Source organism: Leiobunum rupestre, chromosome 5, assembly GCF_980474605.1.
Source record: "Leiobunum rupestre chromosome 5, qqLeiRupe1.1.hap1, whole genome shotgun sequence".
NCBI classification, from domain to species: Eukaryota; Metazoa; Arthropoda; class Arachnida; order Opiliones; family Sclerosomatidae; genus Leiobunum; species Leiobunum rupestre.
The window spans coordinates 66565993-66687888 of record NC_143388.1 but is presented as its reverse complement, the minus strand read 5'-3'; the positions used below and the strand labels follow the sequence as shown (position 1 = coordinate 66687888).

At 36.0% G+C, this 121896-nt stretch overlaps 4 protein-coding genes across 4 annotated transcripts; 1 reads left to right on the top strand and 3 right to left on the bottom strand.

Moving 5' to 3' along the window:
• The first annotated feature begins 471 nt into the window (after positions 1–471).
• LOC149945642 (E-selectin-like) lies at positions 472–12585 on the top strand. The gene is made up of 7 exons (XM_090175254.1): positions 472–627; positions 743–859; positions 3401–3694; positions 8365–8550; positions 8701–8901; positions 11052–11243; positions 12487–12585. The coding sequence occupies exons 1-7, from the start codon at positions 573–575 to the stop codon at positions 12492–12494; spliced, it is 1053 nt and encodes a 350-aa protein (XP_090031380.1). The 5' UTR covers positions 472–572; the 3' UTR covers positions 12495–12585.
• A 35931-nt stretch (positions 12586–48516) lies between these two features.
• Positions 48517–50595, bottom strand: LOC149945641 (uncharacterized). Its single transcript, XM_090176649.1, has one exon. It carries the CDS (start codon positions 50593–50595, stop codon positions 48517–48519), a length of 2079 nt encoding a protein of 692 aa, XP_090032775.1.
• A 168-nt stretch (positions 50596–50763) lies between these two features.
• Positions 50764–51624, bottom strand: LOC149945640 (uncharacterized). Its single transcript, XM_090176648.1, has 2 exons — positions 51396–51624; positions 50764–51332 (listed from the first exon to the last, which is right to left on the bottom strand). The coding sequence occupies exons 1-2, from the start codon at positions 51622–51624 to the stop codon at positions 50764–50766; spliced, it is 798 nt and encodes a 265-aa protein (XP_090032774.1).
• Positions 51625–51671: 47 nt separating this feature from the next.
• Positions 51672–52772, bottom strand: LOC149945639 (uncharacterized). Its single transcript, XM_090176646.1, has one exon. It carries the CDS (start codon positions 52770–52772, stop codon positions 51672–51674), a length of 1101 nt encoding a protein of 366 aa, XP_090032772.1.
• Between the last annotated feature and the right edge of the window lie 69124 nt (positions 52773–121896).

Here is a 121896-nt window from a genome sequence, read left to right as displayed (position 1 = left end):
ATCATTAAAAAATCGGTTACTTTCCTATAAAAGGTTTGTATGGAATTGGATATGTACTCGATTGACTTAACTCTAAAAAATATTATGGAATAAAAGCATTTTGAGTATTTCAAAATATCATATACCAAAGAAAGACTACTTTTCTACAGTTTATGTATTAATGCTGAAGTATTATTTTTCTACATACATGACTTAATGAGCCTAATCACTTGATACAAGCTCAATCAGCGGCCAACACTAGAAACTCAAATTGATCGATTTCTCTATTCTTAAATGATTTGCTGATATGAATCACAAAGTGTCTGCTTAGTAGACGTAAATCCATCTGTTCAACAGCTTGTCACTTTTGCCGCTACGGGTTCTATGTAACCTGAATGTCAAATGATGATTACACCCTAGCAAAAGAATACTGTCTATTAACGCAATATTTCTTCTTTCTGGCTAAAGACCTATGTGAGCCTCCGGAATTGGATAATGGAAAAGTGAAGTGTGAACTGTACGATTAATTATATTATACGAAGGAGTGCAATTTTACTTGCGACCACCATTTCGTACTTGAAGGAGTGCAAACAATGTATTGTACCAAAGGAGGCGATTGGTCTGAAGACATACCCAAATGCGTGCATGGTAAGTAGAAACAATTTGGCATGAAACGTTCATTATAAATACTAAGCATGGAATGCAGTTTAATATTCGTAATAACCAAACAAAAAAGGTGAAAAAATTATTTATTTTGAAACAGTTGATTGTCCCAGAGAAGAAATGGAACGATGCTCTAAAAACATGAAATGTAAACATTTAGAAGAGAAAATCTGCGAAGTATCTGACTCTGGATTCATGTGTGGATGTCGTGACATTTGTAAGTATTATTTATGATAAATCTCTAGATTAGATCCGTCAAAAACCTGATAAACCCTTAATGTTCTGGTTTTGGACGTTTAATCTGATATTGAGCACTTAACCTTATATACAGAAAAAGTAAAATTTAAAATTGTTCTAATATGAGATAGTAATAGTCTGTTATTAAAACCAACATTTGTATTGTACAGATTTAACAGTCTAATAGTAATGGTTCGACATAAGGCTATAAATTCTATATTTCATTAAATTTAAACAGTCTAATTTTAGAATCGAAACACTTATGTTCTGATATTATACCTAAGGACTAGTGTTATAACAGTTAAAATAAAACCGGCCTAATTAACACCTCCGGCTAATGCAACAAGAATATGCGCACAATTGGGGACTCGACGGAGAGCGTCCGTAACAGCATAGGTTTCGCTTTGTTAGGAAAACAAATTCTTTGACCGCAGCACCCAAAATGTTTGGGGATCTTAAAGACGTAGCCGTTATTAACATAATTTTACACTTTCATGATACACAGCCTATTACACATATACAATTATCCTAACTGTAAAAAGGGACCAATACCATATTAATTTGACCGATACGCGGTTGCTAAAAGACGACAACGAGGTTCAAAAGTAATTTTCAACGGTTATAGACTATTTGAGCTGGAAATTTTTTTATGAACAGAAAAACACAGATTGTGCCAACTTTGCTACATCTAAATTGATAATCTGTCCACAAAGCACCTATCAAATATCCGACACTTACGTAACTTATATCCTTTAAGGTGTTAGACAAAACTTAATTTGTCGTTTCAAATTTGATTTTATAATGGAGATGATTGTGTCAACCATTAACTAGGTTAGAGTAATTTTTTTAAGGTTAAGGGGTCTTTATTCGTACAAAACCCTCGAAGTGTTGTGCGGATATTAATTCTGGTGCTGGGTTAAAATATCCAGCTTTGCTCTCACCGTTAAATTATTATATTTTTTCGTATTCTTTCTAAAACGTTGTCACTCGCCAGTTTACTTAAAATGCAAACAAAAACGTGCTTAAAACCATAAACAAATTTCCATCATGTACCAACCTTTCATCGGTCGAATTAAAACATAGTTAGCAGTTAATTTTTATTCACACTCAACCTTTAAGTCGATTTAAGATTTTATATTAGGCCTATACCAATTAATTTTTCATTATAATATCCATTGCAAGTACCAAAAATATACCGGGTGTCTCAGGGGGTTCGGCCAGGGTGTTTTTTTTAAATGATCATTGGACAAGTTTTAAATTTCAGTGAAGTATTCCTCGTTATTTTTGGAACGGCGCGGCGTATGTTTATGCTAGAGTTATTTCTTGGTGATTGAAATCGTAATGATAATAGTCATTTGTTTAAAAAGTGCTATCCTTATAATAGACCTAATCAACACATTCTCCTCGGAGTTGTTTGGGACTTTGAAATGTAGGGTAATGTCCATACGAGGTTCCAAACATCCGAGGACCGGATTATCATCCCATCAGCATGCTACTTTCCTACTTGCAAAAAAAACCCGTCAGAATCGCTAGTCATGACTGAGGGATGTCAGGGGGTTGTCTGGAGAGATCTTGACCACCACCTCTTGCATCCGTTCCATCAAGCACTGCATGCTAGGGATACGCCTGGAAGATATATATTTTGCAACTGGCTCCTGAACGTTCTTTCTTATAAAATGGTTGTTTTTACTACCAGAACCAACACATGTAAAGTTGTTTCATCCTTACTGAGGATTTCCTCATCACCACCAAGAACAATTTAGTTTAAACGTCTGGGGAGTTGTGGTCAAAAATCGTCTTTTAAGAAAATGTTTTACCCATCTCGTCCTAATGGACAGAAATTTTACAAAACCTAGTAGCGAACATGTAAGATGAACTTCCATTTATTTAAACACGATACAGTTCCAGCACAGCAACAGTGTTTTGATGTTTCAGAACTCCCCCAGAGAGGTATTTGCTCTGGACCTTTTAACGCTTTTGAACTTCATTTACAGCTAAGTCCAATGAACAAGAACATTGAAAAGGGGAAAAACATAATTAAAGTTAAATTTTGACAGACGAATAAGAAACAAAATATTAGGTAACACATAAATAATTACAAAGTTTCGGATACTATTTTCGTTATTACATTACAAAAATGCCGTAGGGTAGAACATTGCTGTAGAAAAAATGACTTCGCAAAGGCTATTTTAGGTAGTGGCACCATGTTTTAGTACATGACGTAATATCTTGGTTAAAATTTACCTTTACCGATGAACAAATTTGATTTTTGGGTTTAAGAATAATCTTTACAACTTTGTCATTGAAACGTTTTGTCTGACACCTATCAGTTAAAAAATAATATGTTTCCCTGCCAAAATATATCACCTTAAAAATTCGAACTCTCGATTTAATAGTTTTTGAGAAAAATGCCTTTTGCAATCGCCCTGAGACACCATTTAGAGTAAGTTGTTCCCTCAAGAATAAAGCTATTAATGGTAACTAAAAGATTTAATAATTATATTTTAACAATGATTTTCAGTTCATCCCAAAGAAAAATGCACGTTTTGGGATAGGAGGTTGCAGATTTTTGCATTTGGAATACTAAAGAAGGATTCTCGTTTTTGGGCGGACGAAATTAGGTTTAGTTCATATCGTGAAAATACATCATTGAATTATTTGCACTTCTTTTATATTGCTCGTGTCGCCAAACGATTTAAAAATATTTTTGAGCTTGAATGCAAAAAAGGATTTCATTTGGAAGGCGGCAAATTTGCTGAATGCAACTTAGAGACTGGGAATTGGATGCTCAATAATTCGAAATGCAACATGACTGGTAAGTTTAAAGATTTTATAACTAACTATCTGCCAAATAAAAGTATTTTGAGCCAGGTCAAAGATATCTATAAAATAAACTTCTGATGACATTCCAAGACCCGCTGGCACGTCTAAACTATTTTCTACAGGCGCTTGAAAAAGGTTTTCTTTGGAATAATGGGATTAGATAATTGTTGAAATAAGTAGAACGCTTATGTTGAGATTCACGTAATCGTTTTAGACCATTTGTCGGTCTCGATTATTTTGATCTGTTTATGATTCTACACCATTTTCACATAAAAAACGCGCCTAAGCCTTTCATAGCTAAAACCTAATATGAGAGAATTTGAAATGTGAAGACGTTCCGCTAAACCGTTGTTCTCGAAGAGAAAACATGTTTATTAAATGCTTTCTGAAATACAAATAACGTTTTGTTAATATTTATTAAAAAATTTGCTCATCCCGAATCACGGTTTAGAAAAAAACCAATTTGTTCAAATAATCCGTCCAAATAAAAGCACGCTTATTCAGTTAAAAATAATTTTATTTCGTGAGCCAGAAGATACTCCCTACGTTGTTAAGACGTTTAGACCGCTTTTCTTAATCTCCAAACGAGCCATCCAAATGGATCAACAGAAACTCAGGTTTTTATATTTTTTAACGGTTTTATTGCTTGAGACTAGCAGCGGCTATCATGTTCGAATTTTCCCTTTTAAAGACGGGGCTCCAGGAAAAACGTAACCGGCGTGCCCTACAATCATGTCGTAACTTGAAGAAAACCTTTGAAATACCTGGCCGGTATGATTATTCTTCGTGTATGAGGATCATTAAAGGGGTTTTCCCCGAGCTATTTGGTTTCCTTTTCCATAAACAATTGTTTCGGTTAAAGATAAAAGTTAGTGTAGGGAGCTGTTGGCTCGCGTGGCATGAAGGGCTTGCCACCAGCCTCCTACGCATTAGGAAATTCACTTGACGACTTAGGCTTAAGGTCGTGCCTTGGGTATTAAGCCTAGCTGATTAATATTATTATTATTTTATTTTAACAATCATCTCGACGAAATTAATTCTGCAATTAACTATTTCAAATAAATAAACCAGGCGCGTTTAAACGGACATGAAATGAAAATAAACAGCCAATGTATTAAGATCGCTGTTTATATTATATCTGACAATCGTTCTTATTCGCTGGACTGACTTAACATCGACACGTTACCAACTGTGATCAAATTTTGAAATATGGTGAGTGAGTGTAAGAATGGACATGGCGAAGTTTGAACACCTTTGAAAAATATTTTTTTTAAATTTATTCTTTGATGCCAAAGCGCAAAATTGGTCTCATTTTGAAGCCTTAATCATACCCTAAAACATGCAATTTATTACTAAATATTTACACCGCGGCAATTTATACAGCAAGTCTTAAAATAAAACAACTAAAATTATCGAAAAAAATTTCTTGGAATTTCATTGGAAATTTCGTTTTGTGGCTTAGGAAATAAGATATAGCATGCAAACATGAAATGGTGAGATAAAAATAAATTATTTAAGTATTATTTTAAGCAATTTCGCGTTTTTCTAGTACACGAAATTTATAATATAATAAAGGTTTTGCCTTTTTTATAAGCATTTAAATTAACTAGTGCAAAGTTTAAGATTGGACAGCCTACCTTGTGATCAATCACATGTCGATTGTCTTCAATTTTAAACGAGGTAGGATTCAGTTTAAGGTCTTTGCTTGAAAGGAAACTTTAAAAACAAGTTTTAATTTTCAAATTTCCCGGGAAAGCAGACGGCTGACTGCGTACGGCTGTGAGTTTGGAGCTCAACGAAACACGTAGCTAGTTCCCTCTATGAGGCTGTCTCGCTTACATTGTTAGTGAAGGAGAGTCGAGGGGTCCGACACTCTTTCAAATTTCGTACACGCCAGTAATTTGAAAATTTCCAAATTTCAAATTACTGATTAAATTTTAGAAAATCTTTTCAATTTTCTCAAATGTTTTGGCAAATTTTAAATTTTTTATCGGTTCCGACAAATTTCTCAAAATTAATAAATCTTATAAAATTTGATGGTTTTCCGCAAATTTTTATGAAATCTTGCAAAAATTTGTAAATTTGAATGGAAATTTTAGCAAATCTAGAAAAAATTAATAAATTTCTACGGTAAATTTAAGAAATCTTCAAAATTTACAAATTTACAAAAAACCCCGAACAAGAAATTTCCAAAGATACTGTAAACTATTTCTGTGATAACTGCATACCAGAAGTATAATATGTAATATATTAATATCTTTACATATTAATATTGTAATATTACAATATCTACCCTATAAAAATATTTGTTTCCATATTATTTATTTGCCTTAAATTACTTCTTAAAACATATTTACCATATAATTAGACTTCATCTTAAAAAAATCTTTTTTCAAAATTTTCCACTAAGTTATATGTTTTTTTTAAAATGTCCAATGATAGACGAAATTGTCCAAAAATATACCTTCCTGTCCATAGTTTTCCTAATAGTGTCTAAAGTTAGCGAATTGGTGTCTAATTTTAAACCTTGTTGTCTTTAGTTAGCACCCCCCAGTCCAATTCAAAACAATTTTGTCCAATGTTTGACTTACTCCCTTCATATCTTAAAATAAGTATTGTATTAAAAATTCACAAATATAAATGCCGAAAACCAGAGTAAATTAAAAATGAACATTCATTATTTGTATTTCAAATTGTTTTAAAATGGTCTACTCTTAATTTGTGTTTTTAAATGGAATTTCACAAAAAGTGTCCATTCTTACCCTCACTCACCCTATATATATTTTTTGCTAAAACAAAACCCGGAATATATGCCATGAACAGAGACCTTTTAATTTAATAATATAATACGAACATGTGGCTCTTAAGGTTTCATATCCCAACCCTATGGTTAGTATTTATTTTCATGTTTCTCGAAAGTAGAAAATATCCAATAATTCAAAAACTTATAATTGGTAACGACATGTATAGAGATGTATCTTAGTAGCCGTCAATAGGATATAAGAAAACGTTTGGTTTTAAAAGCAAGTTCTTTAACTTTCGTTATTTTCTTTGCGCGTGCCAATATTCAGGGTGTAACAAAAAGTGTGCCCCAAATAACAGGATTTGTTTTATGGATCCCAAAGAGTAATAGATGTCGAATGACTATGCATCCAAAATTAACTGAACACTAAAATTAGCAGACCCAATGGTTTATTTACGTAGTTATATTTCCTGACCGTAAAAACTTATAGACTTTCTACCTTAAAAAGTTTTTCATTTAACCTCAACAAACGCAAAGCAGAAAACGAGAACCCCCGTTGGTCTAAAGATAACAATGAACACGGTCAAAGAGGTAAAACTAATATACTTTGTTTTATAATTTAACCGATACGCGGTACTTTGGCCTATAGACCTTCAAGGCGAAGTTACAAGTTCAGACGAACTATACGGAATGCTTTAAAAATCAATAAAACCATAAAACATTCCGTTAGTTAGTCTTAACTTTTAACTTCGTATTGAAGAAATTTACCTGAACGGATGCTTTGCGTCCAGATTAAGGATTAAATCAAGGATTAAATGTTATGGAGCGCCATCGTCGATGAACCACAGACCACGTTAAAATGCCAGAGGATATTTCTCCAATAGCGTTACCATTGTTGATTTAAGGTGGGTAGGAGCGTTTAGGGTGATGCGTTAACTATGAGCACACCCCGAAATGATCTAAATACATGATGATGAAATCTATAATATCCAATACCAGAATAATACCAAAATAGTTTCTATTGAAATTGGTTTGAAATCCAATATGGCCAGAATCCCGTTTTTTCCGGGAGCTATTTTGTTAAGTGACGAGGCTAGTTTGTCCCACTAGAGCAACACGCGCTATAAAGCCTAAACAAATGTTTAGCCCAAAATATTTTGTGGTATGTTGGGTGCCTATAATTTTAAACCTCAATATCTTCCACTCAGACTTAACGCTCAAACTTATTTTTATTTTCTTATGGAAACTTTAACAACGCTTGTTGGAATTTCTTTCCCTTAAACTTTTGAGTATTAAGAGCAAAGATTGAGAAAATTTTAATTTGTTACCAAGTCTTTAAAACTTAGTGAAAAACAATGAGTCCGAGGCGAAACCTTTTTATTTTTCCGTATTTCATAAACTTGAGCGCAGTCTACCAAATACACAAATAAGCAATTGAGCCTGAGTTAAAATTTAAAATATTAGCCTAATATAAGATCTGTGCCGAAAAAGTTTGGTTTTTTTTAATGAGACTGAGTCGAGGTTGAGTTTTCCAAATTATCCTTCCACAAGTCTAGTATAATATTTTCATCTCTTTGCTGAAGTTATTTTAGGTGTAAGGCACACAATTTACTAATACTTAAACTAAATTAATTATAGCTCAATATAAAGCCAACCGATAAAATTGTCAAATTTACTCATATATTTCTAAATAATATATTAACTTAAAAGTGTAATATATTTTTAAAATTATGAAAATATGGCTTAGTCTGCAAACAAACGTTCATATTTCGCACTTTTATATGTTTTGTATTTGGAATTAAAATAAATTGCTAGTTCTGCTATTACTAAAAATCTTTTAAAGATATTGGAATTTGTTTTTATTTATACAACTTTTATATTATAAACGTAGCAATTTACCAATTTTGCTTCAATTCCAGACCCATTCGCCTGTCGACCTAAACGTTACATGGAAGGAAGAAACGAAAAGTGTTATGGAAAATCAAAGATTAAAGCTTGGCACTGCAAATACAGCTGCAATTATGGATATAATGTTACTAAAGGGGAAATTAGAATTAATTGTATCTATGGTAGAAAATGGTCAACAAAACCATTAAAATGCAAAAGTAAATACTTCTCAAGTTAAAAGTGGCTTAGTACTTTGGGTGGGCCTTTAATTAGTTTGTTTGTTATATATATTTAGTTAAAACATTTAGTTACGTAATAATTTAAGTAACAGGAATACATAAGCTTAGTCTAAGATATATTTCTTTTAGAGAACTACGATTGCCCACTGAAAGAAAGTTATCCAAGAAAAGATGGATGCACTTCTAGAAAACCATACGAACCTTGGGATTGCACATTTTCTTGTCCCGGAGGCTATTCTTTAAAAATCGGTAAAAGAGTGGTTGGCAAGTCAGTTCATCGGAAATGTCAGATGAAAGGTGATTGGTCTGGAAAAATACCTTACTGTCATAGTACGTATTTTTATTTTTTGAATAGTGAAGGTTTTAATAATCTTATAAACTTCTCTCCATATGACATTGAAATAAGTGGAGTGGCGGAGTGGTTAGCACTTTCGCCTAACAGCAAGAGTAGCCGGTTTCTATCCCAGCTTGTGGCACTGGGTGAAAACTCGGAACAACTCCTTCTGCGGAGTTTGCAAGTTCTCTCCCCACTGGTTTAAGTGATTTTCCCCCGAGATCGTCGGTTTCCCCTTCCGTAAAAACTTGTTGGGGTTAACGGTAATAGTTAGTGTAGGGAGCTGTTGGCTCGATCGCGTGGCATGCAGGGCTTGCCCCCACCCTCCTACGCAGTGTAACCCTGTGACCTGAATTAAAGGCTTCAAAAGTCGCTTGATGACTAAGGCCTAAGGTGGTGCTTTGGGTATTAGCCTAACTGATTATTATAAACTGACTGTTGAATTTAAAACGATTTAAATGTCCCACAGTGAATAATTGTTCATTTTTTTACCCGTATTTTTTATTCATTGCGACGAGTATATCTACACGGTGTTTCGAATTTATTGATCTTAATAATACCTGATAAAAATTGTTATACAAAATGTAAATTTTTTAAGTTTTGTTAATTAGTACGAAAACTCAATAATCAAAAATAAATCAATGATACCCCATAGCTTTCCATTATCATAAAAATATAAAATTTAAAAACACGTAACTCTGTTTCAGAACAAAAGTAACACACGCCTTAGCCTACACAGAGTTCCAAATTGATCGGTTAATCATTTTGGTTAAAAATTATTTAATTTATGAAATATTCAGTGTTTCTTTTAATTAATGGAACTCTTTAAATAATTAAGATTTGAAATATTTTCATTGGTAGGTGGAAGGCAAAAGCAATTGATGGGAAAATATAAAGAAAAATTCGCATTTTTTAACCGTAGAGGTTTTATATAATACAAACGCACCCTTATCAAATAATTATTTAACAAAACGGATAAAAAATAATTATTATTTAGTATAAAATAAGTATATTAGGTTTTTTTTCCAATATTATAAATAAAGGAAACGTTTTTTGTCGAAAAGGTGACATAAGCTAAGGGCGTACACAACTCGTTAGCCTTACGCGTGTCCAACAGCTTCCAAAATAGATAACTGAACAATGTGTTACGGTGTTATAATAATTTTTTTTTCTTTGAATTAACTAAACTTGTTAATGGCATAACTGCATCAATAAAGTTATGCAACCCATTTTAACATTTCCCACGCTTAAATATGTAAAATATTCGAGGGAAAATAGTTCATATTGACTTTATCTTAAAAGTTGAATGTAACCTTTTTGGTCTAGTGCTAAACACGGCTGCTGCTTCAACAAGTTATAATTTAAATCATTGCATGCTAAGTATTGTAGCGAAAGCTATATACTATTCAAGTTAGCACACATTTCACAAATGGAATCATGTATTTTGAGAAGCGTCTGAAAGTTAAGGAAAATTTGAAAGCCCTGCAAAAATATTGCACTACAATATAACTCGCTGAATATCAAGACAGTTTAGGAACTATTCTATAATTAAAGTTTTTCACGTTTTGGGAACTTAAGTCATAAGCCCTGATGAGTAGTGTATTTCCAAACATTTGGAATTTATTTAGCCGGGGATTTTCAGATAATTTAAGAGGTGCTTCGGAAAAGTTTTTGGTAGCATATACGCCCTATACAAATATCACCCTAGCGTGGGGTCGATGAGGACCATGTTCCAGAGTTTCTTGGTAACAGCTGTATTTGCGTACACTGCACTAATCGTCATCACTAGCTCTTTTGCCACGCGGTTTGAAAGAGCTATTTGAACCACATTTCCCGTCTGTCCCACCAGTTGGTTTGATAGATGAAAGAGGCGTTTTCGCCGGTGGTTTTTCCCCTGAGTCCCACTTTACGCGGATTTAGAAAATATTTAGTTTTTCAATCTTCAGTTTCGTTTTATACACGGACTGGCTTCTTGGCCTTGGCTACGGCTTTGACCCCTTTGAAATGGAAGAGACCAAATTTTGTTTCGGACTTATTTGTTTCGAATAATTCTGGAGCGGATCAGTTTATTTTGGTCCACAGTCATAGTCAGCACATATTCATATTGTTAACTTTTATAGATTGGATATATTTATATTTCATCTAGGATTTTACGATTGTAGTGCAATCCAAGATTCTGTGAGTTCAACTACCTACTGCGATCCAAATTCTAATTTTCAGGCTACGTATTGCTGTAAAACGACGTGCAATCATAGATATAAGGGTGACAGATATTATTCCAAAAAAGTGTGGTGCCAAGAAAATGGCGAATGGGACGATGACATTTTGTTTTGTTATAGTAAGTTTCAATTTCCAACATCATCTAATTCTATCGGAAAGAAGCTGTTGTTTTCTATACAATGATTGTTACGCTGGTGAATACATAGCTACTAACTCGATTAAACATTTATTGAAACGAAGTTCGATCGCTATTATGTTTTATTTTCTAATGCCAGTACCACGACGCTCTTATTAGTCAAAGGGGTTTCTCCTTTTTGACCCTTAATTATAATTTAATAAATTATTTTAAGGGTCAAAAAGGAGAAACCTCCGTTCCGTAGAGATTCGGCGCATTTTCATTCAAAAACCCCTTTTACTAATTTTCATTCTCACATTGTGAGAAATTCAGAAAATGGTCACGAAAATTATGAAAAATAAAACAAGTAGTAGTTTTCCCTACTTCCCACCCGCTACTGCAAATTTCCTCTTCACTCGAAGCTTCCAAACCCAAGAACTAGAGGTGTCAATCTTATACAAAAACGTCATTTCTTTAATTGGAGTATAAGATGTTTGCCAAGAAAACGTTTCACTAAACGGTTCCCCACTACGGGACGATTTTGCTACATTTGATCGAATTCAAAGTGACCGACCATGGTTATTTTATCTACGTGCATTTGATTGACAAACCGCAAATCAGATACCACATGATCGAAATGTTTATATTTAAATCCCAAATTATTGAAAAATTGCGGTTTTTATTTTTCTTTTAGTGTTTATTATTTTAATTATCTAAAACCAAAACAAACCAATATTGAGCAGAGCTCTATTATTTTCAAAATAAACATTTAAAGATTCTAACTTTTAATTTTAACACAAAACAGTCGCACCCTAGAACCTATAACTTATAACCTTATAAAAAACAATGCTGTCACATTTGGGGGATCGATAAACTGAAACCACTTCTTCGATCAAAAGCGAGGGGCTGATCACTCCGCGTAATCGGTAAACAGAGCCGTACCTTTGACTGTACTAATGGGATGACGCGTTATCTTCGAAGTCCCTGCCTTTGGCAGTTCTAATCTAAGCGTAACCCGGTGTACAGACTTTCTAAGAGTGGTTAGCCCCTGGATCAAAAGGACCCCTTGTCGATCATTTGGAAGTCTATCAAATGGGACGATGCCCTAGGAAGTGTGCTACTCTTTCCTAATATTAAATAAGCCACTTACCTCAAAAACAGTTAGAGATCTTTTAAGTCGAGATCGAGCGATTTTATTTTATTCGAAATTAATGACATTTTACAAATAAGCATAATATGTTTTCAGAAATATGACGATATTTACTGCATCCTTTAAATGTTTCAAAGAGAAAATCAAAGAATTATTTGAAATTATTTGTCTGAGATAATAAAGTTATAAAATTTATGTTGTTGTTTTTTATACGTTACTCTCTTAAGTTCCTTATATCAATCAGTGGCGGATACATAAAAAACTTAAGGGGGGCATCAAGTCACCGCGCTTAATGCTTAACTGCTCTCGTCAAGGAGAGGGCTGGGGGTTCCCCCCGCGCCCCCCATATGTATCCGCCACTGGTATCATTCAATGAAGTGAGTTTCTTGCCTATAATGAACAAAATCTAATTCGAAAGGCTCCAATATAAAAAGTTTAATGCCACTGGAAACAGTGTTGGGCATTTTCGTCAAAGAGCCACTCAGCGCTCACGCTCACGCATTTTTGAGCGTTAAAATCGGCGCTCCTCTCTTTTCACTCCTTTCTGAACAGTGAAATAGGCGCTCCTCTCTTTTCGCTCTTTTTTGAATGGTAAAATCGGCGCTCTTTTTTGAGCTGTAAAATTGGCACTCCTCTCTTTTCACTCCTTTTTGAGTGGTTAAATCAGTGCTCCTCTCTTTCACTCTTTTTTTGAACGGTATTATTGGCACTCCTCTCTTCGCTCTTTTTGAATGGCAATAGTTGTGCTGGCGGAGTGCCCAGGGTGTTAGCTTACCCCAGGGCGTAGCCAGGGAAGGCAAGGGGCATGTGCCCCCGAAATATAACTTCCTTATTTGATTATACAATTGTGTGCTCATTTCGCATCAAAATCCTGGATTCGTGGTAATCCTGTTTACGCCATTGAGCTTACCTGATGATAGAAGATTTTATTGTGTAAAAGTCAATTTCATTTTCTAATTTTTTCGACGTTTAATATGCACAAGTTCAAAATGCACCAAACAATCTTCCTCGTTTATCTTGCATATACATTTCGCTGATGTTGAGCTGTAGTTCAAGGTACAAATTGTTCAAGGTTGTATGCATTTATTTTGCACGTTCGAACTACCTGCGAATTAAATGAGTTTTTAATTAGGGTTCTAATCTTCACCCTTCTTTATCTTACAAGTAGGTATTTCATGTTAAAAAAATCAAACCGTCTTTGAATCATCGTAAGAAAAACCCGGTTGCGCCATCGCTATAAACGCGTGGTTTGTGCGGAAATCCTTACGTCTACCGGATGTAACAGGATTTTTATCCCATTTACAATTTATTGTTGCTCCGGGTACTTGCATAACTGACACTATTGGGGTTAACGAGATAATAACTTTTACTTGGCTCAAAAATCTTAGGGATGTGTTTCGGCTTAACTACGAAGGAAATAAAACTATTCATTGAGAATTGCCATATGTAAGATTTAATTTGATTAAACAAAACAAGAAATGGCGCCAAGGCCGTGAAAAGGTTATACACTCAAACACATAACAAATTAACCCTTAGGGTTAATGTCAGAGGCATATGAAAAATGGTAACTTGACCAAAATACTAAACTAGAATAATTATTAAAACAACACTAACAATGTTCTACAACCGAAGGCTATTGATAGTTTTTGGGAGCCGTATAATCGGCTTATAACCCGATTACACACCGCTAACCATAGTTTGTGGTGAACGCGGAAGTAGCGACGTATCGCCATTATGAGTTAAAATTATACTCAAGTGAAAATAATGGCAGTGTCCAACGAGGTAGTCTGTCGAGATGGAGGATCGCTGGCTCCGGTTATCGCGGACCGCACATAGTTAGAGTTGAAGTCGAGGAACCGCTACCGAGAAGCACCGGTGAACACTTCTAGTTTTCGTTCTGTTTCTCTAAATCACTGATTTCTGGTTTTAATTTAAAAGGGGGCCGTGACCTATTTAATTCGGGTCGGATATAGTGTCTTTGGGACCCAATAACCTCTTGGCATCCATATTTGAATTGCCCAATAGGCCGAGGTGGGATGTGCCAAGTCTAATGACCAACGGGGCACTTAGTCTTGATTACCCCCAGGGTCAGAGGTCGGGACACTTTCGCTGGAAGTCGGTAAGGCCCGCACACCTCGCGCAAGATCCAAGGTCAGAGACCATAAATATAAATAAATAAACTCTTTAATTTTGACACATTCATTTTTTAAAAGTAATATAACAAAGAAATACTTTAACATGAAAGCGTCGATACCGATGCACACATTACTGGTTTTATGGCAATTCTTAATTCTTGGAATAAGAGTTCGAAATGAATAATGAAACTAAGAAACTTTATGGGACTAACATTTGGGAACGGGCGGCTTATGACAATTCCTCAAAAGATAAAAAGGGTAAGGACCATCGGACCAAGGACCAAAACAGGGTCGGGGAATAGAGACTATGCGCACTAATCTTCTAAACCAATTTAGGGACGACTCTGCTACAGTGCCTGGGGGCAGTAGAAGGAAAGTGAGGGTCTGGCGCCAGTCCCGGGGTCGGGGTCAGGTTCGGGATCGGGGTCCGGGATTTAAGGGGTGAAATGAGGGTAAACTCGTCGAAAAGTCAATGTATTTAGGGTATTTTTCGCGACGATTTGTTTTTTCGTATATCAACATATTGTGTCCAGGCCAACTTGTTCATTTATCTACGCTTATCTCGAAAGATACTTGAACGTATATCTTATCAAGTTTTATCGTACGGAATAAGTTGAAATGATGTAAAAATTGATAACCTAGGCGACGCGTGCGCAGATTACCCCGGGGGACGCGGTTAATTTGAATTTAAGAGTGTTTTGACGTCATGGAATATTCGTTGTTAAAGTAGAATGGAAATATTTTTAAACTTCATTTTAATATCATTGTAGTATGCTTGACAGTTGAACCAATCTCACGAGTATTTCTTAAAACGAATATCTCGATCGCGTTTTATCGTACGAAATAAGTGGAAATTATGTAAGTTGTATGATTAATAACCTAGGCAGGAAGATAGCGCGCGCGTGCGTGGATTACCTGGGAGGCGTGGATTACCTGGGAGGCGCGGATTGCCCGGGCGCGCGGTTAATTTGAATTTAAAACATGGATTCCCTCTCCGAAATAATTCATGTACCCAAAATTGGACCGCAAGTTTTTTTCTTTTAGGGGAATCTCTATGGGAGTTTAACATTACAATAAAGCTAATAGGTCCAGTTTGGGGTACTTTTGGTCCGAAATGGGGTACATAGGGCCGAAAATGGTGACTTTGGTCGTTTTAAGGGTACTTTTGTTCTATTTTGGTCCATTTTTGGGTACATCAGAAAAGCAGTTGGAAAAACGAAGAGCCTTATTTTTTTTTCCACCCATCTCCAAACTCCAAAAATTTATTGCTTTAATTTATTTATCGCTTCCGTAGGTATAAAATAAGATAAAAACCACTAACCTATATTTTAATTACGGTGAATTAAAAATACTTAATTAGTGTACTAAGTTACGTTTAAAAGAACCTTTTGTAACAATTCCAATATGTAAATATAGGTATAAGGATTGAAAAAATACTTAAAGTGGTTTTACTGATAAACTCTAAAGGAATTTAACTTTAAAGGGTATCTTAGATTATTGTTTTTAATTTTATTCAAGTTGAAAACGTATTAAGAGTCCTTCAAAGTACTATAAAAGGATTTTATTTACGAACTTAATTCATATTTTCTTCAAACTTTCAATTCGCTTTTATTACTATTTAAATACGGTAAAATATAATTCTTATACACAAATATAGTCAGAAAGATACTATAAAACACTAAAATTAAAATTAAATTAAATTTGTGTGGATAAGATTTGTAAATATCATTTTGAAACTAATAACTTTCACGCTTTATTTAAGTCAAGCCAATAAAAACAATTACCTATATTTTAAATACGGTAAAATATAAATACATTTCCGATATGTAAATAGGTAGAATAACACTATGAAAAGTTCCTTTTTCTTCTTTTAATACGACAACACACACAACTCTGATACGCAAATATATAAAGAAAATATATAAAAAAAAATTTACTCTACGTTCGATACGTTAAAATACATTTCCGATACACAAATATAGATAAAGAAATACTATAAAATGTAAAAAGGTAGAAAAATACTACACATTAACCATTATGAATTTAAGCTTACAACATCCTTCACGTATAGAGCATAACATATATGTTCAGAGTTAACTTGTTTCCTCGTTATCTTTATCGCATGTGTTTTAAATAGCGTATGGAATAAGTTAAGAATGTACTGAAATGGTGTATGTTTAAACCTCGTAGAATAAAGAGTAAAACATATGTTCAGAGTCGGCTTGATTACTAAAGCGAATAACACAGAGACGTTTCCGGTGTAGTCACGTAGGAAGAAAAATACTACAACACTCTCTATACTCTACATTCAACACGTTAAAATATACTTCCGAAATGTCAATATAGGTAGTAAAATACTACAAAATCTCTATACTTTACCTTCAATACGTTAAATTACATTCCAATATGTAAATATAGGAGGAAAAATACTACAAAAGCCTCTTTTCTTGGCGTTCAATATGTTAAAATAGATTTCTGAAATGCAAATGTAGGTAGTAAATACTACAAAATCTCTATACTCTACCTTCAATACGTTAAATTACATTCCAATATGTAAATATAGGTAGTAAATACTACAAAAGCCTCTTTTCTTGGCGTTCAATATGTAAAATAGATTTCTGAAATGCAAATATAGGTAGTAAATACTACAAAAGCCTCTTTTCTTGGCGTTCAATATGTTAAAATAGATTTCGGAAATGCAAATATAGGTAGTAATTACTACAAAAGCCTCTTACTCTACGTTCAATACGTTAAATTAATGATATGCCTCCGATCGAATCGTTCATTTTTTCCTATTTAAATATACGCATTTAAATTAGAATTGCTTCTAGTGTTCGACAGTCGATTAATTTTTATCCACAAATTTTCCGATTTATTTAAAAAACGTTGGTAAAAAGAATATCATTTTAACTTATTTAATTGTGTTTTTTACCCAACCAAGCATTTATTTGAATAAAAGTGGTATTTATTTAAATAACCAATAGTTAAATAAAAATTGTTGAATGTTTAAATAATCGAAAGTGAACAAGCCTATTTTTTAAATAAAACAAACAGACTTTAGAGTTGATAAGATTTGTAAATATCATTTGAAACTAATAATTTTCACGCTTTATTTAAAAATGAAAGAAGTTAAACAATATAAAAATTTGTAAATATTGTAAATATTTTTAGGTAATAAAGAAATTAAGAAATGTTTTAATTAAAATATCTTTCATTTTCTACTACATTTTTAAAAATGAAAGAAGTTTAACAATATAATTATTCTAATATAATTTCAAAATCAGGTATTATTTAAAGTACAAATGCATAATTTAGTGAAGCAATTCTTATTTAAATACTTTTATTTAATTAATTTGTGTATCTGAAATGTATTTATTGAAAAATAAGTGGGTTTTACTATTTATCACGGTTTTTTATATATATATATATATATTGGAATTGTTACAAAAGGTTCTTTTAAACGTAACTTAGTACATTAATTTATTTTGGAAGTTCAAAACGTATTAAGAGCCCTTCAGAGTACTATAAAAGGATTTCATTTACAAACTAAATTAATATTTTCTTCAAACTTTCAATTCGTTATAATTCGAATTTAAATGAAAACATCATGGATTATAGGTGCGTAATCTACTATTAGACCGAACGGATTAAAAATACTTAAAGTAAGTGGTTTTACTGATAAACTAAAGCAATTTAACTTTAAAGGGTATCTTAGATTATTGTTTTTAATATTATTCAAATTCAAAACGTATAAAGAGTCCTTCAAAGTAATTTAAAAGAATTTTATTTACGAACTAAATCCATATTTTAGAAGTTAGTTTGTATGAAATACTTACTAATACCTGAAAAATGGACTTTAGAGTTGATAAGATTTGTAAATATCATTTGAAACTAATAATTTTCACGCTTTATTTAAGTCAAGCAATTACATTTTTAAAAATGAAAGAAGTTAAACAATATAAAAATTTGTAAATATTGTAAATATTTTTAGGTAATAAAGAAATTAAGAAATGTTTTAATTAAAATATCTTTCATTTTCTACTACATTTTTAAAAATGAAAGAAGTTTAACAATATAATTATTCTAATATAATTTCAAAATCAGGTATTATTTAAAGTACAAATACATAATTTAGTGAAGCAATTCTTATTTAAATACTTTTATTTAATTAATTTGTGTTTCTGAAATGTATTAAATTGAAAAATAAGTGGGTTTTACTATTTATCACGGTTTTATATATATATATATATATATATATATATATATATATATATATATATATATATATTGGAATTGTTACAAAAGGTTCTTTTAAACGTAACTTAGTACATTAATTTATTTTGGAAGTTCAAAACGTATTAAGAGCCCTTCAGAGTACTATAAAAGGATTTCATTTACAAACTAAATTAATATTTTTTCAAACTTTCAATTCGTTATAATTCGAATTTAAATAAAAACATCATGGATTATAGGTGCGTAATCTACTATTAGACCGAACGGATTAAAAATACTTAAAGTAAGTGGTTTTACTGATAAACTAAAGGAATTTAACTTTAAAGGGTATCTTAGATTATTGTTTTTAATATTATTCAAATTCAAAACGTATAAAGAGCAAAGTAATTTAAAAGAATTTTATTTACGAACTAAATCCATATTTTAGAAGTTAGTTTGTATGAAATACTTACTAATACCTGAATAATGGACTTTAGAGTTGATAAGATTTGTAAATATCATTTGAAACTAATAATTTTCACGCTTTATTTAAGTCAAGCAATTACATTTTTAAAAATGAAAGAAGTTAAACAATATAAAAATTTGTAAATATTGTAAAACCACTTACTTTAAGTATTTTTTTAATTAGTTCGGTCTAATAGTAGATTACGCGCCTATAATCCATGATGTTTTCATTTAAATTCAAATTATAACGAATTGAAAGTTTGAAGAAAATATTAATTTAGTTTGTAAATGAAATCCTTTTATAGTACTCTGAAGGGCTCTTAATACGTTTTGAACTTCCAAAATAAATTAATGTACTAAGTTACGTTTAAAAGAACCTTTTGTAACAATTCCAATATATATATATATATATATATATATATATAAAAAACCGTGATAAATAGTAAAACCCACTTATTTTTCAATTAATACATTTCAGATACACAAATTAATTAAATAAAAGTATTTAAATAAGAATTGCTTCACTAAATTATGTATTTGTACTTTAAATAATACCTGATTTTGAAATTATATTAGAGTAATTATATTGTTAAACTTCTTTCATTTTTAAAAATGTAGTAGAAAATGAAAGATATTTTAATTAAAACATTTCTTAATTTCTTTATTACCTAAAAATATTTACAATATTTACAAATTTTTATATTGTTTAACTTCTTTCATTTTTAAAAATGTAATTGCTTGACTTAAATAAAGCGTGAAAATTATTAGTTTCAAATGATATTTACAAATCTTATCAACTCTAAAGTCCATTTTTCAAGTATTAGTAAGTATTTCATACAATCTAACTTCTAAAATATGGATTTAGTTCGTAAATAAAATTCTTTTAAATTACTTTGAAGGACTCTTTATACGTTTTGAATTTGAATAATATTAAAAACAATAATCTAAGATACCCTTTAAAGTTAAATTGCTTTAGATTATCAGTAAAACCACTTACTTTAAGTATTTTTAATCCGTTCGGTCTAATAGTAGATTACGCACCTATAATCCATGATGTTTTCATTTAAATTCGAATTATAACGAATTGAAAGTTTGAAAAAATATTAATTTAGTTTGTAAATGAAATCCTTTTATAGTACTCTGAAGGGCTCTTAATACGTTTTGAACTTCCAAAATAAATTAATGTACTAAGTTACGTTTAAAAGAACCTTTTGTAACAATTCCATATATATATATATATATATATATATATATATATATATATATATAAAACCGTGATAAATAGTAAAACCCACTTATTTTTCAATAAATACATTTCAGATACACAAATTAATTAAATAAAAGTATTTAAATAAGAATTGCTTCACTAAATTATGCATTTGTACTTTAAATAATACCTGATTTTGAAATTATATTAGAATAATTATATTGTTAAACTTCTTTCATTTTTAAAAATGTAGTAGAAAATGAAAGATATTTTAATTAAAACATTTCTTAATTTCTTTATTACCTAAAAATATTTACAATATTTACAAATTTTTATATTGTTTAACTTCTTTCATTTTTAAAAATGTAATTGCTTGACTTAAAAAAAGCGTGAAAATTATTAGTTTCAAATGATATTTACAAATCTTATCAACTCTAAAGTCTGTTTGTTTTATTTAAAAAATAGGCTTGTTCACTTTCGATTATTTAAACATTTAACAGTTTTTATTTAACTATTGGTTATTTAAATAAATACCACTTTATTCAAATAAATGCTTGGTTGGGTAAAAAACACAATTAAATAAGTTAAAATGATATTCTTTTTACCAACGTTTTTTAAATAAATCGGAAACTTTGTGGATAAAAATTAATCGACTGTCGAACACTAGAAGCAATTCTAATTTAAATGCGTATATTTAAATAGGAAAAAATGAACGATTCGATCGGAGGCATATCATTAATTTAACGTATTGAACGTAGAGTAAGAGGCTTTTGTAGTAATTACTACCTATATTTGCATTTCCGAAATCTATTTTAACATATTGAACGCCAAGAAAAGAGGCTTTTGTAGTATTTACTACCTATATTTGCATTTCAGAAATCTATTTTAACATATTGAACGCCAAGAAAAGAGGCTTTTGTAGTATTTACTACCTATATTTACATATTGGAATGTAATTTAACGTATTGAAGGTAGAGTATAGAGATTTTGTAGTATTTACTACCTACATTTGCATTTCAGAAATCTATTTTAACATATTGAACGCCAAGAAAAGAGGCTTTTGTAGTATTTTTCCTCCTATATTTACATATTGGAATGTAATTTAACGTATTGAAGGTAAAGTATAGAGATTTTGTAGTATTTTACTACCTATATTGACATTTCGGAAGTATATTTTAACGTGTTGAATGTAGAGTATAGAGAGTGTTGTAGTATTTTTCTTCCTACGTGACTACACCGGAAACGTCTCTGTGTTATTCGCTTTAGTAATCAAGCCGACTCTGAACATATGTTTTACTCTTTATTCTACGAGGTTTAAACATACACCATTTCAGTACATTCTTAACTTATTCCATACGCTATTTAAAACACATGCGATAAAGATAACGAGGAAACAAGTTAACTCTGAACATATATGTTATGCTCTATACGTGAAGGATGTTGTAAGCTTAAATTCATAATGGTTAATGTGTAGTATTTTTCTACCTTTTTACATTTTATAGTATTTCTTTATCTATATTTGTGTATCGGAAATGTATTTTAACGTATCGAACGTAGAGTAAATTTTTTTTTATATTTTCTTTATATATTTGCGTATCAGAGTTGTGTGTGTTGTCGTATTAAAAGAAGAAAAAGGAACTTTTCATAGTGTTATTCTACCTATTTATATATCGGAAATGTATTTATATTTTACCGTATTTAAAATATAGGTAATTGTTTTTATTGGCTTGACTTAAATAAAGCGTGAAAGTTATTAGTTTCAAAATGATATTTACAAATCTTATCCACACAAATTTAATTTAATTTTAATTTTAGTGTTTTATAGTATCTTTCTGACTATATTTGTGTATAAGAATTATATTTTACCGTATTTAAATAGTAATAAAAGCGAATTGAAAGTTTGAAGAAAATATGAATTAAGTTCGTAAATAAAATCCTTTTATAGTACTTTGAAGGACTCTTAATACGTTTTCAACTTGAATAAAATTAAAAACAATAATCTAAGATACCCTTTAAAGTTAAATTCCTTTAGGGTTTATCAGTAAAACCACGTTTTAAGTATTTTTTCAATCCTTATACCTATATTTACATATTGGAATTGTTACAAAAGGTTCTTTTAAACGTAACTTAGTACACTAATTAAGTATTTTTAATTTACCGTAATTAAAATATAGGTTAGTGGTTTTTATCTTATTTTATACCTACGGAAGCGATAAATAAATTAAAGCAATAAATTTTTGGAGTTTGGAGATGGGTGGAAAAAAAAAATAAGGCTCTTCGTTTTTCCAACTGCTTTTCTGATGTACCCAAAAATGGACCAAAATAGAACAAAAGTACCCTTAAAACGACCAAAGTCACCATTTTCGGCCCTATGTACCCCATTTCGGACCAAAAGTACCCCAAACTGGACCTATTAGCTTTATTGTAATGTTAAACTCCCATAGAGATTCCCCTAAAAGAAAAAAACTTGCGGTCCAATTTTGGGTACATGAATTATTTCGGAGAGGGAATCCATGTTTTAAATTCAAATTAACCGCGCGCCCGGGCAATCCGCGCCTCCCAGGTAATCCACGCCTCCCAGGTAATCCACGCACGCGCGCGCTATCTTCCTGCCTAGGTTATTAATCATACAACTTACATAATTTCCACTTATTTCGTACGATAAAACGCGATCGAGATATTCGTTTTAAGAAATACTCGTGAGATTGGTTCAAGTGTCAAGCATACTACAATGATATTAAAATGAAGTTTAAAAATATTTCCATTCTACTTTAACAACGAATATTCCATGACGTCAAAACACTCTTAAATTCAAATTAACCGCGTCCCCCGGGGTAATCTGCGCACGCGTCGTCTAGGTTATCAATTTTTACATCATTTCAACTTATTCCGTACGATAAAACTTGATAAGATATACGTTCAAGTATCTTTCGAGATAAGCGTAGATAAATGAACAAGTTGGCCTGGACACAATATGTTGATATACGAAAAAACAAATCGTCGCGAAAAATACCCTAAATACATTGACTTTTCGACGATTTTACCCTCATTTCACCCCTTAAATCCCGGACCCCGATCCCGAACCTGACCCCGACCCCGGGACTGGCGCCAGACCCTCACTTTCCTTCTACTGGGGGCACCTTCGCGGAGGCCAATTGAGAATATAACAATCGTCAGAAATAACGGCCAGCATTCAAACTCAGGAAATATATTTTAAACGAAACTTAAGGGGGGAGAAGCGTGAGAGGGATAATTGTTACTAAGAAAACTTAACGAAAGAGCAATATATTCCGAAACGTAATATTTGGGCATTACACTGAGTATATGCACATTTTAGGGAAATAATTATATGAACTTCGTCAGCAAAGTTACTTACCTATTTGGTGCTTAAAACTATACTTGGCACGTTGTTCAATCTTAATCACATAACACAATTGCCGACGCAAAATGTTTCTTTTTGATAAAACCTTTAATTTTTTTTAAATTTTCCCGTACAGTGGCGAGAGCTGCAAACGTTGGTTTCTAAACATAGTTAAAGTAGGGGATGCAGCCAAAATTATATGATGGTGTTCCAATCGGTGCAATTGTTGTGGTAAAATCCCTTATAACTTGAAAATATATGAATTCGAATAAAATATGGAAATATTGAAATATTTTTAATCTTCGTAATTCAAAAGCCGCTATATCTTCCCAAATTTGAAAAATGACAAAACCGCCTAAATGTTTCACAAGCCGCCCTTTATTCTAAAACAAACCAAAGTATTTCATCACACGAACTTTGATGTCGAAAATCTATCACTGAACAAACACTCCCACGCTCGCCTATTTTCCGCTTATACAGCTAGTTTTTGTCTAATAACTGCCAAGTGTAAACCAGGCTTTACACATCAATGCACAGATTTCTAGGAAGACTCGCTGTGATTATTGTATATGTTTTGCTATAAATTAATTATTTAATAAGAACACAAAAGAGATATTCTACTTTAGATGTTTCCACGGCAGCGTTGCCAACCTGATTGAATAGAATTATCGTACCAACACCTGAAAATTATCGTATTTCAGTTCTATTTATCGTACGCTTCAAAAATATCTAGAGGTCTGACTAGCGAGTAGAAAAGGGGGGCGAAATTAAAAAAGGGAGTGGTTCTTCTCTCTATTTAGACAGAGGAATAGAGAATCACCTGCAACGTTCAGTAGCGGCGCTAAGGGTGGGCTGAAGTGGGCCTTAGCCCCCTTGCATTTCTGAGTGGGGCCACATATTTATAATTAAGAGGCCACATATTTCAATTTATGAATTTTCTTTATCTCTAGAAATTTGTTTTATTGCCAAAAAACGTTTTTCTTGAATTTGTTTTTGAAAATCAATTCGTATATTCAAGAAGATAGTAGACCATAAACAGATAGATTCGGGAGGAAGGGAGCAGAAATTGAGAGATAGTTGAATGGACAATAGAAAGAAAAGAAAGGGGGTTTAGGGAAATACCCCGGGAATGCACGTGTCCCCTCTAGGTCGGATACAAGGTCAGTGTGTCAGAATTTATAGCCCGGTGTACCTAATAACAGAGACCATACCACCGGAGGCCTATCATCATAGTGCCCTACGCCAGCGTCCACCTAGCCCGGACAGTTGACAAATCCAGCATGGGTAGCAGAACCCTACTACTGATGGTCGCACCTTTGACGCAAGCCACTCAACCCAGCAGAAGGTGCAGCAATGGGTGGACCAATCCCCACTTCGCTCACAGCAGTGGGAGTAAGAGTGGATGCTGTAGCAACTCCAGCCGACACCCTACCTACGTAGGTAAAGAGTCAAACCCTTTGGAGAGAGCTCCTAAAGGGGAACGACGAGCACACAGCAGACCAAGTAACCCGGCACAGCTGGCACCGGAGATCCCGGTGGGCCCCAAAAGGCCGGGAAACAGGATCACCGTGCCCGCATATGGAGGCATGCCGCCCCACAGCAGGCTACCCAATCCGCCGAGGCGGCCAGTTTGCACGGACCCTCTCCGTTAGCATGAGACGAAGCTCAGTATCCAGCCCAAACCTGACCAAAGTCGGAGGTGAAGATAGGACCATTTGATCAGAGCTAACATCTCCCAATGCGCCACCGCCCTTATGGGTTACAAGAGCCGGACCCCGACTCCCGGTAAGGCCACCAGTTCTTGCACACTCTTACCCATTTAGGGCACGGATACAAGGTCAGTAGGGGGTCCAGTAAACGAAACGAGAGCCGCAACAATAAAACGACCTTACTCTTCTGGCTTCCTAGAAAATTTATAAGGGGTCACTAAAGTTGTAAGTGACACAAAATACTTAGCCCACGGAGCCCACCTGTGGAAAACCCTAAGAGCCGCTACTGGCAGCGTTGCCATATACGTACTATGATTATGGTACAAATACCATTTTGCATAATATTATAAATGGTACTATTTTTTTGAGAGCGTACTGTAATTTAGCGTCAAAACTGGTATTTTTCAACAACGTACATAACAAAAACTCATTCCTACTGAATTATTCTCACAATTGTCAATATCGTACGTTGTAATATTGTACATCCTACTGAATTATCGTACAATTTCCAATATCGTACGTTGTAATATCGCACATCCTACTGAATTATCGTACAATTGCCGATCACTCCGCGTAATCGGTGTACAGAGCCGTACCTTTGACTGTACTAATGGGTACGGCTCTGTACACCGATTACGCGGAGTGATCAGCCCCTCGGAAAATGCCCTCAGGCAACTATAGGAGCAATTAGCGCCGAACGAAGAGGAGCAACAACAGCCGCGTAACACATTTGGACGATCCGATTCATCCGAAAATCTGAGGCACCATCCAACCGCGTTCAGGCTTGCAAATTAGCCAACGAGATAGATAAATATCTCGCCGAGCCGGTTCAATCAGTAGACTGTGACGTCTTGCTGTTCTGGCGCAGCTACCAAAAAAGTTTCCGATTTAGGCGGAAATGTCCAGACGTATCTGAAGCATTCCAGCAGCAACCGATGATGTTGAGAGGACGTTATAGGAGAAGCCGTATTACATTGATAAACGTGGCGAATCTCCTACCATTCATTCAGTGGGTGGAATGGTTTGATTCCTTAGGTGTTCGAGTTGTCCAAACAATTTGTTAACAATGCAAAGGCGTAGTGAGGGGAGGACAGGCGGGGCATCCGCCCCGGGCGCCGACGGTCAAAGAGGCGCCCACAGTATTAAAACGGATATTGTTTTATATATAACACTCAGTATTGTTGAAAATTTAAAAGTTGAATTGTGAATGTGGCATTTTCTACCATTCGGTAGTCAGTTTTACGAGCGTTTGAAGAAACATAAAAAATATCGTTTTTGTAGATATTAAACTACAATAATTGTTCCGGGGTTTCTAGGAAGGTTATTTTTGATTAACCATTTAGTTATTTTTAAGAGTTCTCGAACATGACTAAAGACTTAAATTGGCGAAATTCGTCAATTTTACGGAGAGTTTTGTGAGAGAATGCTATAATATAGAAGGTTAAAATTGATTTTATTAAATATAATACAAATATCTGTTTGTCTGATCGGGCGAAGGTGGGGGCAAGCCTGATAATGGGTAGCCGGGGGGCGCAAATTTGGGAGTTTTGCCCTGGGCGCCAAATATCCTCGCTACGCCACTGGTTAACAAAGCCATTATTATTTTGTAACTATTTTTAATCTTGAATAGTGAAAACATGTTATAACATTCTATAACTGCAATAAAATAGTATTGTTTCACTCTTTAAAAAGTTTCCCTAATTATTTTCAAAATACACATAAACTTGGTAAAATAACTGTTTTTTAATAAGAGAAAACCGCGGTACTTCGGCAATATATGCCTTCAAGGCGGGTACAAGATTTAACACTAATATTTGAAAGAATAAATAAATAAAAGCACGCGCCAGAAAACGCGCCAGAAGGAACGCGCAAAAAAAGAGAGAAACCGCTAAAATTAAATTTACAAGTGGAGAGGAATAAGCTAAATTTACCGAAAACAAAATGACAAACCCTTAAACAATTTTTCAAAGAGGAACAAATACAATTTGAAAATATATACATACACACACATAAATATATATATATATATTTTCAAGAGATCAAGCTCTGGTTCCCAAATCTACCTCCGTTACGTCCAATTCTTCATCTGTGGTTTTAACTTTTTACCCGCACGTGTACAAAGTTGCAATTATTGTCAAGAAGAATTTCAAGCTTTTGCAACTGGATCCGGAGACTAAATATATTTTCCATGATCCCCCCAGATTACATTACCTGGGGATGGCGCTTCCGCTGATCATACCGGTACTACGAATTGTCTCCGTCCACGCTGCAATACTTGCGCCCATGTTAGTTCTGACTTGGTAGTGATAGGACCGAAGTGCGTGTTTACTATCAGAGGTTCCTTTACCCGTACAACCTCTAACATTATTTACGCTTTGTCATGCACTATTTGCGGTATTGTTTACATCGGGGAAACTGGACGCCGTCTGGCTGACCCGGCATTTCAACAATGTCTACACTATCAACGCTATCTCTGTTCGTGTCCTCAAGTCCCTTAATGGAGATCGTCCCTTCAGAGTTACCGAAGAGAACCGTCTAATTTTTAAATTGGGAACTGAACACCCATTCGGATTGAACGAAAAACTCTCGTTCCGTTAGTTTTGTCGCGTTTAATTTTGGTCTATTTTTATATATATATATATATATATATATATATATATATATATATATATATATATATATATATATATATATATATAATTTTGTTTGCGGGTAAAAAGTTAAAACCACAGATGAAGAATTGGACGTAACGGAGGTAGATTTGAGAACCAGAGCTTGATCTCTTGAAAATATATATATATATATTTATGTGTGTGTATGTATATATTTTCAAATTGTATTTGTTCCTCTTTGAAAAATTGTTTAAGGGTTTGTCATTTTGTTTTCGGTAATTTTAGCTTATTCCTCTCCACTTGTAAATTTAATTTTAGCGGTTTCTCTCTTTTTTTTGCGCGTTCCTTCTGACGCGTGCTTTTATTTATTTATTCTTTCAAATATTAGTGTTAAATCTTGTACCCGCCTTGAATGCATATATTGCCGAAGTACCGCGGTTTTCTCTTATTAAAAAACGGTTATTTCTACCAAGTTTATGTGTATTTTTGTAAATGTTCGACCGTTGGTGGCTTCTCATGTTAAATTTACTAATTATTTTAGTCACTCGAAAAATCTTAAGGTGTGATTGAGTATCAGGCTAGTATTCCGTACCATTACGCCAAAACAGTGTAGTTTCCACTTCCCATCCTTGTCTTTTAAGTTGTAATAATGCAAAGAAGAGGGGAAGGGGGTTTGTGTAAGTGCCACTGTTACAGGGAGGGGGTGTAGCTAAGATATTACGTCACATACCAACGAACAAAGTCGCGACTGTAAAGTTAACTATAAATTAAGTTATAATGGAAAATCACGGTGTGATACCGTGATTTTATACTGAAACCTAAATTATCAAGTATTTTAACTTAGTCGCGACTTTGTACACACTGAAAATAATGTTATTAAATATCGAAGCTTAATTTTGAAAGAATTATACTAGTTTCAAGTTTATGGTATAATTGAAGGAGGGTTCGAATATTTGTTACGTAATTTATGGTAAGGGGTTTTCTGAAATGTTAGTCTGTGTCGAAAACGTTTTTTGTGTGTTTAAGTCTTCAAAAACCATGTACTAAGTAGAAAAAATAAATACGAATGAAAATACATTTTCAACGAACTTCGCCTAATTTATTTTTATAATATTCATATTTAATGTCTTCTTTGAGGATACGATGAGTCCGCAGCGATGCGGGGTGGACAACATAGTTTTTAAGGGGCAAAGAGGGTGAGGAGGCAGTTTCCCCCGATATTTGCGTTCAACGAATTGGACCATAGGATGATTGATGAACCGTTTCCGAGTTATGCCCGAATTTGTACTGAATTACGTGGTTTTTTCTCTAATATGCATCAAGTTTTGGGCATAATTACCGTAGATCCGATCGGATTCAACTAATGGGAAGTCGATAATTATTTTACCAAAATCACAGAGGTCGTAAAAGGGAAAATTGCAAGAAAGGGCTTATAACTCCAAAAGAAATCTTGCTACATTATCGAAATTTGCTAGACAATCTCATCTTGGTGAGAGTTTTAATATTCGGAAAATTATATGACCCTGAACCAAGTCTTCAAGGTCAAACCATAAGGTTTAGAGCAAAAATTACAATTAGATATATGGACCAAGTTATTAATACATAAATTGTGACGAAGAACAACTAAAACGACAGGGCGATAACTTTTCTAATGGAACCAACTTTCTAAACATTATGGTTCTCGAAATAGTTTTTGCATGACCTTGAAGACAGGGTTCAAGGTCGGCGGTCAACCCATATCTATTCCAGTTTGATATTTCGACCTTCGGCTGAAAATAGCGTGCCAGGTTTGGCCAATATAGAAGCGGTTATGACGTCGTGGTGGTCTTGTTATACACAAACACCTGTTTTCCCGAGGCCCGAGGGAAAGAGAGACTTCGTTTACCTCGTGGTTTCGGTGCGCTATGGCTGGCTCAAATAAAACTGTGTTAGTGTTAGCGCGAGTAAAAGGAAGTCTTTGTGAACTGCTGACATTGTGCAGAAGGTGAAAGAGAAAAGCTGAAGTCGGATCACCCCACCGAAAAGGGAATGCTCTTCCCTCTCTTACTTTAGAATTCTCCCCAACAAAACGACTTTGTGAAAGCGGCTAAAAACTGTTTTGGGGAAATTCGCCCTGGACCATATTTAAGTGGAAACCCTGTATAATTTGCATATACAAATATATAAAACAAATAATTAATACATCTTGAGCACGTCAGTACATTAATAAGGGGTTAAAGGGACACAGTGAACACCTCGCTATCACACAGATCCAAAAATATCCTGGTAAAAGTATGGGCCCTTCCCTAACTCGGAATATGCACAAATAACCGAATATTAATTTTTATTTGGTAAGTACAAAATTGAAAATATAAATGACAAATTTAAGACAATATATACCAAAAGTCTTCAATCGAAGCACCGGCGGAGAACGTTCTGAGAACGGAGGCGGCGTTGCCCTTCTGAACCGCGATGGCGATGCGTTGCATCAGGTATTCCATATATCGCGGCTCTCTCGACACTTCAAGAATCTTACAGGGGCGTAAAATCATTATTAAAAAAGTTGTCAAAAACGATATTTGGCGTTTCCGGCGGATATGGAAATGCTACACGTGAATCAAGACATGGGTATGAAAGATATTAATAAAATATTAAAAATAAAATCGGTTTCAACTTGCTATCATTCATAGTTTTTGAGATAATCGCAAATAAGTGCCAAAATCCCAACGGCCGAAGACTTATTTAACAGAGTGTACATGCTATTTGGTCGTACGAGAACGTAGTACCATTGGATACTAACTATGGTTAACTAACGGAGTATTAATGGATGGCTTAACCTTAGCCTTGGCTGTCACAGGGCAATCACCGTCACGTTGGACGTATGGTTTTAATTGTGAGATATGGTGTGTACCCTTAAGCACCGTACCAGTGTTGCAGTAACTCAGGCGATTTATGACGCGAGTCAATTTTTCGTGAATGGCCCAAGGACCATCGAACCGTTCACCTAATTTGGCTGACACATTGTTAGCCACTGACGAAAGGATATGGGTCTTTTTTAACACTAAATCCCCAACTTCAAATTCTTTATCGATGCGTTTTTTGTTATAATTGTCTGCCTGTTGACGTTGATCTTCCTCAAGGGTTGACTGAGCTGTAGTAAGCCTAGTTTTAAAACGTTTCACGAGAGCCGTAGCTTCTTTTGGACTAATTTGGACATCAATGTTAATTTGTGAGCCGGACCTATAGGTTCTCCAGGTTCTCTGATTTCTCTACCCAAAAACAAATGAGAGGGCGAATACAATGTCGAGTCATGGATCGTGGAGCGCATAGCCATGGCGAACTGTTGTAGGTGAACATCCCAACGATCGTTATGTTCCTTAACGTAGGCCGAAATCATAAATGCCAAGTTTCTATTTACACGTTCTGACTGATTGGATTGTGGGTGGTATACGGCCGTAAACCTTTGCTTAACCCCCAATGTTTCTAACGTATTTTGCAGCAATTTTGACGTGAATTGGCTTGCATTATCGCTTAAAACAACCTTTGGAAGACGAACTGAATGTTACCTTCACTGTCAATAGCTATAGTGTCAGGATGTCGCATTACCGCCCTTTCGAATCTTGTAAGAAGAGCACAAGCCAAGAATTGATAAGAGATCTATTAGTTGCCGTGAAGTGTAGTGACGGTGCAAGTGTACACCCAAGCCAAATTGAAAAGATGAGACGAAAGAGCGTGGTAGAACCACCGAAATAATCGCGTGCTCTAATGCAATTCAGAGGAGCTTTCGTTACATTTTCAATTAAAATGCGCAAAGTTTCCGGGATTCGTTCTGGACTACCACTTAAAATATCGCTTTCAAAGAGGTTCGTCGTCGTGTCGTAGACTTGTGAGCGAAAATATTCTCGAATAATATTAGCGGTGGGTTTTACAATTCGCTTTCTTTCATCGTATTGATATTCGTTCCTTTCTCTGTACCACTTATCTAGAAATAAATGACATGCAGATTCTACGAATGTTAAAATACTGGATTCTATTTCGGATTTTAGCCCCTCGAGTTACGCAAACAATATCCCCGTCAGACAACTCTTTTCGCATATTATACACGTCTTAATTTCGAAACATTAAAAAATAAAGCTGGCACACTATTGAGTTTAACGTTATTAAAATAAGCTTTGGAAGTAGATTAGCCTTTGATATTTTTAAACTTACAAAAGTTTTCTAATATATTTATAGGTCAAATTACAACCTCATTACAACTTAATTGTCAAGTACCAGATGCGTCGTTAACATGAAAAGTAATTAGGTAAAAAGTTGTTTAAACAGAAAACAGAAAACAGATCACGACTGTAGCCTAAAAATCTGAGTGACATCAACTTTGCAAAATTGGTTCTCGAATAAACCTGGCATGTATTAGTGTTAGTATGAAACGCCACCTATCGATAGTATTGTTAAATGTGTTAATTTAATTTATTTCTTATAAAATAATTGTTTGTAAAACTGAGTTAAATACATTTGTTTAAGTAATTTACAATTTAAGAGTACTTAATATTTTGTATTTCGTCAAACTGCCAGATGTATAAGAAATATTGACGTTGACCGCCATTTTTTAAATGGGTCCAAAAGTAAGAACTAAAAATATAACCGACTTTAAAAAATTATTCTTTGCTGTTATCCGTTTAAATTACATTATATTGCCTTCGTTTTTCTTAATAAAAATTATTTAAAATTGACAGCCATTTTCCAAAACGGCGGCCAGTTCAATTGAATTTTTTTATATAGTAGATATAGTTCTAAAAGCATATTAGCCGTTGGAAATAAATTTTTACTGCCTGCTGTTGCTAAAATAAAAAAGTCCTTCTAAAAACGCCAAATGGCAGCTATATTCCAAAATCGCAGCCAATTCAACTCGAAATTTTTTATATCGTAGATATAGTTCTAAATCATATCAGCCGTTGGAATTAATTGTTTACAGCTTACAGTTGCGAAAATAAAAAAAAACTTTTAACAACGCAAAATGGCCGCCATTTTCCAAAATGGCGGCGATGGAAGATTCTGAGTGGTGGGGACTTTAAGTAATTTTTTTTAAGTCAAAAACTACCGATATGCAAAATTTTAGCTTGTAATTTATAAATTGTTCGATTAACCCGCTTTTTTAATTTATCGGTCCTGGGCTAAATCTCAATTTTAATATCAGACCCGAAGCATGGTTGACTGCGCCCATCTCCCTTTTTACAACGAATCCGTGAAATTCACGTAGATTTTCAAATTGAGATGGCGCAAAACGATTTCTGGTATGATTAAAACCCGCCGCACACTGGAAAAAAAATTTCTTCAAGTTGACGCTGGCGCCGGATATAATTTTTTTTCAAAACACGTTTTTGTCGTCAGCGAAAAAGAACGCTGGTGCTGAAGTTGGCTTCATTTTCGGCAAATCGCACCCTATCAAGTCGCTACTATAGAAAAAAGGAACACTATCGGATGCGCGCGCAGTCGTTTGTTTTGATATCCGTCGTGTCTGTCGCGCGGGCATAAATATCGTTTCGTATAGCTATTTTGATTTCATTTATCATTATTCTCTTTAAATATTATAATAATTTTGTGATATTTTAGAATTATAAAGTAGGTGTGAGTTTATTATATAAATATGAAAAAAAAAACCCGGGTTATTAAAGGGTTAAATATATTTGACGAAAATGTTTTAGGCCTTTGTAATGGAAATAAATAAATATTTCATCCCAATTTAAACTATCACAGTCATTTTCATCGTTCATTGCATTTTTACGCCCCTCGTTATTTTCAAAAATAATTGACATTATGTCATCTGCCACAAATATAAGCCGGATGATAATAGTTAAATTAAACAAAAAGAAAACATATCCTCGTGTTTCGTGGCGTGGTGCAATCATTCTTTTTGGCGGAAAAATCTAGTGTACCCCTTTCCCTGTTTGCTTAATGGATAAAAAGAGTAGAAATGTAGTGAAGTCAGAGACCGAAGCTGAGAGGAGCGTCAAAATGTTCAGGCAAGTTGAAGTCGGTATGAAACGTACGTTCGTCAGAACAGCATGTCGCCAGCGTCAGCGCGAGTTTAGGCTATTGTAAAGTGCGATGTATTGTCGTCGATACGAGCAACGTTGGCGGTGCCAGCAACGGTTTCTAGGACGAGCAACCGTCCAGTGTGCGATGGGCTTAAGATTCATCGACGCTTTCTTGTAGAGAATGGCGCGACGTTTAATTTAAAAAAATATTTTATACTTTAAATATCAATATGAACCTAGATATTAACGAGAAACAAGTTTTGGGTGCTTTTTGACCATATTATATTGCTATTTTACAGTGGTGGGCAAAACACAAAAAAGCTTAAAAATCAGTAATCACTCTCATTGAATAAGAAACAAATGACCTGTTTTTGGCACGATTATTCACAAAAAAAGCGAAAGAAAATATAGAATCGTCCGCTATATCAGAGAGAGACACACGAATTAGTTGAAAGTTCACAAGATTAAGTCTGGACAACCCATAAGTGAGCGTGCTCACTCTGAGCGAGAGACAAATAGCTCGGGCAAAATTATCTCCGCCCACAGAGAGCAAACTCCCTCTACGCAAGGATCTGCCGCGTTCTCCGGCAGCTGCTCACAGCGGGGAGAACGAAGTTCATCACGAACGAAAGCGGATCTTGTTCGTTGTCATCGTTCTCAGCGCAGAGTTCAATGGCAGCTGCTCACAGAAGACGAGTGATTTTATCCCGAAAGAAAAGGGTTTTTGTTCTTTTTCATTGTTCTTAGCGTCGAGTTCAGTGCCATTTTCTCACAGAAGACGAGTGATTTTATCCCGAAAGAAAAGGGTTTTTGTTCTTTTTCATTGTTCTTAGCGTCGAGTTCAGTGCCATTTTCTCACAGAAGACGAGTGATTTTATCCCGAAAGAAAAGGGTTTTTGTTCTTTTTCATTGTTCTTAGCGTCGAGTTCAGTGCCATTTTCTCACAGAAGACGAGTGATTTTATCCCGAAAGAAAAGGGTTTTTGTTCTTTTTCATTGTTCTTAGCGTCGAGTTCAGTGCCATTTTCTCACAGAAGACGAGTGATTTTATCCCGAAAGAAAAGGGTTTTTGTTCTTTTTCATTGTTCTTAGCGTCGAGTTCAGTGCCATTTTCTCACAGAAGACGAGTGATTTTATCCCGAAAGAAAAGGGTTTTTGTTCTTTTTCATTGTTCTTAGCGTCGAGTTCAGTGCCATTTTCTCACACAAGACGAGTGATTTTATCCCGAAAGAAAAGGGTTTTTGTTCTTTTTCATTGTTCTTAGCGTCGAGTTCAGTGCCATTTTCTCACAGAAGACGAGTGATTTTATCCCGAAAGAAAAGGGTTTTTGTTCTTTTTCATTGTTCTTAGCGTCGAGTTCAGTGCCATTTTCTCACAGAAGACGAGTGATTTTATCCCGAAAGAAAAGGGTTTTTGTTCTTTTTCATTGTTCTTAGCGTCGAGTTCAGTGCCATTTTCTCACAGAAGACGAGTGATTTTATCCCGAAAGAAAAGGGTTTTTGTTCTTTTTCATTGTTCTTAGCGTCGAGTTCAGTGCCATTTTCTCACAGAAGACGAGTGATTTTATCCCGAAAGAAAAGGGTTTTTGTTCTTTTTCATTGTTCTTAGCGTCGAGTTCAGTGCCATTTTCTCACAGAAGACGAGTGATTTTATCCCGAAAGAAAAGGGTTTTTGTTCTTTTTCATTGTTCTTAGCGTCGAGTTCAGTGCCATTTTCTCACAGAAGACGAGTGATTTTATCCCGAAAGAAAAGGGTTTTTGTTCTTTTTCATTGTTCTTAGCGTCGAGTTCAGTGCCATTTTCTCACAGAAGACGAGTGATTTTATCCCGAAAGAAAAGGGTTTTTGTTCTTTTTCATTGTTCTTAGCGTCGAGTTCAGTGCCATTTTCTCACAGAAGACGAGTGATTTTATCGCGAACGAAAAGGGGTCTTGTTCTTTTTCATTGTTCTCAACGCCACGTTCAGTGCCGTTTTATCACAGAGGACGAGTGATTTTATCTCGAAAGAAAAGGGTTTTTGTTCTTTTTCATTGTTCTTAGCGTCGAGTTCAGTGCCATTTGCTCACAGAGGACGAGTGATTTGATCCCGAACGAAAAGGGTTTTTGTTCTTTTTCATTGTTCTTAGCGTCGAGTTCAGTGCCATTTTCTCACAGAAGACGAGTGATTTTATCGCGAACGAAAAGGGGTCTTGTTCTTTTTCATTGTTCTTAGCGTCACGTTCAGTGTCGTTTGCTCACAGAGGACGAGTGATTTGATCCCGAAAGAAAAGGGTTTTTGTTCTTTTTCATTGTTCTTAGCGTCGAGTTCAGTGCCATTTGCTCACAGAGGACGAGTGATTTGATCCCGAACGAAAAGGGTTTTTGTTCTTTTTCATTGTTCTTAGCGTCGAGTTCAGTGCCATTTTCTCACAGAAGACGAGTGATTTTATCGCGAACGAAAAGTGGTCTTGTTCTTTTTCATTGTTCTTAGCGTCACGTTCAGTGTCGTTTGCTCACAGAGGACGAGTGATTTGATCCCGAACGAAAAGGGGTCTTGTTCTTTTTCATTGTTTTCCACGTCGCGTTCAGTGTCGTTTGATCACAGAGGATGAGTGATTTTATCCCGAACGAAAAGGGGTCTTGTTTTTTTTCATGGTTCTCAGCGTCGCGTTTAGTGGCGGTTGCTTACTGAGGACGAGCAGTTTTGCCCTTAACGTTTTCATCGTTCTCAGCGCCCAGATTTAGAGCATTACCACATCGCAATCGGGGGCAGTTGCTAACGGCGCGATGAACCAACTAATTTTTTAGACTTAATAATGATAAAATCGTTGTATTTCTAAATTAGAAATAGACCTTACCCGTTATTACTGCCGAAGCCCTTCGAGGTCACGCCTTGTCGTGGGGGGTGGAGGGCTTGCGTGTTGAATATCTTTTGGATTTCTTGAGCGATTTTAAATCGATAAAGCTAAGTGCGCTTATAACAAAACACTTGTAGATAAGTTTCGAGTGAGTTATGAGAAGTTCAATTTTTGGAGTGTTACCATTTCCTGTTTTATTTTGGCGCAATATTAGTTAACACAAATATATTTGAAGATTTGTATGGTCACGATGTTGTTCTTTTAAAAAAGCAACTACTGAATTTCTAGGTCGAACTAAAACAAAATGGCAGCCAAAATGAAACGGCCCAGAACTTTTGTCCGGGACTGTACATACATGTTTCAAGTTAGTGCATCTAACCGAACGCAATATCTGTTAGAACAAACAGATAAAAGGTGTAGTGGGGTAATTGTGACCCACATTTTGTAAATTTGAACTTTACTATTCCATATCTCTAAATAGACTCAAAATAAAGATAAAATTTGGTAAAAAAAACTTCTACTGCGCAAGAAGCCTCCAATAATAAATTAAAACACTTTTTTTTTAATTAGATAAAAAGTTATAAAACAAAATAGTAAAGGAGGCGAATGGTTACACTTCCCCGATGAATGGGGGCAAGTATGACTCAGGCTTAGTAGTTCAATACATTGGCTATGAGAGAGCTGTTGGGGCAAGTGAGACCAAGCTCAAATATGTCCTTTTATACAATTTCTAAAAAGGACGGAACATGTTTTCTTCTTCTCAACAAATGTGGTTTTTAGAAAGACAACAGTTCAAACTAACTACTCCCATTTTAAAAATAAGTTATGATATCTAGGGGTGATTTTGGGCCAAGATCACACTTACCCCAAAATCACACTTACCCCACTTCACCTAACCGCAATTTTTTGTACATGTTTGGTTAGTGAATAAGCGGATTTCTTAATCAACCTGCGGATAGCCAGTTAGCAGTTGGTGCTTATCTGAGCAGAATTATTTCATTCGGTTGGTATCGGTTTTTTAATCTGTATTTGTAATCCGCGATATCTGCAGTTGAACGGATAGCGAATAATTGCAACGGCAACGGAAGATGATAACTTACCTCATAAGGTATATTACATACTTCTGTTATTACGAATTTTCAACTTTAGAAACTGTTGAGTAACTAATATGAAAACGCGCTTATCTTATCGCGATTTAGTTTTTTAATACGCGTTTAAATACGTACGCGCTATACCGATTATCAGCGATTCGCTGACCGCTATACCATACGAATATTCCTGTAAATAAATCTCATTTAGTCAACTTGACTTCGCCACTTATTCCTAGTAAATGACCACCCTAACAGAAACGTTAGCATTTTGGAATTTGCTAGGTTCTGTAGATTTTTCTAGTTATTGCATTATATATACTCAAAAATGTTTACCTGTGTTACGCTTAAAGCCGTTAGTAATTTTATACATGTAAGGAAACCGACGAAAGAGCAAACGAACATTGCACTACCATAAGTAGCATTATAAACATAAGTATGACACAGATCGATTGCGTAATAGTAAGTTTCGCAGAGGAAATGCGCCCTTTAGTACGGGTAAAAGAGGGTAGCTCACCGGCAAAATTCGTCCCAACTTGCAATGTGGCCTAAAAATTCTATTTTGATGTCTACTTTTAGGATCCAATGAGTCCGCAGCGATGCGGGGTGGACAACACAGTTTTTGGGGGCAGGAGGGGGAAGTTACCCACTAAATTTACTTTCACCGAATTGAGCCGTGTTTGGTGTTGTTCCCGTTGGTACATTTCACCCTGAGTCGAATGCGACCAACCACATGCCCGTAAGATGAACCGTTTCCGAGTTATGGCCGAATTTATACTGAATCGCGTGGTTTTTTCTCTAATATGAAAAAAAAATCCTCAAATGTTAAATTTAGCAATCCGGTCAAGTTGGGTATCGTTTCTGTAGTACGTCTTAACGTTCAGTCGAATGAGACATAACGCGGATCACTGGGACTAATAGTTTCGGAGGTATGACCAAAAGTACACTAAACAAAGGTTTTTTTTCGGAATTTCACTAAATGTTGAAAAGGTATATCAACCATTTGGCCAGCACCAACCTTTTTCAGTTCGTACGTATTATTTTGTGCCGAATTGAGTGAGACCAACCACAATTCCGTAGGATGAATAGTTTCCGAGCTATAACGAAATATGTGCGAACCATAAATGGTGTTTTTTTTTCAAAAAGTTTGAAAATATTCATTTAAACCACCACTCGTGTCTACAAATTTCTCCCCGGACGACCACAATGTATTCATTTTACATACTACTAAGTGCTGAATCGAATGAGACCAACCGCAGCGCCGTGGAATGAATAGATAACGAGTGATGACGGAATTTACATTAGATAATTGACATTTAATCCTCAAACAGGTTCTGAAAATGTTTTTTTTTCTTTTTTTAAGTTTAATTTTAACATCATTGTTGTGTGTTTGCTACAAGAAATGATGAAGGTATGTTTAAAAACAGGAGCAATCGAACACATTTTTACTTAGTTAAAATTTGCATCAGACAATACAACTAAATATAATTTATTTTTAAACATCATTGTATTCGATTAATGTTTACTACAAAAGCATGTGTGACGTTGCAAGACGACATATTGATATTCTTTAGTCGCGCCATCTTCGTTTTAAACGTTTCTACTTGAATTTTTTATTGCCCAAAAAATGCCATAGAAATTTCAGATATATTATTATTATATTTCATTCATTCTATTTAGTTGTATTGTCTGATGCAAATTTTAACTAAGTAAAAATGTGTTCGATTGCTCCTGTTTTTAAACATACCTTCATCATTTCTTGTAGCAAACACACAACAATGATGTTAAAATTAAACTTAAAAAAAGAAAAAAAACATTTTCAGAACCTGTTTGAGGATTAAATGTCAATTATCTAATGTAAATTCCGTCATCACTCGTTATCTATTCATTCCACGGCGCTGCGGTTGGTCTCATTCGATTCAACACTTAGTAGTATGTAAGATGAATACATTGTGGTCGTCCGGGGAGAAATTTGTAGACACGAGTGGTGGTTTAAATGAATATTTTCGAACTTTTTGAAAAAAACACCATTTATGGTTCGCACATATTTCGTTATAGCTCGGAAACTATTCATCCTACGGAATTGTGGTTGGTCTCATTCAATTCGGCACAAATTAATACGTACGATCTGAAAGTATGGTTGGTCCTGGCCAAATGGTTGATATACCTTTTCAACATTTAGTGAAATTCCGAAAAAAAACCTTTGTTTAGTGTACTTTTGGTCATACCTCCGAAACTATTAGTCCCAGCGATCCGCGTTATGTCTCATTCGACTCAACGTTAAAACGTTCTACAGAAACGATACCCAACTTGACTGAATTGCTAAATTTAACATTTGGGGATATTTTTTCATATTAGAGAAAAAAACCACGCGATTCAGTATAAATTCGGCCATAACTCGGACACGGTTCATCTTACGGGCATGTGGTTGGTCGCATTCGACTCAGGGTGAAATGTACCATCGAGAACAACACCTAACACGGTTCAATTCGGTGAAAGCAAATTTAGGGGGCAACTTCCCCCTCCGGCCCCCCTTGCCCCCAAAAACTGTGTAGTCCACCCCGCATCGCTGCGGACTCATCGGATCCTCAAAGTAGACATCAAAATAGAATTTTTAGGCCACATTGCAAGTCGGGACGAATTTTGCCGCTGGAGAGCTCTTTTTGGGCCTCTTTTACCCGTACTACTTTCCTACTATATCGGTTGGCAAAATAGTTGCCAGTTTCAGATATTTATCAATACAAGCGAAAACCTGTTTATATTTCAAATTCGAAAATAACTACCTTCTGAAATTAAGTGAATGTTTATAAAAGTTTATGTTTATCTTCCGATTCAATAATTCATCATTATATTCTCAAAATAAGCGATATTTAATAATAATAATAATAATAATAATAATAATAATAATAATAATAATAATAATAATAATAATAATAATAATAATATTTATTTTGCCAAAAAACAACTTTGCTGGCCACAACTGAGGCAAAGCATATACGTGGTGGTTACCAAGACAATACAACATATAAATCACACTTATGAAAAAAAATACATAACAAATTAAGAATTTTGAGAGAGCCAAATGGGGATAAGCAATTTTGATAGTAGATTACGAATTTGCGGAATTGAAAGCTGAGTGGCCTTCTCCCTGATTTCAGTTGGCAACGAGTTCCAGGTCCTAGCACTCCGAACGAAAAATGAACTCTCCAAAGCCAAGCATCTGGCAAACTTTAGGTAGTACGTCGGGCTAAACGTCATTGGCGAAACAAGACTATCATTAAAAAATTAACATTGGGTGAATAGGAAGTTTTATACATATGTTTCTTATAGCGCTACTTGAATCGGTCATAAAGCCGTTTCGCTCAGTAGCATAGCTAGGAGGGGAGGATGACCCATTGAATGTGTTTTTAGCAGTGCTTTAAGAATACCAGTGGGTGCCACTTTTATTTTTATAAAAGTGAAAAGTCGGCAACATTTTCGTCAGCAAAGTAACTGACCCTTTATTAATATTGTTATCATAATAAAATAAATACTGATTTTCTAAATTTAAAAACGCCCTTTTTAATATAAATAATATTCCAAAAAATACAATGAGCAATTATCATTATCAAAAAAATTTCATATTACAAAACACGAAAAGTTTTCTTTCAAAACATCACATTTCTATTATTATTGGATAAATCAACTTTATTAGATTGTGTACAATTCTCTTTGGCTTCAGGTTAAATCGCCCTTCTGGTGTAGAAATCTATATTTCCTATATGTTAAAAGGGCAGCCACGTGTTTTAAAGTTACGCTGCTCCTCCGATATCTTAGTATGGCTCCAGTGATTGAAAACATATGTTCGACATCAGCGGAAACAGCAGGTACGGAAAACACGTGCCGTGCCAGCTTAGCGAGGGTGGGGTATTGGCGTCCGTTCATACGCCAGTAATCCAGCGCGCTCACATGGTCCTGATCCAATATTTCTTCCGCCAGGTAGGTCTGCGACTCTTTCTCCGCCGAATACACAGTTCCTTTCCCGCAATTCCCAATACACGGCGCCAATAACGCTGGAAAGAGTTTTTTGATTTTTGCGTTTGATCTATCACTTTTTTTTCCAACCTGTCAGGTCCGAAGGAGCTTCTCACTTTGTTCAGTGTGGTTTCCAAGTCAGCCGATTTAAAGTAATTAGGGGACGAAGGATTGCTGTACATGTCTATTTAGGAATAAAATTGTAAAATTGGCAAACGACAAAGAAGCGTCTACTTAGAAAATTATATATATTTAACACAACCTTGAAAAACGGTAGTTTTCTGGAAAGGATCCATTAGCGCCGTTGCCGTGTAATGGACATCTTTGATTTCATCCATAAACCTGGATGCCAATTGCGTTTGTAGTTCTTGTTTGCCAATTGGCAGTTTGGTGCCTGGGTTTCTTGAATTTGGATGAAGATGGACATTAGCTGCCCGATTTACGAGGTGGGCGCTTGGCCCGTTGACTTGAAAAATGTCAGTCGCGACCTTGATCGGCCTTAGTAAAGCCAACATCTCTTTCGTTGGTTGGACGAAATTCACCCTCGGGATTTCCAAACCCGCAGCCTGCTTATGTTCTCTGGCTTCTTCGATGGTCTCCCTCAGGGCCTCCAGCATTCCATCCTACACAAAAATACCGTTTATGTCATACTTATGCTACGTAGAAAGTGTAAACTATTTCATCCATCTAACATCGTCCCAATTTCTGTAATCGGAGGACCAGGATCGGGAAGTTCGACGCTGCCTAATGCCTATTGTATTTGTGGTATTTTATAAGACCGAAACACGAGTTTAGGTCTCAAATTAATATAAATAACGCCAGTAACGAAAGGAATTTTTCACAATGCGTTCCGTTTCAAGTGCGTGAGACTTTACAGCCAATCGCACATAATAATGTATTTGCATGGTCATTGGCAGATGCGTAGGAACGTTTTGGACTGGGGTGGTACAGCTTTTATGTTAAATTTCGCCCTCCCCCCTTATGGACTGGATTTTGGCGCCCCTATTCAAATAATTTTACGCCTTTTTCGATCCTATTTTACACCCCTGGCCAGTCCCCCCCCCCCCCCCTGTTCCTTCGCCCCTGATCTTTGACGAAACAGATTATCATTAAAAGTTTTCTTTGGGAGAATATGAAGTGTCAATCTAATCTATTTTACAACTTAATTATGATATCGCGCATATCTAAACAAACTACTCACCTCCGCTCAACGTTAGATGGCCAGATACACAGCATTCCAGCGAACGCCACCAATGGGCTTGACATACAAATGTTAAGGAGAAAGCTTTTTCAACCTTTCCGTCCATTTAGGCGAACGATGTAAAAACGTAATCCACGAACTCATGCGGTCTATAAGTTTTTTTGCTTTTGAACATTTTTCGAGCGCGGCATTTTAGCCCGGGGAAATTACCATTTAAAGTGAAACAAATTAGGAACAAGCTAATTCCCACGGATATTGTAAGTACTAAAGGTGCTTATTATGGGAATTTTTTTTCCTAACTTCCGGGGGGGCGGGAATACCCCCAAAAATGGCCCCGCCATCTTGGAAATTTTGGTTTTTTCCGGTTTACTCCAAAACAGTTGGTCGCACATACATCTTTCCAATTGACAAAATTACGCGACGACAATTACATAACTTACGATATTTGAACCATGGCATACGCTTTAAAAGTTACCGGTATTTTTTGAATGGCCGCCCTCTTGGAAATTGTGTTTTTGTTTTTTTTTACTCTACAACCGTTTGTTGCACTTACAATATCCTGAGGTGCTTAATTTAGAACAGACGATTATCTACTCAACGGTATTTGAACCATCGCAGTGCACTTCCTGGTTCAAAAGTTACCGGTAATTGTTGAACAACCGTCATCTTGGAAAATGATTCCTGATACTTCCAAATGGGTCGTCGGACTTAAAATCAGTTAAGGAAAGTAATTGAGAACAGACGATTACCTACCTATCTACCAGTATTTGAACCACCCCCGTGCACTGTGTGGTTCAAAAGTTACCGGTATTTCCTTCACTGAATATGTTCAAAACATAAATTTTGTTGTGAAAACCAAAACCAATTGAATGAGGTACCATTGCTTGAAAACTTTATTTAGCTGGTTAATCATCAAAAATATCGCTTATTTCTTCTTCACATACATCTTTATAGTTATTTAAACAAGAAATCCCGTTACATTAAACGCACATAGCACTACTTTTCATACCACATTTTCGTCATGAACGTTAACACAAGACACTTTGTAACCAAATCTGGATGGTTGTTAAAGAGTTTCAGGACGGTAAGTTTTCCTTTTTTTGGAATTGGCGGAAGTGGTGTCGCAACTAGAAAACGCACGCACGAATAGTATAACGTCAGCTAATTTTCCTAATTCCTCTCTTAGTTTATATGTGTCTGTTAATTTATCGGCTTTGGATGACTTCCCTGGTCTCAACATGAATATGTTCGTATTAGACGAGTGGTAGATAAGCACTACCATTACATCGGTATCGTCTGCTACTACGACGACGCAACGGTTTTTAGTACTGTAGTTCTGAGCAGTTGATACAATCAGCGCGTCTGCGTGACCTTTCGCTTGAACTACTAAAATTTTAGCGAGGTTTAATTTATCTGATAACTTGAAAATAAAAGATTTTTTATTAAAATCGTTGTTAAAGAAGTCGGCTTTTAGTTGACTGTGTTTACCATATCGTCCCGAAGAACAATATCTGGAGTATATTTCGACATTTTCAAGCTTCTTGTTTGCTCTTGGTACTAAGTCGAATATACATGTTCATCATAGCCGTCAAAAACTGCAACGCAGTTAGCCCAGTAGTGATATTTGATATAGTTGACATATTGGTCGTAGATTTCGCGGTAAGTAGATGGCCGCTGCCATACTACTTTATGTAGTAAATGCCCGCCGTCAATGACGTATACTTTATCTATGTCTGGAAGTGTTGAGTTCGCCGGGCAACTGAAATTGGGGGAACTGTTGTGATGTTTTCGAAAAAGTATAAAGAGTATGCGGTAAAATACCTAATGAAGTCTTGTTTCATCAAAGACAATAAAAAAAGCTACAAACAAATATTTACTACCATCTTTTCTCTTTCGGCTCTGGCGAGTAGAGAAAATAAGGAGTTCAGAACAATGAAAGAAGGTACGTTCCAAAACAATGCACTCGGTAGCGCTGGAATGAAGTAAAGCTTTATTTATGTAATTTATCTTACTGACACACAAATGGGTCTTATAAGTTTAGAATAATTCCGCGCACGGAGATGTTCCAAAACCATTTTGGTAGATGAATCGCTTTTTATAATTTACTCTTTGACGGATTTTAAGTGCTATCAGCTGTTTGGAAGGAAATTATAAAGAAATCCAAAATGTTCAAGATGGCAGCTATTTGAAAATCGCATGTAACCTTTGAACCATACATCACACGTAAATCGTTGAAATACCTTTAGGTAGATAGTCGTCTGCTCGTGGTTTCTTCTACTTACGACTTTTACGTGCAACCAACCGTTTTGTAGTAAAAAGAAAAAAACCACAATTTCCAAGATGGCGGCCATTCGAAAAATACCGGTAACCTTTGAACCGTATGGCGCACTGCCATGGTTCAAATATCGTTCGATAGGTAATCGTCATCTCGTAGTTTTGTTAATTTGCAAGATTTATGTGCGACCAACCGTTATGGAGTAAACAGGAAAAAACCAAAATGGCGGCCATTTTTGGGGGCGTTCCCCCAACCGGAAGTCAGGAATGTTTTTTTTTCATAATAAGCACCACTTGTACTTACAATATTCGTTGGAACTAGCTTGTTCCTAATTTGTTCCAGGTTTGACCTTTATTTCGGCTAATTTCCCCGGGGCTATTTACAACTAATTGCAGTGAGTAATTTGTGATTTCAAACAGAAATACCTATATCCAAATTGAAAACTTCTTTCGGATCTTCCGATTCTTCATCTTCGGTGCCCGAATTGTCGCTGTTGCTGTCTTCGGGATTCATCGTCCGGGGAAACACCACATTCCAGTTTTCTCCAAAAACACTGTCCATGTTGAGGGCTTTGGAAATATTTGTAGCGTTATCCGCGCATATGCAAGACATCTGTAATTTTACAATAAGTGAGTTAACTTTTAATATAAAAAATATAAATGGCAGGGATGTTTTAATACGAACCGTAGATGGATGTTTACTCACATCATTTAAAATCTCCATAATTTTATTTAAGATATTTTATCCCGTGTGACTTTCGGGGAAATGAGCGAAAGCGAGTAAGAGATTTTTAAAATACCAAATTTGATCTATAAATTGAATACGGCAACCGATAACCGCTTGGCGCTGTCTGCTGGACCATATGTCCAGCGCCATGCGCACTTCCATCGGATTTAGTAAGCTGATATATTCTTGAAACAGCGCAATAACAACTAAATTAAAGTATTAAGGCATGGATTTTGTCGCTAACCTACCTTCATTTTGGGTATCAACACTTTGTTTTTCGATATCTCTTACCAACGTGCGACGTGAGGGAACTATTAATTTGTGGTCAGCTGTTTGTATGAGAGTGCGAAAACCTTCGCCATCGACCGCTGAAAATGGAACACCATCTAAACAAATCCATTCGCAAAAGGCTTTGCGGAAAGCGGCTTGTTTTGGCGAGCTTTTTCCCGTTCTAGGAACCTTTTTCCGTAATGTCTTTGGAAAAATTGCAAATTTTGATTTAGCTTGCCTCGATTTAAGGCGGAGAACAAGTTTGTGAATTTTCTGTATATTAAAAAACAGTAAAATTGAAAATAAATAATTAATTAATTAATAAATAATTATTTGGTTAACAAACAAAAATTAACCAAACCGTTATGTGTCGCTCCTAATTACTTGGATTATTCGAAGGTACCCTTATAGTTTTATCACAAACGCTGCATTTTCCCAATGCCAACATAGAGGGCGATACATCATCAGTTGATACACTTCCAATGTATTCAAAATGTTCCTGGATATTTTTATACCCAAAATCTGTCGCGTGCAATTTTTTAGCAAATTGTTTATCCATAATTATCCTGGTTAGGCTGATTTTGATGTAATCTACAACTTTTGAAAGGTCTGAGGTGATGTTGGTTGAACGCAAACCAGAGTGCCGCGATGAACTTCCGGGAGGTGAAAGTCCCTTTTCCGACATCCTGCACGCGGACAAGAATAACAAGTTGGCAAGGCAAAATATACCTCTCCTCGGAAGAGTTTTTAATTTTCAGTGAAGCGTAACTGTGAGGCTATTTCCATGAGCGTATTTTTGGGCGACCTTTCTGTGTCGACGCACCTGCACGGTCATGGAAACGGGTTTGCGCGATAAAAAGGGGCGATCTTATCGGTACGACAATAATATGTGGTCCGAGTCCAAAGATCGCTCTTTTTTTCCATGGAAACGGTCACCGTGTCGTACCCCCTGCATTTTGGGTTTTTTCCTTTAACAAATTCTACTATTTCCTCACTGTTTGTTAAGTTAATTTCAAGAAAGGTTAGAAGCTTAAACGGTTGTCATTTTCCTAATATTTTCGTAAACATATCAGTAGTAATTATGGCTAATAGTTTTACTAACGAAGAAGTTCTAACAATAATTAACATAGTTAAGGAGTTAAATGTAATTGCGGCGCTAGACGGAAAACGCCAGAAGAATGCCGAAATTTTTAAAAATGTCGTGATTGAGTTCGAAAAGTCCGGATTTAAAAATAAAACTTGGGAACAAATTCGCACGAAATGGAAAAAAACTTAAAATAGATTACTACGCTGAAAAAAAAATTAAAACGTTTCCGGCTCATCTGGTAAAATTAAATTTAAGTTTTTCAATGAAATGGATGAGTTATTGGGCACGAGGCCAATGGTAACTTTCAACGAAGACGGACTAGAAAGTAACGTCATTGTTTCAGAAGGTAACTATTAATTAATGTTGGTTTCCCAAAATGATGGCGTGATTTCAAGAACTTTGAAATGACGGGACTCTTGGTTCAAATTTAAAAAATAAAACATTTATTTTAACAATAAAATAAACTTGAATGATCGTTACATGGTTGACTGGTGAATGAATTAGATAGCTTAACCTCATATAATACTGTTAAAAATTGAATATTTTAATTACCATAAAAAACGACAGTTAAAAAATAATTTATCTTGACTCGTTGCGCTGCGATAAGATAGCGCCTCTTTTATAAAAAGACGATACCTCACTGTGCTGAACATTCCGGGCACCTTGGAAAGTAGACTTTTCAATCGTCCAATGGTAAGTGGCACAACTTAACTACAGGCCGCTTGAGCTCCTTGTCCGCTGTTTTGACGGTGGTGACTCGAACAAGGTTATCTTCTCCGATATGAACCTTGGTGATGCGGCCCATCTTCCATTTAGTTGGTGGCGTATTCTCGTCTCTTACCAAAACGAGGTCCCCGACCTGAAAGTTACGTCTCGGTGCAACCCATTTGGGGCGTTGTTGTAGTCTGGACAGGTATTATCCACTCCAACGTTTCCAGAAGTGTTGTAGCAGTTTTTGACTTAGCTGCCAGCGTGTCAGGTGATGTTCCGGCTCATGCGGTAAGTCCGGTTCCGGTATCGCCATGATCGGGCCTCCGATCAAGTATTGTCCTGGGGTGAGTGCCGCCAGGTCGTTGGGATCAGAGCTCATCGCTGTCAATGGGCGTGAGTTCAAGCATGCTTCCACCTGACACAGCAGCGTCTGAAACTCCTCGAAGTTGAGAGTGATGGATCCCATGACTCGCTTCAAATGGTGTTTTATAGATTTGACGCCGGCTTCCAATTGCCCTCCGAAATGCGGTGCTCCCGGGGGGTTAAAATGCCATTGTATCCCTTCTTCCGCGGACCATTTTGATATCGTCGCAGCTGTGGACGTCGTCGCGAGGAATTCCTTGAGTTCTCGATTGGCATCGACGAAGTTGGTACCGCAATCGCTATATATATTGGCACTCTTAATTCGTCGGGCCATGAATCTTTTAAGCGCTGCCAAGAACGCCTCGATCGTCATGTCGCTTACGACTTCGAGATGGAGCGCTCTGGTGGTAAAACATGCGAAAACAGCTACATATCCCTTGAAGGTGCGTTGACCTCGGCCTTTCAGGACTCGCATCGTAAACGGCCCGGCGTAATCGACCCCGCAGATTAGGAAGGCTCGCGCTGGTAGGACTCTTCTTTCTAGTAGCGCTCCCATCAATTGGTTTGCCATGGTAGCTTGCTGCCGAACGCATTTGACGCATCGTTTGACATGGTAGCGTATTGCATCCCGCAGGCCGACGATCCAGTAACGTTTTTGGAGGACAGTTGCCATTAGTTGGGGACCTCCATGCAGATGCTTGAGGTGTTCATGTTGGATTATCAGGTCGGTTAGCTGACTTATCCGTGGCAACAAGGCTGGATGGATTTTATCGTGAGAGAGTGTGGAATGTTGGAGGCGACCGCCCACTCTAATGATGCCTTGTTGGTCTATGAACGGGTATAGAGACCGTAGCTTGGAGTTTGCCGGCAGGGTTCTCTTCCGTCGTAGCGCATCGTACTCTTGCGGAAAAGCTTGCTGCTGGACGACGTTGATCCAATGGGACAATGCCTTGGTTCGTTCTTGAACGGTGAGAGGACCGCTACTTCTGGTCTCCTTGCGTTCTTTAGCGATCCTTGAGTTATGAATGAAACGTAGTGCATAAGCGGTGACCTGGATCAGCATATGCAGCGTCGAGTATTTCAACATGAGCGGGTCGGTCGTTTGAGCAGTCACTGCGGTCGTGGTCGTACGTTTCTCTTCTAGCCGACACGCCTCTGGTTCTGGCGGTAGTACAGGATTCACTGGGGTGTCGTTGGTTTGGAGCCACTGTGGCCCTTGCCACCAAAGGCCATGGTTAAGTAGTTCCTTGACCGTTACTCCTCTGGAAGCGCAATCGGCTGGATTGCTTTTCCCTGTGACGTGATGCCACTTGGCTGATGGTAAAGCGTTTTGGACTTCAGTCACCCTGTTCGCTATGAACGTCTTCCAGCGCAAGGGTGATGACTTAATCCACGCCAGCACGATGGTAGAGTCCGACCAGCAATGGATCTCTTGATGCTTCTTCTTCAGGGACTCTTGAACGAGGTGGATGAGCCTCGCCAACAGCATGGCTTTGCAAAGCTCCAACCTTGGTAGGGTCGTTGGACGCAACAGGGCGACTCTCGTCTTGGCCACTATCAGCTGCACGTGTACCTCTCCTGAGGAGGACCTTGTCTTCAGGTACACTGCCGCCGCAAATGCTTTCTCAGAGGCATCACAGAAGCCATGCAAGCTGGACTCTTGTGCGGAAGTTTGTCCAGTGTGTCGAGGTATGGAGATCTGCTCGATCTTTTGTAGGTTGCCTCGGAATGCTTGCCATCTGCTCCCGAGATGTCCTGGTACTTGCTGGTCCCAGTCAATTTTGAGTTGCCACAACTCCTGTAGAAATATTTTCGCGACGACAGTGAGCGGCGCCAGTAGGCCCAGAGGATAGAAGATCCGAGCGGTATCCGATAGGATCGTTCGCTTCGTAAGATCATCTTGCAACTTCGGTCCGACCATGAGCACATTATTTAGGGAAACTCCAGTAGACGTCTTTGCTGACGCATCATAGACAACTCACAGCTTGGTGGTAGAGCTGGATTCTTTGATGACGGCATGATGCGGCAGGTAGTACGACATCTTTGACTCTTGATCGTGTGGAATACGCTCCATGTGCCCGAGCTCGACCTACTCGGTCATGAATGCGCAGTACTGTTGTTTAAGCTCTGGATTCGCCTGCATCCGTTTCTCCATGTACCGGAACCGCCTAGTTGCTGCTTTCTTGGAGTCGCCCAGTTGAGCGGGATCACACTTAAAGGGTAGCCGCACCATGAACCTTCCAGACTCTTGTCTTGCGTGCGTTTCTGCGAACACCTGCTCGCACTGACTCTCTTCGGCATTCAGCGCTCTTCTGGGATTTAGTTCCTCCAACGCCCAAAACTTTGCAACTTGCTCGTCCAGTGTACAGACGTGGGCTTGGACTGCTTCAGGTGTTGCGTCAACGCAATCTGGTTCCAGCGGCCCTCCGATAGCCCAGCCAAAAACGTGTTTGAATGCAATTGGTGAATCCTTTTGAACACGGCGGTCCGCACTCTCGACCACGTCGAAGTAAACGTCAGCTCCAACTAGGACGTACACTGGGCTCGATATGTGAAATGCGGGGTCGGCTAGCTGAAGCCCTTTCATATGAGGCCACGGCTTTGCTTTGAATGAGTAGTTTGGTAGGTCGCCAGTGACTGCGCTGAGTATTAGAGCTTCTACAGACAAGATGGTGTCTTAATCGGTTCTAACTTCCAGCCGCACGCTGCTTCTTGTAGTACCGATACCGGTGGCTCCGATACCGCCAATGGTGACGCTATACCGTGTGCGCTTCAGCTGTAACTGACGGACGCCTCGCTCGGTAAAGAAGGTGGATTGTGAGGCCGAATCCAGCAACGCCCCCAACGGCCGAAACTGGCCAGAGCTTTCTTTGATTTGGATGACTGCCGTTGGTAACAGTACTTGAGCGGTTCTGGTCAAACTACGATCCTCTCGGGCTACGTCGTTCATGATATGTACCTAAACCTCGGCGTCCTCCTTCGTTGGCTCTTGATTAGCTAGGTGCAGCAGCGTGTTGTGCAGGCGCCCGTCTGATGATGAGACCGCAGACAGTTGAAGCACAGCGAGTGCCTTCTGACCATCTCCCACCTTTCGTCGATTGAAGCTTCGATCAGCGATGGGCACTGGAAAGGTGCGTGCTTTTCCCCACAGAAAACGCATTTGCCATTGGTGGCTAGATGAGCTGCTGTCTTTGGCTTCCGTACATGTGATGACTCTTTCGTCTTTGAGAAACCAGTGGCAGCCTGGGAAGCGTCCAAAGCCCATGCGCGTTTCTCCAAAAACGTTGACAGCTCTTGATACTGTGGAAGCGTGGTGCCCGATAGAGTCAACTCCCATTGGTGCCATGATTCTGCATCCAACTTCTCCTTGACGATATGGAGCAGCACCGCGTCCCAATGCTGGAATGGAACTTGAAGAATCTTCAGAGATCGGGTACACTCCGATGTCGTATCGATCAGCTGACGGATGGCGAATGAAGATGCTTCTTTGATCACTGGTTGTCCGAAAAGCCGCTTGATATGGGCGTCTATGATCTCTCTCGCGTTGTGGTATCTGGAACTGAGTATGTCCCAAGCTTCGCCGTAATTGCTATTCGTCAACTGCAAGGAATGGACGAGACGTCCCGCATCGCCATACGTGGCATTCTTGAGGTAATGGAGTTTCTGGGCTCCCGATAACGTTGCGTTATTGTGGACTGTGGCCAGAAACAGGTCGCGAAACGGTAGCCATTCAATCCGGTTACCTCCAAACTTGGGTAGGTCGATCGGTGGTAGACGGAGATCTGACGATGGAGACACGGCCGGCAGGATATTCGCTGCCGCTGCAGTGTTCTTACTTCGGGCCATCTGCAGCAGGACCTGCAGGTCCTCGATCCTTTTTACGAGACCGTCCAAATCCTCTGGCTTACATTTGACGTAAATGAGGTCCTGTACGGAGTCTAAGTCGACGGCTAGCTTCTTGACTTTCTCATCGTACAGAATTACCGCTGCATCTGCTAATGGAACCAGATTTGTGAGACCCGGTGCCTGAAGAGTCTCTGTTTCGATCCTGATGATCTGTGACTGGACGACCTTGCGCTTCGACAGTAAGGCATCCATGACTGGGATCCAATGCTAGGACGCAGTGGGCGTCTGTCCCTCCGATGCTCTTGATCTATCCCACGGAAAAAGAAGCTTAACTCGTCAGTTGAGGCATAACTTCAACTGCTGCTAATATCCGGCTCGAAGGACCAAACATTTAATCGGGGACGATATTCTCGATTAATTCTATTTACGAAACTAATCCGCGAATTTCTAAGAATACGATCAGTGTCGTCTTTGTGCTTACGCAAAACTAATAATAGCGAATTTATAAACAAATATCCCGCGTTATTGAGGGCCACTAAATCAAAATCCATTAAAAATAAACTGAGTAGTAAAAGAAAATACTCTAAAATGGTAGGAAAACTAACCCTAAAATGCAACTAAAAAGGGGGCGATCTACGTATCAGCAGGTGTTCGATTCGACAATGGAAACAGGCAACGTTATCACGTCGCGTAAATTCAAAATTTTTTCGGTGCGATGTGATGTTTCGATGCGCTCATGGGGAAAGCCTATGTATCCGTGGTTCTGCGGTAGAACGCTCACCTGTCGTTCAAGAGGGCTAGGGTTCGAATCCTGGCCGATTCAAAAATTATACTACACCCAATGACAAAAAGTGGGCGCTTTTGGTAAAACCTTTTCCCTGATTCTAAGAAACTGCGTACGCAGTGATTACCCTTTGCCTCGAAAATGCGAACGCGTTTGCAGGCCTGACAGACAGACACGGTGGTGTATAACACCTCCTAGGGTACAAAGTCCCCTCGGAGAGGTAAAAATCGTCTATAAAAAAATAATACAAATTAAAACTAACTTATTTTTTATTTAGTAATAGAAGAAAAATACATACACACGTTTCGGTTCTTATTTTTAAATCAACAAATGTTTAAATTTGTTTTAAACTTCGCCCAAAACTATTGTTAGCTTCAACGACAATTAAAGCTACGGCGACCAATCAGGAGAGTGGCGTAGCACTAACAAAAATGAAATTAAACTAGTGGGTCAGGTGACCCAAATAATAGTCTTACACGAGTCCCGCGTCCTCTCCCCAGCCATTTCGCGGTACAGCTCTACCCCAGCGCCAGTCTAGACGTAGTCACGATCCCCGTGTCCTCTCTTTCACTCTACCGTGCCGTGTCATGCCTACGGCAGCGGCGGCGGACGCCGGACAACGGAGCAAGACCAGGAGTCTTACTAAGAGCCTATACGGCTCGTGTAAGACTAAAAAGTTTCTCGGCGCCTAGAGAAGTGCCTCAACGGCAACACGTCGGGGTTGAGGGAGAGTATCCCGCCAAGTGCGGCATTGTTTACTATTGGCCAAAAATAACTCGCAGCATGGGTACGGAAGGTCGCGAAGAGGTCATTAAAGTGGCGTTGAGCTAGAAAAAGAAAGCCGAGCACCTGGCGGCAATTTCAGCATGCTACCTAGCGGCTCTTAAAAGTTATTAAAGGGACAGATATACATACCTACAGAAGGACAAACATTGTAGATTATTGATAAGAAAAACCTTTAATTGTAAAAAAATTGTTTTCGGCAGCGTCACGATGCGTGAAATCGTTGACTACAATTATGAGCTTACATCTAAGAGAGCGCCGTAGGCTTAGACATTTAACTATGTATTTGTACCCCGCTGCTCCGCCTAAGCACTACAGCGGCCTACGAGACTAATCAGGCTGGGACAAAAGTGCGCTTTGCGAAACAACGTTCGGCCAGTGAGACAGCCATCGTGACTGCCTCACATATAAAAAACAAACGCCATCATCATGGACAAACAAAAGGCGACACCATGGGCTGCCCGGAACCCATCCTCGCACAGCTGAGGAATAGAGTGACTTATTCTTCCACTCCTTAGCCCTCCCCGATAGGCTATAGAGTATGAATCGCACCTGCGGATCCGGTGACTCCATTAAGGCAAGTTCAGATAGGGACAGTGGGAAAGATCAATATAGGGACAGTAGGCTTAGAAAGTAATAACGGGTATGGTCTATTTCAAGTTTAGAAATAAAACGTATTTTAGTATTTTTAAGTCTAAAAGATTGGTTTAGCAAGTACCCCCGAATGCGATGTGGCAATGCTCTAAATCGGTTTTCTGGGCGCTGAGAACGATGAAAACGTTAGGGGTAAAACTGCTCGTCCTCAGTAAGCAACCGCCACTAAACGCGACGCTGAGAACCATGAAAAAAACAAGACCCCTTTTCGTTCGGGATAAAATCACTCATCCTCTGTGATCAAACGACACTGAACGCGACGTGGAAAACAATGAAAAAGAACAAGACCCCTTTTCGTTCGGGATCAAATCACTCGTCCTCTGTGAGCAAACGACACTGAACGTGACGCTAAGAACAATGAAAAAGAACAAGAACCCTTTTCGTTCGGGATAAAATCACTCGTCTTCTGTGAGAAAATGGCACTGAACTCGACGCTAAGAACAATGAAAAAGAACAAAAACCCTTTTCTTTCGGGATAAAATCACTCGTCTTCTGTGAGAAAATGGCACTGAACTCGACGCTAAGAACAATGAAAAAGAACAAAAACCCTTTTCTTTCGGGATAAAATCACTCGTCTTCTGTGAGAAAATGGCACTGAACTCGACGCTAAGAACAATGAAAAAGAACAAGACCCCTTTTCGTTCGGGATCAAATCACTCGTCCTCTGTGAGCAAACGACACTGAACGTGACGCTAAGAACAATGAAAAAGAAAAAGAACCCTTTTCGTTCGGGATAAAATCACTCGTCCTCTGTGATAAAACGGCACTGAACGTGACGCTGAGAAAAATGGAAAAGAACAAGGGTGTTTGCTCTCAGTGGGTGGAGATAATTTTGCCCGAGCTATATGTGTCTCGCTCAGAATGAGCGCGCTCACGTATTTACCTGTCACAGTTGCTGAATATCTTTGATAACTCACTCAAAAATAAAGTTAGTTTTTTAACTCGGAACAATCATTTCTGAACATTGAAATATGATAATGCCCACCTCTGTCTTTTTAACGTAACATTAGCCCTGTTCCTGAAATCATTTCCCAGAAATAAAAATCACTTCGATCGCTTAGTGAATTAACAATCATTTATTTACAATAATTTTATATGCACCAGCTTGCTTTAAATTTATAACGTAAAATTTTAATCCTTTAATTTCTTGCACATGGTTTTCTCATTTTCTTTATTAAATGAAGGAATTAGGTACCTCTGTCGAAGAAAAACAGCCAGGAGAATATTAAATTGCAAAGTCTCCGAGAATGCGAGTACAATTGGATAACATTAATTTTCTGGTAGACAAATTTTAGGATAACTCGCAGATTCCGAAGAAATGTAGTCAGGAATATTAAGGTCCAAGTTATATTTTTAAATTTAAATATTAAGTATTCTTACGAATAAAGATCATTATTAGACTTAATTTTGCAAGAGAAATAGATTCGAAGCAAATGATTTTTCCTTTTCATTTTCCCTTTAAAGTTATGTTTTAAGGAGTGAAAAACGATTATCTTTGTTGTTTATTGAAATTGTTTTAATCTATAACTATAAGTCTAAAAGTGTGTTCTTTTCTTTATTCCTAAAAACTCGAGAACGGTTAGCTTTAGAGCTTGGAAATTTTAACTCAATCTTCAGGGCCTGATTTCCAACTAAACGCGCCTAATTCCAAATAGCTGACATGGTTATTAATCTAAATCAATTTTAATTTACTCATAATTCAATTTTATTTTACTCGACTTTGGACTTTGGCCTCTTTGCTTCCCTTTTCTAACATACCGGCTGCTCTCGGCGGTATTTTCCTAGGCGCGTCCATGTTTGGTTTTCCCCCTCTCGGCCCCATCCTCCATTACGGATACCCAACCAGTGGATGCTAGACTCCCCGCTGGTTTCAACTTGCACCTCTTTACTTCCCTTATCTTTATCATATCTTTTTACTTTTTTGAAAAATGTCGCGTGGTCGCACCGTTATTTGTTTTAAAACGTCGCCCGGTTTGTTTTCCTCTCTTGAGTTCCTTGTGCCCGTCCCGACCTTTAATCTTTTTTAACGGGTTAGTGTGAAATTCGTAGAAGGCGAGTTTGTATGAAAGAAAGGGACTTCGTAGAAGGGGAGGTTTAGTTGCGATTTTTAAGTAGTTCAGGACTTTTTGCTACAGCTTTTACCTTTCTTACGTACTAGGACGTCTCAAAACCCGGAGCCGGCATTCTCGACAAAGACTTGAACGGAGCGTGGGCGCTACGATAATCGTGAATTACGGAGTTGTCGAAGAGTTGTAAAACTTTAGTAATGTCGTATTTATGTTAATTGAACATTAATAAGAAAACTAAACGAATTTTATTAAGCTACAAACAGATTATTAGTGCAAATAGTCCACTTTTTATTTTTCGCTTAAATTATATCCTGAACGGCAGTGCCTTGTCCCCCCTCTCTTTCCTTGTCCCCCCCCTCTCTTTCTCGTGGCGAAGGTCTCCCTCTCTTCCGGACATTACCACGAATTTCCGTCTCTCTTCTCCGTCTCGTTCAGAGTCAACTTCTCTACTCCCCCAAGTGCGACACACACATACACACCCACCCACACACAGCCAACTTTCCCATTGAAGTCACCAAAGTGAGAGCTCCACTCACTCGCTTCGCTCGTTCGCTCCGCTAAATAAAAATATTTCGTAAACTCGTCATTAAACTAAATCATTAAAACTAAGACCCCGGGCGATCAAAACGCATATTTTAGGATTTATTTCATATACAGCGTGACCCGTATCGGATAAACAGACCAGCCGTTACTTCTGTCGGAAAAAGTTAATTGACAATAAATAGAAGTAAACTACTAGCAAACACGTAATGGGGCTAAAATGTTATGTTTTCGTGAATTTATTTCCAAAATAATAATAACTTAGGTAGAAACTTCATGTATGTAAGAATATATAAACACTGAAAACGTTTTCATTCCAGAACATTTCGCACAATATACATGAATAGGGAATCAAAGTTTGAAGTCATTATTACAGGTGGGAAAAGTGTACACATTCTGTACGCTCTAACGATATAACCGAAGCACGCAGGAACAATGGTTGTTATGAAGTATAAAGAAACAAAAATCCCAACAGGGCTAATGGTGTTTGATAACATAACGAAGGAAATACGAGCACGGATATGAGCGAAAAATAGATGGTATTTTCTTTAGAGAAAAGTTTAGTTAAAATTGAAGGATATTTCTAAGCTCTTTGAAAGTTTATTACCTTTGTAGTAGTGACGAAAGCAGCAGAACCAGTTATTCTAGCAAAGCCCTACCAGGTAAGAAACCATCTCATTTAAATGACTTTTTTTAATTGTTTAAAAACTCCAGGAACTATGGTTTTCGGACAGTATCAAATCCAAAAAATATTCGATTATTTGTGCCCGCAGTTAGTTATAATTTAGTCGCGGATTTTCATGATCAGTTTTGCGTTCAGGGACATTATTCACGGAAACTTAAGTTTCTGAGAGCTCAAACTTCAATACACATATCATTTAACTACTATAAACACTTTAAAGGAATAAATAAACCACTATCGCACAGTAAAATCTTTTCGTTTATTAAAACGCTACGGCCGTTTCAGCGCACTAACCGGCGTCGTTGCGTTTTGATAAACAAAAGATTTTACTGTGGTTTATTTATTCCTTTAAAGTTTTAAATGTACAGGACAGTTCTACGCGAGTACCCGGGGATTTCAATATTTGAAGCAAGGAATCTTAAGGATTTTGATTTAGTCCGTAGACCTACCATATACAGATATTATTTTTTGCTACAGCGACACTGACGAAATTGTTATGTGGATATTTTTAACTCTAAAAAATAAAGCAAGTTCAGAAATACAAAGAACGAAAATGTCAAACTAATCAGACTGTTGGCGCTGTTACCACTACAGAGCTGGGTTATTGAAAATCCTGGCGTCACATTGACCTAGTTGTCAAATTTACTATGGAAGTGGAAAAATAGAATTCCGCATCATCTCTCACGATCGTAGCAATTATTGGAAAACCATTTTTAATCGGTTTTGACAACCTGCAGGCGACCGCGTAGAACATAATAATGAATGCAAAAATTTAGAGACGGTCAAGTCGACCTTGACCTTGGAACAATTGGTACAATGGTATGGCATTTTACGTTCCCGAAGCGTCCGAGCGGACCGGGATAGAAGGAAAGGAAGGATTAAAGTAAAGGAGGCTTCTTAAACTGTCAATTTTATTTGAGCAGCGCCAACTCGGCGATTCTCTTCTTCCCCGAAAGAGAAACTCTCTCTCTCTCTCTCTCTCTTGGCCGAAATATAAATGTAACTATTTTCACGTTAGAACTCCTATTTTTAAACTTTTTCATATTTTGATGTGTTTCAATTGATGTAGAAAAGTAATTATTTCTAAATGCACAAAATATGACATTAAGGTTTAATAAAAAATAAAAATTAATATTTTAGAAGTATGTACAACTAACGCCGAAAAGAACTAAAATCTAATGATGTAAAAACTGAATTTGTTTTTCTTTTTCATTTTCGTTATTTTAAAATTTTATTAACGAAAACGAAATTTATAAAAACGTAATAAAAGGTTTCCCAGATTTACCACAAAACGCGTATCAGTAACTATAGACTGCAATATCCACATCGGAGCTTTCGAAGGTACTGCCGGCATCGCTTTGACGGAAAGCCAATTCAACCAACTATAAAGAGCGATCGAGAAAATAACTTTCATCTTTGAAGACAATGCCATCCCACTTTTAATCTTGTTTTTCCCAGGGTCGACAACGAGAGAACTTTGAACTTTTAAAGACCGAAGAGCAAGGGGTGTAACAAATGATCGATCGCCATTTGATCGACACCGTTTTCTATTGATTTTAAAAAATGGTTGAAAAGACCAAGTGATCGACACATTTTCTGGGTGTTACATGTAAGTGTTTTCCAATTGTCAGGTTCAAGCCAGATTGTGCGCTTTTTGGGGATTTTATCGTTAGAACCTTCAAACAAATTTTGTATGCAATTGGTGTCTTACTAAGGGAAAAATATTGGAAATACTAAATTCTCAGGTGACGTCGAAATTGTATATGCTAAAATTGCACCTGGACATCGTATTCCACCGAAATCGTAACTAATACAATCAACTAGTACAGCCAATTTAGCTATAAATTGGAATTGTTTTCAAGCAAACTCTTTAGCTTGCAGTTCTTATGAGGCAATATGAAAAACACCACCAAAAAAATTGAAAAAGTTATCGATCAACTGGCGTTCGATCATTTGGACCCTTGTCGATCAAATGTCGCGCGATCATTTGGGCTTCTACCGTAACAAATATCGTCCTTGGCAGTGGGCCAAAAGCCATACTGTACCACCAACTTATCATGACTTAGTTCCCCTGGAAGAAACTAGATGAAGTGATACTTTACCACAACGTAGTCAAAGGCGTCAATAACTCGTTCTAATTTAGTTGGTGGCCGACTAAAATAACTAACTGCTATTAATATGACGTGTTTAATCCTTCTAACTCGCATCTGTAAATTACGCTAATTATGCTCGTATTATTTTCTTACTAATATTTCAGTTATATATAGCAAAATTCGCTTAAAGCGCGGTGAGAAAAATTTTAAAAATGATATTTTTTTAGTTGATATGTTTCATTTTAAAAAGCATAGAATAAACAAATCGACATGAAAATATGGTTTTTAAAAAAATATTCACCGCGCTGTGATCGAATTCCGGAAAAATTCGGCTCTCAGCCTGAGCTTGCTTAATTTGTCTTTCACGCTGAACAAGAACAACTGACCTTCGTATTTGAGGTGCTGGTTTGTTTCGATATGTTTTTCATAAAACAATGCTCACATTTTTTGCCCACCTCTGGACTGAACACCCCACCTCCTACCTGCATTCACCCTTATTTGTTACTCACGTTTTGCAAGCTTTAGCAACGCAAGCCCTTATTAAAAAAAACATACAAAATGGCATATTATTTCTTAAAAGTGTAAATATATTACGAGGTTGAAAATCTTTAAAATTAGTTGATAAGAACATCCCTAGCTATATATTTCATTGGTATCATAATAACTCCAATAGCAAAATACAGTCGGGCCGTTGGCCAAAATCTTGGTCGGCTGGCATGCTATCCTCATAGTCGGGCCATTGGACTCAATGTTCGAGCCACTGACTATTCATTGGATAGTCGCAAAGCATACGAACGGACTGTTAGCTCACTGAAAAATCACCGTCCACTTAGTGGTCAGACGCGAGTCAGTTAAGAGGCCTACACGACGCTGAGCCGACTGGAAAACGGCTGCCCATTTCGTGGATAGCTAAGATACCGTATTAAGACATTAAAAGAAGGCTCAGAGTCGGCAAGGTCTTAAACAACTACTCATTTCGTGGTTGGCTGAGATACCGTAATAAGACCTTACCAACTCTAAGACGACTACTCATTTCGTGGTCAGCTGAGATATCGTATTAAGACCTTGCCAACTCTGAGCCAATTCATAAACGACTAACCATTTCGTGGTCGGCTGAGATAAAGCAATAACACCTTGCTGATTCTGAGCCAACACATTAGATTAACACAATGTGAAATAAGCTATTTTTACCTAAAGTAATTCAATTTTTTCAAGTTCGGAAGAACGCTACGTAATGATTCACGAAGCTTTAGAAAGCAAACGAAACAATTATTTCCCTGTCGGGTTTTTTATTTGGAGAGAAGCGATGGCTTTTGAATCTCAATTCACCAGATCGTTTTAGGCAAATTATGAAAAACAAGTTTGCAAGCCAAAATATACCTCTCCTCGAAAGAGTTTGGCCTTGGGTGTATAAACTACTGAACACGGAACTTCACGAGATACCTCCGCAATTTAGAGCGTTGCCCTAAATCGTAATCCCGGTCCAATCCCGACTGCTAGAATGTCGTTTATTATAATTAAAACTGTATTACGACACTAACACTTTCAGTGGGGTTCGTGGCCGACAAAATCTGAACGGGATGGGAATTTACCAAAAAGAATAACCGAGGTTATCGTTGAAGGGCCCACGCATTAAATTCGAGGGCAATGTCTTAACTCTATTCCCCTTGTCGTATGTATCGAATTTATTTGTTCGGGAAATTAGAGACGACTTTTATTTCGTTTTTGTAAGTAAATGAGATCAAAACGTTGAGTGCAGATAAATAGAAATATTTAATTGGGCTTCAGTGTTAATAACAACCAACTATCACAAAAATAAATGACCTTATACTAACAATATTCACCTTTATGACACAATGAGATTTGTACTATGTAGTTAGATTGGCTCTGGATGACTAAGGGCCCGTTCCAGAGACATTTTCAAAACTCTCGTAAGTTAAAAAGTTACGAGAGCAAATCTACGAGACTCGAGCTCTCGTATCTTAAACGCGTTCCAGAGACAACTTTTCAAGAATTCGTAAACTCCCGCTCTCGTATCTTTGGCCTTTTTTTTAATAAGCTCCGCCCTCCGCCATAGCCAATAGAAACGCCGGAAAATATCGGTAGGAAGCGAGTTACTTCGATCGCTCAGTTAAGCCTTAGCTTTGATTTGTTATTTATTTCTTGTAAACAGCGGCAACTTTCCACTTTCGACTTCGTAATATCGGATAGTTATAAGCTATTTTACTATATATATTAAATTTTATTTATGTTTTCAAATTTTGTTGTTATTTACATTTGTTTTTATATATTATTTACATCTATTATTCATAAACGCGAAATGTTTTAAAAATGGGAAAGCAAAGAAGGAATGCAAAAGGCAAAGAGGTTTAACCAAGGTTGAACGAAAGGGAAGCAATTTTGGCTGGGCTTGAAGCTAGAAAGGGTTTGGTCAACAGAGTTATGAGAATAGTGATAGCTCAAGATATCATACGGATCAGAAAAGTGGTCCACCACTAGCCAGAACAAGTGTTGTTATTGGTACACCAAGTGCGGGTTGTTTTCGCATTACTCGTAAGAGTACTCCACCGAGCGTGGATGGTAGTGCTCCCTTTCATTTGGCTTTAAAGAAACGTTACAAAATATTTCTAGAAAGTAGAGATTATCAATATTTAATTGAAATTTAATTAAACTTATCATATTGATGACAACACAATATGGTAAAATAACTAAGATTGACAATGCAAAATATTGTCAATGAAATGGGTATATTTAGAAAAAATCAGTTTAGGTATATTAATTACTAGCAGATATAGCTCAGTTACATTTCTAATAGAAGCAAGGGCTGAAAAACCACTTCCAGATCCACCTACTTCAACAATAGAAGAATATTTCAAAAGTGGTATTGTTAACGTTGCTCTTTTCCTATATTCCCTGAAAAACAGATTGACAAATTTACATATAAATAATAATTTGGTATACGTGTCAAATGTAATAAAAGAAGCCATAAGAAACATCATACATTACCTGTGTCCTCCGAACCAATTGCTACTATAGCAGTGCCCGAAACATTAGACCATGTTGCCCGGTCTGAAGTAAATAATAAAGAATGATTTTAAACGAAATGGTAGCTCAAAATGAAAAATTTTCTCTCGCCTTTTTGAGTCATTTGGACAATAACAATAAAATTCTGGTGGCCTTACACAACTCTCTTATTCAGGATGAAAAGTACATATAAATTTTTATTTCAGTGATCTCGCCTTAATTAATAAACGAATAATTAATAACCCTGAAACATAATTAAATTTACCAGCAGTATGTCTACTCCTTTAAAATAAACTTAATGAATATTACTGATTACCTTTTCTCTAGCTTTCAGATGTAAAACTTCCCACAACAATGAAACTTATTTCTTTATTATTGTCAGATGACCAAAGTTTGGGTGATTTTTAACGGAGCTGTCTCCATCTGGGTTTTCGTTTAATATCAGTTTGGCGGTAGATTTGAATTTCATTTTCACCTTCCTGTAATTTTGTATCCATAAAAGCAGTTTGGGGGCCAATAAAAATGTCATTAAGTACATGGGAATCAGGTCAAAAGGGAGATGTGTCACCCTTTCTCTTTAAATGATAGCTACAATAATAAATATATATTTCTATTTGAGGAATTAAAATAATTTTTATTATAGTGGACCATATGTAAAAAAAAACAAGGTGTAATACAAAAAACTATTTGGCTGTTGAAGTTTACACTGTGAACGATTCGACAAACACTCAACTTGATAATAATTCGCCGTCTTTGCAAAACAAATACAGCATATGATTATGGGGATCTGCAATAAGATAATTTTAATTTTATTAAAACGAAAAGATAGTTCTTTCTTAGTTTCGTTTTATTATTAAATAAAAATAGTGGTAAAGGAATTCTTACCTGCGTAGCAGAATCTATGGAGCACCCTTCAATTCAGGCCTCGGCCATTCCCATTTGTAGCTCAATAAACGCGGTTTCAGGTAAATGTTTCATTGGTAGTGCCAAAAATCATTTTTTTTAAATCAATTCTTAGTATTGGGACACTCACGATACATTATTTTCTGCGGGATGTCTGTTTCGATGTTGTTTACACCTTGATTTATCTCGTTAGCTCGAAGAAATTCCACCGCCATTTTCTAAAAAATGATTATTTTCGCCTCCAAACGCATTTACGAGAGCTCTACGATAGCTCCTGAGCTCTCGTAGAAGATACTAGACTTTTTGTCTCGGTAAAACGTCTCTGGAACGCGTTTTTGAAAAAGTATCGTATTTTTACTAGAGACGCCCCCTTTTTCGTTACTTTACGAGAGTTTTTCGTCTCTGGAACGGGCCCTAAGTCTAATTCTGGGGAGAAGACGGGTCTGGTTGCCGCGTCTTTGGTAATAATAATTTAAAATTGTACGTTTCCGTTTAATGGTGCCTATGGAGTTAAATTTTAAATACAATGTAGATGAAGTTAAATGGATGGTTATTGAATATTAACGGTCGAGATTTTTAAGACAAGGGAAAAAAACCACGCCATGATAGAGACACTAATTTAAGGACTACGGGGTTTGCTAGGTTTTAAAGGGGGAAATTCGTCTGCTAGATTTTTGAAAACCGGTCAGGACAGAAGGGTTTCAACCTACTCCCTTAATTCGATATTAACAATAACAAAATAATAATACACTTGAAAAATAACTTAAAGGCTTTAACTTAACAAAAGTCTTTCAAAACAATAAATCACAGTAGACTGGATCTGGAAGTAAGGGTTTCATTTCTGGGTGAAAGACGGATTTGGTTGCCACGTCTTACGGAGGGTTGAGGGGCATGGATGCCACGTCTTTTGCAATTACGATTATAACTATATATTCAAGTTTACCAAATTTAAAAGGGTTGAGAGGGCTAAATTATAATTTGCAAAAGGTCGGGATGTAAGGGTTTCAGCCTTATACCTCAATTACAATTAATAGTTAAACAATACTCTTGAATAGAAGAGTTCCAGTCTTATCAAGGATCGAACCAAGCCTCGGCCATTTGGAAAACCCTCAGCCTCGGTCCGAGGGTCGTCCAAATATAGCCGAGGAACCGAGGATTTTTTTGCTCTTATTAAAAACATGAATAACTGAAATTTTGGCCCATTTTCTACCGTAAAATTTATATCTAAGGAGAATGAATATGTGGAGACGATCGTCCGGCTACCGGCACCTTGAACGCTTTTTTCCCTGTCTCGCGCGGAGGAGGAGGAGGAGGAGTCAATACTCGACAGTTTAAGTTTTAGTTTTGTAACTTTTGTTTTAGGTTCTTTTCGTGGGAACCGTTGAAAAGCGAAACGTGAGGGGGCGGGGCTGCTTGGAGGGACGAAACATCTACAATATTTGATATTAACACTTTTATTTTGAAGCTTTATTTATCCATTTGACCATTTAACCGTTGCCTCGGCCTCGGCCTCGGCCCGAGGCAGTTTTTCGACCCTTGTTTGATCATTGAGTCTTATATCTAAAAAACACTTAAAAAATAAATAACTAATTTCTGGTTTTACTTCCCGATCCTCGTGATTTTTCCTCCTTAACACGACTGCGAACAGTTCATCACATAAGCACACAATAACGAGTTCTTGACCGCGAATCCGACGTGATCCTTACTACACTCGCACACTTCGAAATCATGCACGCCGGACCCCGGCCACAGAAAATAATTATTAACGCAACTCAAAAACACTGAATGAATAATGAATCCCTATAAGCGCCTGACTTGGCTCTATATGGGTTTTCTTATCTTGGTAGATCTTAAATAGCTCTTTTTTAAGAGGTCTCAAAAATAAATCTATTTAAGGGGAGGTGGGAGGAGACAAGCTGCGATATTATATTGCGCGTTGATGTAGATGGCGCTAATGTTCTGATACAGTGTTTTTGGGTAATTTTTTCTCTGGGTATAAACTAAAATGATATTTGGGTAGGAAAAAAATGTTCGGGTCGCGATATCTGTTATAACGGCGCTTCTTTTTTTTTGATGAAAAATAAAGAAAATGGGCCAAAAAACTAAGAATTTAATTTCCAGTTTATATATTTAACTAGACCCGCACGATAACTTTACAATAATTTATTCCCGTTGCCGTTACATCGAAATTGAATTTGGTTCGAGATTGCCAAAATTGTATGTAAAGGGTGGAAAAATAGAAAACACAGACAAAAGTTTATTCTTCATTAGATTAAATTAGTAATTTTCCACTTTTTAAATTACTTCACCAAGACCACAATAAATTCAAATTAAAAAAATTAAAATACGTCCTCTCTTACAGTACGTTGCTCAAAAAAGTCAACACAAACAAGCACTTTAAGTCAATTAGTCATTCACATTCGCGCAAACTTAATTAACATTAATTTAACACTCTAACCCTGTCTAGCAGACGTCCGACTTCTTACATTAACTTACATTATGACTAACTAATAGAAAAATATATAATAATAACCCAATCGACCAGGCTTTAGAGTCAAAATAACCAAGAGAAAAATATAATAACGCAATCAAGCAATAAATTAAAACAAATACTTAGAAATCAAACGCCCGCACCAATACAAAATGTAAAAGCAAAAAGTGAAACACACCTTACCTTTAACAAAGCACAAAAAAGCCACTTGACTGAATATTGAAGACTAAACGACTGCTCCTATATCAACAAACGTCAAACCAACGCGAACGCTTTCATACAGCAATATCACACAATTTAAGTTATTAACACACCCGAAAAATAAATTACGAAATTTCAACGTAGCTACTATTAAAACGCATAAGCTCCAGGACACGACGCAAACAATTTACAGGTTCCATCATAAATGATCCATATCGTGGAAAAGTAAACACGCTTAAAAATTAATAGATAACAAAATAAACGCCACAAAGGTTCGTCCAAAAATTAACCATTTCGCGGAATTTGCCCGGAATCAGTAACATATTATATTAATAAATAATAAAAAACAATCTGCGTATCCGAAAAAATACACCTACTGAAATGAAAGAGTTACCATAACATCATTGATTAATATGTTACAGATTTTATATACAGCGTAACAGGGATCAATGGCTCTGCCGCAGCTTATCAAAGTCCTTTAACCGCGCTCCCGGTTTAGTTCCAGCCCAATTAAATATTTTTAACTAAAATAAAAGCTTGATCTAAATAAAAAAGATCCTACAAAAAAGGGAACGAAAAAGTAAGACTTTTTTTAACTAATTTTGAGGTTTAGAGTTTACCTTTTTTTGTTTGGTTTTGGGAACTTAATTCTACTATAAACGTCGACAGCACTATGGTATGTCTACCTTTTTGCTCCTAGTGTCGAGATATACAAATAACTTCACACTACTCTTCGTTTGATATAAATTTTATTTTAGTTTTCTTGAGAATAGACTTCTCGCCTCTGCGAGTTCGACCAATCTGTCCTCTTTTGGGTCTTTTACATTTCACGAAAGCTTGGTGACGCCGACCCTACCCACACCCCTCTGTCATTACCCCTTGCTTCTTATGGTGAAACAAGGAGGTTTTCCAAGAATGGTTGGAGTCGAGAGAAAACGCCGCCGGCAGCTTACTATTTTTACAATTGATGAAAGGAAAGGGAGAGTGCATCCCATTGTCGAACCTCGAGGTCCCGAAGTGGTAAATAACTCTCCGCGACCCCCAGGACCTTGAAGCTCGACCTTGGGGTTTTTACAACTACTTTTCCGCTTCAGTTGAGTTTCTAATTTTCAGTGAAGCGTAAGATGTCATACCGGAGTACTCGGGTTCGAATCTCGGCCAATACAAACGCAAACTGATAATACTACGTAAACCGTGAACATAAGATGGAAAACCTACCATTTGGACGTTGAGACGTTTTCCGTAACCCTCAGCACTAGGTTCGTTCCAAACGTTAAAGATTCGTCACGTACAATCACCATTCGCAATTGAAAGTAATACTATACACCCAATGACAAAAAGAAGGCTCTTTTGCAAAACACTTTTTCCCTTATTCGAAGAGACTGCGAACGCGACGATTTCAAGAAACTGCGTACGCAGTGATTACACTTTGTCCCGAAAATGCGTTAGCGTTCGGAGACAGACAGACAGACAGACTCGGAGATTGTAAATCCCCTGCTAGGGGACATACTCCCCTCGGAGAGATTAAAATATATGGGAATATGCTTATGTGTAGGAAAAATCGCAATTATCTTTCCTTTATCCGCCCCCACTGAGGGAGGTTGATTGAGTTGTCCAAGCAATTCATAAACGATAAAATGGATATAATTATAATTTCGTAACAGAAAAAATATATAAAATTTAGTATAATTATAGTTTAATAACTGTAACAATACAAATAGCATTATAAAATTAAATTTATTATAGCCTTAAATTTAATTTACCCAAAAAAGAAATTAATTAATTTTATTAATTCTTGTGGAAGTTCAGCTCTAAAAGAAACTGACATAAACAGGTACTTACATCAACGGGAAAACTTGAACTGGAGGACCTTTGGGTCGTTTGTTAACTATCTAAAGCGTTTGTGGTTAGTAATATTTCAAGATAACGACTGGGAACACGCAACTTGCACCTGTCCTGTGTACCTAAAACAATATATATGTAAGCATATTCTGGGGGTGGCGATTATTAACAAAATGTTGATCATACCAAATGAGGAGAAAGCCATTTTAATTGGTCACAAGCGGAAAAGAGGTAGACCAGCTAATGCCACACGAGCACTTTTAAGACAATGACCAAAAATGTAATTTTTACAATGCCAATAAATACGACTTTATTATTTTAGGTACTTTTCATTTATTTTCTTTGGGCTACCTTGTACTAAGTTTGGGCTATTTCATACTTTTTTAAATTCAACCATATTTTTTGGGCAAATTAATTTCTTTTTGGGGTAGATTAATATTAAGTGTTTATTATATAACTATAGCTTTTAATTTATTCAATTTAAAATATGTACAGCTTGCAACGGTATTGTAGCAAATCTTACGACTATCTGTTAATAGTACTAGTTATTAGATTAAAGTTTAAATCATCCTTGTCGCTACTCAGTTGGTTGGTTTCCTAACGAAAAAGTGTACGTTTTCTTTTTTGTAGATGACGAACATAGGCGTCGAAGTTTAAGTTCTCGCCAGACTAATCCGTCGGTGAGTCGACCCAAATTCTGACGGTCAATGTTACTGGGGAAAACTCTCGAAGGGGATCATTAAGAACTTGCGCCAAGAATTAAGGCCTCTTCCCACGAGCCACCTTTTTGGCCCAAGTAGTTGGATCAGCAATCCTTATTTGCTGACTCAGTTTTTATCGCCCACTTTTTGGTGGGTCAACTCTACTAACTTCTTTTCACACAAACCAACTAGTTTCTTAGTAAAGATAGCCATCCGCTGACCAAGGTAATGATCGACCTTGGCATGGGGCAGGAGGCTGGAAATAAGGCTTGGTAGTGATTTGGAAACATAACAAGCATTACACGTCTCGCCATAAATGCTGAATCAACCAAAGCATAAATCGACTACAGCGATATCTAGTGTCTCAAATTCACCCCCGAATAGAGTATTTGTCCACCTAAAAGCAAAAGCATAATGTTATCTGTAACGAATATAAGAGTATTGGTATTTTGAAAATATATTTTTTATTGAGTAAAGCATGTTTCAGAACTATCATGGCACATTCGGTGAACAAACCAAAATAATAAATTTCAAATTTGCGCTTCTACGAAAGATATTTTATTTTAAAACGACCTCTTTTATTTCATAGTATATTACTATTAGCTTTAAGATATGGACGCTTTTCCAAAAGTGGAAATAAGGCATGACAGTGAAGAACTAAACTATCTTATCAAGGTAAGAACAATTTCATGTACAGTTTTATTATACAGGGTATTTTAATTAATCGTCCCAGATGTTTTACTCAAACAATATATATCCTAGAAATGTGAAATTTTCAGGATGTTAAATATCGAAGAAGGGTCGTTGTCCACTTGTAAATTTCAGCAAAATCGTGACATTTGTTACGGTTTTCTTTTTTGTTTTTTAACGCTGGGTGGTAAACGCAAACACCACAATGAACAAGATCATACTCAAAAACCTTACATGAAAATAGTTTTATCAGAATACGTTAATTGGTCACTGATATAATAGGTCATGAAAAAAACAAGTTGGTAGTAGATGACCTGTGACCTTTCACAACTTATTAAAAAAGAAACCTACCTATTAATTTTGAGAGAAAAAAATAGTTTCCGAAAGTGTTACAAAAATTAAAATAGAGGATGTAAGAAGTGTACAAAAATGTCTAGTTCATGCCAAGTGAATTTCCCAAAGCTATTTTTGCAATTTCACTTCGTTTATCTTAAGGTTTCCTTTTAAGTTTGTATAGTGTGGAGATACCGATATTAAAATCATTATCTCAACGTGTTTCTGTAATTAAGTATGCCTCGTTGTAGCCGTGAACAGCGGTTGAAGATGGTAGAGTTATACTATGGCGATGGTCATCAAATCGCACGTCTAGTAAATCAGATATTTCAAATGTTCTATACTGACGGTCGACCAAATCACCACACTATTCTTCGTGTTGTTCGTGACTTTGAAGATGATGGCAACGTGAATCCCAGATGCAGCGAACCGGGACATCATTAAATTAATATGGAAGACTAGAGGTCGGCATTTGGATAAAAATGAACCGTTTATTTGGATAATATCCATATATAAAAATTATCCAAAGATCGTTACTTGGAATGTATCAGTTTTAGAGAAAGTAGCCACAACCCCTAACTTTCTCGCAAAATATTGATAAGAATGAAAAATCATTAATACTTCTAATGCTAAAATATAGGGAATTTTCAAGCTCATTGAGCTACCTCTAAATTTTACTAAATTTAACCCAAATTTCTCAAGAAGTTTTTTTTATATACATTGAAACTAATTTAGAGGCTAATACTTCAGTATTTAAGAAATAAATAAAATAAATACCACCCTAAGGTACAATTCCTTAAAACCGAGTTTCCTGGGCGTTGGATTGGAAGGAACGGTCTGGTACGATGGCCTCCTAGGTCTCCAGATTTGACACCACCGGAGTTTTACATGTAAGGATTCATGAAGGAGGAAGAATACAAGACGCCAGTCACTAGCGGAGAAGACTCACACCAGATAATTTTCCCAGCGTTTCAAATCGTAACTCCAGCTATGGTCCGTGGTTCATTTCCAAATATGCTGTATCGCGCACGAACGTGTAAAGCAGTGGACGGTGGAATTATTGAACCTCCTTTAGTATAAGACTGGTACATTTGTAATTGTGTAAAACTTTCGCAAACAGTTTTATAATCTAAAAAATAATAGCAATAAAACAAATTAGTTTAAATAACGTTGATTTTAGCAGTCATACGAACATTACAATTTATATAAGTTTCTTTTTATTTTAGGTCTGAAAGGGTTAAGGCCACCTTCTACCAAATTGTTATTTTTAAGTAACTCATTGACAATTTCACCAATTCCAACCAAACCAATTTCATCGGAGGTTATCGAGTATGCTCTACAACTTGTTCGTTGACCATTTTCGTCTACCACCATGTGTTAAGAAAATAAATATTCCAAAACAGTGAAAATTGTCATGATTTTGCTGAAGTAACAGCGAGCGTCGCCGATAGTTTAAATCCTGAAAATTTCACATTTAAAACACCCTGTATATTATTAAATTTGCAGATCATTGTGTGAAAAGTGTCTAACATAAATATAATTTTTCTTTTCCAAATTCGTGAATTGTAAAGAATGGTGCTAAAATTCAAAGTGTCAAAATAGAGAGGCCACCTAAATCCATAATTATGCCCTACGTGTTCTTACGTTTCCCCAACGTCACGTAATATATTTTTAATACTAAAATTTCAACTCCATTTCCGTACACATTAGAATGACGTTTTTCATCTGATCAGAAACTATCATGTGTTCTGCCAATCAAAGTTTACTTAGGGTGACGAGGGATATTAACAATTATTAATATGAACTAAATAAAAGGGACACAGATAAATAATAATATTTCTACACATCAGCTTCATTTAAAAATAATTAATTTTAACTGTGATTAAGATTTTAATATTGATGATGGCACAGTACAACCGAAAATAGTCGGCAATGTTTTATAATGCAATAATTCGTGTCTGCCTTTAAATTAATAAAATATTAAAAGCTTAATTTTAAGGTTTTTTTTATAAAATTGATGTTAAGCAACGTTTCCGACGGCATTTTAAATTTTTTTTTATGGCATATTCATCAGAACTCGTTATATCTTATTGTTCAACTTTTTGGTTACAACTTAGTTACTCGATGTTTTTATTGCGACTGTTATAATTTTATAATATTTGTACATGTATTTCAGACCACTCTACGTAGTACATGATACTTTTCCTCCTCAAAGGGCCATCTTGGAAGGTGTAAGTGGCTTCCACAGTTCTTTGATTGACATTTGGGTACCTATAGCTTGATCAAGAGTTAAAATTTGTTTCTGCTTAAATCTTCTTTCCATTACATCTATATTACTCCTTTTAATATGTTCGTTAATAAGAATTAACTTGAAAGGGCAACTTTCTTGTTTTTCCGGATTACTATAAGATTAGATTTAATTATTCAATAATATAATTTTCCAATTTTGGTGCTATATCACAATGCAGATAATTGAAATCATTTACACTTTCGCGTCGAGTTACACGATGGATAAATATACATCTGATTATCAACTTGAGCTCAGTCCACCTTTCCAATATACAAGCAATCGTATCTTCAGTTGTTTGGATGGACAATTAGAGGGAAACGAGCGAGTCCTCTTGCCGTATCAAGCCTTCGATCAAGCCAATTGGAATCTACTCTTGCTCAGCTTTTTCGGCATTTCAACCATTACATCTTTCCTCTTCTTCCGAAGAAACAACTGGATCAGCTCCGTCTCGAAGAGCCATTTTTTCTTCTACTCTCACCTGCTCCTTAATCCTTGCACAGGTAAAAATTCAATTAAAACATGAAGACCTTGAAGATAATTTTTAAATACAGAATAAGTAATTAATCATATTAAAGTCAAAAACAATTTAGCAAGCCAAAATATACCTCTCCTCGGAAGAGTTTGCCCCTAGTGGTATTAATTTCTCGAGATGACCCTTAAAGATAGATCTCCGCAATTCAGAGATTTATTTATTTTTTGGAAATAACTGCTCAAAAAGCCTCTGAGGCAGGCTTCTGGTTGAGCATCGTTACAGAGGAGGTTATAGAGTAAGGAGGTAATACAAATATGAATTAAATAACTATATACATAGGAACTAATATCCATTGACACTGAAGAGGAGAGTAGTATGAGTGACAGTGCTAGGCTAAATTACAAAACAATGCAATAATCAGTAAAACAATAAATAGGTAGTAAAAGAAAAATAATACATAAAAAAGGTTACTTAATCAGATCCGCGGCGGTTATCTGAAAATATTTCTGTGGTGTCACGGGCCATTATTTTTTAATCCAAAATTGCATATACTTAAAAGTTAAGCAAATAAATGTACAGCTCTAAATTTTTATTACTATATATATTTTTAAAAAGTGTTCTTTCATATATCTCATTCGTCAATGAATTCATTGATAATAAAAGTTAAGTCGATATCTTAAGAAAAATATCTGTGTACATGGCTAAATAATTATGCCTTTCTTGGCCACATACTTTACGAAGGTATTTTACCTAAAATAGGGTACATGACGGGGCGATTTTCTGTTTGAACGAATCTATTGAAATCAATTTAACGGTTATATCATCTTAATGCTACTCGCATCTGCAATCTCAAAATAGCTTCTGTAAAAAGACTGAATTCGGACCCATATAAAGGTAGTGAGATTATAAATTTTTCCCTGATAGCTACTTTTCTTCAATTTTATTGCTCTGGGGGCTCTTCCCTAGTTTGTTTTTCCCTATGGGGGCTCGAGACCCTGTGCTCCCACGGGATATCCGTCACGGAATCTGATAACGCCGCGGACCGTAGACGGGCAGAGACATGGCGGCGAAATGTGTGGCGATTGGGTATGGTGACTAAATCATAAGGGAGGGAATTCCAGTCCGATAGAACGGTATACGAGAAGTGGATTTGCCTTGGGTAGTAAGGACACGGGGTTTGGATAACTTGAGGGGGTGACCACGAGTACGAGAATTATTATTATAGATACAGAAATCCGATAAGTTAAAAAAAAGTTCTGGAGTAGGCGTCAGTGTTCAGTCGGTGGCGGAGATCAACAGGGTCGATGCGAAGGAGGAGGGGACGAGAAGGAGCAGGGAGGTGAGGCCTAGTTTAGTGAACGAGTTTTGTGCCTTCTGTAAAGCAAGAATGTCTAATTGAAGATAGGGTTTCCAAATGGGGGAGCAGTAATCGATATTGGGTAGAACAAGTTAAGTATAAAGGGTCCGGATGAGTTTAAGAGAACGAAAGAGAAGGTTTCGTTGTAAAATAACGGTGGTGGATCTGATTTTGTTTGAGATTCTATTAGTATGATTAGATATCTTTAAGTAAGGGTCAACCAGCACACCAAGATCACGCTCAGAAAGGATGGAATTAATCGGGGTGCCATTAGTGAGGTTAACATGATTGGGGTTGTGCCAGACAAAGTGGAGAATGGCGCATTTGTCAGTGTTGAGATATAAGCCCTTGGATCAGGACCAATGAACAACAGCGGTGAGGTCCGACTAAAGTAACTTACAGTCAGATGATGACTTAATTCAGTCGTAGAGTTTGGTATCGTCCGCAAAGAGGGCCACCAAGGAGGCATGAACAACATCTGGCAAGGAGTTAATTAGTACATTTAACAGTAAGGGACCTAAAACGGATCCTTATGGGATCCCAGACTTAACGTCAGACCAATCAGAGGCTTCACAATGAACCACTATTCTTTGCTGACGTTCAATGGAATGCTTGCGAACCCCAGGGCCCGGAGGACAGAGATTGGATAAATAACAGGATGGCGGACTCAGCATTTGGGTTATGGAAGTTGTTTTTGAAACGAGATGATAGTGTCACATGGCTGTAGTACTGTATTAAATAGCACGGCAACTTTCATTTTCTCCTGTTTATCCTCCATGGTTTGTCTATGATATTAGTTATTTTCAATATGAAGACGTGGAAGTGAATGGCTCAGCAGTAAATGATCCACCTGCGAAGAGTATGATCCTAGTTCAAACGACGTTGTTTTAAATTAAAAAAATTCACTAATCTTAAGTTTCATTTTATTTTTAAATTTAAAAATATTTAATTAATTGACGGTAATCAGTTTAAACAATGGAACATGGATATTATCAAAGGCTGTTTGTTTAAATACCTTGGTTATGTATTTTCACTACTCACCAACATGGATTCCTTTCTGGATATACTGTTCTAGTAATCTTTTCACCGCTACTAACGATTGGACTGAATGGGTTGAGTCAGGTAACGCTGTCGATGAAATTTTTCTTGACTTAAGTAAAATTTATGACACAATTCCTCACGATGGTTTACTAATCGCATTGGAATCTGCCGAAATCACTGAATTGGCTCTTCAATGGATTCGAGAATTATCAACAAATCGCCCACAAAAGATTGTATTTAAGGGAGTTTCTTCTGTTATACATCGTTCACTGAGCGGCGAACCAGAGGGGATTGTACTTGGTCCACCATTGTTTTCTGTTATCATAAATTATCTCCCATGATTGCCTTCAATTCGAGCGTAATCTTGATAGCATTCATATTTGGGCGGATATTTGTGATTTTGGAGTATTCACCGATTCTCGATTGACTATTTTTTCGCATACACATACTATTAGGAAACACATTAATTCAATCACTGGTTTAACTCGTCGAAAATTCTACTTTCGTTCAAAAACATTTATAAGATCTATTTAAAATTCTTTAATCCGACCAAATATTGAATTTACTTCTTGGTATGGACCATCACTCTGGCGTGTGATAAACCAATATTGACCAAATCCCAAAATCGTTTTACGAAACTAACGCACGGATTGAACAACATTCCACCAATTCCTCGAATCGGCGCCCTAGGACTTGCGGACCCAATAATGCGGTACCGTGTTAACGACTTCGTTTAAGAATTTGACCTCAACCAGCGCTATCTTCTTCGATCTATTTGTTTAATCCACTTATGTGCTTACAAGGGGTCATCAGGCCAAATTAGTCAAACATTTAGTAAAACTCTGTGCGTTATCGTCATATATCAAGTCATGTCATAAATGATTGGAAAGCAGTACTGTCGGACATTCTACAATCTTCTTTCAAAATTGCTTTCTGAAAGGCCATCACAATGTGGCTCTCCAACCGAGATTCGTCTTTTAAATAAGAAAGCGTCACACCCCCCATTCATTCTCAAAATTCTTAGTCTATAGTTATTATTATTCATATTTCATTTTTATTAAGCTCAATTTTTCAGTGTATATTCCCTTTTATCTATCTTCTTTAAAATTGCAACTAACCATTTTCGGACCTTACATAAGCCTACTGTGGCTTCGTGGTTTTTTTTATATCATAAATACATAAATAAAAAAATAAAAACATTAATCGATAAATACATAAATAAATCAATAAATGCATAAATACATGACACAAACACCTAATTACATAAATTTATAAATGGATAAAAACATAAGTTACTAAATACATAAGCAAATAAGGTTACGCAAAAATTTTAAGGACATGAAAGGGTGAGTTGAGAAGTATGCCTGTTTTCCCCCATTTTCTTACGATGAGTTAAAAGAGTACTAGAGAGCTTCAAAGTGTGGCCTACTAGCCCCTGAAGTAGGCTGCAACAAGCACAAAACCAAGCAAAGCAGGGTTTTTAAATACTGTTTAGTTCACTTAAGTCGTTTTTACCTATCACACTAATTCTTAATGTTCGCATTTCCCTGTTGCTTGGTTTTGTGCTTGTTGCAGCCTACTTCCAGGTGCTAACAGGCCACACTCATCGTAAGAAAATGGGCAAAAAAAGCATATTTCTCAACTCACCCCCTACAACTCCTTAAAAATTTGCATTACCTTTTGAAATATGTATACATAAACGTATATATATTCAGGCTGCGCTGTGATAAAGAACTTACCGACTAGATAGGCTTAGCTATTGCTTTTGAAATCCGATGGTGGTCTATAAGCGGTTCTTTTCACAAAATGATTGATAAACATGAGTGTGTTATATATACCAATGATACTAAGTCTATAAAGAAATAAAATTTAAACCTTCTAATATAACAGAAAAGTGATCATTAATGACAAGGTATTTCTGCAATGGAAGATATAATAGTAATAGTAATAATAATAATACTACTCAACTAGTTTAACACCAAAAGGCACTAACTTAGGCCAAAGTTATCAAGCGACTTTTAATGCCTATAATCTTGAGGCTGGTTACTATAAATAGGAGGGTGGTAGCTAGGTCTTCCTGATAAGTGAGCCAACAGCTAATTAAATTTACATTGACCTCTTAAAATATTTTAAAACCTCTGAACTTAATTTTTTTAAGCAGATCTAGCAGAGTACCCTGGTAGAAGCTCCTGGAGAATTCTGGTGTCCGGTTGGCTTTTGGGGGTGTCGTTGATTTTGCACAAATGTTACCTCTGTAACATGAAAGGGGAGATGACTACTACCAAAACAAAATACGTCAACACTATCCAAGATGTGAACAACCGACCTGAAATTGAAGAATACTATACGGATGCCTGGTTCATAGAGGTAATCTATCAATACCAAAACTCTTATTATTGAATAACTAATTATTTCAGAAATTTTATAAAGAACTCACGGAAAGGTTTACCGGAGAGTTAAGGCACGTTGAAAGTCATATGCAGATAACTTATTAGATGAGACTTTTGGGCTCAAATAAATTTATGGACATTAACATCTGTATGTTTTCAAAACTCTTTTAAGTAAACTATTACATATCTAGTTAAAAAAGGACTAGCGCTAAGTTTATGCTAGGGAATCACGAGAATTGTTTACTCCTCTTATTGTATTTAACCTTTTAAACTAACTTGTTTTGACTTTCCATAACCTACGTCCTTTTCGGATTGCAATTAAGAAAACAAATGTTACTATTTTCACAGTTTGATGAATCACCGGACATGATCAAGTTCTATAATAAATCTGAAACGAATTTTGATATTTCTGCAGTATTGCATCCAAAGACGGTAGTACTCACCAGATCCTTCCATTTTCCAGAATTCCGTACGGACGGTACATTATGCCGTAATGTTTATATGGGAAAAAAGGACTACTTCACGACAACGACCAATTTACTATTCTTAGTCAAAAATTCTTCATTCTTTCAAGAGATAATTCGATATCGGTGAGTGTTCTAATAATTTTATTTGGCCAAAATTAAGCTCATTTAATTTGAAATTTCTGAATTTCTGCATTGTATGCGAAAATAAAAGCTTTACTAGTAACTCGATGACCGATTAACTTACAATCTTGTCCATTAGACCCCGTCTATATTTCAAAAACAAAATTTCTGTTGATATTTCGACTTGAAAAATGGAATTCTGGATTTTTTAACCAAAGCGTAGTTTTCTTAAAGTAGCCATAGTCAAACGCGGGATGCGTCCCATTTGTGGACCCCCGTCTATTTTAATTGACTGAAGATATTATTATTTATTTCTAAATAATTTTGTTTGGAGTAGTCTAGGCTAATATAATATTATACAAAAACTAGTTCTGCGAACTGAAAAAAGGTGTTTATTCCTTAAATAAAGTACACTTTAATTTAGTACCTTTGTACAAACGTTAGTTTCTGAAAATTTAGTCACAGACTTTCAGTGTTATTTTCCGTTTTCCGAAAATCCAAACTTGGACCAGCCGCTTGGCCCGTAGCGACCTCTGTCCCCCTCTGCGGCTCTCCATCTTCTCTTCCCTCTCTATGAATGGTTCTTCCCCGTTGTCTTTCACCTTCTATGCAATACGCCTAATCGTCGATTTTTACGGGAGCCGTTAAAAATATTCAAATCATTTTAAATCAATGCTTATGCACTTAAAAATAAATATAATTAAATTGAAACATATAAAATGCACTTGTTTGCGACGTCAGGAATCCAGTGGTGGCGTCATCTTTTGTCTATGACAATTAGTTTTTTCTCTAGATTCCGCTCAATAAATGAGTGTAGCTTTCAATGCCAAACAATATTGGTATTTAATGATATCCTAAATAAAACTAACTTTATTTGACTTGAAATATAGAACATTTAGAGAATTTAAGTATCAGGAATACGATGGTTGTTTCAGAATTTGTCTTCGATGAGTGTTTTTTCTCTAGATCCGCGGGATTAAATGAGTGTAAAAATCTTCGAAATCAAAAATATTATTGAAAATTCGGGCTAAAGGATCCAATATAGGTCAGCCATGTGATCCGTAACAGTTTTCGTTCTTTAAGGCATAGGCTTATAGAAGGCAAGTTCAACTTCAGCTGTAGGAGGCGCATTTTCATGAGGGCCGGTGATTTTTATTGTTCAAAACTTCGCAGTTATCCACCAGAGTGTGTTGTATATCAAAATTACCACAACATTAAAAATACATTAACATTTCGAATTAAACAATTTCGAAGGTGGTTTCTAAATGAAAACGTGGCACTGATTATAAGACACAGACTAACAGATCTCGAGAGTGTTTTGTTATCCGCTATAGACGTCGAAGGTTAAATTGACAATACGACGGAACTACGTACACATTGATAATGCAAAGGTCTAAAAGTTGCCCTGTGCTGAAACCAACTTTGCATTCCTAGTTCTAGTCTGGCCAGCAAGCCGCTAGGAGGTGTTTTAAGCTTAAAATTTCCTTTGGAACGTTGAGTTCCATTGCTGGGACTTTAGTAAAATAAAACTAATTTCCAACGGAATTTTAAATTTTTTTCATCAAATTTCATAAATCTCAAGTACATTGGAGTTAAATTTCAGTTTGTATATTTTATTTTTCCGCAATAGTGATCTGTGAGTATTTATAAAAAACAGCATTAAGCTTTGTTATGGTTTGGTAGCAAGGGAATTCCATGAACGATATGACAAAAGGTTCTCATAAGAGGATGATTAGTGTTTTCTTAGTCATTCTATAGTAGATTTCTTTGTTTTCTAGTGTTTTGCGGTTTGTGGAAACTGACCAAGAAGGTCCTTACAAAATATGGTGCGACTGGATTCTTTATCGGATGATTGAGACCGAATCAAAAATCCCTCCAAAACCGATAAAAATGACTTTCTTGATGCCCATTTTCCAGCGGTGGTTCTATGGCATAGCACTATCTGTCGTCATCTTTACCCAAGAAATAGCACGACATTACATAATCGTTAAGAAGAAGAAAAGGAAAGTGAAACCCATCGTAAGGGTTGGGTGGTTTATCCAAGCAACGTTCTAAGTGGAAACTGCTTCTCAAACGTAAAATCTCAAATAAAAACACTTGCATTTACTACATCCATCAACAGCTTATGCTTACCTCCACATGCTGTGGATTTTACAAAAATAGTGTTATGTAAAATTTCGCATTTAGAAATAATTAAAATTTAAATCTTAACTTCGGCTTGGCTATGTTTCTTCCTATACAATGTGGCTAAATTTGGTCTGACCAGGCATTTTTTTAACCAACTTTTTGAGATATAATCTTGAAACTTTCATAGTATGAGAATAGCGTTAGGAACAATTTGAAGAAAATCGAATAACTTTTCCCTTCTTTTCAAAATTTATTTTTTGACCGATAGGTGGTAGGGAAACCTTTTCATTGAGAAAGTTGAGGAGCCTACCCGAAAACTTACAATAACTCGCGTAGACATTTTCTCGTTTTTAAGACATCTTGCAAATTATACAAATGCCTTTTGAATCATTTAACGTTTTAACCGGAGACCGAACCAAATTTATCCAGCCATGTTATTGCACGCAAAAGATTACTATGCACTTGTTTGCTGTAAGCCTTTACCGGCTGAAGCTGGCACGCGACGCGGGTCTCCCGGGGTGGTCTTTAAATAATAGGCTGATATAGATCACGCCACTTTGACACCCTCGTATTTATTCCCTGTCTCTTAAGTAACAAAAAATTGAAAAATGACGCATAACGGTTTATACTTTCAATTAAGACTTGATGGTCGGGTGCTGCGTTTCAACACGAATAGCTTAAAAATTGATATTAAGATTTCATTCATTAAACTTGAAAATTTGGCTGTTAAAATACCTAGTACTTGTGAGAATTCAGGAACAAGTACTCAATAAGATATGCGTTGTACTCGAGATTCCAAACATTTTGTACGCGTGGCCTATTACTAAAACTGATATTCCGAGAGGAACGAACGTCCAATTTTATCCAATCAAAATTCATTGGCTTTGTATTGATTTCATATTTAAAGAGACTGGTGATTTAATTTTTCAACTCGTAAAAGCGCCTACTACGCGTCAAACTGTAAAAATAATGTAAAAAAAACTAGTAGAAATTATGTTTAATTCAGAGAAAACGGCATGGTATTAGAAGATAAAACTTATTTTATACAAGACGTTTCGAGCCGAGGCTCTTCTTCAGTCGTTCGTTAGTTTTAATTTGATTTAAAATTTTACCACGCGCCATATTCAAGTTCTAATATCACGCGAGCAGAAGGTCAGCGTGTTAAAAAATAAACAAAAGTTTTACTGATTTTAACAATTTACGTGTGTAATAGAATCAATGTAACCGATAAATCCAAAGTATATGTAAGTCAGGGTGAATTATTAAAATATAAATATAAAATAAAATAAAATTTTAAATCACAATATTACCCCAATTAGTTACTTCTTGACATCCTTTATCTAAATTTAAATTACCTAGTTTACGAATATACAATCCTTCATAGAATTTTCTTTTGTACCAATTGGTTTCCCGTTTTAAAATTTTGTAATCATCCCATTTAATAGAGTGGTTTAACGTAGACCAAATATGTTTTGAAATTCCGTTATTCATATCGCCCTTAGCCACGCAGGATTTATGTTCACGTATCCTGTCTAAAATGGAACGTTTTGTTTCACCAATATACGTTTTTCCACATGAGCAAGGGATTTCATAAATAACGCCTCGAATGGCGGAATCTTCTATTTTAGGTTTTAAATGAGAAATTTGATTTTTTAGTATATTAGTGGTTTTTGATACTAAGTTTATTTTATAATTTTTCAAAATACGTTTAAGTTTCTCTGTGGTTTTAGGTATATAGGGTAAAACTAAAACCTCCTCTTTAGGTTTACTTTTCATATCAGAAGGCATGCTGATTCGAGGCGTTATTTATGAAATCCCTTGCTCATGTGGAAAAACGTATATTGGTGAAACAAAACGTTCCATTTTAGACAGGATACGTGAACATAAATCCTGCGTGGCTAAGGGCGATATGAATAACGGAATTTCAAAACATATTTGGTCTACGTTAAACCACTCTATTAAATGGGATGATTACAAAATTTTAAAACGGGAAACCAATTGGTACAAAAGAAAATTCTATGAAGGATTGTATATTCGTAAACTAGGTAATTTAAATTTAGATAAAGGATGTCAAGAAGTAACTAATTGGGGTAATATTGTGATTTAAAATTTTATTTTATTTTATATTTATATTTTAATAATTCACCCTGACTTACATATACTTTGGATTTATCGGTTACATTGATTCTATTACACACGTAAATTGTTAAAATCAGTAAAACTTTTGTTTATTTTTTAACACGCTGACCTTCTGCTCGCGTGATATTAGAACTTGAATATGGCGCGTGGTAAAATTTTAAATCAAATTAAAACTAACGAACGACTGAAGAAGAGCCTCGGCTCGAAACGTCTTGTATAAAATAAGTTTTATCTTCTAATACCATGCCGTTTTCTCTGAATTAAACATAATTTCTACTAATATTCACCATGGTAAATAATAAGTTTAATATATAAAAAAAACTAATTTTAAACCCCTGTAACTTTGTTTCTCCGCATACCATAAGTCTATAAAGGCACTTGTCTTTACAATAGTAAATGAGACCTAATAAAATATATTTCGTCTTAATCGGTTCTAGAGTTATAGGAATTCCAAAATGGCAGCCATTTTCCAGATGGCGGCCAACGGCCGTGGTTAAGACAATTGTTTTGACGACCCAAAAGATAAACTTATGAGACATCTAAGTGCTGACAGGCTAATAGCCAGCGCCTAGACTTTTTCCCTTACAAACAACTGGAATTCTTCTCGTATGAACCTGTTGGGGCGCATTAAAATTAAAATTGTTCTGAAAAATTCCTTCTTTATGCGTCAGATTTAAAAGACTTTGACATATCTCAATATTGAAAACCTTATTGAAAATTGAGTGCGACACACTTTGCCCATGTACATTGGAAAACTTGTCAAACCTTGAACGAATCAAAATTCAAAATGTTTTGAAAATTTCACTTAATACTTAATTTATGCAATCTATATTTTTTAGTGAATCCAAAACTTGGCTTTTAGTTTAAGAAGAAAGTAACCCAAAACGTTATTTAGCACTAAATAATCATTTTCCACTAAAGGCAAATTAGTATCATTTAGTTCCTTTTCTTGTGGTATAAAGTCATTTTCATTTAAAATAAATTGATCTGCATCATCAATTGAAGCAAAATCTACATGTTTAATCAGAACTTCTTCAGTTTCATTTGAAATTAATTCGTTTAATTCAGGATGAATATGATACTTCGACCCAAGCTTTTTAACTTGCTGAGGTTAACGGTAATAGTTAGTGTAGGGAGCTGTTGGCTCGCGTGGCATGAAGGGCTTTCCACCACCCTCCTACGCATTGTAACCCGGCCACCTGTTACTTGATCACGCACAAGCAACATTGCTTATGTGGTCGAAGGTGGTGCCTTGGGTATTAGCTCTCTCATAAAATCGGCGACTAAGTCTTGTTAATGCTGTTCCCTCTTTTCCTCCCCCCTTAAGCAAAGTTAGCCGAGTCAAAACGTCATCAAACGGAAAAACGATGCTGCCCTCTATCTGCAAATCTTGGAGTCTATCGATGTTGGCGTCTGCTTATGATTTGAAAAACAAACGGTTTTTTTCGTTCATTTGAATAAGGTGTATGATTTAAGAGCTTTAATTTATTTAAGTAGTTTTACAAATTAATTATGAAGAAAAAGCTGTGTGTTTACCCTTCGTGTAAAAGTGATTCGAAGTATTGTCATAAAGAACACACGAAAGATTTCTTTATACCTTTCCTGTTCATCTTTTTCTAAGCCTTGTCCAAAAAAATCTTTGATTTACCATTATCGGAATCACTTAAATCCACTTTTTTAATTTTCTTTTGGTCTGGAGAAATTGAGAATAACGTCTCGAATGTATGGGCCTAAAAATTTATATCAATCAATTTAATTGTTAATATAAATGAATTCATTTACCAAACGCACGTGGAGCTTACAACATCGCCGGCAAGGCGACTGCTTTTTTTGTACCCTTAAACCTTTCCTCCCGTTTCCATCCCCCTTGACTCAGTTTGTCGTTAGTTCGCACAATCGCCGCTCGAGGGCACATTTAGCAATCGCTAGCCGCTAAATTTCCTATGTGGACCGTCCCTGTGTATACATTAATTAGTCTAAATCATGTATAAAAATTTTCAGACGTAACTCCAAATATTGATACATTTTCATGAAAAACATATATTTTAAAACTAAATCTCAGATCTATATAAAAATAAGTTGGCTTTGGCTTCCACGTCACATAAAAAAAGCTAATGTATAAAAAAATTTAACTTATCATAGAAATAATCCAATTATAACAAGTTATTGTAAACTTTCTAAGAAGGAATGAAAACAAATAAAAAAACGTTATCTTAAAAAAAAATTAAACCATTTTTGCAACATTAACTAGATAAATTATTAAACTTAAACTTTGAAGTTAAAACGACCCTTAACGATATCGCCATATTCGGAACATCCACCTAAAAATGTAAGCCCGGTTCTATACCGACCGGGAGATTATTTTACACGTGTTTGCCTTAAACAAATTTCAAATATGAATAGTACAAAAACCACAAACTTAATTAAGTTAACAAAGCAACAAAAATGAGAAATATAAAATTTTAAACAATTATCAAATAACAATAAAAATAACCCACTTTAAACCAGTTCACAAGAAGAATAATTTCAACACAACAATACCGGACAAAAGCTCAACACAATCAAAAAATTAAAAAAATTAAAAAAACCCAATCGACCAACCTTCGGAGCGAAACACACCTTGCCATTAAAAAAGCCCTAAAAAGCCCCTTGACTGAATATCACAGAAACGACCGCTCGTATATCAACAAACGCGACGACATTAATACAACTATATCACAAATTTTAAGTTAATTAGAAAACCTGTAAATCAATTACGAACTTTCGATGTAGTTATAATCAAACCGGATAAGGTTCAGGACACGACGTATACAGTTTAAGGGTTCCGCCAAAAATGACCCATTTCGAGGAAGAAGTAACTAAGCTTAAAAAAATAAAAGATAAAATTATACGAAAAAAAAACAAACAACAATACCAAAGAATATAAAATAAAACACTCAACAAAAGTAACATAAGTCCCATCCTTTGCCTGGAATTCACCAACTTATTGTATTAAGAAATAAATATAATTTAATAGAGTTCGGCGTTTGGATAAATATTAACCCTTTATTTGGATATATCCATATACAAAAATTAACCAAAGATAATCAGTTATTTTAGGCTTTTTCCCATATTAAATAGTTTCTATCCATGGATAAACGGTTCACCGCAATTTCTATGATTAATCGAAATTTTGACATTTAATTTATCTGCTCCGCCGATCTCTATCATTTAAGCGCTATGTTCGTCGGTTGCTCTGTGGTAGAACGCTCACCTGCAAAGCAGAAGGGCCCAGGTTCAAATTCGTGACTGTCGATTCTTTTTATGTAATAGACAAGTATTATTTCTTTTAAGCAGTAAATTAAATAATAATAATAATAATAATAATAATAATCAGCTCGGATAATAACCAAGGCACCACCTTACTCCCAAGTCATCAAGCGACTATTAAAGCCATTAATTCAGGTGACCGGGTTGCAATGCGTAGGAGATTGGTGGCAAGCCCTTCATGCCACGCGAGCCAACAGCTCCCTACACTAAATATTACCGTTAACCTCAACAAGTTTTTATGGAAGGGGAAACCGAAGAGATCGGAGGAAATCGCCTTAAACCAGTGGGGAGTGAACTTGCAAACTCTACGCAGAAGGAGTGGTTCCGAGTTTTCACCCAGTGCCACAAGCTGGGATTGAACCCAGCTCCTCTTGCTGCGAGGTGAAAAAGCTAACCACTCCGCCACTCCACGTAATGTGTACACGAAATCCCGTAATGCTCAAATACAGAACGAAAATGTAAGAGTTTATCAAATATTAATATACTCTTCCGCTTAAGATGAGTTTCTAATTTTTAGTTAAGCGTGACGTGTAACGGTGGTTCTGTGATAGAACGCTCACCTGTCATGTAGGAGGGCTCGAGTTCGAATCCCGGCCGATACTAACGAAAATTTATAAGACTTACGCCGTTACCATTAGGTGGAAACTTTGTCGTTTCTCGGTCCGTCTCAAAAGGGAAAAAATAGAGGTTGAAGACTAGCGACGATATACGTACAAAACACCAACTCAACTTTCACACACGACACAGTACAGTACTCACAATACACATCACAAAAACAAAATTTCAAAAAAAGACTGCTTAATCGCAACACTCGCGGCGGTGAACGTAGACGAAAAAAACATAAACGCCAAATATCAACCTATAATGCTCACAGTCACGGAAGTTTTACCATACTTAAATAAGAATACTGGTTTCATAGAAAGCGAAAGTGTGAAAAAATTAAAAAAATTGGGCTAAAAATTCAATTTAATTAAGGGATTAAACATTTTTTTTTTTGTATTTGATATATTTATAAAAATATATCATTATGCAAGGCTAAGTTTTAAACATATCGCTTTGTCAATTTTGGACTATAAATGTTTGAATAGTATATTTAACAAGGTAATCGTTCTACTATAGGTATATAAATATGATATTTTATCTTACCGAATATCACTCTGCTTCTGTTAATTGTACTTAATTCTAACTTCAAAAATAATATCTAGCCGTCAAGTGCCTTCATCCTCGGAATCCTCATCCAGCGAAGAATTACAAGCTCTTACCTCTATTTCGTGAGTTTTGAAATTAAATTTTCCTTTCATTTCGGGAAAAATAATGTTATTTTAGATAGCCTTACTCCGGGATATTCTCATTGGAGTGACAACCTCCTCCTCCCCTCGTCACCGGAAGCTGTAACCATTTCCTCCTCCTCTTCCGAGTACGTTTTGTTTAAAACATTGCAGCTGAAAAAACTAAAAAAAATATCTTAAAACATTTTTGCTTTAGTTCGCCTTCATCACTGCAGCCGCAGATACTTTCTCCTCTACCCGCGGTCCTGCTAGGAGAGCACCGTTACATAGCCTCCCTTATATCTTTGGCGGAGGGCTTTCGAGACTGTACGGAATATGCGGGATTCTACGCTCCTTTATTCTCTGGACAACAGGGACCCGCCCGCTCTCCAAATCCCTGCCCTCGATTACCAGATGGTAGTCGGCCACGCGTGGGAGGCCCAACACGCGGCGACTTGCCACGTGACCGAGGTTTTTGGCGGGGATTTCGCGGCAACCGCCTTTGCAGCTGCTTTGGGGTACGCAAAATATTAATTTTTAGGATGTAAATAAAAACTCTAACATTTTCAGCCGGATTCTGCTGGTCCCCGGTTAACCACGGTTAAGCTTAACCGGCGGTTAAGAGTTCTCATAGGCTGAAGTGGCCGTGACGTATGCCTATTGTAATTGGCTCCGGAAATTTGAAAGGGGAAAGATTTCCCCCCGGCAATTTGTGTTATCTCTGACGCTATTCCGGGGGAAATAATTTTAAGCTTTAAGGTGCTCTCTGCAGTCGATCGCGTAAATTAAAAGGTCAAAAAATAAGCGCCATCGAGCGATAACCCTCAAAACTAAAGGGTCAAACGGAAAATCCGGCAAAGTTCAAGGTCAACCGGAAATATCACATGGTTTATGAAAATACACTCTTTTGGAACAGAGCGGCTCCGAAGTGGTGCTCAAAATGGCGAGTATGTTGATGTTTTCTGTAATAATTTACAAGAAAATCTAAGAACAAACATGTAAAAGGTAATTTGACTGTTCGTATTTCTAAAAATTGAATTTGTCAGTCTACTTTGTTTTATAGGTCTGGTTCGTTGGAAGGGACCATGATATTAATATGGCGGAGTGGTTAGCACTTTCGCCTCGCAGCCAGAGGAGCCGGGTTCGATCCCAGCTTGTGGCACTGGGTGAAAACTCGGAAAACTCCTTCTGCGTTGAGTTTGCAAGTTCTCTTCCCACTAGTTTAAGGGGTTTTCCCCCGAGTTCTTCGGTTTCCCCTTCCATAAAAACTTGTCTAGGTTAACGGTAATAGTTAGTGTAGGGAGCTGTTGGCTCGATCTCGTGGCATGCAGGGCTTGCCACCACCCTCCTATGCATTGTAACCCGGCCACCTGAATTAAGGGCTTCAAAAGTCGCATGATGACTAAGGCCTAAGGTGGTGCCTCGGGTATTAGCTTAGTTGATAATTATTATTAATTATTATCGTACCCAAGCCACTGGTAGTCTTCCAATAGAACAGGTCACTATTTGGCAATGAAAGAAAGTGAGAAGAATACATGTTAATAGTTGAAATGTATGTTTTCTAGATTTTGTGCATGACCACTTGTGAATAGCCTGTTATTGCTGTTATAAAATCTAAACACATTGAGATCAGCGTTCGGAATGGCAACAAGATGATGACAAACATGGATAGAAATAGTAATTCATGTTATCGTTTCGTTATTTGGAAAATGTTTTCATTTTAAGATTGATTGATTTCACATATTTTGCTACCAGAATTGAATGTTCTCATGCATGTAACTTGGAGAAGGACAATAGTCATCTTTTTTTAATACTCTGAGAACATGCCTGGAAATAAATAGAAAAATCTTAAATTATCTTATCTACTCATGATGTGTTAATTGCTCTCTCTTGTTTTATCATTGTAAGCAATTCTGCAACTAGTTCGGAACAACCTACAAAGCTTCAAGCTTTAATAATTCACAATTAATTCGGAAATGGTAGGTAGCAAAAGTTATCAAAGACTTAGTAGAAATGTGTGGAAGTCTAGAAAAGGACCTTATGAACTACGCTCTCGTCTTGTGGCTTGGATTCCTTTCACCATGTGACAAAACAGCCTACGTGGTTAATTATTTATTTCAGCGGCGATGGTAAGATAAATAAACATTAAAATCTACATTTCAAAAGACTAATAACATATTTGCAGAATTTTGTGAAAGTGCAAATTGCTAGGCATCATAAGAGCATAGATTGCAAACGAGGCAAATATTAATACAACCATAAGTAACATAATAACAATAAGTATGAAAATTAACGAGATTTACAAACAAACTGATTTTCATAGTTATTGTGTAATCAAGATGATTGCTCAGCACAGAGCCCTAGTTCTAGTGTTTAAAATATGCGAAACCTCCATTAAGCCGAAATATCTGGTTTCCGATAGATAGACGGAATATTAGGCTAAAATGATAAAAATTAAAAAAGTTTTTCTCGCCGTCACGAGCTCATGTTTTTTTACGCGTGCTTTGAAACAAAGCCAAATCCCCTCACGTCTCCAGAAAGTGCACTCCGATATTAAGATTTAATGTTTATCAAAAAGTAGTAATCCCAAACAATAAGTCGCGAGTCCAAGTCACAGCTTGAAAAGAGTATCAGTGCCAAAAAAAAAGTTGTTATACTTATTGTTATTGTGTTACTTATTATACAACCCCAATATCAACAAAACCGATTCTTTGGATAGGAAGCAAGCAACTAGTAGTAACGTTATTAATTTTTAAAATGCTACATGATTTTTAATATTAATTTGGTACTGTAAGGTAATTACAGATGGTATGGTCATTGGACAAGAGACACTTACGAATTGTTCATTTGGCAAAAATATGGTAGATTTTGTGGGTAATAATTTCCTTTTTAACAACAATTTGCAACTTTAAATTCATTTTGAATATAAAAGTTTGATTTAGTGTAGTAAGAGGGGTTTTCTTTGTTGTATTTGAAAAATTACATGTTTGTCTTTCTAATTTTTGGTTTTCCTCGTGGCAACTAGAAACATAAGTAACATAATAACAATAAGTATGACACTTCTCATTGCTTTAATACTAATTTCCTGACCAAATTGTTTTCAACACTGACATTCTCGCGAAGCCCCGATTTGGATCGTCCTTGGTAGTAATATATTTCGCCTTAGGCATATTTAGGCAATAGGGGGCTCTGTGCTGAAAACTAAACCTTAATTGCGTAATAGCTCTGAAAATTAGTTCGGTGATAATTTCTCCTAATTGACATATTTCTTTAATGAATAGTTGTTTGTTAAGCCGTTCCTGACTTAGGTACAGCCATACCAAAAAGATACACCATAATACCTTCTTAAATGAGACAATGAAAGAAAAATAATGTCGATACATTAAAATTGCAATAATTAATGCAAAATAAATTCAAAAAAACACCCACACAGGGCAAAGGAATCCACAAAATACAAAACCGGGGAATTAAGAAGTACCAAAATGTTCAACAAGAAAACTTAAATTTAGAATAAAGTATACTGGGAAATTATAAAATGGAGAAAGTTCGTCATTTATGACACTATAGGAAAAGAAATATAATGTAACATAATAAACAAGTAAAACACTGAATGATTTCAGTTAATGAAAGTGTGTTTGCAAAATTGAAAGATAAAACTCGTCACTTCCTATTATTCTTGTGAAGTTAGTGTAGTGGTTATAAATACAAGTGTAAACTCTTAAGTCAAAAATTGGAAAATAACTTCCTTAAGAAACTATATGGGATGTTGGTAATAAAAAAAATTGTACAAATTCAATAAAATAAAACCTAATTGTTTCGCGTGAAAACATTTACAATTTTCCATAAGCCTGTAACGACAATTTCCCTAGCACAATTTCCTAACACCTCTGTAAAATAGTAACAGCTTACGGAGAGTTATCAATATTTAAACCTGCATTGATTTAAATGGTGCATTAGCAAAACAGACTATCATTCAAATAATTAGGGTCTTGAGAATACAAAATGTCATTCATTATGTTACTTTCAGTTAAAATAAATTAACGTTTATTTTTAAATGTGAATTGAACATAATTCCATGCCACTTGGATTAAATATTCTATTTATTCAACGGTTAAATTTGTTCACAGAGTATATAATACTAATCCAATATAACTTGGTAAGATTGCTTTAATTCATCCGCCAGGTCTCTTAATTACCATAACTCTGAAACAATTTTAAATTACCTATTATAATTATAAAGTTTGGAAATTAAATCTTTTTGATGTAATATTAACAGTTTCATATTTTGATCCATAAATTATTTCCTGACAATTTAATGTACCATCAGTGATGTAGGATGGGGGCTATCAGTAAATCTTTTTTAGAAATTTAATAGATGGATTTCAGTTTATCTTTAACACAAAAATAGGAATGATTTCAGTAAATTTCAAACATATTATAATACAAAACCAATGTTTCTTCAGTAAGTTAATATTATCTCTATTTAGTCTATTTTATGTTTAATTAGTCAATTTGTAGTTTTGAACCAACCAAAACGTTGAAGGAAGCAATTACATTAGTGACAGCTAAATATTTGGGAAGGGTATTGCCACTTCGTCTCCTCCAGTTCCTACGCATTTGTACCATAACAACCTTTTGAATTAAATTTTAACCGTAAACATTTCAGTTATGGCAAACAATTTTGGTGGAAATTGTAGGTTTTTCCTCCATTCATTGTTGTTAGTGAAGTCGTTTGGTAGGCATAAAATTGCTTTGTGTTAAATTGGTCCATGACCAATTTTTTTAAATGCCAAGTTACGAAGTAATTCTTTCTGGAATGCTGATTCTAAACTCTTAGGTCAATTTAATAATAATAAAAGCAAGATTTAGTTACGATTACAAAGATATACTGCGTTAGATACGATATTCGCTGTCATAAAAATATAGACTAATATATAATATAGTAATGCATCGTTGTTATTGGATGCAACTAAGCAATTGAAATATTATGACGACTAAGTGCTTCATTGTAAAGACCTTAGAAAATGTTTACTAAAAATATTTACTATAGTGTTCCAGATCCACGTGACAAATAAAGTGCGCGATACTGTTGATAATGAAGATAAATTCTTCCTGCAATGAGCTTGTTGTTGCTACATTGAATCCTAGGTATATGAAATAATAATTTTAGTGTCTTAATTCTTTATGAATCCAAATGTTCTCTATTTACAACCTTTAATGCTGCTAAATTAACTTAAAAATTTTGTCGAGAATATTTCTAGTTTATCATTAACTTTACCTTAACTGATTTTCATTTGGAAGTTACTTTTCCAATGGTAAGTGAAGTTCCAGTTACTAGATTCTGTGCTGAAAACCCCCATGGACTTAGACTGTAAAAATATCATAACCAATCGCATTTGTGCTTTTAAATTTATATGAGCAATAACGTACTATAAACATGGGTCCAAAAGTGTAGTTAATAAAAATGTTCAAAGGAGATCTTTGCACTTCTGGGTGGTAAACAACATTTCCACGTTTTCTTGGTTTTCAATGCGGTCTTAAAAGTGTCAATTGAATATTAGGAGTTACAGAACAAACAGTGAAAATGTCGAGTGAAACACTAATATTTTTCAGACATTGCTGTCCTTGTCTGATGTTTCTCTTGATTAAGTGAGCTATTATTTTGTACTCAGTACAATCAATTGAATCAGGTAATATTATCCTTCTGTGTTAGTCATTCCGAATTTCATTAAGTAATATTGTTCAGGTTGAAAATTATTTGATGAGAAGATCCCCAAGTGCTATTAATAGTAACATTCTAGTGCATACCACTGATGATTGTCATATACCTTATCTGCTCTCAGTTTCACTCAATTTGTGATTAGCGTGTACTAGAAATTTGTAAATTTAGCCTAGCTGTTGATCTGCTAGAAAAAGACTGTTGCTTTCTTAGGAGTAGTGGTAGCAACTGAAGCAGACTCCAATTATATTGATCGGGAATAAATTTTAACCAGTAAACTCTTCGTTGATATATTCAGAGCTGAGCTGCCATGCACACAAAAACTCTAGACTTCAGGCTGATATCACAGAAATAGCTAATATTGGCTGTTAAATGGAAAATGCCCAAAGAGAATTCAAAGACTCCGGATCTGCCTATTGGTACCGTACCATATAGTGACAATCCAGTTTATCGCCAAGGTATTATCGATATTATACGTAGTGCCACTTTTAAGTATCTCGGTGTGCTTATCTCTCCTCACTTATCATGGCGCATATTTAAGACATAACCTTAAACGCCACTGGCTCTCTTGGGGTTCTTTGAGACGTCTATACGTATACCCGTTCAAACTTAAATCCATCGCCTACACTACTTTAGTGTACCCTCTTGTTGAATATGCCACATCTGTTTATGATCCATATCCCGAAGCAAGTACTAATTCCATTGAGAGAGTTCAGAGTATGGCTGCAAAATTTGATAAGGGTATGCATTCTATTACCGTTAAAAAAGCGTCAGTGGTGCAATTCAAACCTTGAAATGGCCTTCTCTTAAACAACATCGACAAGGGCGTTACCTAACAATATTTTCAACATAGTCATTAACAACGCACCCAGTTTGCTAGTTTTTGAGCTTTCTCCTGCTTATAGGTATGCCCATGTTGTACAGGGATAGCGAAAACTTCAGCTCCCCTTCCGTAGGACAATCATTCGTAAGTTCTACTTCTGCCAAGGTGCCATCAAAGAATGGAATTACTTAGCAATTCTTGCAGCAAAGCTTTCATCCCTTCTGTATATAATGTATACATGTATTGTATTATTTTCAAGCCGGATGTGATGGACATTCGTGTCTTTTTCTGGGTAAATAAACTTAAAATGTGACCTTGCGGAATATCGAATCTTTGTATCTGAATTGATATGAAAATGTCATCCCGAGATTGTACCTGCAAATGGTTTGATGGATCTTGGACATTTTTGTTGTTCTGAATTAGGCTACAACGCCTACTCCTGACATTGTAACATACTTTTGCTTATTGTTTACTAGCTTTAATACCCGGCTTCGCCCGGGGTCTTTTTGATTTGTACGTAATAAGAGTACGGTACCATAAAAAAACCGTCTTCAGAAAACTTCCTAATAACTGTTGGGTGAGCTAACAATGCTCGAGTTTTAATTTACAAATGACTTGTGTTGAGTCCGTTGAAGAGCCCCCAAATTCGACCCCTTCTACCGGTCCGTCAATGTAGAGCTTAGGGAGCGCACATTAATTACGTGAGGCGATTGTGGCGATTTGGCTCGTCCCCCTCCCTCCCCTGTAGAGTCTTCAACTGGGATAGAAGATGTCGGAATTGTATTAGACACTACGTTAATTGGTAGAGCTATTCCGACTTCAAATTCAAATGACCGACTGAAAAATCATTTGAATTCCTTTTACTAATTTTAAATTATTCATATTTTTAAAAATCTTTTACTTTTTAACAATTTAATGTTGACAGCGTTATATTTAAGAATCAATGGTACTAAATAAATACTAAACAGCAAAGTAGGAAAATTTTCACTAAATGCGCGACATTTTTCTAAAATCCCCCCTAATATCACGTGAGATTTTTCGAAATTCGTATTTTTAGTGTAAATACGTTTGCGGGAAAAAAAGTACGTGATATTTGCCGAAAGCCCCCCTCTCATCCACGTGAGATTGGGTGAGATTCAACTCGACCCCCTCCCTCCCCTAAACGCCTCACGTAATTTATGGACGCTCCCCTATGGGCGACTAAGAGAAGCCCTTCCCGTCAAAACTTCCAGCTGAGAGGTGAAAGTCCAAAGTCGAGTAAAAGGAAACTGAAAATTGAATTAGATTAATAACCATGTCAGGTATTTGGAATTAGGCGCGTTTAGTTGGAAACCAGGCCTTGAACATTGAGTTCAAATTTCAAAGCTCTAGAGCTGACCGTTCTCGAGTTTTTAGGAACCTGACATACAAATGAATAAATAAAAGGACAAACTTTAAGACTTATAGTTATAGATGGTCATTTCTGAACACCACACAGGCTATTTGTATCATCTCTTGATATCAACTATAAAGTTCGTAAACATTTTCTTTGACAAGCTTTCGGAACCATCACTACATTACCCCGTTGTTCCACTAATATTTAGTTATTTCATCTGTTCACTAAATCTGATGTCATTTTATGATTTCTTTCGTCAAAAGTATGTATTCCAGTGGTACTGTAGTCTTCCTTACAAATGTTGGTATGGTAGTCTATTCAATAAGTCTGCAATCTGCATGTGAATTTTAGGACCATGAGTTATTTGCTAGTAATGTAACCAACAGTTGATGGTCGGTCATGAGGTACAGTTATCCTCCATTTAAATGTTCTTGTAATTTTAGACACTCCAAAAAATCTTGCTAACTCTTTCTTTTCCAGTTGTTATTGTTATTTTCAAATGTGAAATACCAAATGTAACGCTTCCCTTGAGAGATATACATATTTAAGATTTATCATAAGTCTAATACTCTTTACTGATTAATAGATTCCCTGAAATGTTTTCCACTGTGCCTCTTAGCACATCTAAATTGATGCTTAAGTTCGTAGAGTGGTGCCATTTGAGTGCTTATTCTGATATGAAATGTTAAGGATAATTTAACAATCCAATGAATGAACAGAGCTCTCTTTATCATATGATGGTACCTTCATTACTTCTAGCTTCCCAGTTCTTTTAAAAATATTTCTTCATGTTTTCCAAATTGATCTCTCATTATTATGAACAAAGATAAGTGAAGGTAAAACTTCCAATTTCAATATTATAACTTCTATATAAATTTGGTTCTGGTTCTTTAGTGCTATCAATCCTGATTCCTTCATAACTAATGGTAGCTCTAGTTGATCGTATGACGTTCACTGTTTGATCCTAACATCTTAGTAAATATTGTTTATCTTGCTGAATCGGTAAAGACTTTAAATGATCTTCTGTCAGCAGATCAATTTCAAAACTAATATAATATGACGGTACTAAATCGCCACTAGCCACGTAATACATTTGCATTTCTGTGCTTGGATTTTTTGAACTTGGTTGATTTAATCATCTTCCGTTGGTTAATTTTATGATTCTTGTGTCTAGCTGTTTCTGTACCTCTTACATTCACATTCTTTCATTGCTTCATTGCTATTTTTCTTGTTATTCTTATGTTATTTTGCAAATCACCATTATTAAGTTTTGGTGGTTCTAGCTAGCCATTTTCATAGACTGAATTAATTTAACTGCTTTCTCTAAAGTGAACCCATCTACAGCTAATGATTTCTTTTGGACAGTGTCATCATTAACACCAATGCATATTTATTGGCAATGCTAGGAGTTCTTCATATTTTACTATTGATCTGTATCTTCTATTAAATTCCAGACATAATGCCAATCTCTTAGGTTTTGGATTGAAATACTTCTCTAGAACTTCCACTACTTTTATGCTTCCTAACCCCATCACCAAAACATAGTAGTGCATACATTTTATCATTTAAAATTTTCATTAAAACAGTGAATAGCTCTGTTATCTTGTTGCCCCGCTTCTCTGCATATTGAGTTCAAGGTTCTATTTGTCAATAGGCCCCCTTTGTACTAATAGAAGCATACATTCCAATAGTATGTGTACGTTCTCCACAACTGCCTCCATATCACAAATTAGGTTTGCCTAGAAAAACAAAGAGTACCCTTAAATCATTGCAAATGCCAAGGGCGTATCCAGGGGAGGGGGGGGTTTGAGGGAAAATCTCAAGGGGGGGTGCTGACGGAAGTTTCACTGATTTTTATTAGGCATCCCTCCCCCGGTCATCAGCCAAACCCCCCCCCCTTAAATTTGCCCTTGACAAATGCATATTTCAATTGTGCTTTGTCCACTACAGTAGTTAGAGGGGGGCAGAGAGAGCGGCATTTGCATGGCAGTTGTCCTGTAATGTTGTTTGAGGAGTGACACTGAATTTTGGTGTGTATTGAAAGGGGAGGCAAACTCTGGTATCTGCCCCGGGCGGAAGAATCTCTAGCTACGCCACTGGCTTTGTCAGTATTTTTATTATACCTAGTACTTTGGAGAGGTGTAAATGAGCTTCATAGTCCTTTTTGAAGGAATTTTACACTAATACCACATTGAATGATTCTTTGACATCCAAGAAATCTAGAAAAAATTGAATCCTATCAGTGAAATCAAAAACCATGGTTGGTTTGAAAATATATCAGAATTCATAATGATTTTGCGACATCTTTGGGCATAGTGATCGAAGATTGTATTAGCACCACCGCCAATGGCGGAAAAGAACTCTTTAGGCTACAAACCAAGCATGTTGCTTTTGTTGGGTATGTTATATTACTATTATCATTGAATGCACCCCTTATAGTTTTCTCCTTTCAATTTGGTTTTCATTATATTCTTATGCTCCTGTTTAATTAGTCTTCCACCAAATAAAACTTTGTTCCGTGCTTTGGAGAATTATATTTAGATTCCATTTCTTCCGCTCAAACCCAAACAACTTATTCTGTCAATCTGGCACTTCAATTTAACTAGTTAAGGATGGGTTAAATAACGATTTACTTAAATATTACATTTTCTAATTTCTTACAGCTAGCACATAAATAATTTCCTTAAAAATAAATTGAACCAGTAGAGTAGCCAGGATTTGGTTTCGGGGAGGGCACACAATGAATTTAAAAATTGTACATACAACCATACGTTTGGGGGGGGCACTGCCCCCTGTGCCCCCTGAATTTAACAATTAAAGTAATGAAAATGGAAATTTAAAATGAATGAGAATTAAAATGAATGAAGATTAAAGATAATGAATAATCAATTAATTAAAATTAAACAAATTAAAATTTAAAAATAATTACAAATGGTAATTAATTGAAGTAATTATAAATTAAACATTGCTATAAATAATCATTCAGCGCCATCACACATGAATTATTATCATTAATCACATAATTTTAAAATAATATATTTTTATTAGCCATAATTACATTTTCTAATTTCTTACAGCAAGCATATTAATAATTTGTTTAAAAATGAATTGAACAATTAAAGTAATGAAAATGGAAATTTAAAATGAATGATAAATAAAATGAACGAAGATTAAAATTAATGAAAATTAAAGTTAATGAATAATCAATTAATTTAAATTAAACTAATTAAAATTAAACGAATGAAAATTTAAATAATAATAATTACAAATTTTAATTAATTGAAGTAATTATAAATTAATTTTACTATAATCGTTCAGCGCCATCACACATGAATTATTATCATTAATTACATAAGTTTACAATAATAAATGTTCATTAGCCATAATTATTTATTAATATTAACGTACTTGCTAAAATAAAAAATAACTAAAATTCTTAATTTAAATTTTTTTTCTGAAATTAGTATTAATTTCTAATAGTGTACATGTAGTCTAGCATGATGATAATACAATTTATGCACATTGACATCATTTCTATTTCTGGATTTGATCAAGAAACATCATTGATTCTTGTGATTATTAGATAATTGTTATAGCTCGAGCAATAATTTCTTTGGATTTGAGTTTGGAAATGGGGCCCAAACAGAGGAGTGTTAATTTCTCTGATTAGGAGAATGAAGCTTTGGTGTCGGCAGTTGCTGCAAGACCTGGAATTCTCCAAAATGTAGGAGATTCCAGTCTTGGACGTCTCAAGGAGTGGGAGGAAGTCGCGGAAGCTGTAAACGCTGTTGGCCATACAACATTGTAACCCGGCCACCTGAATTAATGGCTTCAAAAGTCGCTTGATGACTTAGGCCTAAGGTGGTGCCTTGGGTATTAGCTTAGCTGATTTTTATTATCGTACGGTTCAAGAGTGTAAGCAGCGGCTGCGCAATATTAAGAAGACAACAAAAAAGTCCAAGGGTGCTGCGATAAAAACGTCACTGGGGAAACCTGGTGGTGGTTAGAGCGCAGAAACACCAACTCTTACCCCAACCGAGAGTAAGTTGCTATAGCTAATGTCCGAAGAGTCTTACTCTGGGATTGAGGGTGGAGTGGACACCGGGTTCCAGGAACCCGAACTTGAAGCGTCTACAGCTCAAAAGAAGTATGTAAAATATGTATTTGTTTTCAGTTTTAATTGGTCATAATTACTTACTTTGAAATACTATTTTGTTGTAGGAATCCACCAGGAAACCTGTTGTCGTTTGTGGATTCTTTTGGAGGAGAAATTGGTGAATACTTTCACCATGATGATGATGATGGTGATTATCTGGCTGGACCGAGCTGGCGGGACAGCACTGGTTTGGCAACACTACCATCTGCCTCCAACTCTACCAATTTCGTCAGTGCGGTTGGCACCCCCGAAGAGTCTTTGGATGTTTCTTCCAACATTCAAGATGATACTCAAACTTCAAGTAAATCAAATAATTAATAAGACCTTAGTTGTTTAAAAATACATACGTACGGCATTAATAACGGTTGAAGGGGGAGGTGTAATAATCCTTGCTCATACACATATATCCACTACAAAACTAGCTGGAGACAATTTCTAAAGCTAGTTTCTGGCTAATTGGCCCTCTTCAGTTGTAGGTAGGATCTTGTTTCCACCTGAAGCTAAAATCAAAAATGAATGTTCTTTCAGATAGCAGTGCCAAGAAAAGGAAACTCCCTCTTAAGGACAGGGTTCTTGAAGTTTTGGAGGAAATGTTGAAAGAGCAAAAGCAAGCTCGTCTAGCCTCAGAGGAAGTGGCTGCGTCCAGCAAGAGGCGAGAGAGATTGGAGGAAAGACGGACTGTAGCTGCAGAATCACATGCTCAATCCCAGCGAATTCTTGCAGATGCAGTTCTGACCTTCATGGCTGGGCGTCAGCAGCCGAATGATGTGCCGGGCGAGCTCCCTAGAGATAATTGAGTTTGTTCTTTCATAAATCTTTACTGGCAGTTCGAGGGAATAGGCCTGAAAACCAATCAAAGTTCTTTTCCATATCAAGAAAAATCTTCAATCTTTTGAATGATTCTAGTACTGTTATGGAAGTTGAAAAAATAAATTAGGTTTGGAATTGGCTAAAATTGAAGGGCGTAAATATGAAATTCTGGCTAGTTAAGGGAACGTGACGATTTAAGCTTACAAAAAATTCGGGAAAAAAGAGGAATTTCAGTTAGGCGAGGCTGCCATATTAGCCTTGAATTTATGTATTCACGCCGTGGATAAACATTTGGCTGAAATTGAAAAAGAGCGGCCCTGCATCGAGGCGATGTTCGAAGTACTCAAACTTCACGTCCAGCGAGTGGCCGAATATCCTGACAGCGAAAATTTTGAAGATATTAATTTCGGCCAGGGAATTTCGGATATATTTGAAAACGTCGTGCGTAAATTTGGATGTTATTAAAATCCACTTAATATAATAACCGATTACAGCAATCTGATTGAAATACGGAACCTGCCATATTCCCTTTAAGCGTACAATCTGTTCTTCATGTGATTTACTCAGTTACCAAATCTGGTTTATTATCAAAATTAAAGAAAATCAAACGTAAAAAATAGCCTCGTTATTTCACTAAATATTTTTTTAAGCAATTGAACGCGTGCCGTGAAAGGCGTCTTATTCTTACACAATAAAAAGAGTAAAATTCACGGGATGTATTCTTCGAGAAAAAATTATCGGGGTCGCTTTTGTTGGGGAAAAGACGGGGGGAGCCCGGAGCGCAAAGTCGGTAAATCAGCGGGTTGAGTGGCTATTGTAGGTATCCATAAACGAAGGGTGGTAAGTGAGGCTCCGTAAAACGCTGGAGGCAAAAAATAAGCGAGGTTAAGGAACTATTTGAAATAGCGGGTCTATAAAAATGGTTCCATGATGTTTTCGATCTATAAAAACGGCGTTTATAGATAAGAATTTTAGGAGAAGGATCTATAAATTGGCTTATCCATACTAGAGGTTTATAATCGCCTTATCTATCGCCAGGTCACATTATCTCGTGCAAATTTTCGTTTTTAATTGCGCATGGTAAAATATTTTATATGCTTTTATTTGCTTGGTCAAAAACTTCACAATTCGTATAAATTTTAGCTTGTTTAGTTGAAAGACATCCTTACCCAAAAGTCTCAAGTTATCTAAAAAATGCTCATATTCTTCGTTGAACCGCGTTTCCGTTATTCCATATTCATAGGAAATGCTTCCGAATTTCTTAACTTCATTTATGCACAGGCTTTGAAAATTAGCAACCGCACTTTATATTTTATGAAATAGGACTTTGGTCATAAGCAATATATTAATAATACACCTTTAAAATTATAGACTAGAATTGCAGTACTAGATATCAACGTTTTCCGAGTCGAAGTGATATTTGAATAATATCCATTTTACTACATTTTAGATTTTCTATCCATGAGATCCGTTCCATTTTTATTCTTTTTCAAATACCCGTAGGTGATAGCGAGCCGTTTCCTGATCCACCGTGTAATCTAGAGCCAAAATATTATCATATTAAACATTTTTATCCTCAAATCATGTTTCACACTTGAAACTCATCTATCTTTAGTCTAGTTATAAAGGCCCTTCCTTGGTTTGGCATTTCTTACGCATTAATACAATGATTATTTGCAAGCAAATCAGTTCTTTTATCGCACAAATCCGTTAATAAGAATAATATTTACACTTCGAGGTTTTCTTATCTCAATCTTTTAGCTTCTTTTTTTGTAACTTATAAATCTACTTCCATATGCATATTATTTAGCGAATCGACTAAAGTTTTAATTTATTTCTTTTAAATGAGCAAGGATTTTCCATATCTCTAACTTTTATTTCTGCATTACAATTTTGTTGGGAGAGACGGTCTAATTTTCCATCTGGCTTTAGTTGTTTCTCTTGGCTTTTATCCAGCTTGGCTGAGAGAACGGACTCACTTTGAGAAGCCGCGTGTTGCCAAGAACCTGATGCCTTTGCCGTTCAGAGATATTTCTCGAAGATGCGGCTTGGGTTCTGGCCTTATAACGATGGTCATTGAAATCCGCCGAGACTTTAAAAGATCAGACGCAGTTGTACTTTAGACCTAGGAGCAACAAACACAGGTGAACACAACTAGACTTTATACGCCCTGGCCCCTTTGCCAAAGCGTTTGACGGGCGGAGAGGGGAAACCGGTTCTGAACTTTCCCCTTCCAATGGCCATTGAGAAATGTACACACGAAAATGGGCGTATTAAAACGCGTTGGGGTCTCCTTGCATTGCGTGGGGTGTATTTGTTGCTCCAACAGACACACCTGATACAGAGATACGGATCTTTTAAACTAGGAGATTTTGTAGACTAACGTAAGAGGGCGTTAGTGTAAATAATGTACCATAATTGAAAAATTCACTAAAAGTTTTATTTAAAAACATGACCAAAAAGGTATTTCTGTTTTCTGCAAGAGAAAGTAGATTTCTATTTTAGTTATTAGTTTATTTTTTCAAGTTTCAGTTCTAATATTATGGTTTCTTTTTAATGTAGTTAAAAAGGTTAGTTTTAATTGCGAAATACCAAAAATACAAGAAGTGTCTGCCAGCGTTGCATCGCAAATTGCAAAGACAAATACTCTTTGATTATCAATTAAATGCGAAAAAGAAACATAGAATGGTAGATTTGGAAAATGTAAAGGTAAGTCCAAATATATAGGCGACTTGTGCATAAACATTTGCGCAAAATTACTTTACGGCATTTTATTCGAGTTTTTGCTCAGTGTTTATACTTTTAAGTACAGGTGTGTCAATACCATTTCGTGAGGATCGAATCGAATATAAAATATTTTTTTCAAGGCACGTCAAATACCAACTCAAATATTTTAAACGTCAAATAATTTGGTCGAATATTTTTAGGTCAAAAATCCAAGCAAGTTATTTGAGTAAATTCCAAACAAATTTAAAATATGAAATAATTAAACGTATTTGGTTTTCAAATAACCAAATAGTTCGCATATTGAAAAAAAGTTGAAATCACTGGAGTATTTGTTAATTTATTTAAAAGAAAAGAAATCACGGGACGTTTAACATGAAAATAAGAATATAATTTAATTTGGGCCTTTAGCTAAAAATATGGCCATTTTAGTATCTTTTGTAAAAATTTAATTCTTTAATTTAATAAACTCTTGACCGACCATTCAAATAAGTTGAACATGTTACACAAAACTACTTACACCTTACTCCTGGTTTAGTTTTTAGTCTTACGTTTTTATTCTAGAAAATTCCAAAACAGAAAACCGTGCACGCCAATAATCTAGCCACTAGAATCTAGAATAAATTATTTAACAGCTTCTCCCTTTCGCTAAAAAGTTTTAATACACAGAGTATGGACGCGCAAGGTGTCTCTTAATATAGTCCTTGCCGCTGTGGCCTAAAGCGGTGTCAGAAATAAGGACTGCTTCGGAATTTTCACTGCACTCTTCTTGAAACAAATTAGAAAAACCAGTTTGAGAACTATTTGAAAATACCAAATACTTTTACCCTCCCTTTTCGAAAAATCGTCTATTCGCGAACTTTTCCTAGCGCTATTCGATCGAATTATTTGGTCTCGCCAAATATTTTGCACACCCCTACTTTTAAACAAAACACTAATATTATGCATTAACTTAAATAAAAGGTCTTTACAAATAATAATATCAATTTTATCGAAATCATTATCATAAAAATTACATTGCTTCGTAAATAGCAAAGCTAGTATATCTTTCTCAAAGACATTTAGATTTTAAGACGTTAGTGTTGTTGCAAACAACCGTTTCTAAGTAACATTAACAACTTGTTCAAATATAATAAATTATTCACTTTGTGTATCATCGATAAATATTTCCAATAAGCTGGTTTCAATTTTAAATTAAAGTTAGCACTCATAATTGCACACAACCGCCAATTTACGAAGGGAGATCTAATTTTTGTGTTCGATGTAAAATAAACACGCCATGGAGTTCTCAATTTTCCATGCATATCACTATATTTCAAAGTTGTTGGGTACCAAATTAGAAAAAGTATGGATTGAGTGCAACAAATGCAATTTTTGGTGCCATACGGAATGTGTACATATTAAAGTTCCTGAAGACCATATGATCCCAAGAGACATTGCCAACTCCTTTACATGTACTGGTTGTACAAAGGCAGGGACTGTTAGTCAGACTAGGGGCCTGTTGGTGATGGTATTATATCTGGTGAAGTGTGTCTGGGAGCCGCCAAGAGAAAGGGCTGGAGATTACATGCAATGCCAAAAAATAAGTTGAACTGAGAGCCCCATTAGGCTTCACACTAGAAGATATTATGACTGGCATGGAACTAATTATTGACCGCAAACTCAATTATCAACCGACGCAAGTCATGGCAAAACTAGATGAACTTGAACAAGCGAGCAAGTCAATGGCTAGAAATATGAAAACTTACATGGACAATATACAGAAAAATATCACGGGGGATCTAGCACAGATTGACGAGACAATCAGTAAGAGGTTGCTAGCGGTAGAAAAACAACTTAACAACAAGACAGACGACGGTGCCTGTCAGCAATTTATTGGAGAGATGACAAAGGACCTGGATATACTAAAACTAAAGGTAGAAGAGCAAAGGCGCACCATTCAAGATCTTCAGAGTAAAGCTAGCGTCGAGGGGCACGGATCTGCAGATGAAGTTCATTTGTGCAATATCATAGCGTATAAAGTAGAGGCAGAAATCGACGGCATGGGGAATGTAAATGATTGGCTCATTGATTAACTAAAACTAAAAATTAATTTTGAAGTTGTTAGCAGCTGTCGCAGGAGGCGTAGTCTAATACTTAAATTCCGTCCAATTAATATCACTGTTGATTCGAAGGAAACCAGGGACCTTATTCTGGCGGAAGCACGTAAATTGCGGGAAATTCCAGGGGCAAAGCAACCTTCATTTACATTAACTATTCATTGTCCTCTGATACAACAACGTTGTCACCGAATACGTCAATCCCATTTCCATGGTCGAGATCAGCCACGCGAACGTCATGTGAAGTCTACAGTATACTCTCAAACAAAACATGCTCAGTAGGGCCTTCAACTCCATTCGTCAATGTTAAAGACCCAGAACAGTCATTAGAAGCTACTGCTTAGACTTTAAGCCCTGTTCCCTCTAAGCTAGAAGAGTATGAACAAACTATAAGGAATGCTATTTATGTTACTTATACGACTAATAGCATAGCGTGTGATACCGCCTGTTTGCATAATATTAAAATTAAAATGCCTAAGAATGCATTTTTTTCATTTAATTAGTAATGCTAGCGTTTTGGTACCCCGTCCGGGAGCTGTTCTAAAACCGACCGGTATCGTTGATACAAGTAGCTTTTCTGAAACACGTCAGATAAATATTGATAAACAGTACAGAAAAAAGAAGCGGGGAAAGAGGAGGAGCCAGAAAGTAAAACAGAACCACGATAGTTTTCGTTTTGGTCTCCAGAATATCAGAGGTGGTAGGGCCGAGGCTAAGTCGGTTGAGCTAGCGCAAGTTATGGATAAGGAGAACTTGCGTTTATTCTGTACGACCGAAACTCATCTACATGACGGTGAAACTCCTCATGTACCTAGCGGGACTCACTGGCTCGGGTTGAACCGTCATGGTAAGGATAAGAAGGGTGGAGGTGTTGGAGTGTTGATCAGCACAACAGAGCGATTAGTAAGCTTTGCATGATAAGCTAAATAATAAACAAATCTATAACTGTTTGGAGAAGGATATAATTGATGAAGTATCCAAAGGGAACAAAGTATGTCTGTTTGGTTATTTTAATACCCATATTCCAGAGTTTGGGGCCGAAGATGTGAGTGGAAAATTAATGAAGAAACTAACGCTTAAGCGATTGCCAACTTATCACCCAAATGCCATGGCTGTACTACTTGGCGTGGCCCTAAGTCAATTAGAGTATGTCCTACAATCCGAATGACTTACTGATAACCTTGTTAATATGTATATAGATGTCGACTGTGATAATGGTGTCTGTAGCGACCATAATGCCATCTTCTAAGAATATAATTTCGCATCTGACTACAGGCACCGTGCTACGGGCGACCGTGGGACGCCGAAGGTGTTCTGGAATTTTGAAAATAAAGACGTGCTTACCAACTTCTCGAGGGCAATGGAAGAACGTGCAGATTTTATCTCTGCTATTCATGCAACAATGGAATAAACAATACCCAAGAAAAGCACGGCAGGTGAGCTAAAGAATGGCTTATCTCCATAGAAATGGTGGGACCAAGAGGTTTCACAAGCTATCTCTGCCCGGAAGACCACGAGTAAGGCACACCGTATGGCCTTAAGCGCAAAGGAAGACACCGATGTAGTAAGGGGTAAATGGCTTGAGTACCAGACTGAGAAATCGAATGCTAAAACGCTTATCGCCCAGAAAATCAAGCACTATCACACTAGGCTAGAGAACAATATCGAACAATCAGCAAAGGACCGGGCCGTAAATTTTGGAAATTCATGAAGAAGCTTAAACACGTCGGAAAACAAGAAGTCAAAAACCCACGAGTTAAAACAAAGGATGGCAAACACCTGACGGATAGGGTCATGATATCAGAACGTATATCGAACTATATGCGTGACGGTGAGGTAGAATTAGCAGTTCCTTTTGTAACCCCTCTGTATCAGAATACTATCTCTGGAGTTTCTATTTACTCCACTGAAAATGTACACCGCACAGAAAACCCTCCTCTAGCTGCTGTCAAAAACATTCTTCTAGATAAGTTTACGCTCAAGAATCTTGCAGACGTCTTGATCCGTCTGAAAAAGGGGAAAGCTGCTGGCCTTGATGGGATATATGTTGAAGTATTGAAACGACTTGGTCCGACACAGACCTAGACTCGTATCGCCCAATCACAATGACGTCCATAATGTACAAAATCTACGCAATGCTTATTAAAGACAAACTAGGTGCTTATGTTGAGTGTCGGAGCGGGCCTAGTGAGGAACAAGCGGGATTCCACCCAGATAGAAGAATGGCTGACCACCTTTTTGTCATTACTAGTCTTCTGGATCTTTTAGATATAAAAAAGGCATACGATAGCGTAAATAGTGCCATCTGGGCTGTGGGATAAGCTTTTGTCTAAAGGATTACCGGATGAGATAGTGAGAGATAATTCAAGTTTATATTCAAGATGCAGTTACGTGTATAGTCTAAATGATGTGCCGATGACATAGTCCTTTTTTCGAACAATCCTTCCGATATGCGTCATGCACTTACTCGACATTTGCCGCTCGACTTGGCTTGACCTTCAGTATTGATAAGTTCAATTACATAAGTAGCACACCACAATCACAGCCTGAACCCATGTATTATCTACATGGACAGCCCATGAAGAGAGTCTCAAGCTATACCTACCTTGGAGTCACCTTGATATCGCTAGAAGAACTACTTCAAGAAATGGCTATTTAGTGTAATACACTGAGATGGGCTGTCAGAAATCTAGCTGAGGTGTCATAAAACAAATATTCGGTAGGACGCACTCTATGGAAGACAGTGGCTGTTCCAGCGGTTACGTAAGTCAATGAGGTGATTTGCTATTCGAAACTACCTAATAAAGTGTCCGAGCGAGTACAGCGTGAAGTAGGTCGCACTGCGCTAAATGCGGGTCCTATGGCTGCGAATGTGGTGGTATAGGGTGAGATGGGCTGGAGCACAATGGAGCAGAGAGCGGCTAAGAGCAAATTGAAGTATCTGGGGCGTCTCAAGTTCATGCCCAAGGAAAGAATTGCAAAAATCATTATCGTTTTTATCCGCTCCAATGGCTATTTGACCGCCTGGACTAGGAGAGTCTCGCAATTAGACAGTAAATATGGCATAGGTACGGAAAGATGTAAGGCTACTGAATATAACAAGTGGGTGAATGTGGTCGAGGCGGAGGCCAAGGTTGCTAGAGAGAGACATTGGTTGTGCCAAACTAAGGAAAAGCGAAGTTTATCTACTTATGCTAAGAACAAGTCTAAGCCAGCTAAATTGACATGCTACAATGGCAGTTTTGGTAGCGGGATTCTGTTTCAAGCCCATACGGGCTTAATCCTTGTGGGGACAAGGCTCCACGAGGTGGACGGGTTGTCGGCTGCCTGCTTATTACGCAGTTGCCCGGAAGAGATGCTAGAACATGTCATCTTCAATTGCCCTAACACTGTTGTCGAAGGTATAGCCACTGATTGGCGAGAGAAAAATATGTATCGACCCATAGATTATTTTTAAACCACTAAAACTTTATCAGTGCATTTAACGAAAGCCATTTCAATTCCCAAGTAGCATTTTACCTTCTCCCTTATAACCTGTAATAAATTCAAATAACACGTTATTTGAATAAATTGAATTGAATTGATAGAAGCCTCCTGTTAAAGAAACCATTAAGGCTAATGCCCGTGTTCCTTATTTGTTATCTAGGATTATGTGTATCATTCACTGTTTTAGTTTTTTAGTTCATCCTTTATTAAATAAATCAATATGTTTAGTTTAGCAAATCAAGCATGACACCTAAATACTTACGCAAACTTCGCTACTCCATAATGTATTCCAATAAATGATGTATTAAGTTTTCAGTTTCCAGGGGCAAGAAAGCAAAAAAAACCACATTGCCACAATTTTTGTTCTAAATTGATTAAAAATGTTCGTTCGGCTCACAATTATTGAGAAACTAGCAACGTTTCAGCTATTTATGATAAATTTAAAACTAAATCCTTAATATAAGCTTAAATAAAAAATTTATGATTAAATTATGAATTTAAATTATCTTTATGAAGATTAAGTTACGTACGTTGGCGAAACGTTATGTGGTAATATTTTAGCTTTAATTCTTTTTTTTCAATTAACACAAAAAATACAAGAACCGCGTGTATATTTTTAACACGTTGTATTAGACCTAAATATAATTTATGCTAGCTTCTATAGCAAGGTTTACAGAAATATGGTTAAAAGACTGAGATTTTCCCCCATAGTATAGCTTTGATAATGCCAGTGAGAAATTTAGATGGTGCTGGCGTCACCATGAACACCCCTTCGAAAACATTGTTAACTTTTATGTATAACACTGAAGTGTAGCTGAGTAGCAAATGATATAAAAATTGGAAAAGTTGACAGATAGCGGTTTTTTCAGTAGTTTGACGTACACTCTGTTAAATAAGTCTTCGGCCGTTGGGATTTTGGCACTTATTTGCGATTATCTCAAAAACTTTGAATGATAGCAAGTTGAAACCAATTTTATTTTTAATATTTTACTAATATCTTTCCTACTTATGTCTTGATTCACGTGTAGCATTTCCATATCCGCCGGAAACACCAAATATCGTTTTTGACCACTTTTTTAATCGCCCCAGCAGTTTGTCTTATAAACTATATTACCTAGAAATTTAAAAGTTTCAGGATGTACACTGTCGGGGATGGTCGTTGTTATTTGTAAATTTCAGAAAAATCGTGACATTTTTCACGGTTTGGAAAATATTTTTTTAAATCTTAGGTGGTAGACGAAAATGGTCCAGGAACAAGTTGTAGATCATACTCAAAAATATTTAATGAAATTGGTTAGATCAGAATTGGTCAATTTTTCACAGATGTTAGCTCATAAAATAACAAGTTGATAGTAGGTGACTTATGCCTTTTAACAACTAATTTAAAAAGAAACCTATCTAAATTGTAATGTTTGTATTATTGGTAAAAATGACCGTTTTTTAAAATAATTGGTAATAAATTTTGAGAAAAAAACTATTTCTGAAAGTGTTACAAAATTTACGAATGTACCAGTTTTATGCTAGAAATGTGGTTCAATAATTCCACCATTCGCTGCTATACACGTTCGTGCGCGATACAGCATATTTTGAAATGCACCATGGACCATAGCTGGAGTTACGAGTCGAAACATTGTAATTTCTCTTTCGACCAGATGTTGAAGCGAAATTGGACCTGGTTGTGGTGAGGAAATCCCCAGTGTAGAGTTTCATCGCTCCACGTGTGGTTAGGAGGGTAGGCGAGAAAGTAGGCGATGATTCTTTCTTCCATATTAATGTTATGATGTTTCCGACCGCGGAATATGGAATTCACGTTGCCATCATCTTCAAAGTCACGAACAGCACGGATAATAGTATTGTGATCGGGTCGCCTGTCAAGCTAGAACATTTGAAATAAATGACTTACTAGATGGCTATAACGAGGCATGCTTAATTACTGAAGTACGTTGATATAATGATTTTAATATCTGTGTTTCCGCAATTTAAATACTTAAAAGGAAACCCTAATTTAATAGAAGTGCAAATGCTAAACAAGCTTTGGGAAATTAAATTGGTTTAATAGCATTAATAATTAAAATTGTTCATTTAGAAAATCAAAAAGTATTAGAAATAAGGATATCCGAACGGGGCCCCGAAATTATGACTGTCTTGGGGCCTTCATAGGGCTGAATCCGACACGGTTAATGGATTAAGATAAAAGAGCAGCCTTAAGCTGTGTTTTCAAATTAGATACGCTTGTTTTTGCTTAAATTGAATAATATTATTAATGGTCCGTTCACGTGTTTCTGAAAAATGTTAATTAACATATAATTACTTATTTACTAAAACCATCCTAATAATGATTTTCACGAAGCGCTGCGGCTCTCCAGATTTTTTACTTCTGTACTACACCAAATATTTCCATTCCCTATGAATTAAACTAAAATACACATTATTTTTTTTTAAATTTTCCCCAAAAAATCTAAAATATCATCAATCAATCCTTTTTATGTCCCAAATTAGTCCCTCCCCCTAAGTCTGTCTTTAAACTGGTTTAAAAAAAATAATATCTATCGCTTTATTCTGACCCACCGTTCATATTTTTTAAACTAGGAATGTTTAAAATAAAAATAGGAAACTTCATGAAAAATTAAAATTAAAAGTTTTTAAATATTAACAGCTCACTCGGAAACTGTGAAAAAACCTGAGAGTCAAGAAAAATGGTTTTTACTACACTGTATTAATTTTGTTTGCCCCAAAATGTATCTTTGAAATAATATAGATATTTCAAGTAATAATTAAGCGCACTTAATTGAACGAGCAAGCAAAGCAAGGGAATACTATGAGACTTGAAATCTTTTGTGAGTGTGTTAGTAATAGTTTCTTCTAGGTGCCATAAAAAATGATACATAAACCCAAATTGTTGAAAATTGGCATAACCCGAAATGAATCGTTTTTGTGAATAAATAAATACCGTGGAAAGATCAGAGATGGTAATACATTATGATTCATGAAGCAGCAATCTTAAACATTGAAAATTAACCCTATTATCACTATCAGATTAAATTTAACCAAGTAACATCCATTAAGCTGTGTTATAGTACAAGAAAAAGATAGATATTAATTTTTGTTGCCCATATAAGGCAAGGAAATCATCCGCAAGTGAAAAATTTTCACACACACCCCCCTTCCACCAGTGTCGCGATAATTATTGGCACCCCAAATTCAGGCCAATTGCATGTCAACGAAATGGATACTCCACCTAGTGTAGGTGGTGGTGGTGATGTGATAGAATATTCTTTGAAGAGACGTAGTAAAATGTGTTAAGAATTAGAATGTCAGAATGGGAAGAAAGAAATTTAGAAGTTTGGAAGAGTTGGTCGCGGACATAGGTATATTTGAATAAGCTCAGGTTAGATACGTTAAAATATTTACCTCAGTTGTACTTTCATAAACAGATGTGAAAACCCACTTCCTAATAGACCATTTCCAACACCACAATTAGAAACCATAGAGGAAGCACCGTCCAGTCCCCCAAAATAATTTGCTATAATATTTTAAATGAAAATATAGGGTTTCCATAGATAAATAAATTGAAAAATTAACCTTAGAAAACCAAAAAATTTAAAAAATGTATATCAAAATTAAAAGTCACTTAAATTTCACTCAAACATTCTGGAAATATCCTATTAAATATAGCCAGGAGCATTTGAATTGGATATAGTGTAGTAACCTTGATGGTGTTGTGATATTTACTCACTACAGAACTCTGGTATGCATATAAAAGGTTCACAAGATAAAACAAAAAGAAGTCACAAAGGAAAACTCGCAGAGCACCGGAACCAACTCCTACTGTAACATCCGCTGACACATTTGATCAGGCAGCCCAGTCAGTCGTTAATAATCAGGAATGTTTAAATCATATTTTGTCCTTAATACACACTGAAATGGTTGTCCAACGGTCTCAAAATTCCCAACTCGCTGTTGCATTTTCAAGCCATTTAAATTATACAAATAACATTCTTATTGGAATTCAAAACGCTCTGGTACCTGTTTAGTGCACAAATGTTCCTACAGATAATGTTGTTTCTAGTCCAGTTGCCACTTCAACTGAAGTTCCATTTCCTAACCCTTAGGCATAAAACAATATTATAGGTATAATACATAATATTCATTTTCAACATGTATGTTTTTCTTTTATTTACAGTGGTCTAATATTAATATATATTTTGCATGACGGTCGAAAATTAAAGATTTTATTTAAATTATATTTGTATAAAAATACAATACATCGAGTAACCCACTCACATAGAGTGGAAGGCTATCAGTGAAACTTGTGAACACTTTTCGTACGCACCGTCTTGTTGTCGAGGCGTGAAATAAACAAGTTGGCCTAAAGTTAATGTACAATATTTGGATAAAAAAGTTACTTTATACTCCAAAAAATGTAAAAACCATACCATCGCTCTTCGGACTATATTTATTCACGCCTCGAAAACAAGCTGGTACAATAGACACTTAAATAAAACCTCTTCAGCGATAGTAGAAATATTAATACAGAAAGCCAGGACATACTTGTAAAATCGTGATATTTTAAAGGGCGCTCTGCTTAATATTTCAATATAGAAAGGTTCGTTCAACTTTGCCCGCGCCAACAGAATGAAAAAAATGCGCGTGCTATGAACTTTAGCTTTACAAATAAAACCATAAGTCGATAATATTATTCCATCAGTTTGTCACTTTGGGGAATATTTTACTAAGAGTGACGTCATCACCAGATAAATATCTCCCTCTAGCGGGGCGCTCTCAAAGTCTACGTGTGACGCGCTAGCAACCGGACGCAAAACCGCTACGAAGACCGTAATGCAGTCTGTTTTGTGAATAGCTCTCAATAAAACTTTGCTTGTGAAGAATAGTAACTGTCACACTTATGTAATAATAGGAAACACTTATGATGAAACTAAGATAAAATAAGTTCATATTGAAAAATTTCGATATAAAAAGTATTTTAAATTAAAATGACATAAATTTATACGTGATAGAAATCAAACACACTGGAAATGCTTAAATTGATGACTAAAATGCATACCTAAATTTCAATAATTAAATGTTATAAAGGTTAGGCACTGTAAGACACAATCCGGTTCATTACAATTAGAAGATTTAGAAAAATTTAAGAACACTTGCAACCTTTAAACGCGAAGATGCTTAAGAACTTTTTCAATTATATTAATGATACCTTGAAGATGGCGACAAATATGAAAGTCGTTTTGTGAATCAAATCCGAGAGAGGGTTTTACACTAAAGGAACAGTGAGCCGATTTAATTTTTAAAAAAGCTCAATCGCAAAATATCTCTTTATGGTTACCAAATTATTCCAAAAAATACGTATCATTATTAAGATTCAAGAAGAAAATGCTATTACGTGGGCATAAAAATAACACCGTTCTTACTATTTTTAATTGGATCAGTGCGAGCTTCTTTGTAATCTCGTATTCTGAACAGGGCCAAATTGAACCAAACTTCAATATGTGAAACGTTTCGTCGAAAATTATCGCGATTTACAGTTTGTCTCGATTACGACCCTTGGTTCTTTTTCTGATTATCTTTTGTCTGATTTACGGTACGGATATTGGATTATGATTATGACTCCTCTAGAATATGTTTAAGAGGCGAAGAACTTGGGAATAACCCCTTTAAGCTCAACGTAGAAGAAATAGTTTCAAGTTTCACCCAGTATAACTTCTATTGGTGTGATCAATTGTCGTCTGCGATGAAAACTTCGTTCGTATTATATTAGGGGGGGGGTGAATGTGTTAATGACACTTTTCACATACATGGGAAACCTTGAATGTTATGGACATTTTCCATATAAAAGGTATCCTTTCTGTTATTTATGAGCTGGAGTTAATAGCGCACACTTCCACTTTATACGATTTGGGTTTTGCCACACCTTTTAACGTTCGCAATTAGTTTAGGCTGCCGCGATTTTGGCCTAAAACCAAACTCCTGAAGTTTTTGTACAGGATCCAATATAAAACCATTAATGCCCTCATTACTTTCAATGATCATTGGTTATTCCCAATTTCCTTTGGCTTGTGGAATCTATTCTCGACTTTCTTCTGTCTTTCCCGGGTTGCAAAATATCCATGCCTGCGAACTTGAAAATGTCACCATGGTGTCGCTGTCTAATGATAGTGCCACGAATTTCGGAATTTTTCTTGTTGATACAATGAAGGTGTGTGGAGTTTTTGCGCTTGAATTAAAGGAAGCGATTACACATGGTCATGTGATGTAGACAAAATCTTTTTAATTAGCATCAAAGTGCGCAGGACTAAATTTTTCTTCTAATTTATAAAAAGCGAAATGATAAACAATAAACTTGAACTTGAACTTGAACTTGTTTAAATAATTATATTAAACAGCTAAGGGAAACTTTGTGATATGATCTGTACAGTTGGTAAGGTTTAAACGTTAATGTTAATCTGATTCAAAAGAGGGGTTTTTTAATTATTGTATGATGGATATCTTTAATGCTTGAATTAATTAAGGATTACCTGGAAAATAATTCACACAATTATTTGACAACAAAATGGACAAGACAAATACTTTTTTGACGAGAGCTCTGAATTGAATATTTTTGGCTTAAGTCAAAAGTGTAGGAAAAACGCGCTGATTAAAAGGTAATGAAAAAGTTTATAGACGAAATTAACTTTATGGATTACACACTTAAACATAATAAGGGACACTTAAACTTCTTACCGTTTAATTTATTAAACATTAACAAATTATTAAAACTAGTTACGACATTGTAGGTTATGAATTTAATTTATTTTTATTTGGGTAAGATATAAGAGTTTGGAATTAAAACCTTCATTTTAATTTTTTTTGTTGGTTTTGTGTTAAAAGCATGTGGTTGACCCCACTTGATCGTTTTTCAAAAACAAAATAAATGAAATACATAAACTATGAAGTTTCCTCGAAATGTAACTAACGCAAGGCAGCCCTGTTCGGAGATGAGATAGTCTTGTTCCAGATACAATGTCTCTTCCTTAACCCACTTTTACCCAGAAAATGCCATCACCACCAGTACCTTTAACCGATGGTTATAATATACACTCGCTAGATTTACAACATTTTAAAAATTTCCTCAGAATCTGAGCCCAGGACGTTCACGCGTATATCTTTACTAATCCATATTTATTTAGTTTACTGTTACAGTATCAAGGATAATTTTTGAGAAAAGTACTTTATAGTATATAAATCTCTCAACTTGTAAAACGGTAAGGAAAATCGATACCTAATATTTTATGGCATTTTCGAAATGTACTAAACTGCATTTTAGTTTTTAAATTTATTCCGTAAAATATATCATTTAATCAAAACAATATCTACCTTTACACTGCTTTGATTATAGCATATTTTATAATATAATTATTAGTATTGAAAAATAGTACTATAAAACAATGAATAAAATGGCCAGAAATGTTTCGTCGCTATTTCAAATACGATAATTCCAATTGGAAATTTAATTTTTACTCACCCAAAATTGTGTTTTTTTCAAAATTCCTGTAAATCCATTGAAATTTACGGAAACCGAATACGGGTAAAGGGAGCACCAAAGTTTTCATGTGTGAAGGCTCTACGTTGTAACGCGAAAATTTACGCTATTTCCAATAAAAATTATACATGTATAGTTGTATCCGAATAATATCGAAGCCGCTTAATGTTTTCTGACATTTAGTAGTAGAGGATTTCAGTCGTTAACGGAACTATGCAGCTGGGAATTGCCCGTACTTTAGAGTTGAAAACAGATAACTAATACGGCGAATGTTAAATACACAATCGTGGAAATCTAGTCAGTACTATGCTGAAGAAAACAATACGTACTCCAGGTTTTGGAATCAGGAGATTAAGATGGTTTTATAAGTTTGAGTTCTGGAGTTTTTAAGCCTAAAACTCACTATTCTAGAGTTCAGTGTAATTAGTTCTATCTCTACTTGGAATGATTATCATGCCGTATCGCGTATGGTTAGATCGTTTTGACGGTTTGGCCCCGCCTACGAGATTAAAAAATTCCTTCTGCACGCAAGTCAAAACAAGATGGCCAGCCAAAATATACCTCTCCTCGGAAGAATAGTCCCTAGTGGTATTAATTTCTCGAGATAACTCTTTAAGATATATCTCCGCAATTTAGAGTTATTTGTTAAAAATGTTATCCCAGTTCTATCCCGCCCGGTATAAAATTTTAATTATAATTAAAATAATTGAGACGAAACGACCAATTTTAATTTAATCAGAATATCATAAGTGAAGTAGTTACAACAGTGAGTTAGACGTATTATAACAATGCACAATTGAATTAAACCCTTTTTACTGTACAAGTTTGTCAGTTGAATATAATACAAAGCAAATTTTAATTAAATAAATATCTACAGAGGGTATTATAACGACCGTTCGCTTTTTGGTTAATAATTTTAACGGAATGGCGCCGATTTGAATTAAAGGATAGTTAACCGAAATTTTGTTAAAAGAATATTCCCTAATTTCCCGTCGCCGTTATATCGAAAATTTAGTAGATTCGGGATTGCCAGAAATTTAATGTTGTGGGCGAGTGATAAGAAAATAAAATGGCAACCAGAATTATGCAAAATTATAAATGTTTATTTTTATTCAGAACAGTCTATGGAAAGTTCTAGATTTAACTTTCATCAATAACCCAACAATATATATCCCTCCTACGTAATTGTACAGAACTGGTACTCAAGTGTCGAAGACTAGATGTGTCTTAGTTCATCGTGATTGAAAAATAAACCAAAACACACTTACACTTAAGTAAATATCATAAATTATACTGAGTAATTTTAACTAACTTTACTATAAAATCTTGTCTTAATTAACAGCTGAGAGCTGTTCGCTACTAATTACTTCCAATCTACTTAATTAGCCTCACAGGTTGGTGTTGATAATTTCAAGGGTATAATTAGGTTATTCCAATTCAAAAAATAAAAACAATCAACTTTATCTTACAGCTGACTTGAGTTAGTTCACAATTACTTTAACACTTTCAGTCTTAAACACGCACTGTTCATACACTTAAGTCCATTCACTCACGTTCCAAACGCGAAACACAATTTAACTCTTTTCTTGACCGAAGACCAAACATACTAATTAAAACCGCAAAGTTACCTCATAACTTTTGACCGACACCAGGACCCCGTCCTGTAGTAGTTCGTCTGACAGCCAAGAACTAAGAAAGACTAAATCTTCTTTATTGACGGCAACGGCTTTATATACATCTATTTGTTGTTTTTTAGACCTGTCAAGATTTTACTTAAGTTCGAAAAATTGAAAAGATTATATTTTTTACCCGGTTTGATTGATATTTCACCATACGGTGGTGCTATATTATTACTTTGATATAGTTTCCGCGGGAGTTTTGAATAATTATCCTTTTTCTAAGCGTTTTTAAAAGGTAAAAAACCCGCCTTATCATAATGGTTTCTTTACTTTCTATTTTCCTAAAGAAAGTCAATGGCTCGGCGGTAAACTCTCTGCATTGTAACGATGCGACCCGAGTTTAATTCCTGAACACGATCAAATAATTTAAAATACCAAGATATTTAATTAAATATAATATTAATATAATATATAAATATTTAATAGAAAATAGAAAATACACCAAACAAAATTACAGAATATAGGCCAAGTTGGACGGGAACGTCCTCCCCTATAACAAAAAACCCAAAATTCTGAAAGAGTAAATGGAAATGACCAAACAGATAATTCAACTCCAGTAAATAAAAAACGCACGCCATCGCAATCAAAAACTTCCCCCGATTTAAATAACTCGGACAATTCAAAAAGACAGAGAGTTCAGTCGTTAGAAAACATAAGCCAATCTAAAGAAAGTACCGATAAACCGGTACTTACTCCCAAGAGATTCAACGAATTTTTAGAAGAAGTTCGTGATAAGAAGAAACCAAAGGCGTTAGCGGTTCAATATACCACTAACCTTATTGGCCTAGCAAACCAAATATTCCAGGAAAAACTAACTAAAGAGTAAGACTGGCCCGAAAGAACCAGCTTAACAAAGCTCATTGACAATTTGAGAAAAAACTAATAAAGCAAAGTAATAAGAATATGTATATATATCTCTTCTATCAAGATGGGTTTAAAAATAATAACACACAACACTAGAGGATTGAATAAAATCATAGAATTCATAAAAGAACAAAATCTGTTAAAAACTACTGACTCCGCATTTGCATTCTGGCAAGATACTTTTTTACAACAGAGCCCCTAGGCCAGTTTTACTCGAAATTCGTATGTTCATACTTTTAGTGGCTGCACAAATCACAGAGCCGGCGTTACGTCGACGTATGACGTAAAGTTTTTAACAAGTAATTCTTTACGAATGGAAACAGAAAATATAATTCAAGGTTTTTTACAGTGTAGTGTTATACATTTTATAAATACAAACTTTAATATCTTTATCTACAATATCTACATGCCTCAGTCAAACAAGACGGCTATTGAATTGTTAGAAGAAATATCAAACCATATTGAACAAAACAACGCTTTTAATTTTATTCTCCTTGGAGATTTTAATTGTACTATGGATGCTATCTAGACCGAATAGAGACCGTCGAACATCGTACCATGCTATGTAAAAAACTTAAAGAACTATTAAACAAATATAATTTACTGGATGTGTATCGTACACTGCATCCTGATGGCCGTGAAATGACTTGACGATCCCAGGTGGAAGTTCATCAGACCACCTACCCGTAATGATGGAATTAAGCACGGATACTCTTAAGATTAATAGAAACATCAGTGACACCTGGTGTTTCAACAATTCCCTACTACATGACCAACACTACGATAATATTTTCAAAATGTTTTGGGAGAAACGCCTTATCGATTTTCCGTCACAAGAAGAAGAAATTTTGACCTGGTGGGAAAAAACAAAACACTATATAAAATGTATCATCAAAGAATACACGTTTAAATCTAAGGTTAATCAATCTGATGAAGCGAAGCAAATTACCCAAAAACTTCTACGGGACAATAATCTACCGATTAATGAAAAAATAAAATTACTAAAAAGATTAGAAGAGATTGAAAATACGAAGGCGGAAGGGATACTCACCCGTGTAAAAATAAATAATATGGTTGCAAATAAATACCCGTCGAAAAAGCTGCTACGCGAAGAAAGCTATAAAAATGTGAACAAGTTAATGAGCGTAAAGTTAGAAAATGGCGGTGAAACCGAATCCCAAGGGGAACTTTTTACAGAGATAGTGAACTACTACAGAAATTTCTTTGCCGATGAAAATACCACGGACTGTAGTGAATATATTCAAATTATTCCTCAACTTTCCCAAGAAGAGACTAATGAGTGCAGCTGCACATTGATCAAAGCGGAAGTAGATATTGTCGTTAAAGAGCTAAAAAAAAAAACCAGTCTCCCGGTAAAGACGGACTGACGAACGAATTTTATTTACACTTCTGGTCATTGAAAGGCCCAATTATTTTTAAATTGTTTTTATCGATTTTAAACCTTGAAACAATCCCGAGTTCTTTTAGCATCGCTACTATTATACTTCTTTTTAAAAACGGAGATCCCAAGTTACTATCTAATTGGCGCCCAATCTCTTTACTAAACGTCGATTACAAAATGCTATCATTTTCGTTTTCGCAAAATGATTGGAAAAATAATCCACCGGGAACCAACGTCAAGCATTCCTGGAAGGAATATTACGTCAAACTTAAATGTAACGAGGGATATAGTTTATCATTATAGTCTAAACTCGGACGATCCTTTAGCGATAGTCTCTTTAGACCAAGCAAAGGCGTTTGATCGGGTTAAACACGCTTATTTATTTAAAATCTTAAAACACATTGGCTTTGGAGCAACTATCAATAAGTTTATAATAAACGTGTACAACAACGCCGAAGCGCGTATAAAGGTAAATAATACACTATCTGCCAAATTTAAAATCGCGAAGGGGATACGCCAAGGCGACCCCCTATCAAGTTTTTTATTCAATATGTCAATCGAATCTTTTCTCTGCCATTTACGTAAAAGTCTTTACGCGCACTCAATCAAACTTCCGTTCTTTTTAAACCCTCTCTCCGTTATGTCTTTCGCCGATGACTTAAACACGTTTATAACTACAAACCACGGCTTTCAAATACTAAAAGACGAATGCGTAAGATACAGCGCGATTAGTAATTCCAAATTCAACATCGAAAAAAGCAACGGGCTCTGGCTTGGCGGCTGGAGGAATAGGCTCGATAAACCTTTAGACGTTAAATGGAGCAAGAATGAAATTAAAATTCTATGTGTCACCTTTACAACGACAGAAGAAAATCTAGATTGCCACGCCAAACAGATACGTGATGAGATAGTCAATGACTTAAATATCGCATCATCTATTGCTCCCAACATGTCTTTTAAAAATCGAGCTATATTTTGCAATATTATAATCAGCAAATTTTTCTATATATTACCCGTTATCTCATTACCTACGAAAATTTCTGAAGAGCTGTTTCGGAAATGCACTGACGTAATCTGGACTCGGGAAAGACGATGGCTAAATTCGGAAGATATTAAACAAAAAACCATTCATGGTGGTTTTGGGCTCCAAGAGATTACAAATTTGTGGAAAATGTTTTCGTTCGCAAAACTACAAAGATTAATCGAAGGAAAGGGCCACCCCATAGAGGGCGCTTTCGTTGAAAATTATTTGAAAAAAACTAACGCGTATGGTTATAACTACGACGTTCTCGGTCTACCAGGAATTGACCTAAAATATGAATTTCTCCCAAAGTATTATTGCGACATATTAGATTTTTGGAGGACGATCCCGATCCGCTTAAAAAAACCGTCCAATTTAAACAGTTTATTAAATATTCCAAAATTTCACAACCCATTTATACATTTGGAATTTTATCACCCAAAGTGGAAGACGCCAGGTTATAGATTTCTCAGGGATCTATTTGACAGTGAAAATATGAGCTTCAAAAACCCATTCTTAAACAAAGGTCTGCGAGCGTGCACCGAACGTTGCCTCACAAACCAGTTCAAAATAATAATAAAAAATGCTATGAACAATTTGATGTAACGCAGTTATTAGAAGAAACGAATAATTTAAGTAATTCAAATTTTAGTTTAGGCATTCTTCAAAATGATAATTTAAAATCAATAGAAGATATAAGCAAAGAACAATTTAAAAAATATTTAATCCCGCAATCCGAAAATCTAAAGAAAAGAGTTATTTAAATTTACGAAAATAATTTAAATACAAATTATAACTTAAAGGTTGCCTGGTACGCCAGCTTTTTCCCAAAAGAAAACAATATATTATGGAAGATCTCAACAAATAGTAATACAACTCCGATCTTAGCTGAAAAAAATTTCGGATTAAGC

What these genes read in the sequence shown, in the direction of transcription:
- LOC149945641 (XM_090176649.1), bottom strand. Translation starts at nt 50,595, where the DNA reads ATGGTCGGACCGAAGTTGCAAGATGATCTTACGAAGCGAACGATCCTA.
- LOC149945639 (XM_090176646.1), bottom strand. Translation starts at nt 52,772, where the DNA reads ATGGATGCCTTACTGTCGAAGCGCAAGGTCGTCCAGTCACAGATCATC.
- LOC149945642 (XM_090175254.1), top strand. Translation starts at nt 573, where the DNA reads ATGTATTGTACCAAAGGAGGCGATTGGTCTGAAGACATACCCAAATGC. An exon ending in CATACCCAAATGCGTGCATG is followed by an intron (nt 628 to 742) that starts GTAAGTAGAAAC and finishes ATTTTGAAACAG; the next exon opens with TTGATTGTCCCAGAGAAGAA. An exon ending in TTCGAAATGCAACATGACTG is followed by an intron (nt 3,695 to 8,364) that starts GTAAGTTTAAAG and finishes CTTCAATTCCAG; the next exon opens with ACCCATTCGCCTGTCGACCT.
- LOC149945640 (XM_090176648.1), bottom strand. Translation starts at nt 51,624, where the DNA reads ATGAACGACGTAGCCCGAGAGGATCGTAGTTTGACCAGAACCGCTCAA. An exon ending in TATCGGAGCCACCGGTATCG is followed by an intron (nt 51,333 to 51,395) that starts GTACTACAAGAA and finishes TCTTGTCTGTAG; the next exon opens with AAGCTCTAATACTCAGCGCA.